We start from the raw sequence: 133,632 nt of genomic DNA, 5'->3' as shown, positions 1-133,632 counted from the left end.
CATCTCTTATAGACCAACTCCCTGACGATGAGGATCTCAACAAAGTGGATTTCACTGATGAGTATGCCATTGATGAGATTGGCGGAAGGTGATGAGAGACGTGATGAGCGAGACATGCCCACACCGACACGCAAACGAAGGGGTACACGAAGAAATGTTTCCATCAACCCGGGGGAACATGACACCAAGGACTGGGGATTTCCGTCCCGACTACTTCGGTGAAGCCCGGGATAACCTCCGTGTTCCGAGTCCTCCCGTCTTCAGTTCAGCAACGTTCGGCGAGACTATCATGTGCAGGTTACTTTTCCGAGCTTGAGAAAAGCGACACGGAGAATTGGGTTGGTAAGAAATAGAAAAGATATGACGCATCCACCGCCCGTGCGGATGTGGCACGACTCTGAGAAATCGCGACCTCCCCTCGTTTGGAAAACAATCCGGTTGCGTGAAGATGAGAACAGATAATCTGAGAGGAGATCGGATTTGAACGGAAGGAAAGGGGGTGAGTATGAACTTCAGAGAGCCCGTAGCCTTTTCGCATGGCCCAGCCTGTTTTCGCAGCCGCCTATCTCAAAACAATTGATCAAATTAGGAATCGACGCAGACTGAGAATCGTTTTGATACATCGAGATGGAAGCCACAGCCACGGATGCCGGGCGCGAAATGAAAGAAATCCGAGATTGGTTGTATCAGAACGGGAGTCGTCATCGTGATCCTCGCATCTTCGACGTCGGCCGAGATGGTCGTTTCGCGGCGGAGACTCGGGATCTCATGACATTTGTGCCGTCATCGTCTGTACAAATGAGAATAACCGGCCAAATGACGACAAGGCACGCGATCCCGAAAACCCGGAACCGCGGTGGACGGAAGAACCGGGCCTCATCGAGATGAAGGGGGGAGTAACGATAACCCCAGCGTCGATACCCCTGAACAGCATTGTACCAAGATATAGCTTGGATGGCTCACATAACCCAGGCCCTGGTGGAAGGCGAGCCATCTGAGGTACCTGTCAACACTGGTTCTCGTGGGAAGGGTTTGATGGCGGGGAGAACGATGAGAGCGATGACGTGCTCCCGCTCTCGCAAACGGTTGCTTATCCGAAGAATGTCGTTTCCAATACTGTTTCCGTCGTTCCCAGCCGAGGCACCGAGGTGAAACCGGGTAGCTCGAAACGTGACGGGAGGAGAAAGTTGGCAGAGACGCGGGAATGCGAAGAGCTCGGATGAGAGGGGGGTTCCATGGTGAAGAGCTCGGATGAACATGCCTGGCTTCTCATGCCCCAGGTGTTTCTGGCCATGTGTGACAACGGCCCCTTTGAGTTATGTCTACATATCTGACCCATCACGCCCAAGCATGTGCCATCTTGATGGTGTTCCTGGCGTTGTGGTGTGCTTGATTTGAATTTTCGAGCACGCCAAACGACAGAAACACCTCAAGAAAGTACGTGCTTGGACGTAACCGGTTAGATATGTAAACATAGGTGAAAGGGGGTGTTATCACACAACTCGATTTGTCAGGTTTGTGATGAGGCCGGTTGGAAAGGGGGATCGGAGGCTGAGTGTCTGTCGTGATGATGTTCCTTCCTTCGCGGGGTATTGAGGTGACCGGAATTCAAGTAGAGGAGCTGATTTCAGCAACATCCACGTGCTCGCGCTGGGGCTGTTTCCTATCATCCGAGGTGAAGAGATGTATGCTGGGCAGCCGGGTATCCAAAGATGGTGTCAAAATTGAAGTTGGCGGTGGAAGTCCTTGCCGCTAGATTGAGCGAGAATCTGTTGCCGAGAGCGATCTGTCCTCGACCTCTCGTATTGACAGCATTGCTGGGCGACAACCGGGTCTGAAATCGACGAAGACAGTGAGAAGACTCCCATCGTGGCTGTGCCCCTGTTCTGCCTATCCGATGCTGAGAAGCGGGTGTCCGGTAATCGGGAGCGAAGTACGGGGACGTCGAAGCTACGGCTCTGGAAAGACCAACTCTTCCCGGACGTCCGTAATACGCAATGTTTTTGAGAAGCGGATGTTGATCGGGGGCTGTGTGAAGGTTGCAGAACGGGTGTTGAAACCGCGCCAGCTGGCGATCCGAAAATTGGGGCTGCTCGATAGATTTCCAGTACGAGACATTCGACCGATGCCTCTCATTCGTGCCTGGCCGCCATGGTAATAGGCGCGGGACTGACGGCGGCGGGCGACAGCAGACGGGAGTTCCGTCTTACATGTACTCGAGAATCATGAGGGAGATGGTATCATCGTGGCTCGTATCCGGGGCGTCACTGGCCGGCTGCGGTTCCATTGTTCCGAAAAAACGAGAAACTGTTGATGGAAATGACTTGGTATAGAATGAACAGATTGGCAGTTGTGAACGTCAATTTTGAGAGACGGGCGAGAGTGGAAGGTCGATAAATCAAGACGAAGACACAGGAAGAAGGAGGAGAATCGAAGTAAGCTGTCCGGAATTTCGCCACCGTACCTCTCGCTATATACCCTCGACGAAGTCGGGAGGTTCAAGCAAGCAAGCAGGAAAGCGTGCGTCGGACGGAAGTCAAAAAGGATCCCGGGTTGGTGCAACATGAGCAGCATGCATCTCCTCAAACCACCGCCCCGTGCTGCTTCTCGTGTATGTGATGCAGGAGGGGAAAGGTGTGGGAGAGGGACGCACTCGAACCGTGTCCTGCGCGTCTTCTGCTGTGACAGCCCACGGTTGCTCTCGAACCAGAGAAGAGTAGCAAGGCGAAAAAAGAGAGAAAAGAAAAAAGATGCAGGGCGCGCCGGGGAGGACGGGAATATGCGAGATGGGAAACACACGGTGTTTTGCGCGGAAAGCGTGCACCACAAAGCAAGACGACGACGGTGCCGTGGAGGGTGCTTTCCGCCTGGATGGAGTGTGTACGCTGGGAAGCGTCTGGCCGTTTTTCAGGGCGCGGGAGAGCACGACAGGAAAGCTTCTGGTATCGGCCCAGTTTTTGTTTCTTCACGTTCCCTAGTATGGTAGTATGGTATGGGTGACTTGGATGCGTGAGAGCGGACGAGGAGCGCCCCCGTCGTTACCTCACAGCTCACATCACGGTGTTGTCCGTCGGAACCCCGTGTGATGCGGGGTTCGTCGTGTCAATGGAGTGATGGCCAGCAACTAGGAAGTGATAGGTTATTTTGAGAAAAGAGGACGCCAGCGAGTAGCCAGAGCTCAGGAAGGAGATGGGTGGTCCACTGCCGGGTCCGCGAGCGGTGGAGGCGGTACGAAGCACGGTGTGTAGTCTCATACGGGGATCAAGTCACGAACGGGAGAGGAAGTATGTCCCATCTATCTGACATTCAAACGTTCACTCCATTCTCTCTTCACATCTCCTCCGGCGGGGCTGACGAGAACGTCTATGTTGTAAGCCGGAGAAGGAGAACGCCACAAAGAGAGAACGGAACGATCTTTGACACATGTCTTCGTAATCCGCCCCATCGTACTCACCTATCCCTTGGTGTCTGCGGCAAGGCGGGACGAACGACGGGAAGCCGGGATGCTAGCGGAACCCGTTGAGGATGCCGTTAGAAAAGAAAGAGAAAAAACGTCCGTGGATAATCTCGGAGATAAAAATGAATAATCACTAAGAGAGACAACTAGACGGACGATGTCTGAATAATGGTGATGCGTATGTTGTCCCACGGACAGAGAAGGCCCCCAGGAGAAAGGGGGGTGTGAGTATAAGTGGTAAGTGTGTGTACGTGTCTTGAGAAGAGGCGAATATGATTAGAGATGATCTTGCTTTGCAGAATACACTGCTGCTCAGAGATTGAGGCAAAAAGAAGACTTGTGTGAATCTCGGATGTTTTTTTATTCTTCTGATGTTCTGTTCGGTTTCGTTTCTGAAAAGAACATCCCACGAACCTGGAAAAGGTCTGACCGGGGAGGCAGCCAAAACCAACTTTGACAAACTCGAGCGGCAAAAAAAGAAAGGAAAGGAGACAACAAAGTTGAACCATCCAGTCGGACAGACAAAACGTTCAGTCAGCTACAACTGCCTTCCAGCCACTCAGAAGCCACAGAAGGATGAAGAGAAAAAAAAAAAAGTCGGTAGTAGAGAAAAGAGTGCGTGAGACATGCGCGGGCACTTGTGTCAGAATATGTACGCCTCGGGTATGGCTGAGCGGCGCGGCCTCTTAGCGCTCAAGGAGGGAAGTGCGTTCACAGAGAACGGACGTCAAGTGTTCGGATGTTTTGTGGGATTCCAAAGTCTTTTTTGTGCAGATAGGAAACGACTATCCGCGCTCTTGGGAGTTGTTGACTGTAGAGAGGGGGTCATCCGGCCCAAATGTTGAGCCGTTTCTCGGTGAGAGAGTGTCAGCGATCCCGCATCCGCACATCCTGTGTGAAAGACGGACGAGTTGCCAGACGGGGGAAAAAAAGAAGAGACGGGCTTGCGTAAGCCACGGCACCAATGTTTCCAGCTTTCCGTGGGAAAAGAACTTCAAGATGCTGACGGGATCAGTAGTGATTCCCACTTGGGATCGGGGTTCCGACTCCTTCGTGGCGAAGACTGTGAGGCAACTAGTCAGCGAGCCCGAACCGGAAAACCCCGGGCCTGCTTCTTCTTTTTGCAAAAAAAAAACTTTGGCATCAGTCTTCAAGGAGTCCACAACGTTCTAGATGGGCTGATATTCACATCTCACGATGCTTTCAAGATAAGATTCAAGAACAGAACAGGACGAGCGGGAGAGCGGTTGCCAAGCTATTACGTCCGAGGTGGGCCTCCTCCGAGCCGCTCGGCTCTGGGTAGAACCTCCAGCTCGGAAACCGTCCAACTTGGATTTCACAGTCGTCTCGTCGTCCCATGAGTCGAGGTGATAGGGCAGACAGACGCCCGTCTCTGATCCAGCTCAGAGCCCCCCCTCCGTGACGCTGACACGACGGGAAGGGCTTTCTGATAAAGTTGGATCTGGCAGGAGCCAGGGCGAGCGCGCAGAGGGGCGTGTGAGATCGCAGAACAAAAGGAAAACAAAAGAGAAGCTGCTTCGTGTGTGTTCGCCCTCGGGCGTGTATGTGTGGACCACGAATAGGAGGAGGAGACCACCGAAGTCGAGGCCGTTCAATCTTTTTGATGCCTAAAGTTAGAGCCAGGCATAGATGGACCAGCCAAGACCGAGGTTCAGGTGGTTTCAATAGAGGCATGCCCGATGTTCAGATGTCTGTTGATACTTTGCCCAAATGCCCGTTCATGAGGCTTGAGATTGCGCTCGCTCAAAAGGAGGCGCCAGCGTATGAGAAGCCTCGTAGGAAGGCTCATAAGGCGGAAAGTGCGCTCGCCACAGATGCTGAGACACCGAAGATACCAGTGGGAAGTAACAGATGCGAAGTGTTGATGGATACTCGACTCTCACAACCGGACTTCGTTGAGGCTGACAAAGGTAATACTCTGGCCTTCGACCCCCAACTTGGGCGTTCGACATATCGGCCGAGCAAACAGGATATGCAGCTGTGCCAAGTTCTACCAAACCATCCACTCGGATCAGCCGTTCGCATGCCATCAAACAAGCCCCGAAGGACACAGATGCGGCGTGTCATCTCGGGTAGGGCGTCAAGGTCGGTTATGGTAGAGAGTGTTCGACTAGGATGTTCTGAGTTCCAAGCCGTGATTCCCGTAGATCCTCTGATCTTCTTCAACAGTTCCCACAGGAAGTGATCTTGGAGGATATCTTGCAAGACGGAAATTCGAGAAGCAACTGGTTGCAAGACGCCATGGTCAACCTCCGAGAAGCCTTTCAAAACTCCGGGTCGAGGAGACTAGACTATCACAGGTTGCTGACAGTTTACCGTAAAAGAACTAAGACACGAGAACCTCCCAGATAAACTCTTTGGAACGGTTGGCGAACATTCTTGGCCGGAGTCAGGTGATGCCGGTCCCAAAAGATGCAACATAATCCAATGCCTGCAGAAAGACCTGCAGAGTCGTCTCCTCCGTATCAGGCCGGACGGTCACTGAAGCAGATAGCTGCGTCGTCGAACTCTGGTTCGCGCATTGCAGCTGACAATTGATGCGGGAAGCAAGTCTTTCCGAGTCCGAAGCGCGCGCGGGCTTCTGGGAGTCGCAGGGCGCTATTTCCAGAGGGCACTAACCCGGAGGAACCTGCTCTGCGGGTTACGGTGTTGCACCGAGACATGGACGAGAAGATTGTCTGGACTAAGCCGGTGGAAAGTCGAAAGTCCGGGTCATTGACTCTCAGGAGAGCCGAGAAAACGTGGAGAAAATGCTTGGCCGCGGCGGGCGTTGTGGAAATTGCCCGTTGTTGCGGATGTAAATGTCATGGTGGAACATATGGGTGTCCGCCGTATCGGCGGAGCCCACGGCGCCACGACATGGAACGTAGCAGCAGAATAGAACGATACTGTCGTACCAGTGGTGGTAGATAAACGTCATGCCCCTGTCGAACCTGTAAGCTGTGTGTAAGACTGGAAATGGCGGCTGGCGATAACCTACCTCGTCGTCGCTTATCCCCACCCCGCGAACATGGCCGACGAGGGAGATGAAGACCTCGGAAGCCAAGGTATTGCGGTCTTACAGAAGCGTCACCATTTTGGCAGTTTGCAAGATACAGACAGGTTCGTGTGGGGCGTTTCCTGTTTCTCTCGACGCAGAGCCGCGGGGAACTCATGGCTGATTGATTTCTGAGATATGCAGGCTTCGGTATGGCGATCCAAGGGAGCGGCATTGGCTGGGATACGCCCAGCGGCATCACCACTGGCTTCGGATGGAGACAGTACTGTGAATAATCAGGTAATTGAACAGTCCCATAGGGGACTTTTGGTCGAAGTTAGGCGCGCTAGACGGATGAAGCACGGCAAGCCATGCAGGCATGGTCGGACGTCCGAAGAAACTGCCGCAGGGCCAAATTGTTGTCTGAATGTGCATCTTTGGGCCATAGTCCGGCTGGGGCCGTCTTAGAAACATGACCGTCCCCAGGTTCCGGCACCTCCAGGATCAGCGGGCTGAATAAGATGTAATGGCGGCTGCAAATCTCTCAGTCCACTGTTTATGTGTTCGACTCGTTGTTGCGAGGCAAGGACTGAGGTGTGTGGAGGCTGGGTCCAAGGTGCCGGGCCGGTAGTGCAACTGTGGACCAAATCCGGCGCTGAAGAGCAGCAGGCCAGACCGGAAGTTCGGTAGCGGTAGCAGCAGCGGTTGTTTTCTGATGCCGTACTCGGACTTGGAGACGTGGAGAGAGTCGCGGCGTGTTCCAACTGGACCCTTTAGGAGCGGCTTTCCGATGACAAAGTCCGGACGGCGTGAGCAGAACGAGGGGTAATTGGTGGGCTTCCGAGGCTGAGACTCATACCGCGTAGCAGGCAACACCTTGTAGTACACATTTTTGATGGAGGGTAGGATGACGTTGGAGTGTGTATCATCGACAGCCATCCGCACCCGCCTTGTGGTTCCTCCTTGGGGAGAAAGGTGGTCTGAATCTGAAGGTGGTACCGACAGACAGGTGATGGAAAATAAGCCTATTGTGGAAATGCGATCGACTGATACCATTGCCGTTCGGTCCATGCAGGGCTCTGCCAGGTTGGGTGGAGGGATGAAGACAGCATGAGATGACAGCGCGCCGATTCCGATCGTTTGCCCTGGCGGACAGCTGTCGACTCATCCAGACGCGGCTTGGCCATTGGTCCAAGGTAGCCACCGACACCAAATTGCGAGCCTCATCATTCGGACTCGAATTGTGATAGACGGGTTGGTCGGCAGCACTTGGCCAGAATGCTATCTGGTCGCGAGGCCATTCACGGGCCATTGGGCCAAGCCATCAGATCTATTTGTGAAGGACTAGACATGCAAGGCCCTTCTTGGTATTCTGCTGGCTTATCGGTTGGTCGCGTTTCGTTTCATTCGGGGGACCGTTGAAAGTCGTAACTAGTTAGGCGCCGCGTGCGACTAGGCGCAAAGAAATACGCATTGAAGGCTAGGAACGTACCAAGGTATGTGAAGGCAGAGAACGAGGTGAGGAGAGCGAGCTTCTTCTGCAGAACTGCATGGTGGAGGGAGGGGTGGGATCGACGAGGGGCGTGATTGCTCGCGATGGCGCTGCGAAGATTGATCGCACACGCCTCCTCCAATAGGTAATAAGAACAAGACAGAAAGAAAAAAACGTGTTTGAGGGATCAAGGTGAGATGGACAAGGTGGAGGGGACGGAAGGTGAACTGAGGTGAGAGGAGGGTGGCTGTCCGGGGCGGGGTTGTCCCTGTCTCCGGCCTCCCGTCCCATGCTGAACTGAAGGACCAGTCAGTCCCGTCAGCGGTATCTTCATGAGTCCATTTCGCCATTCGTTTTCCACGGCGGCTCTTAACAGACGAGAGGACTGAATCGCGCTGTAAACCACTGTAACTGTCCACCGAGTCGTTGTTCTCGGTAGCCATGGCCAACAGAAGAACACCAAAGTCCCAAACATCGTTACGGAGCGCCCTCGGGCACCTGGCGAGGCCGCTAAGGTTTGGTGGTTGAACGGCGAGCGGTCTTAGACAGCGAAGGATCCGTTTGCCTTAGTGCCCGTGATTAACCTGCGCCGCGCCCCGGTCGGCGAACACAGCGTCAGGTCAGGTAGGTAGGCAAGGTACATGTAGCCGGACACCACTGGTGGGCTCACCGGTGATTTTCCTATTGGTGCTGCTTCACCTGCAGCGCGATGCGCTCGCTACTCGTAGTTTCTGTACTGGGGTTGTTGTGGTATTGTTGCCCTGACAGACATACCACATGGCGGATCTCATCCTGTCATCCTCTCATCTCACCCTGAGGCTGTACTCAGGTCTGCATCCTTCTTTTCGGGTCTGGCTATATTCAATGGAATCCATGTAAACCTGTCTTGTGCGGTGTTATGATGGATCTTGGCGACCAGACAGAGGGCTGCGTCTTCGAGACCATATCCGGACACAAGTTCAAGCATCTAATCGACACCATGCTGCTTGCACGTGTCTGAAGCCAATTCTGCATTGCATCGATCGACATGTAAAAGTTTGGTGGCCAATGAATCGGCGACCGCCCAATGTCAATTCGTTTTTAGCGGTAGTTCGTTCGCATGTCGAAGTATTACTCAGACGGCGCGTCTTCAACATGGCGATCATCGTTGATAGTCTCTCGCGGCCGAAGCAGCATCAGATCCGTCGAGAGCCGTCCCAAATACGGGCTTCTATAGGCATCACCACCGCCTCAGATATCAGTTGAACTCCTATTGGTACGTTATGGTGTGTTGTCGGCCGTGTAGGACCCAACGCGGCTCGAGGTGGTAGCGCGGTGGGCGGGTTGCCTCTACATAGTACACTTGGGTCGTCCGTTCGCGACGCTCACCTGAAAATCGGTCGTTACGAACGTTTGCCGCGAGTCTCGTACTCCATGACTTTGCAACTGTGGCCGTGTGTACCGGTAGCAGCGGCAGATGGAGCTGGGAATCATCCGCAGTCCGCAACTGAAATACGACTGTTTCCGAAATATCGTACTCAAGGACGGCATCACCATTCCGTGTGCCTACCCACGGAAATGGAACGACGCCAGATGTTGAGATGAATACCAGACCGGCACGCATACTGTATATACAACGTACTGCTGGGAAGATCGCGAGACAGGCGTCTGGGTCGGCTAGAAACACCCCCATTGGTTCTTGTTAGACTTTCGAGCCATATGACGCCCCCTGAGTCTGGTATGTCTTCTTCGAGGCAATTCAGCATGGAGTGAGCCTTGGAAGGCGGGGCTAGAAGCGTTGCTTGAAGGCGGAAGCTGGGAACGGCATAGAAGAGTAAGGCGGATAAGGAAGTCGAGTAAACTCTGCTTAGGAAACCAAGTAAGAGCCGTTGCAAATTGCTGACCATCCCAACGCCCAGAAACCTTCCTGAAAGTGCGAGAGCGAATTTGAGATCGCATATCGAATCACAGGGCTGCTAGGTGCCTTGCAGCATAGTAGACCGCAGACCGTAGACTGCAGGTCGCATCGGGAATTGTCTAAGTCCTAAAGTCCTTGGTCAAGACATGTGACAAATTGGATATCCACAGAAAACAAAAGAAAATCGTCGCGTAGAGACCCGAGCTGTGGGATAGTTGTGCTTTGATGCCGTTGGCCGTGGCCGTGGCCGTGGCCGTTGCTGTTGGAACGCTGTGTCGGGATCCGCTTGCGGCTTCTAAGCACTTCTGGAAGAAAGAGACAGGCCGTCGCCGGTGCTAAGAGTTCTGATGCACAATTAAGGTGCTTCAAGAGAATCGCACTCCAGAGCGAAGGGCCCAAGACAGAGAAACCGGACAGGGTGTGAGGTGCGAGGGTGCTGATGCGATGTCTGTTGTGTCAATGTGCCGCTTTGCAACCCAATGTTTCTGTATGGCACCCAAGGGGGGACGGTCTTCGGACGAAAACCGAATTTCCCCTTCAGTGTTGCAGTATAGCGCAATGTTGGACACAGTTGGCGGCGAACGATGGTTGTTTAGTTTGGTGAACGTATGGTCTCGTCTTGCGAGGACAGGCAAGATTAGGAGAGGAGAAGAGAGAGGGTGTGTTTCTGTCAGTGTCTGTTCCGAATTCTGCCCGTCTTTTGGCCATCTCCCGCTACTGGTGCCGGGGGCTTATCGTGCATTGGGTGAAAGCAAGTAATCGAGTACGCGCATGTGTCGGGTGATGGAAGTTATTTGTCTCCGCCTTGCGTTGGCGTCAGATGCAGCGGAAAAAAAAAGGACGACGCGGACGTGGACGTGGATGTCTGTTGGTCGTGTTGATTCGAAATCACAAGAGGCATGGCGGTCCATGGTATAGCATGGCAGGGCCATGGCGGGAAGTGGCGTGTAGGAGAATACGTTGGTACCTAGCTGGTGCCGTAGGTAAGGTATTTTTGCAAAGATGGAAGTGAGGAACGATACGATCGACGTTGCCGCCAACTAAGGCGAGGTAAGGTACCTTGGTCTGTCCAGACGGCTCCAGATAATAGGAATAAGCGCAAGGAGAAACGGAGCCAAGCAGGACCCCTTGCCTTGGCACGATACCTTAACAAGCTTAGATGCGGAAAGGGGAACGAGAGTCCTGTGTGCTGTGTGCTGTCCTAGGCGGTACGGGGACTAGCCTTCGTCCGTGTACGAAGTAGATATTTCCGTACCTTGCGTTAGAGCATCGCGCCTGGGACGGAACCTAGGGCCGTTAAGGTAAGAAACAGAGAGGCAAAAGGGGATCTTTCCCGGAACATCCATGGGCCGCAATGCGCCGTGGCTTTCTCTAACCTCCGGTCGTCTTAGTGTCGAGTCGTTGAGATATCCAGGTGCCATAGACGAGAGCACGTACAACGCGAGGGCAGCTACTTTTCCCCCTTTACTTTCCGCTTTGTACTTGAGCCTCCTTCTTAGTCTTCCTGACTTAGTAATTATGGCCTCCTCTACCGTCCCGTCTGTCTATGCTCTGCAGATGCACCTGAAGACAAATCGAGGAACATAATGATGATGATGGGAAGAACCTTGGGAAGCACGTAGTAATCATTGGGGCTACCCTTGCTGCACTCGGTACGTACCGCATCCTCCGGCCAGTAGGGAGAGCCCACTTTCCTACCCGGGCAAGTACAAGGAAGAAAGTACTGATCCACACGGATTCCGCAGGCTTACCCGCTTTCTTTTCCGAAAAGATACTTCGGCATTCCGTATCCCTGCGCCGGATTCCACAGATTGGGCTCCATTCTGTTTTGCCGTGGCCCGAGACCCACCACGCGTCTAATCGGAGGGGCACTGTGGAGCTGTGGATTGCCCTGAGGTCCACAGAGGTCCACAGTGCTGTGGTGCCCTGTCCACCGAGTATTCGTACCTACCGGAAAGAAAGAATCCAATGGCAAGAAGAGGCGACGTCAATCCCGTTCCGACACCCGTCATCTCACTCTCAAGTTTCTCCGACCTTCAACATCATCCCTCAATTTGCTGCCATCTACACATCAACCACGGCATCAACTGGCAGTCCGTCAGCAACGTTCATCGCCCACAATTCGAATCCTGCCATCATTCCCCTTTTCACGCCAAAAAATCATGATCGTCCATGGACCGTAAGCTGTCTGTGGAGGGGGGCGTGTGGTGTGTCGGTTTGGTTTCTATCTCTGGGTTCATCTCGCTTTGGCAATGTCCTTGGGGATGTCCGTCGGACAAAGCGTCACCCCCACAACCCACTACCCTCGACCGCTTCGACCAACATCCCACCGCCAACAAACCCGACTCCCGTCCGACTCACTTCACCCTGTACATCTGTTTACCAATCCTAGAAACCGCCGGCCATGTCTGGGAATCAAACAGGCTTCTCGCCCTGATTCTGCCCGTTGCCCCCGTGCGGATTCCGGACCCCCCGCTGTGTGAGGACCGATGGCAGCGCCCGTCTTCCCGTTCATCGCACTCAGGCTCGTATTTGCGGAGTTTCACCCGGCCGCTTTTGCTGGTGCGGTACCTTATCCTGCTGCGCTGCGTGGCCGTGTTTCGCATCTCTGTACAGCTTACCCTCTTCAGCAACTTCGGCACCTCTCTTCGTCCAAGTGCAAGTGCACCTTGGAAGTGGTCCGGTCTCCATGTCCACTTCCCCTGCCGCCAACAGCATTCGTCCTGGTAGACGCCTTTTCGAGAAGCATCGAGAGCACCCTCCCTCTACCCAGCGACAGCACACCACACACGGCCGGCACTTAGCTGTCCCTAATCCATCTGTCGTCTTTCTCAGACCCGTTTCACCCCATGCGATCCTCCTATGGCTGTCATCGTCTCGGAGATCGAAACTTGTTACCGCTCAACTACTGCCATACTAGGACCATCGAAACTCGTCTTGTTAGGCAGCCCGTTGTATCGCTGCTTCGCCCGCCTAACACCTGCCTTATCCAGCCCATGTCTGCGGTCTGTCTGCTTCACAACATACACCGTTGGCCCTGGGCTCCTGGCCACCAGGCCACCTGCGATCGCTTGTACCATCACGTCATGTCTTGTCCACTTGGCCTTGACAAGCATCACGGACATGTGCCCAGTTACTGCTTACTTCCAAGCACAGTCCTAGATGCGCGCTGTCAAGAAACCCCGATACCTGAGTACAACTCCATTCCGAGATCCACGCGCCCGCTCTCCCTGGGCTCCTTCGTACTACTCGACCGGGCGTGTGCGCCTGTGGACTCGAGAGCATGCGTGAGAGATATGGGCAGAATGAGTGAGCAGAGCCGTGTGTTTCTGCCCTGCCGCGCCCGAATTACTGCGCTGCCGCGTATTTTTGGTCCTTTCGTCGTCTGTCCGCTTGTCCGTCCTCTCCTCAGCACAGAGGAGCCGGCGCAAGGAAGCCCGTGTGGCGGCCTCGATCGCTTGTCCTGAACCAATGGGCCTCGACCGATGCGGCAAGACAGCGAAAATCATCCATCAGCTTCGGTCACCGAGGAATCTCAGGGCCGGACTCACGCTATCCACCCGGGCAAGAAAAGGATGAGCCAAGTAGTAGTGCAGGCACCAAGGGAAGGGGGTGCAGGGGGGCGTGCGGCTACATGGGACGTCTTCCACCGCACCACACCACACCACACACCCCCCTTCACTTCACTCCCTCTACCCAGCATGTGTTCCATGTTGCAATTCCGCTATCCATCAGCCATGACATTGACAGCTGGGTCGATTATTTCGGGAGGAGGCCCGTTGTTGGCTTTGATGTGGTGTGCACACCCGCTTGCATCGAGCATCTCTTTCATATAAGTTCGAGACTCGCTCCCCGGCATCTAGCAATCTTATCCTGACTGGCACACCAAACCCTCAACACCTAAGGAAATCTATGTCGACAACCTTTCAAGATGGCCGACAAGATGTCTTATCTCCTCTTCGGAGATCAGTCTCTTGATACCCATGGATTTCTCGCCGAGTTCTGCCGCCAAGGAAATCCGAGCATCCTCGCGAAGACGTTCCTCGAGCAGGCTGGCCAGGCTTTGAGGGAGGAGATCGATTGTTTGGGAAAGTTGGAAAGGTCGAAGCTTCCCACCTTCATGACCCTCCGTCAACTCAACGAACGATACCACGCCCAGAGCATCAAGCACCCTGGCGTCGACAGTGCCTTGCTATGCGTCACCCAACTGGCTCACTACATCGAGTACGTCGGCCCGCAGCCCTGCCTCACAGCCGCTACCGCGATATCCTCGGCGTGTTGTGAGGTCAAACTCTTGAGGACTACTCACTAACAAGCTCACAGCCGCACCGAGAAGGAGCCTCAAGATGTCTGCGTTCACGACCACACTTTCTTCATGGGTCTTTGCACGGGGCTTTTCGCCGCCGCCGCCATCGCCTCGACCCCCTCAGTCTCTACCTTGATACCCCTTGCCGTTCAGGTAGTCCTCATGGCCTTCAGAACTGGCTCACACGTCGGTTCGTTGGCTGAGAGGCTCAGCCCGCCGGTCGGTCAATCTGAACCCTGGACCCATATCCTTCCTGGCTTGAAGGAAGTCGATGCCAAAGAGGCACTATTTAATTTCCATGAATCTAATGTAAGGAACTGCGAATCTTTACGACTAAACGCAAAGTCTAACGCTCTACAGTACATCCCCGTCGCCAGCCAAGCATACGTTAGCGCTGTGTCGGCATCGAGTCTGGCCATCTCTGGACCGCCAGCAACTCTGAAGGCTCTCGACGACCAGAACGTCTTCGGCGTCAAGTCGACGGCGATCCCAGTCTACGGCCCCTACCACGCATCTCACCTGCACGGTACTGCCGATGTCGAGAAGATCCTCCGCCTTAACGACCCCAAGGTCGCCGAGATTTTGGCTAACACCAAGCCTCGTTCCGCCATCATGTCTGGCACCAAGGGCATCTGGTTCGCCGAGACCGATACCAAGTCCTTGTTCAAGGCTGTCGCCCACGAGTGCCTCGTCGATGTTCTCCAATTCCAGAAGGGCATCGAGGGCTGCATCGAGACCGCCCGCGATTTTGAGGGATCAACATGCCTCGTCATTCCCTTCGGACCCACACACAACGCCGAGACTCTCCAAAAACTCATTAAGGACAAGACTCAGCTTGAGGTCGTCGTCCGCCCAGGACCCAAGATCACAAGGGAAAGCATCAACTCCAACATTGGAAACCACGGTTCTAACGGAAAGTGTAAGCTGGCCATTGTTGGTATGGCTGGTCGCTTCCCCGACGCTGCCAGTCACGAGAAGCTGTGGGAGCTTCTTGCCAAGGGTCTGGATGTCCACAGAGTCGTCCCTGCCGACCGTTTCCCCGTGGCAACTCACTACGACATTACTGGCAAGGCCATCAACACCAGTCACTCCCAGTACGGATGCTGGATTGAGAACCCTGGTTACTTCGACCCCAGATTCTTCAACATGTCTCCTCGTGAGGCGTTCCAGACCGATCCCATGCAACGTATGGCTTTGACCACTGCCTACGAGGCGCTCGAGATGTGCGGTTACGTCCCTAACAGGACACCGTCAACAAGACTGGACCGTATCGGTACTTTCTACGGTCAGACTTCCGACGATTGGCGTGAAATCAACGCCGCGCAGGAGGTCGATACCTACTACATCACGGGTGGTGTCCGCGCTTTCGGCCCCGGACGTATCAACTACCACTTCGGTTTCAGTGGACCCAGTCTGAACATCGACACGGCCTGCTCATCCAGTGCTGCTGCCATGAACGTTGCTTGCAACTCTCTGTGGCAGAAGGACTGTGACACCGCGATTGTTGGTGGTCTGTCTTGCATGACGAACCCCGATATTTTCGCTGGTCTGAGTCGTGGCCAGTTCTTGTCCAAGACTGGACCTTGCGCCACCTTCGATAACGGTGCTGACGGTTACTGCCGTGCTGATGGCTGTGCTTCAGTCATCGTTAAGCGCCTCGACGACGCTATCGCCGACAAGGACAATGTTCTTGCGGTGATTTTGGGCACGGCCACCAACCACTCGGCCGATGCCATCTCTATCACTCACCCTCACGGTCCGACCCAGTCCATCCTTTCGAGCGCTATTCTCGACGATGCTGGTGTTGATCCTCTCGACGTTGACTACGTGGAGATGCACGGTACCGGTACTCAGGCTGGTGACGGCACTGAGATGGTGTCCGTCACTAACGTCTTCGCTCCTGCCGACCGTAAGAGACCTGCCGACCGCCCTCTGTACCTTGGTGCCATCAAGTCCAACGTTGGACACGGTGAGGCTGCTTCGGGTGTCACTGCCCTCTGCAAGGTCCTCATGATGATGCAGAAGAACGCTATCCCGCCCCACGTTGGTATTAAGAAGGAGATCAACAAGACCTTCCCCAAGGACTTGTCGGAGCGCAACGTCAACATTGCCTTCCACATGACCCCCTTCAAGAGGAGAGATGGCAAGCCCAGACGTATCTTCGTCAACAACTTCAGTGCTGCCGGTGGTAACACTGGTCTGTTGCTGGAGGATGCTCCCCAGCTCCAGTCTGCGGAGGTCGACCCTCGCAACGTCCAGGTCATTACCGTGACTGGAAAGTCTAAGGCTGCCATGATCCGCAACGCCGAGAGACTTGTGGCCTGGATGGAGCAGAACCCTCAGACTCCTCTGTCGCACGTGGCTTACACCACCACTGCCCGTCGCATCCAGCACTACTGGCGCATGAACGTCGCCGCCTCTGATATTCCGGAGGCTCAGCGTCTCATCAAGGACAGACTCAAGGAGAACTTCAGCCCCATCTCCACTCAGCAGCCCAAGGTTGCCTTCATGTTCACTGGACAGGGTTCTCACTACGCCGGCCTCGGCAAGGACCTTTACACGCACTACCGCGTGTTCCGTGAGAGCATTGAGGAGTTCAACCAGCTTGCTCAGATCCATGGCTTCCCCAGCTTCCTGCCTCTGATTGATGGCAGCGAGCCCGATGTCACCAAGCTGTCTCCGGTCGTTGTCCAGCTTGGACTCTGCTGCTTCGAGATGGCTCTTGCGCGTCTGTGGGCTTCCTGGGGTATCCGCCCTGCCGCTGTCATGGGTCACTCTCTTGGCGAGTACGCTGCTCTCAACGCGGCTGGTGTCCTGTCTGCCAGCGACACCATCTACCTCGTCGGAGCCCGTGCTCAACTCCTCGTCGAGAAGTGTACTGCCGGCACCCACGCCATGCTTGCCGTCACCGGCCCTGTCGACGTTGTCATGGAGGCTCTTGGCTCTCAGGCCGAGTCTGTCAACGTGGCTTGCATCAACGGCCCCCGCGAGACCGTTCTCGCCGGAGCTGCCGCCAAGATCACCGAGATCTCTTCTCACCTTGGCACCGCTGGCTTCAAGTGCACTCAGCTCAAGGTGCCCTTCGCTTTCCACTCTGGCCAGGTTGATGCTATCCTGGACGACTTCGAGACTCTCGCCCGCTCTGTGAGCTTCGAGAGGCCTCAGGTCCCCATCATCTCTCCCCTCCTCGGAAAGATGGTCGAAAGCGAGCCTATCAACGCTGCCTACCTCCGCAACCACGCTCGCGACGCCGTCAACTTCCTTGGCGGTCTCGTCCACGCACAGCAGTCCGGCTCCATCGATGAGAAGACCGTTTTCCTTGAGATTGGCCCCCACCCCGTCTGTGCCAACTTTGTCAAGTCTTCGTTTGGCATTAGCTCTGTGGCTGTACCTACTCTCCGCCGCAATGAGTCTACCTACAAGGTTCTCAGCAACACCATGTGCACTCTTCACACTGCTGGTCTCAACCTGGACTGGGATGAGTTCCACCGCGACTTCAGCGACTGCACTCGTCTCCTGGATCTTCCCACTTACTCCTTCGATGAGAAGAACTACTGGCTCCAGTACACCGGCGACTGGTGCCTTACCAAGAACCGTGGCCCGGCTGCCGTCAAGGCCCCTCTCCAGATTGAGCCCGCGAAGCCCAAGCTGTCCACCACCTCTGTCCACGCCATTACCAACGAGGACATCAACGGTGACATTGCCATCATTCACACTGAGACCAACCTGTCTCGTCCCGACACTAGACCTTTGGTCGAGGGTCACTTGTGCAATGGTGCGCCTTTGTGCCCCTCAACCTTGTACGCCGACATGGCCATGACCATTTGCGACTACGCCTACAAGACGCTGCGACCTGGCACTGAGAACATCGGTCTCAACGTTGCCAATGTCGAGGTTCCTAAGACTCTCATCTTCGATGAGAAGCTTGATGCTCACATTCTCCGCACCACGGTCACTGCCAATGCTGCCCTTGGCTACGCCGATGTCAGCTTCCACACTGGTGAGGGTTCAAAGAAGGTCGAGCATGCGCACTGCAAGGTCGTCTACGGCAACACTGAGCAGTGGGCTGATGAGTTCGAGCGTGTCACCTACTTGATCAAGGGCCGTGTCGACGCCCTCGAGGAGGCTGAGCGCCAGGGCAAGGCTTCTAAGATTGGCCGTGGCTTGGCATACAAGCTGTTCTGTTCTCTCGTCGACTACGACCCCAAGTACCAGGGCATGGAGGAGGTTATCTTGGACAGCAAGACCTGTGAGGCTACTGCCAAGGTCACCTTCCAGACTACTGAGAAGGACGGAAGCTTCTTCTTCAACCCTTACTGGATTGACTCTTGCTGCCACATTTCTGGCTTCATCATCAACGGTACCGATGCCGTTGACTCTCGCGAGCAAGTCTTCATCTCTCACGGCTGGGGATCTCTCCGATTCACCGAGAAGCTTGACCCCAAGAAGTCTTACCGCTCTTACATCCGTATGCAGCCGGTCAAGGGTACCAAGATGATGGCTGGTGATGCTTACGTCTTCGACGGCGACCGCATCATCGGTGTCGCTGGTGACGTCAAGTTCGCCTCCATTCCTCGCAAGGTCCTCAACATGGTTCTGCCGCCCCGTGGTCGCGCTCTCGCTGGCGCTGCCCCCGCCCCTGCTGCCGCCGCGGCCAAGGCTGCTCCCGTCAAGGCCGCTCCTAAGGAGAAGGCAGGCAAGGAGAAGGGTTCCAAGCAAGTCACCGCTAGCAACCTCAAGACCGTTAATGCCAAGCTTGCTAAGCGGTCTGTTGTCCAAGAAGTCTTCGACATTTTGGCTAAGGAGGTTGGTGTCACCCATGACGAGCTTGCCGACAACATCGCTTTCACCGATTTGGGTTGCGACTCGTTGATGGCTTTGACCGTCTCCGGCAGAATGCGTGAGGAGATGGATATTGACATCGACTCCCACGCCTTCGTCGAGTACCCCACGATCGGTGCGTTCAAGGCGTTCCTCGCCCAGTTCGAGACGGCTGGTGGCAAGGACAACTACGTCCAGGACTCTGGCGACTCCAGTGGCTCAGTGTCTGAAACTCCTGAGCTTGAGTCTGACTCGAACGTGACTACTCCTTACGAGGAGAGCGACCGGTCAGTCAAGGGCGAGGGTGATGAGGATTGCGGTGATCTCCAGAACATCCTCCGCGACACCATTGCCACTGAGATGGGTGTCGAGGTTGATGAGATCGTCGCCGCTCCTGATCTGGCCGCCCTGGGTATGGACTCTCTCATGAGCTTGTCCATTCTGGGTACTCTCCGTGAGAAGTCAGGTATGGATATCCCCAATGACCTCTTCGTCACCAACCCTTCTCTGCTTGAGGTTGAGAAGGCTTTGGGTATCGGCCCGAAGCCCAAGCCCGCTGCCGCGCCGAAGCCTGCCAAGACTTCTGCGCCTAGACGCGAGCCGAAGGTCCAGCCCACCAAGGAGATCAACACTCACCCGGGCAACACGACTGCTTCTATCACCAAGCCGCCCCCACCCAAGGAGATTATCGACAACTACCCTCACCGCAAGGCGACATCCATCCTTCTCCAAGGCAGCACTCGCACCGCTACCAAGAACCTGTGGATGGTACCTGACGGCTCCGGCTGTGCTACCTCTTACACCGAGATCAGCCAGGTCTCTTCCGACTGGGCCGTCTGGGGTCTTTTCTCTCCCTTCATGAAGACCCCTGAGGAGTACAAGTGTGGTGTCTACGGCATGGCCGCGAAGTTCATCGAGGCCATGAAGGCCCGTCAGGCTAAGGGTCCTTACTCCCTGGCCGGTTGGTCCGCCGGTGGTGTTATTGCCTACGAGATCGTCAACCAGCTCACCAAGGCTGGAGAGACTGTGGACAACCTCATCATCATCGATGCCCCCTGCCCTATCACCATCGAGCCTCTTCCCAAGAGCCTCCACGCCTGGTTCGCCGAGATCGGCCTCCTCGGCGAGGGTGACGACGAGGCAGCCAAGAAGATCCCATCTTGGCTCCTTCCCCACTTCGCCGCCAGTGTCACTGCCTTGAGCAACTACACCGCGGAGCCTATCCCCAAGGATAAGTGCCCCAACGTGATGGCTATCTGGTGTGAGGATGGTGTTTGCCATCTCCCTACCGATCCTCGCCCGGATCCTTACCCCACGGGCCACGCACTCTTCCTCCTGGACAACAGGACTGACTTCGGTCCTAACCGTTGGGACGAGTACCTCGACATCAACAAGTTCAGAACCAGGCATATGCCCGGTAACCACTTCTCCATGATGCATGGCGACTACGTAAGTCTACGCTCCTCACCCACAACACAACACCAACTAACTCTTCTTCAGGCCAAGGCTCTTGGACAGTTCATTCGTGAGGCGGTTTGCGAGTAAGGAAAACACATAGCGAATGCATACGAGCACACGCATTGCAGGTCATAGAAGGGACACAGGACATTACATGATATGCGAGCATGGATATGAGACTGCTTTATTTTTCTTGATCATTGTTTTTTCTTTCTATCATCTTGTCATCATCTTTTCTTTTCCATCCTGTCTTAACATTGATATCCGCTCCCTGTACAAGTGCGATAGCATACAAAAACCACCTCACAACGAATCATTCCTTATTTTCTCATGGTCGGCGGCGACGGAACTGGAAAGGGAGGAATAGGACACTTGGGCGTTGTTTTATCCTGGGCTTGGGATCGGGAAAGCGTCACAAAGTTTTGTCTCATAATGGGCTTGCGTTTTTTTTGTCTCTTTTGGTCACGACATTTTATCTATCCCGTCTTTCCTTACAAACATCTCATGGTATCTGGCGGTGTTTTAAGTGCCTTGCAATCTTTTTCTTTTTCAGAACGGTTCATAGAATGTACGCTTTGAGTAGCCGTACCCAAACCCCCAAAGATAGTAGCACTCTCGAGTTTGAATACACGGAAGTCAAAATACCCTGCCTCTTCCTCCATGTGTCGTTGATCAGCCAGTATACTTGTCTTAGCATTATCACTATTTCGATATGTTCTCTCACTACACCACGAACACACTGATCATGATCACATCGGCTTGTGATTATCATATGGGCTCAACTATCATCGTGATATCTCCGTTACCTCACAATATACGATCTCAGTCAACCTCACGATCTTCTTCTTTTCATCCCATCTTTCGCGCGTGTCTGTCACGAAGGCGCAACATGGTCCCATCCCTGAACCACGATCGAGATCCCCCGCCCCGGCCCCAAACACAAATGTCTCGTTGTGGCCATCAGTTCGCATATATCCTGCCATACTTTTTTTCCCGCCCCCAAAACACGCAGCAAAACATGCGACGGTTTCCCTTCTTTCTCCACCGGCACACACACACACACAGCATAGCTTACTTACTGACGGGACAGGGAACATGGGTGCCGGAGGGAAGAAGAAAAAAAGATCATGTCCCGCATCCGTCTTTGCGTTGCGAGCTTTGGGAAGTCTCACGAGTCGTGATGCTTCTTCAAGTGATGAACCCCAACCAAGGCCTGACGTGGATTATGAATGACGCCAGGGGGACCAAACAGAACTGGCAAAGAAGCAGGTAGGTAACCGACTAGGTAGGTACTATGGTAGGTCAGCCGGTCTACCGAGTAAAGCATGAATGATATGATGGGGTGATTGGTTCCACATCTGCGATAGACATCGAAGCCGCACTCCCGGGTCGTCGTGTGGTCTGTATGCTTCATCGAGCAGCTATTACCGCCGTCGCTGCTCTCTCTCTCTCTCTCTCTCTCTCGGCTCTCAGAGTCTGCTGGGGCATGAACGCTTCGGACTTTCTGATCGGGGTTTATCTACGAGGGTCTTTTTTTTCGCAGAATATACACAGCCCGGCCTCCGGTTGGTGCGTCCCCTGCGTCGTCGTCGTTTCTTTCTCTCATCCTCCCTGCCGTCGCTTTCCGCATGGCCATTGCATGAGCGATCACATACCATAGCATGGCTCATGGAAACCGCGGGGGCGACGACAGGGATTGGACAGAGGCAGTGCGCGGAACACGAGCCGAGATCCTCCTCCTCCTCTCCTATGGGATGGTCCAATCTATACACCCCGCGATCTAGGAGGTCCTTGTCTTTCATCCTGTCTTGCCAATGTCCTCGCTTGATAAGATACATCTACGCACGATAGACCATGTGGCCGACGGCTCCCTTGCCTCGCGGCATTCGTCGTCGACGACCCCGCCGCCCCGTCGCAACGGTCTTCAAGACGGTGGGCATGTCTAGGCAAGCGCCTAGACGAGCTTGCCTAGACGAGGTGAAGGGCCATATATATATACGCATCATGGACAGACGCGGCGCTGCCATTGACGAGATCGTACTCGAGACATCGATACCGCCCAGAGACAATTTGCATTCCTTTAGTGGCTCCCCCGGAAACCCTGCAAGACATCACACTCCCCTCCACAACGAAGAGCCTCATCGATTCAACCTCCGTTCTGTGCCCGCCGTGATGGATGTCAGAAGCTGGACCGTCCCGTATTCGTCAAGCGAAGCGCTTACCTTCCCGTGTCCCGCGCGCCCCAGCCGAGTCAAGACACCACACCCACCACACACACACACGCCTTCACGAGGCAGATCTCGACCACTCCTGCTTCGACCTTTTTCGGTTTCAACTCTCCCTCCGGCCCTGATCCCACGCGGTGCGAGCCAACCCCTTACCTTGCGGACTTGCGGGGTTGGATCGAGGCCCGCGTCTCCGCCCCAGGGTTTTCCCATGTTTTCTTCGCCGTTCGTGTCTAAGACAGGCTCGCTTTCACCTGCACCTGACCACGCGGCGAGCACGCATGAGGGGTGTTTCTCCCTCTCCTGACGCGGGAGTGACGACTTCTCGATGCGAAGAAATCTTGGTACGTCTGTGGGCAAACATGTCAGCTTATGTCTCGTGTCGTCATGGGCCCATCACTTACAACGGTGGTGGACGGGAGAGCCAAGCTGATGAGTAAGACATCAGCAGACGGCCGTAGAAGACTGATGCATAAACTGTACGTGGTAGCGATTTCGGCGGGGTCGTCTTTCTGACGAGACCTGCAGTGCCCGGCATCGAGCGAGCAAGCCAAACTCAAGATGCGAGCCGGAGGATGTTGAGTTAATTGGCCCTGAGGCGCAGTGCTCGGCGACCCTGTCGTCGTCTACCGCGCTCTTGGATACGATGGAGCATGGAGTATGCGCGAGATTCTCGACACGTCCAGAATGATGGAAATGCCTGGTCCCAGCCGCTGCAGCGCCCCGTCTTTGCGATGCGAGCTCGCTTCGAGAAGCGATATCCTCCATGTCGGATCTCCCGCCGTCGATCGATCCACCGTGATGGCACCTTGGTCTGCACCTCCCCGTCGGTGAGAAGCAGGATATCGGCATAATCTCATGCCTGTCCATTTGTCGTAAATTGCGTCCAGCTTGCTGATCATGGTCATGCAGTATCGCAGCTCTGAATTTGTCTCGCGGCTTGGCCCCGGCTGCGACCCTGAACTGAAGAGACAACCTACCCCATGAACTCCGCCTAGGTTGTGCGACATTCGAGGGGTCTTCGAGTTGTCTCGCTCGCAATCGATGACCGCTTGAGTCGACGAGATAGCGTACGAATGTCACAAGAACAAAGCTCCCCAGTCTTGTGACCTGAACTATCGAATGCTGTATCACGGCTGAAAACACGAGAACATTTGGCATGGGACTTCTGAGGGGCGAAATGCGGCCCCGGCGACGATGCATGAGAAGCACGCACTGCGGTGTGTATAAGTCTCGAATCCCGGAACCCTACCGAATTGCCCGAAATGCCAACGGCGCGTGCCGCAGGGAAACATCCCGATCGCTTGCCTCAAACCCCGAATTGTGCGCCGTGAAATTAGCAGTTACACGGCGGGCGCGTGAAGGACCAGCCTCCCTTTCGTGCGTAAAGGCAAAGTAACAGAGGCCCAGGCCATTGCTTTCTCGAATGTCATCGTCATCAAACCTACACCATCGCGCTGCTGTGCCGGCGTTCCACGAACACGGCACCCGGGGAACCAACCCACCGGCCGAGGGGCCAAGAGGAAGAACAATCCGAGTCTACGGACTCATTACGCGGTAGGAGACCGAGTAGAATTCATTGTTTATTCTCGTCTTGGACGTCAAGACTCAAATCCAGGCTCCACTCAGAGCTTGCAGCGGTCGCACCACTGCGGTCAGCTGCATTTCGACTGGGGCCTTTTGGCTGCCTCAGCGAAGCAGCGCGACGTAGTTCGTTCCCGCGTCCGAAGACCTGTTGCCCAAGCATAGCGAGAGCCCGGCACATCCGGCGCAAGATGGTGAGCTTTTGCCATTTTCCCTGATTCCAGTCGGAATATCGGCCCAGTCGAAAATATCCAGGTAGGACTCAAGGTTCTGACTGGCGGGTGCCCGCAGACCAGGACCGCGGCTAATTAGCTGCCTTTCGCGTCTGTTGACTTGTCTGAATCCGGGCTGCTTCTGAGGATCACCTTCACGAAAGCTCCTAGCTGATCGACTCTGTATTCAAGATATTGTCAGTAAGGATCCATCGTTCGGTTCGCTCAGGGGAGTTGGTCTCACCATGAAGCAGTCCTTCATTCAGGGAGACGACGGTCGCGCCCAGAACGAGACTAGAATACAATGAAGCAGCAGTAGCGTGCGTTAAGCTGCATTCTCAGCAATGCAACTTGCTTCTGCTTCCGCGAGTCGCTCCCTGCGCGCACTGGATTAGCCTGATAAACTCGCCTCTGGAGTGGACCTGGTGGCAGCGAACAGCTGTAACACGAGCACTAGCAGCATACTCGTCGTGGTGTTCCATCGCAAAAAGGGTCAAGACGCAGCTGCGATTGCGACTCGCATAGTTCTCGGGAACTTAGCTGCGTATAGCTGGCACCGGCACAATCGGCTCGAAATAGAGCATACGGGCCTCTCTAGACCGCTTGATACTAGCTGGGCGCAGTCCGCACTCGGCTCCTTGGTGGCTCTTTGTTGCAGGTGGTTGAACTTGTTAGAGCAATTGCTAGGCGCCGTTGTAATTAGTTGACTGAGACAATCGCGAGTACCTCTATTGGGCGCTGTGAGATCAATGATCCGACTGATCTGTCCCGCCCAGAAGCCGTCTCCGTCTTATTCATCAGGCCCTTTCAAGCGTGAACTGGAGGACTCTGTCTGATACCTGCATAGGTAGCAAGCAGATTGGCGACTTCACCACTTACTTCTCCAGCGAAAGGCGCGATATCTCAGTTACACAGGGCCGCCACTCAATCTGAAAAATTCTCCGCAGCTGAGGAATGAGTCGGTGGCTAAAATGAACCACTCCCATTCACAGGCTGGAAGAACAACTCGTCGATGCGAGTGGACCGGATTAGCGCTCATGAGAGGCCCTGAAACTGTGTCCGGTGTCGAAAAGCGGTCTTCTGTGTAACCTGTGTCAACAATCAATACTGATCTGCAACGGCTTGCAGGTAGCCGGGGCTACGTGGTTCGCCAGTTAGCTTCATGTTTTCTTACGCAACGGGAATAAATGGTTGAGTGACGGACGCCCTCAAGTCTGAGCGCGCCAGAAGAAGCAACGAGTAATGTGAGTGCAATGATTGACTCAGCTAGGATAAGCTGTCGATTGTTCCCTTGTACAATCCGAAGTAGTCGCAATAATTGATGTCAAGTCGACGACGAGTTGCCAACGCATCTATCAAGCCGCATCTTCCGATCCGGCGAGTGAGGAAAGATGAGGGTGGGATTGCGGGGTGGTCCCTCCATCTCGACGATACCGCAGCAATGGTGCTGTTGATCAAATGAGATGCAGTCGGGTGATCTTTCATAGGCAAAACGGGCGCTTGCACAGGGCGACAGATCCCCGTGAAGTCGCCGAGTTTATCCAACAAGATCGACCTCGCTTGGCTGAAAATTGAATGAATATCTCATTCCGAGCAACCAATCCCCGAGTCCGCTTCGGTCCTGCTCGTCGGCTGGGCTAATGGAGTGCTCCCATTACCGGCAACTACAGGCTTTGACAGCTTAGCGTTGAGCTTGTTTCTCATGGACATCAAGAAACGGAGTCCTTTTTCCATGGCTGGATCGTCCCAAACCCCATTTCCCGGGACAGAGCCGGCGATATTGTCTCAGTCTCTCCACCAAGAGGAGACGATTGTGAGTCTGCCGAGCTACCACGGAATGCGGCATGCTATGCCTAAGGCACACACCACGTGGTTTGGGGGAACTAGAGCTGTTGTTTGGAAACTGCTCTGCGTGCGCTAGATTAGAGCAGCAATGTGACTTTGTCCTCTCCTCAATAAACCGACTTGCACGCCACGCTCAGGGCCTTGAGGGTTGAGGCTTCGGAAAGGCTCTAGCGCAACCCATTTGGGTAACAGGGCGGTTGTCTGACCAGCCACGCCGCCGCCCGCAGTTGTGGCAGTGATGTCATTGCTTCCTGGTCTCTGATGATGATAACCATTGCTTGAAGGGAAAGAAGAAGCGGATTTCCGACAGACCGGAGAACATATCGAATGCCATGAGTCCCGTAGTGGTATGGTGGTTGTCTTTCAGCTCCATTTAGGTTGCGGATCATTGCTGAATCGGGTTCTGTCACAACCAGAATGCATGGCGACAACGCAACGGGTAACAGCCCCTCGGTAGAGATGGCCCTAACCCACACAAGCCATCTTACCGAGGTGTTGTATCAGGCCGCGATACGTGTCGTTGAAAGCCAGACCTTGGAAGCAGGGAACTCGGCCAGTGTCGTGCCGATATTGCCAAATAATCATAAGCAAGGCGTTGAAGATGACGTCTGACTGGAAGATGCGGATGGCGCAAGCCCAAGACGACAAGGGTCAACATCTACCTGCTTGTCTGGTTGGACGCTGTTCGCATCAAACTTTTGGACGCAGCCGCGGGACAACGGCGTGGGCCACTATTGAAGACGATCGTCAATGAGTGGCCGCTGTCAGTGTTCAGCCTCACTTGGCGTAATTCTCCGATGTCTCTTGAGTGCCAGAAACCGGAAGCGAGCCAATCTGGGCCAAGTGATGGTTCTGCTTCGAAATGTTGTTTCATTCAGACAGCAGCCCTCATCCCGGGTTCTATGGTCTGAGCCTTCGCCGAATGATTTCTTTGGTGCGAATAGGGTGTCTGATCTCGTGACAAGGGTGCTAAGACAGACATTGGAGGCGCCAAAATATGGGAAACTGTGCATGGCGCTGAGCGTTTGGCTGGGTTGGGGTAGGGCGACAGGCTGTTGGCTGGATGATCGACGCGATCGGCCGGCCGTTATCAAGGCTCTCTCTGCCGTGGGTTTCATGAGCTGCCGTGTAGGCGTCGTAGCGCGGCAGCTGCAGCACATGCATACATTGCAGAGCATAGATTGCGAAATTCGAATGTGGTTGAAGCTTCGGTCTCGGTTCAGATTTGCATCGTAGGTCTGGACCCTGACCCCCGACTGTTCAGACAATGGATCTGAATCACTCGACTAGGGAGACCAGATCTGGAACCATGATCTTGAACGATCTACGAAGAGCAACGGGTCGTTCGCTTCGTATGGGCCATCAATTGGCAGTCCAAGGCCCCAGAGCTGCGATGAGGTCGAGTGACTAGCTCATGAGAAGGTCACATGCGAAAACGGTTAGAACCCGGCGTCCAAAGGCGAGTGGAAATCGCCGAGGAAAGTCCTCGGATTGGGCTGCAGACTGGACGCAGCAACACCAGAAGTGAGGCGGAGGCTTGGGTTGGCAAGTAGCAGCATACTGGATGGCAGGCGTCCAAAGCCAAAAGGTTTTCGAATTGATCGACAGGATGCCAGAGATTCCCAACGGAGGTCCGAGGGAAGACAAGGGTTTCGATATCGTGTATGCGGGTAGTCGAGGCTGGGCAGGTAGATTTCTTGACGTAAGGTGGCTCTTGACAGGCGGAGTAGTCAAGGGCGGTGAATGTTGCAGTTTCCAGCTTAGCAGGTGGCAGGTATCGCTCGCGGCAGAGGCAGATGATGGACCTTGGAAGATGAAGCGGCCGTGTGTTGGCTGTGTGTGGTCGGGTGCATATCGTCAGAAAGGTGAGGCAGAGGCAGATGCAGCAGCAGAGGGCAGCTCAATGCAGGCTGACGCGATTGTGATGGCGTATAGCAATAGCAGTGGCCGTTGCCTTTTCCCGTTGCCGATGCCGATGCAGAGTCGAAGGGTGTTGGAAAGTGGTGGTGTTGGTGTTGGTGTTGGTGATGTGAGCACTGATGCCGGATGCTGGATGTTGCAGATGTGCTGGGACTCATTGAGGAGCGTGTGTCCGCAGGATGCGCAGGCACAGGCTCAGGCACAGGCACAGGCATAGTCGGTAGTGGGTGCAGTAGGTGCAGTTCGTGGGACGACGGCTGGTAGATGTGTTTCGAAACATGGGATTCTAGAAATCGGGGAGAAGATGAACCACGGACGCTGTTGGGTTGGCAGAGCGGGGAGCTAAGCATGGCATGTCGAGTTGTTGCTTGTTAAACTTGACAAGAGGTTGCAATACGATATCGATGTCGATGTCCATGTCAGGTTGCAGTTCCGTTGCGTCGGAGCACGTCCGGGAGCGAGCGGGAATGGGAGGGACAAGGACAAGGGCAAGGAGAGGGAGAAAGCGAGGAAAGGTATCTCCAGCGTACCTTACTTGCCTAACCGGAATGATGATAGCGGGGACAAAGTCGCACCGGCTTCCGACCTTCCCGTTGGTGCCCCTGCCCTTCGCCGTCCTGCCGTGTCCCTTCCTCCGTGACCTCCGTCTCTTGCTGAGAGGCATGTGGATCACGTCCGGTCTTTTTCTTTTTCCCCTTTTTATTCTCCCCGAAAATGAGTACTTGGACAATGGTGCAAGTACCTTGCTTGATCTAGATGATTTGTTGCCATGGAATGCCTTGAGCAACGGTCCCTGGTAGACTGAACACGGCACCCTCTACACACACGCTGCGAATATTCCTAGTATCGAAGGATCAAACAAGTGCCTTGCCCGGAACAGAACGCATCCAGACACCTTACTTGCTTGGATCGCGAACCATCTCTTGGTATTCTTGATGCTTCGTCTCCAAGTCCAGTCCAAGGACCACCCCATCATCAGGCATGCCAAGCAACTGACTCGATTAGAGAGAGCTATGGTCTCTCTAGCCACTTGGGCCACCAAAGACGAGGGCACTGAGATCACCCGACATCTCGAGCCCTTCCGTCACATTGAACTTGGGTTAATCTGGGCCTAACCTGTCAACACAATAAGGTAGGTCAGGCACCCAACTGCGGACGAGATGGCAATAAACTCTGTGCGCGGTCCCGGACCACTGGCCACCCGTTTGCCTGATGCAGTACGCTGCGAGAGTTTCGGCAGGCGGTAACGTATCGTCTGCCTCCCTCCTGTTCGTCTCAGGAACTGCGGACATTGCGTGGTTCTCCCGTCATCGCCATGGGCTGGAACTCCTACGCCCCAGCGATCTATGCTCGGTGCCAATGTTCTTCCCACCTCGCCCACCGACCTAACAGCCAAACACCACCGCCTGTGCTGCCAGACGACAGATTCCATGCTTCTGAATCGCTGCTTCATCCGAATGACTTGGGTCCGAGGAGGCGGAAGGGAGCAAAAGAAAAGCCGTGAACTGAGGGACGCCTTCTCAAAAAGGAAAGCAGAACGTGGGGACACGGCGTCGACCTGGACATATCGGATTGTCAACTCCTTTAGCCTCTGGAGTTCAATGACTTTGATATCCAGCAGAGTGAGACATCTAGTGATGACGAGCACACTCGGAAAATCCAAGTAAACAGCCATCTCTTCATTTCCGATTCCAAGCCATCTGAATCACAATAACGGGCCGTCGAGGGACTCGCCAAAACTTAATGCGCCTCCCAAAAGACCGAAGAGTCAATTCCTAGTGGTGGTTGTTATATCCGAAGGAAGTATGTCTTTCCTTCATCTCAGCTGTCGCCAAGCCAGGTGCATCACATTTTGACGTGAAGTGAACATGGCGCGGATACGATGGACCGTTGCACTGTTATCTGTGAGCCTGTCGTCGAATACCTTAAGTTGAGCAAACATAGGCGCAGGGCAGCAGGGCAGCAGGACGAGGCAGGGCAGTCAGCCTGCCACATGCAGACACAGATTTACCTTATCACAACCAGGGCAGGGCGTCTTAGACATGTCGCTCGTCATTTGATAGAGTTTAGGATCTGACACTGAAGTAAAAGAAACAAGGTCTTTGTCCTTGTATCGTGTCTTGAAGTCTATACCGTCCTTCAGAACACCGGACTTTGGTAGGTGAGAAAACGAAGATTGATTGATGCATCACCCGATGACCTGGTCCCGATACCGCATATCCGTAATGCAAAGTCGGGCAACGCATGTCGACTGGCTTCGTGCAGCACGCAGCGCAGCGCAGATGGCTGCACAGAGTCTACCTGAGCACCGGTACGGTACGGTAGGGTACGGTCTGGCTGTATTGATGATATGCTGTGAGCACAGAATACGTTAGCAAGCATGAGCATGCATTGAATTTATCCCACAATTCATTTGGAGTTATGGCCTCCTTCAAGTTCGTGATTTGGATTCCATGCCAGCGTGCCGGATCCCCGTCTCCCTGGCTGACACTAAAGCTATCTAGTATCGTATAGACAGGGTGAGAGAATACGGCGACGCGTGCTGGAGATCATTACCTCGTATGCTGTGATGGAAACGCACGTAGACCCCGGTTGCCTCTTGTGGACTACACTATTTGGCGCTTCTCCAAGAACGCCTCATTTGCAACGTGGACGGCGAAGAAAAGCATGATGCGCATGAAAGAAATCAAATAAAAATAAGAAAAGAGATAGGAATTCGACTCGACTGGTACGAATACCTGTCTACCTACCTTATTAGCAGGGGAGAAGATGGACGCGATACGTACCGGATATGATATGGCCCAAGCTCCATCCATCATGGTCAAGGGGAGGAAAGGGGATTTTTTTTGGGGATCTCACTCACCCCGACCGACATTGAGAATCAACTTGTGGAGGAGTGGAGGGAGGGTGGGAGGGCCCCTGCTGGCGGATGCTGCAAGACCAGGGGTCCGACTTTCGTGTCGTGCATTCCGCTCTATACCATTCTTGGACATCTCACTAACACAGGAAACGGAGTGGGAGGAAGCAGCTAGGACGCATTGCAAGGGAAGAGAGAGAGAGAGAGAGCAGGGGAGGAGCATAAAGTGCTTCCTCGAGGTAAGGCCACATGTAATACGTACTTGGGCACTTCGGATACCGTCAAGGCATACATACATTCAAGTCGATGACAGGATTGTTTGGTCTGACTCTCACAGTGCCACTCTGTACATAGGGATATGGTCACTAGTAAGGCAATCATGCAGTTGCAGCTGAGGAAATGCACAATCAATTGGCATGGGAGTATCTATGTAAGATAGATACCACAATACATTAAATACCGTAGATAGAGAACAGCAATGTCAGCCCAGCATCTGTCTGTTGGTCACATGATGTGAGACTGCCAGAGACAGGTACGTATTTCACCTTCGTCTTACCTTATCCATTGGCTGACGTTTCGTTGTTTCGTTGTTTTGCCGTTTTCCATTTCTTTCTCCTTCCTCGGGCTTGCGGGACGAGACAGCCACTAATGTAGGTAGTAGTAGTACGGGTAGAGGAAAGGCACGTTCCTCGTGCTTAACCGATTTCCCGCTGTCTTCCAATTCATCACAAGCTGGATCTCACTTTCCACCCCGAATTGCCTATCCGTAGACAGCACCAAGTCTGCCAATCAACCAATGTTGCCGTTCCATTTCCTTCGGGTTGTCTCGAACCGTTTTCCAACCTCCAACCCATGCCCGCCGGGCTATCAACAACACCGCACCTGAATCTGACATTCATCCCACTTATCCCACTTCCAAACTCCGTCTTTCCTCCGCCTTTTACCCCAGAGACATACAGATCACCTTAGCTTGCACACCTAGCGCCCTCTCCTCGAAACAATGGAATCGACATGACAATGGAACAACCAGCCAACATTAGACTGCGCCCGTACCGACATCCGCGCCCCGAGTATCCAACCAACCAACCAGCCTTGCCAACCGTCTCTTGGCGTCCGTTCCCCTTCCGTCCTCCTCTTGATCTCGCCCCCCGTTGACGACGTCGACGTCGACCTCGCACACTCCTTGGCCCTCAGACCAACGCCTGATCTGTTCCAATCGGCCGAGCCATTCCACCACACGGCCTGTCCTCGTTGCCCGGCTTACGGAACTACGGCGACCACTTCAGTATCCTATCCCGTTTATCCTTTTGGCCCAATCCGATCTTCCCCCTGCCCTCTTCTGGTCCCCGAAGGGCGAAGGAAAGCCTTCACACGGATACAATCCTTATTCCCCCCCCACGGCTCGTTTCCCTATGTTCATTGCCCATTCAACGTTCGTCGTCGACAGGCTCAGGCTTTGCCCTTTGACCTGGGTCCGCCCGAGCTCTCGCTGCCCACAGATACGCCTGAGCTGTTATGGCCTTGCTCTACATATTTTTGCCCTACTTACCCTTCGGTACCTTGCGTGCCTTATTCGACCTTACCATGCGTCCAATGTACATACCTATGCATGGGCATAGCAGGCAAGAGACCTGATTGCACAACCCGAGTTATTCAATTTGTCCAGCGTCATCACTCCCATTCCATTGCCCCAGTTTCCCGTCTACGTCCATTTTACTTTTTCTTACGCCAACTTGGAACGAACCGTTTGTACCGTCCCACGTCTTTACCTTATCCTTGAGCAGGGTACCCCATCCCTATCTCCGGGAGGGTCGTAGCTTCAGCTTCTCAGCTTCGGACAGCACGCACCCACCATCACCACCATCTGCCCAGGACTACCTTACTATCAACAACGGCACACAGTACAGCGCACCAGAGGCCGCAATCCAGGGATCACCCATCCGCACGAGCCAACATTCGTCGTCTTCATTCACACTGCCCCTTGTTCTCCAGTCATACTTGTTCAGCCGCTTGACGGATGAGGATGAGGATGATCATCAACATCCGTCCACCCATCCTACTCCGGCAATCTGGATGTCGATATGGGGAACTCCCATTTGCATCCACTACCGGCAGAATCTTGCCATGGCCAACTTGAAATGGGGAAAGCTGGAGAAGCTGAAATCGGCAAGAAACAATGGCCATCATCCCCTCCTCTCTCTACACATGCATCTGAATGCCTTCCTTGTCATGTCTCCGCTCTCTCTTCACACCGGCTCGGGCAAGTGCCACCTACGTTGATTGCATGCCCAGTTAAGGCATCATCCGGCCCAAATCGTCTTAACCATGCCTCAACCGGTTCTGTTGGCCTAACTTTTCAGTTTTGTTTTGCCTCCGTGCTGAGCTGTCGGCTGGGTGCCGAGTCTGTTTCTCTTGGTCAGGTTACCTCGCCCAAGCGGGCGAGCGAGCTCTAGCCTGCGCGGAACAGAGAATTATCCAATCCTCTTGCACTTGAAAGTCCAGGGTCTCTGCGAGAGAGCCAGCCCATGTCCACCACACCCAACGATGGCCGAAAGATACTTGGCCTTGCAATACTGCCAGGTCAGTACACGGCACTTTTCTTATTCCCTTAAACTGTTCTTAGTCGGTCCTCGTTCTTACACATAACTGGTTTGCACAAGACACTCTCACCCAAGCTGGCATACCGCATAGAGACACACCTTTATGTTAAGACAAGACTCTCTCGATGTGTGTGTGCCTGTCTCCTCTGCCTCTGGCGTGGGCCGTCCAGATCTACCTTGGTCCCTTCTGCCCACGCCCTCTCACCCAAGGTCTCAGCCCCCATGTACATGGACTTGTACCTCCTCCAGTCTGTATAAGCCAACGGCATAGCATATCTAAATCAGGCCTTCGCTTTTTTAACCGTTCAACGTCCGCTCCTTCTCGTCCACGTCTCATGCCTCTCGCTCTTACAAGCTACTTCTCTCGTCCCTTCATCAAGAAACACCCGGACTCTCACTCCATGCTCGTCCCTCTTGGACTCTGGGTAATGGCCGTGACCGTTTCTGTTCCTGTTTCGTGACCCCGTTTTTACATCTTGGTTGTCGTCGTCGCCTGTCTACCTCGCAGCCGGCCAGATTCCGCTCACTTTCGCCCTTGACCACGATCCGTGGGCCTCGGGGCTCTTCCCGCACTTCATCGCACCCTTACACGAAGCCTGAATAGTGCTTTCTAATCCCGCTCCGCCTTACACGCACTCGATCCTCACACAGACATCTCACTCGCACCGCCTTCAGAACTTTAATACTCTCCGCCCTTGTCCATTTCTTTAATAGTGGCTTGCCCCTCCGCCTTCACTTCATCCTCCGGACCTGTACTTCTTCGTTAGACCAAAGATACCCTTCATTTCTTTATTTCTTTCTTCAAGAGTTGATCTTTTACCGTTTGAGAGATACTCGTCTTAATCAACAATGTCTTCAAGCAAGCCCCGACAACCTCGCCTTCGGGCTTCTTGCGACGGCTGCTTTCTTGCCAAGGTCAAATGCTCCAAGGCGCGGCCCATCTGCTCAAGATGCCTTGCCTGCGGCCTCGAATGTCGATATTCGCCCTCTAGCAGGGCCGGAAAGCCCAAATCTGACAACAGCGCACCGAGCCACGCCAACACCGTTCACATGGACATGACCGACCTTTCCCCCATAATGGACGAGAAGAACATGATGTTTGCTCAGCACCCGGGTGGCATGTACAAGATGGAGCCCGGTTGGCACACCCCGAACAGCATGGAGGGTGCCATGACCAGAAACCCGTCAATTTCGTCCGGACTAGCTCTCTTGGGCGTCGACGACACGACACCCAGAGACCGCCAAGATCACACATCCGATATGTACGGGGGCGCCATGCCATGGACACCTCCTAACGACTTCTCCGGAGCTCCCTATCCCGACATGACGATGGCTACCGCACACATGGGCCCTCATCACAGCCGATCTCAGTCGATGGATATGGCCATGACTGCTCATATGGCGCCATGGGGAGACGCGACACAACCTGACGGTTTGATGCAACATGACGGTCTGATGCAATATGGCGCTATGCAAACGCCCAACACCATGGCCGCAGCAGCATATTTCCCGAGCCCATCAACCACACCTAACATGCGACCAGCCGTCAGACACAAGTCCTCAAACTCGGGAGGAGGTGGCTCATGCACTTGCTTCACCGTCTGTCTTCAATCTCTCCAAGCTCTTCACAACGCATCTTCGCCCTCGACACCGCCATTCGACCTCGTCCTTTCTCTCAACCGCAAAGCCGTCGAAGGATGCGCCGCGATGCTCTCCTGCGCACGCTGCATGAGTCGCTCAGGAACCCACACCGCCGCGATGCTCCTCGCAACCGTCATCGGCAAGATCACCAGCTTCTACAAGAACGCCAGCCACACCTACTTCGACAACGGCATGCTGCAGCAAACGGTCAACCAGCTCAGTCCCGGAGGCGGCCTCGGCGTCAGTCTCGGAGCTTACACGCTCGGAGGTGAGGACGGAAGGTGGCTCGAGCTCGAGATCCTCAACCGCGAGCTTCGCAAGCTGGAAGAGGTCTACGCTCAGTTCCGTGAGGTTTGTGCCGATCTCTCGGAAGACCCAGAGGTCAGCAAGGCTATGATTGGTTACCTTGGCCACAGCCTGGGTACCACCCTCGAAGTCGTCAGCCATCGCAAGGGAGACATGAGCTATGCTTAGCCACGCACCGACCAGCACGCGCATCATCAAAAACCAAAACGGCATACGGACACAAAAAAAGAAGGATGAGAGTTAATCCATCTTCCGGAAGAAGGAAGATGACCCTGGGGCTCTCGACACGACCGATACGAGCATTTTACTACCCACTACTTACAACAAGGAGTATCTATGGAGAGGCGAACTGTGGATTATTGGAACGGACTTTTTGGATTGAATATCTTGTACATTTTAACTTCCTGGGCGTTGAACAATCTTCTTTTTTTCCTAGCAGACCAGGCGAAATATGGGTGGCATATTCTCTTTTTCCCTCTTCGCGAAAAGACTCATGCTTTCAGGCGTGGCATTCACGAACGAAGTCACTCGTTACGGGCAACACGATAGAATCTCGGGGGACTGGACAGACGGATGGACGGATGGAGGGACGGACAGACACAAAAAAAAGTGCACGGTCATTTGGATCAGATCATCAATGGCAAAGCAGAACGTATATTCTTTTTCTCTTCAAAAATCTTCGGACAAATAATTGATATCTTCGGATTATTTTCTTCTCACTTTGCTTCCTTAATCCTCATCCTCTCTTAGTCATTTTTGATATCATAGCGGAAGATCATCATGGAGTCTATGCTTTGAAGCAATGAGTAGAGTGGGGCGGCGGTTCATCGGAAGGAGTCAGAGTATATTCTCCATCTCCATTGTGCGTTTGCGGAGTTTATGCCGTCAGCCTGTTGTTTGTCGGACGAGCATGTGGAGGAGGCAAAGGCGTAGATGAATAATGGTCGAAGCAGCCGCAAGCAAGCACAAGCACGAAACGGAAATAGCAAAGAGTAGGAATCGAGAAGCGCCAGGGAGGAGGAATCAGATAGGAATCGAAAGATGCGTCATCATCATGCCTTAACACAGAAAGACGAGCATTTGCGAAAGAGAGAACGCGCGCGCGCGCGCGCTTGCTCGTCTTCCTTCTACACCACACACGTACGTACACCGGGATCTGACGCAACCTCGATCGCTTTGCTTCATGTGTCTGTCTCACGGGAGGCAATGCGGCAGCGTTAGGTCCGAATACTCGCTTGTGCTATGTTGCTTGCTGATGGCGGTAGAAGAAACGAAGAGAGGGAAGAGGTTGGGTAGCACAATGGGCTTCTTCCTCCGTGTCCCCCTCCTCCACCACGTGCGTTTTCTCTGTCAAGGTGGTTGCAGGCTGATTGTCGAAGTGGTTGCATTAGCCTTGCCGGGCTACTACCTACTACTACTACTACTATCCATATCCCACGTCTTATGCCTCTCGGCACTGGGCCCGATTGATTTTCTGGTCTAGTCCCAGGCACACACACGCACGCACACGCGCGCACTTACACACGTCCCTCTTCGCTCCCGTACGATGGTCACTCATCCATTCGTCTTCGTCGTCGTCGCGCCATGTTCTTCCAGCGGACCGTTGAGAGACACGCAGCTTTCCTTGGTTGCTTCTTATTCCCGCCCGCCTTCCTTCCTTCCGCGCGGGCAGTGGCACTGGCACTGGCGTTGGCGTTGGCGTTGGCGGCGGAACTCTCTTTTTTTTTGACGCCTTCTCTCTTCTTGTTAGCTTGTGATTTTGTGGCTGACGTGACGGGATCACCACAGTCGCACGGGCGTTTGGAGATGTCCGGAAGGACGTGAGGAATTCGGGGAGGGGGCTTATTTCATGCGGCGGCGGCGGCGGCGACGAATTACGTGTTTTTGCTTCTCGAAGCTGTGTCCAATTATCCTTGGCTGAGCCGTTTTCCCAGTCCTGTTCAGCGTTTCTGAACGTGCGACAGAGTTGATGACGGTGGCTTGGTAGCTTGGACCGGAACGGGGAATGAGGAATCAGCAGTAGAATATTCCCCGACGCAGGGTCAAGATTCGTTCTTCTTGGTGACCTATAACAGTCTTGTTTGATGACGTTCCACGAGTTCCGTGAGTTGGGCAGCATGAATTGTTTTGGGGCTGTTTTACGGCTGAAGGGAGGAAACATGTGAGAAGGAGCGGATATGTTCCGACAATATCAAGATCGAGGGCGGGCTATTTGCGTACGATGGAAGGTATACAGAATCCTGCGTTGTGGATTTGGGGCTGAAGCCTGTACTCCCGTATCTTTGAGATAAAGACAACGGGACGATTATTGATCAGTCCGATGCCAGCTGCCGGCCGAGGCTGAGGAGCGGGCAACGGTAGAGCCAGGCTCAGATGTTCGTCTTGTGCTGCTGGTCATGCTGAGCTCAGTGTTGAATATGTCAGACCCAGAGGATCGGAAGAAAGAGAAGTGAGCACGGATGCGTTGATGATGAGAGAATGTAGTTCTGGCCTGCATGACATGAGGCAACGGCGCGATGTACAAGGTTGACAAGAGCTGATCAGGCGTGCTCGAGGCCCAAGCTCGCGGCTCGCCCTGACGATGTTCGTTATGCAAGAACGAGGGTAGAACAGTTCGGCTCGAGAGTCCAGAGCTCACGGCCTTCGTTCCCTGCTCTCCCGACCAGAGCTCTGGGAACTGAGGGGACATAGCCCACTCGAGAAGAGGCCGGAGAATCGAAGCAGGGGAAAAGCGTATCGAAGACACACGTGGGGTTCGGAAGAGCTCGCCGAGAGGGCCCGTTTCAAGAGCTGTGCCCTCATCTATGTTCAGGCCTCTCACAAAGTAGGTGCTGATTGACTAACATGTCGGATGTCCTGACGTTGCAGGAACTCTGATAGGAGGGGGTTTCAACTGGCTGACGGTAACGCTTGCCGCGGATGCCGGTTTGGCGAGGCAAGACGACGAGGGAAATCGGCTTGTCAAGACTGCTGCAACATTATGCCAATGCCTGGGATGAATTGGGAATCAATCCATAGGTAGACTGTTTCAAGCTTGAAAAGAGAAGACGAGGTCTTGTTCGACATGAAGAATTGGAATCAACGTAGTGGATTCAGGAACGAGGCTGGGAATAAACGAATGAACAGCAAACTGTCAGCACTTGCTTCAGCTACCCTGAAGGATCCGCCAGAATTCATGCGTTAACATGATTCACATGAAAGAAAATCCAACTGTTCGGTTCAGGGATTGTCGGGTACCTATGTTATGAACAGCCTCACGAACCTACGGAGTCGAGGCCTAGAGATGGCCTGTGATGGTGCGAGCTGACAGGGGACGAACAGCAACTTTACTGCGATTAACTTTTGTCAATCAGAATAAGACAGGCGTCGAAATTCGAGATTCTTGTAGTTGGTTGCCGAAAAAGGCAAGTCCATGAGAATATGGCGAACGGTTGGTAGTTGCGCGTCCTGTCTTTGATTCGAGTCTCCAACTCTGACTCCAACCGCCGCCACCATCGATTCAACCCCTGGTCTGTTCGGAACTGATCGCCTTCTCCACTTGTCAAAGGCCACCAGGCCGGCAGCAGGCCACCGCGGAGAGGGATCTTCGATGAAGCAGCTTCCCGTGCCCCTAGAACATGCTTCCATGTGCGCAGATCTCGGGACATTGTGCTTTTCGTTTGTCAGTCCATCAAAGATGGTTATTAGACCAGGCGACTTCGTATCCTGGAGTCTAAGCCTGGATGATAGAGATATCTGATCTCAGGCCCTCTTTCGTGACTGTTGTGTCGCTCATTTTCCGTTGGGCAAACTCCGAGGTGACATGTCGGACGGTGAGTTGTACTTTGTGGAGTGAAGATCTTAGCTGAGCATCTCATTACTCCATTCACAGTGTCTGTACACCGGTATGCCTGCTGGGCGCTGCGAGCTTGTCTCTGGCAGAACAGGGTACAGTGTGCATTTGGTGACACAGTCAGATCCTATTTGCCGGAGCGTAACACCGTCAGACGGCGGGAGAATACGGCAGTCTTGTTTTGATCAAGAGAGAACCGTTGGTAGGCTGACAGGCTGCGAAGACTGGATTCGTTCCTTGAGGACTGTCCAGCAAAGATGACACAGCTGTCCTCGAAGGCGGCCGCTGTGATGTGCATGAAGTCTTGTCGAGGATTACTACGTAGGGCCGCCGTCGTACTTGCAAGCGGGTCGAATACCATGACAGCACGAGGCGGGGTTCCAACCAAGGCCGTGAACTGCCCCACTCGATCAACATGAGCCAAGTCTTTTGTTGTATCTTGTCTGTTCTCTCGAATCCCGGGCAATGTCTGGGCAGTGTCGGTTGCCAAAATGAACAGCTCAGCTGGCCGAGGGCAGCGAGGAGCAAGGATAGAGGACCGGATGAGGTAATGATTGTTCACGCCACTCGAATACCTAAGTGTAGTGTGGCCTCGCGGCCCTGCACAAGGCGAAGTACCTGGGGCCTGCAGGTAGCCAGCCTGGGCCCTCAGCAAAGCCCAAGAAGCCTCTGCATCGCCCAGAACGAATCAGAGTAGAGGAGGGATTGACTGGGTTGCTTCTTCGAGAGGGATTATGGCCGCCGAGAGTATTTTGCATAGGCGATCAAACAGTTCTGCTGACGTTTGCCGTGGGGCGTTGAATCGTGGGAAGAAGACGAGAAACGTTGTTGATAATGATGATGATGATGATGATGATGATGGTGGTGGGGGTGGTGGTGGACAGACGTCGAAAAATGTGGAGGGAACTCAGGTGCCCCCGCCCCCCACTTGCTGGACTGAGATCCACAATGTGGGATGAGGCTTAGTCATTAGTGTATCTTATCTTTTTCCCCACTTTAGTGGATCACATCTCGACGCAATCACCAGCGGAAAACACCATCTCAAGGAAGGACTTCCTTCGGTGTTCCGCAAAGGGCGACGTACAGCATGCAACACGTAGAATCCGGAATGCGCCTTTCCAATTTTTCCTCTTTCCTCTCAACTGTTCCAAACAACCCGCAAACGACAAGAGCAACAGACGACACGAGGAGAAGTGAAGTGCACCGCTTCGTCTTCTTCTCTCTGGTCTTCGTCTTCGTCTTCGGGGCTGTGATAAGTGACCAACGCAGCTTCCTCCGCCACTTCCCTCCCGCACCTCCACCATCATCTTCTTCGTCTGACCTCCCCTGTGTTCTTCATCATCAGCTCTCAGTTGCACCCGCGAAGGTACCTTCATCACCTCATAGGTCAAGTGTCACCCTTCCTAGCCCCGAGCCATCTCACTGGCCCGACTCTTGAGCGAGGCAGTTAGATGCTTCTCTTTAGTCCTGTCAGTTGTTCTCCAGCAGCTTTTCCGCGTCAGCAAATTGGGAGTCATCCGCGAAGCCGCGCCTGTGCAACAACACCACCCTCATCTTCACCGTCAACACCACCACACGCCGCCATCCACAAACACAGAAATAAGCGGGCAGTTACACAAGGCCCAAAGCACACCAACACCGCAGCACCCTCGCCATGCGCCGTATGCAACCTGCAACATGCATCCGCACACCCGCACGCCCAACCTATCATTGACAGGAGATCTGCTTCCATTGGGTCAAGTCCAGAACCCTGTCGTTCTAGTTGCCAACCCTTGGTATGCGTTGTTGGTGGTCATCACTGGAACTCGATGGCCCTGGTCCGCGATGTCGTTGCCGAACACCAAGGCGTTTGATCAGCATATGGAGTGCTAGGTGGCCAGCATTGTGACCAACAATTTCCCGGTATTTGTGCGGTCGGTCCCGAAACAAGATCGAACCCGCCCCGTAAGAGTCAAGATCGACAAGCAAATACTCCTAGAAACTCTCCGTTCTCTCCACTGGGTCTCTGATCCTGGACCCGGATGCAACGCGAAGAGCAACCAAACCCGCGTTGCTTCCTGCTATGATTCTCGAAGACCATCTCGTAAGTGATTGCCTACTCATTCGTCCGTTTTTCTTTCATTTTCACAACGGAATTGGACACAATCGTCCAAAACGAAACGGTAGCGGTTGAGATCCTTGGCCTTGTCTCTGGATTGCGGATAAACCGTTCATGACCCAACGGTGTCTCATTGGCCTAGTTCCTGTGGCCAACGCTTATGCAGTAATCTTTCCTTCTTTCAATGACACTGCGTCTTATCTTCTGCATCTCTTCGTATTCTGGTTCATTCTGTTTCGCAAGCTAACGTCTTTTTAGCTTCTGAATCGCACATCACATCTCTCCGTATCCGCTGGTACGCATCTCTTCTCGCCCGACATATGGGCAGGCTTGCCATCGCCGCCTAATCTATTGTCCGCACTACCTCTGCGTCTGGTAAACCTACTCAAAATTTGCGACCTGCAATTGCCAAGAACCCCCACTGCAAACAACGAACCAGGACGTCACTCACAACACCATCCCGCGGTTCTGTCCCAAAAGGGCTCGGTCGCATTCAATAATTCGTCCTGATGGCTGAACTACAGGGGCTGTCCTAGCTCTAACAGTGACTTCAGCTGCGAAGGCCTAACGGCAACGCAGCCACGACGTCTTATACACCGAGACCTGCTTAATCCAACTGCACTCAGCTAGATAACACTGGCCACGTCTACAAGCCCTCCATATACGCCCGAAACGCCCGAGACTTATGACGATATTCAAACTTTGGCAGTTGCATTGTTCTGCGGGGACGCATGCGCTCACAAACGAGGCTGACGCTGCGTGATGCCGCTGACTGGCAGCATGCCGAGTCTATCTGATTTATGGTCTCAGAAAATAAGACTTTGTGTGGGTTTAGCCGGCAGAATCGGGCGGCGTAAGTGGGCGGTGTGAGGCCTAGCCTCCACCCCCACTATACTACTACTATTGCGTGCGCGCCCACTAGGCTAGAACTTCCCTTCTATATACTTAATATCTTATTACTAATAGAGCCCTATATTATATATATATAACCCTTTATAATATTAATACTAATTAGTAATTAACTTTACTATTATATTATTAAAACTATAAATTAATAAGGATTATTAAGAAGAAGTAATTTTTTATATTAATTATAAATCTTATAATCTATTAATAAATAAAACTATTATATTACTTAAAGGTATTATAATTCTATTTAGTTAATTATTACTAACTATTTAAAGGACTTTAGATCTATTTAAATAGCTATTATTACTTACTTAAAGATTATAATTATTTTTTATATCTATTATATATTAAATACTTTAAGTAAACTAATAGTTATTAATTAAGCTAAATAGTAAAGAGATTTATAGTAAATAGACCTCTTTTTTTATTATAAACTTTATTATAATATTATTACTTTTAATAATAATTATAAAAATATTATTATTAACTTCTTTAAGTTTAAAATAAATAAGCTTATTAATTTAGTCTTATTAGCTTTTAAATTAATTTTAATATAATAAAATAGTTATTATTTTTATTTCTACTTAAGTAATAAATATAAATAGTAAAGTTTTATAATCTCTATATATTATAATAAGCTATTAATAATAATAACTATTCTCTTTTATTCTCTATTATTTTTAATATTTATTTATTTAGCTTAAATAATTAATAAGAAGTTATTACTTTTAATATTTAAAAAACTACTTTATTTATTATTATTATCTATATACTAAATAAGATATATAAATAAAGCTTAATTTAGAATTAAAACCTATTAAAAAGGCTTATTTAGATATATAATTATAAAGAATTTTTTATATATTTATTATTTAGCTAACTTTTATATTAATTAATAATATTATTAATCCCTCTCTTAGTTATATTAATATAGAATATAAAAATAATTATTACTACCCTCTTTAAAGATAACTAAATAAGCTAAAAAAGTAATAATTAAGTATTAATCTCTTATTTCAATACTTTTATATTTTATAATTTCAAGTAACTTTATTATAGGTATTTAATATACCTTAAGACCTTTAGAGATAATAATAATACTATTTATAATATATTTCCCCTCTTATTATTATTTATTATTTTTACTTTCTATTTATTTAAAATAAATATTTAATAAATAAAAAGTATAAAAACTCTATTTAAATATTATATATAATATTATACTATTTTATAATATTATACTTTAAATATAAGTTATAAATTATATATTAATAACTTTTAGAACTTATAGACTAAAAGGCTTAACTTAAATATATAGCTATAAAGATTTTATTTTTATTACTATTTAAAGTAGGATTTTATAATAATAAATAGTCTAAAAACTATTATATTCCTATTTAGAGATCTATTATAGCTAAAATATAAAAGAGATAATCCCTTCTTATTATTTCTATTACTAAATAAATAAATAAAACTAACTCTATATTTATTTTTTACTTATTAAACCCTTTATTATACTCTATAATTTAAAGTAACTTTATTATAAATACTTATTATACTATAGAGACCTTAAGAGACTATTTATAATAATATTATTTAAATACTTTATAACTAGAGAAAAAAGAACTCAATAAATAATAAATTATTATTATAATAACTTTAATTTATCTCCCCTATTTTTATAACTTAATAATAATATTAATAATAACTAAAATACTAATAGTATTTCTCTTTAAGTTACTCTTATTAAAAAGAAATATATTTAGAGAGAGAATAAATATAAATATTTATTTAAAAAGCTATAACTACTAACTATTAACTATTCTTTTATAGAGAAATAAAATAATAGCTAATATAAATAGTAATAGCTATAAGTTATTTAATAAATAGATTTAATTTTAATATTATAGCTAAAGATAATTATTTATATTTAAATATAAATATAAAGCTATTTAGTATTCTTATTTTATAACTCTATAAATAAAACTTTTACTTAATAATAAAAAGTATTCTAATTTCTTACTCTATATTTATAAAATAGTAAAATAATTAGTTTATAATATTTATTAATTTTTTATCTCTTTTAATACTTTTTACTTAAATAAATAAAGAATTCTTTATTTATTTTTTAATTTTCTTACTTTATTCTTTTATTTTTATCCTTTTTAACTATATATCTTTATTTATTATAAAAATAACTCTTATTAATATTAATAATATTTTTAATAAGACTTTTATTTCTCTTTTTTCTCTCCTTACTATAAAAGAGCTTAGCTTTAAAAGTTATAATAAAATAAAGTTTTACTTTAATCTAATTATTTATAATAAAATTAATAAATTTAATAAAACTATAATTAATTTTAAATAATATATCTTATTTATCTATTATATAGCTAAATATTATAAAAATAACTTATTATTTTATAGTAAAAACCTCTTTTTTGAATTTAAAAAAGACTTTAAGAGTTAAAAAGAATAAAACTTTATAAATATTTATATTTTAATTTTCTCTTACCTCTAAAAGAGTTTTATAGATAATAAAGTCTTATTTAACTATATAGAAACTTATATCTTTAAGGATATCTATAATACTTTAATTAAATTATTTTATTAGTTTTAAATTAAAATAGAAATTCATAGCTATATTAAAAGGAGTAGAATTTTTAATGAATAACTAGAGAATAATAAGAGCTTTTATATTAAAGTTATTAATAAGAGTAATTAGCTTAATATCCCTTTTATAAAGAATATTTTAACTTTAAGCCTTTACTCTCTTCTCTTTTCTTTTTTATTTCCTATTTTAGGTCTATCTAACTATTATACTTAAGGAACTAATAATAATAAAACTCTATTTTATAAATAAAAATAAACTTTAATAACTTATAATATTAATTTATAATTCCTTATAATATTTATAAAATTATATATTAATAAGCTAAAATATAATAAAGAGATATATAATATATTAAACTTTAAGTTATTTATTTTTTATGATAACTATTAAAAGTTTAATATTTAAAAGTATTAATATATAGATATTTTTTCTCTTATACTTAAAGGCTAAGCTTTTATATATTATTATAATTATATTATAATTAATAGCTTAAGCTATAGTTATAATATAGTAATTATAACTATAGCTATAAAAATATACTTTAAGATTAATAAAAAGAAATAAGTTTACTTTACTAAATAGAGAGATATTACTCTTATTAATATTATAAAAAATAACTCTTCTCTAAACTAAAAGAATACTTTAAAGAGGCTAATTATTAAAATTACTTAACTATAAAAAGGTCTACTTATTTTATAGAGGAATAATAAAAACCTTTATAATTAGCTTTTTAATACTTATTAAAGTATTTTAATATATATCTTTACTTTTTTTAACTTTATTAATATCTATATTAATATTATTAACTAGTTATAAAACTCTATAAATATAATAAGCTACTTATTTAGAGCCTTTTAGTTTATAGTATTACTAAAGTTATTCTCTCCTTTAGATTAAAATATTATAAACTAATTTTATAATAATAATAAAAATAATTAGTTCTTTAGCTTTTTCTATAGAAAAACTAATTTTTAAAGAGGTTAATAATATAATAATAATAATAAAAATAATAACTATTATAACTATTACTCTTAATAAGACTTAAAGTATTAAATTTACTATAAGTTTAAATATATAGTAAAAAATACTCTAAAGAAGAATAAAACTATTACTTTAAGAAGTATAAGTTTAATTACTTTTATTATAATAATATACTTAAGGGATATATTTAATTCCTTATATAATATAAAGATTTACTTAATAAAAGAAATAATAATAATACTATTAAATAATATAATTAATAGTTTAATTACTTACTAATTATTTAAAAATAGTAATACTAAAAATAATAAACCTAATAATATATATTTTATAATAAATATTAAACTTATTAACTATTAATAAGTTATTAACCTCTTTATTAACTACTCTATATATTATATTATAATAACTTAAAATCTCTTTACTACTATATATATAAAAAGAATAAAGCTATAATTAGAGTTTACTTTAAAAGACTTTTACTCCTTAAAGATCTTCTAAAGTATTATACTTAATATTAATACTATTAAATACTTTATAACTAGCTAATAATAATATATAGTATTAAAGAGAGTTCTTCTAAGTATTAAGCTTAATATTAAAACTATTAATATTATTAATATCTATTTTAAAAATAGCTAGCTAAAAGCTTTATTTAGAATAATTAAAGTTCTTACTCCCTTTAGAACTTTCTATTTCTATATTATACCTATAAAAACCCCCTTTTTATTTTATTTTAAAGATATAGATTACTATAAAGTATAATTTAATAATATTAAGAATATCTTTATATAGAGTAAGCTAAAGTTATTAGTTATCTATAAATAGAGCTATATTTAGCTATTATTAAATTTAAAAGAATCTTTTATATATTATAACTTAATTAATATTAAACTCTATTAAGTTTATTATTATTTTTATTATTTCTCTATTTAATAACTTTATATTATTTTTAAATAAGCTAATTATTTTATTATAATAATAAAGATTAAAAAGCTTATTAAGTATTATAAATATTATTAAATAAATATAATAATACTTTAATAGTTTAAATTTAAGCTTAAAGATAATTTAAATATTAACTATATAATTATTATTAATATCTTTTAAATTAATACTTATAGAATTCTTTATATTATTAATAAAGCTATAGGTTTTAATATTATTTATATTCTATTTAAAATAACTATAAAAGTAATATAAGAGGTATTTTACTTCTATAAAATTAATATCTATTAAGAACCTCTTAATAAGATTATTATTAATATAAATATAAACCTAACTTTAAAAAAGTTTAATTAAAATACTAAATAATACTTTATTACTATTAAATATACCCCTATTAAAGCTTATTATTAAATTAATAAAGTTAAATAATATTATATAATAATTAAGTATACTTACTAAATATTAATTTAAAAAGACCCTATAATTATATTAAGGCTAGCCTTCTAGATAATAGTTAAGATTATTAATAATATAGCTAGCTTTAATAGTATTATATTAACCCTCTTTATCTTTAAAGCTTACCTAAAGATAACTATTAATTCTCTACTCTTATTAGTAATTAATTAAAGAGTAAAAGCTATTTAAAAAGCTATAAAGAAGGTTAAAAAGCTTTATACTAAAAGATAAATTAATAAAGTAGTAACTATTTATAATAAGCTAAATATAATAATAATAATAAGTTTATTTATTTTATTAAAAGTTTAAGTTTATTATAAAAAAGAGGGCTAAAAAGGCCCCTTTTACTTTATTAATATAATTAATAAAACTTATACTATTAATATAAGCTATAGCTTTAAAATATTCCTCTCTATTATTATTATATTATATATTTAAAACCTTAAAGAGAGTTTTTAACTTTTTACTCTAAATAATAATAAGAATATTATTATATTTATTTCATTTAAAGCCTTTAAGAATAATATTATTATTACTCTATATTATAATAGCTATATCTAAAAAGAGAGCTATAAGCTTATAGAGTCTTATTATATTAATTACTACTTTATTTATAAAATTAACTCTCTTATTATCTTTTTTATTATTTATATAATAAATAAAGAGAAGAATAACTATAAGCTAATAATAAAGTTAAAAGCTAATAGTATTATAACTACTTTAAGCTAATCTTTTAAAGAGTTTATAAAAAAGGAGATAATAATATTTAATTATTAAAATATTTTTAACTATATTATAAAGATAAAAGAGTATAATAATAAGTAAATCTTTAAGACTTAAATAGTTAATAAAATTAAGAGTAAAGCTATATTTTAGCTTTATAAAAAGTTATAACTAATTATTATTAAAGTTAATAATTATAATAAGTAGTTTATTTTAATTTAGTTATTAATAATTTAATATTATAGCTAATAGCTAATTCTTATTTTTATTTTATTACTATTTAAATAAAATATAACTTTTTAATTAAGAGATATTATTTAAGCTTATATTTAATTAAAGATAGTACTTAATAAAAGAATTTTAACTTATTTATTTAATAAGATAAGAGATTAATACCCTCTTAATATTATTATAACTATTATTAAGCTACTATATAGGCTTATTAAAGCTAGTACTTATTAATAAGCTATATATAATAAGTATTATAAAGAGAACTTTAAGATAGTATTATCTATATTTAATTTATACTTATTAATTTTATTTATTATAAATCTATACTTTAATATTATTAATATATAGATTAATAATATTATTAGCTTTAATAATAAACTCTTTTTTTAATTTAAAGAGATAGAGCTTAAAAAGGCTAAGTTTATAGCTAAACTTAAATAGAGACTCTTAACTATAAAACCCTTAATATTTAATAAAGATATTACTACTTTAATAGAAAATAGTAATTTTATCTTTTACTAAAAGGATTAAAAAAAGAAATTTAATTTTATTAATAATAAAGTATTAATTAAAACCCTTAAGAAGTAATATATTAAGTAATATATCTATAGTACTTATATTACTTCTATTTATTAACTAAAGATATATTTTAATTTATTTATTATTATTTAATATTAAGATCTATTTATTAATAATATAAAAGTACTTAATAAATATATTTAATAGTAAAAGGACTATTTTAATTAAAGGCTTATATTTATCTCTATTAATCTAAAGACTATTAAGATATATATATTTATAAATAAGTTCTTTATAAATAATAATAACTTATTATTATAACTTAGCTTTATTTTTATTTTTATTAATAAAACTATAGAGAGTAAGAAAACCTTCTCTATTATTAGTAATATAATTTATTATAGCTCTATAAAGTATAAAAGAGTTATAAAAAGTATTTTTATTTTTAAAGTCTATAGTATAATAATAAGTATAAATATAGCTTTTATTTTTAATATTATATTTTAATAAATAACTAATAAACTTAATATACTCTTTATTTTAATAATTATATATATAGATTTATACTTACTCTATAAGTATCTTATTAAGCTTAATATAATAAAAGAGAAATACTTTATAATAGATATTATAATATTATATTAATTATATAAAAAGAGGGAGCTAAATAAAATATAATAAATATATAGTAATAATAACCTTATTAATATATTTATAAAGATAATACTTAATAGATCCCTTAAGAGATTTATTAATAGTAATAAAGCTATAATATATATAGAGAGATAAGTTATAAAATTATAAAAAAGATAATAGTTATTATATAATTATTACTATAAAATAAATAAATAAAAAGGAGATAATTTTAGCTATTTAGACTAATTATTATATTATTTAAAAAAGAAATAATTCTAGCTATTTTAGCTAGTTATTATATTATTTATATATTATATATTTTAGCCCCTTTTTAGCCCTTTTAATATTAAAAAGAAAAGACTATTAGTATAGGTTTAGCTAATAGAATTAGGTAGTATAAGTAGGTAGTATAAGGCTTAGCCTCTACCCCTACTATATTGCTGCTATTATGCGCGCGCCCACTAGGCTAGAACTTCCCTTCTATATGCTTAATATCTTATTACTAATAGAGCCCTACGTTACGTACGTACGACCCCTTGTGATACCAACACTTTGACACTGTCCCGCGGCCAGCATTCGTTTTCTAGTGGCGTTACCTAACAACAAACTTGCAGTCCCCTCGGCCTCTGGCTGGCAACGAAGCAGGTTCCCGCTGTCACGTATCATTCCGTTCTGCAGCCGATGTTCGGGACTCGGCATGACGTTGCTACCCGCTCTTTGGAACCAATTCCGCGGGAAAGCTTGTAAGCATTGCTCGTCGGGGTCTGGACAGACATGTTTTGTCCAAAGGAAGTCTGCGCGGCGGGTTTGCAGAAATCTGCTGGCATCGTCTGAGCCTGTGATTGATTACTGATTCGACAGGACTCGATGATCGACAATTTTTATGTCTCTAGCAGGCGGCAATATTGACGATGATCTCTGCATCTATCTTTGGGCCACTCCCGTTGTCATCTTACAAAGCAGCCAGGAGCTGCTTTGCTCCCATGTATGTCAGAGTACCATGGCATTAGTAGCGAAGCGGACCATGTACCCAGGCCCGGCCACGTCGTGATCAAGACGCAGAATTCTGCTTTTCCGTATGTGCAGTTCATACTATCCTACATCTGAGGGGAAGCCTAACGGGAAGACCTTTGGCACATAGCATCGCCGGGGGCCAGAAATCTTGAACCTTGGCCTCTGGCTTACAGTAATCAAGCCAGCGAACCAGCGTCACTTCGCGCGCTGCTGTGTCATACGGGCATTTGGGGAGGCAAACGGCGATGCATGTCCGTACGACAACAAACCTGCTGGGAGCATCCCAGACGCCATGGGGCGACTGTCCGGACAGGCCATGCCGGATGTGCAGCGCTGATCGTCAATCTAGGCCGGTCATGTGAGCAGGCATTTCTGCAGTCCACAATATCGGTGACAGCTGGCGATCATCGCGTCGCGGGCACTTTTCCGAGGCCATGCGCTGCGGGAACCCGGAGCTCATGGCCCTTCCGGATATAGAAATTGCGACACCCGCGGTGGCCCGACCGGTGGAGACCGGCTTCATCGGAGGACCCGCATACCCGGACGAAACCCCACCCCGAGATCGTGGCCGATGGAGCACCGGTCCCGGGATCCGCAACCGCATGTGACATGTGCCCGGGGTTGTGAGGCGGGCATCTTTGCCTTAAACTGACCTATCGTGTACTGCTATGACAACTTGCCGTTTTTTCTTTCTTATGCAGGTGTAAGTCGAGAGATATGACACCGGCACTTTTCAACACTGCCGATTGGTTTCGGTTCGGGATCCTCATAGATCAGATTCTTAGTTCCTCAGCTAGACGCGCCGTCAGACTACAATGGTACGACTCTTACAGGTCGCCTTCCTACAACTGCGCTCCTCCTCAAAGGCGTCAGAGAACCACAGGGCTGTAAAAGGCGCAAGACCGGGATCATATTCCGAGGGTTCGACACTCGCGTCAGCACGGGTGCGCGCAACCGGGTTCCATCTCGCTTGTCAGCCACCATCACGACGTCGAGAGGGCAGCCACCGCTTGGTCAATCCTACTGTGGAAACTTTGAACGGTCAGAAGGCTTATGGTCAGTTTATCTTGGCAGCTGCAGCTCCAGGATATCGGAGTTGCGGGCGGGGGGATCTTTCACGTTTCGAGATGATTACGGTGTTGTCGCATCGCTCCAAGGCGGAGTCAAACGGCCAGACCGTGCTATCGTACGTCGCACCTTCGAACGGTCAAATTCGGTCGCGACATTCGCCTATCGTAACCAACCCAGTCCATGTCGACAGGAATCTGGCACCGACAGAACTTCGTGAGAATGACAAGCGCGCACGGGCTTCAACGTCCAACGGATTTGTTCCTTTGGCGACGATTCTGACCGTGCCAAGGGAAATTCCAGGTACTGGGGTACATGAATTGTCAGAAATCGGGGATGAGGAGATGGTATCTCGTTCGTTCTAAACTCTCACCATCCCACACACTCGAGTGGCTCAGACCAAAGCGGGTGCGAGAAAGCACGAAGGAGTCGCGGGCCATCGGGTATCTCATGCGTGGCAGCCACAACCGTCAATGTCGTGCGTTTTCCAGAGTAGGCTGTGGCAAGCATTTGGATTACGGATCCCAAGACCGGCGCACCCTTGATGAGGACTGTTAGTTTCCGGTGAAGGAATCTCACCTGGTGGCGACAATCCTGATTATGGGCTCACCGAACTCCTGATACACATCACCAAATATGGGCATTAGATTTGTGTCATGGCTTTACTCGATATAGGTCAAAGTAAGCGGTTACATTGCTGATGGAATAACACGATTTCGGGTGCAGTGCGATTTTAGGTAAGCTTCAAGTATTTCCATTTCTACATACGCCTATCTTAGATATCCCCTGATTAACCGACCCTGACCCAGATCGAATGGATCGCGAGACGTCCGGCTCACCTCGCGAACCGATGCATTAATCGTCACGAGCGCAACCCCGCGCGGATAGGGCTGCCGTGGGCTGAAGTTTGGGCGTTTAGCAACCGCCACCGGTGACCTTGATGACCTGGCCTGTAGAATTGGTCAGCATGTTTTGAAGAGTGTCTCCTAGTTAGGACTGGACTTACCGTTGATCCACTCGCAGTCGGGGTGGCAGAGAGAAGCGACGACCTTGCCAACATCGGCGGGGACACCGACGCGCTTGAGGGGGTTCATGTTGGACAGACCCTGGTCAATGACCTCGATGGGCATGCCCTTGTAGCCGTTGGGGACGTAGTGCCAGGAGTTCTCGTCGTACATGTCGGTCTTGACACCGCCGGGGGCGATGGCGTTGACGGTGATGCCCTTGGCACCGCAGTCGACGGCGAAGGCGCGGGTGAAGCCCTCGACGGCGGCCTTGGAGCCGGCGTACAGGGCGTGGTTGGGGATGCCGCCCATGGAGGCGGCGATGGAGGAGGTGAGGAGGATGCGGCCGCCGCGTCCGCAGTGCTTGAGGCCCTGCTGGGCGACGAAGAACTGGCCGCGGGTGTTGAGGTCGAAGATGTTCTGGAAGAGCTCCTCGGTAACCTCCTCCTCGGGGCACCAGACCTCCTTGCCCGAGTTGGAGATGACGTAGTCCATGCGGCCGAAGTGGGCGACGGCGCGGTCGAAGAGGTCGACGACCTGGGCGGGCTTGCTGATGTCGGCCTTGAGGGCGACGGCCTTGGAGCCGGCCTTCTGGATCTCGGCGACGACCTCCTCGGCGGCGGAGGCGGAGGAGGCGTAGTTGACGACGACGCTGGCGCCGCGCTTGCCGAGCTCGAGGGCGATGCCGCGGCCGATACCGCGTCCGGAGCCGGTGATCAGGGCGACCTTGCCGACGAAGGGGCGGGCGGCATCGCTGCCGGTCTGCTGGGCGGAGGTGTTGTAGTCAGCGGAGGGAGCCATTGTTGCGGATGTGTGTTTTTGTTGATTAAAAAAGAAAGGGTATCTAGTGAAGGAATGAAGCAGATGAATGAAGATGAGATGATCGGAAGCAGAATGATAAGAAGGGCTACGTTGAGGAAGTTATATATACGGACATTGCACTTTCACGAGTGACGCTTTTGCAAAAGGGCGAGCGACAGAAAGCAAGACCGAACGCATGTCCGCCCGGGCGCCGCACCTCCGCCCGGGTAGCGAAACACCTTGCATTGGGGGTGGATTCAAACCAGGATCGGGGGCCCGGTCGACACACAAATAGAGAGGACGTCGAAGGGCAACGAGAATATGTGACTTACCTGTGGTGCCAAGGGCCCACGCGTTCGCGTCCCCGGGCCCTTCTTCTCGCGGTCCGGCGTCTTTCAGACCAGACTTAGACGCCACAGCGGGAGCGTTTACGCCATAGCACCCAGGGCTGCAGACGGTACGCTGCGTCTGTCTTCTTTCTTGATGTTAGAATGGCCGGTGAGATGGGCTCAAGTCTGTAGTCCTTCCTACTGGGCCGCTTCGCTGAAACTTTGCCTGGATCAGGTTCGGTTTTGGTGGGATGCAGTTCTGTCTCCATGAGCGAGAGCTTCTAGGAGCCCATCCGGAGTTTCTGCCGGAGATGTGGAGTTATCTCAGGAGATGGCTTGGGGGTACTCCAGCTTCGAAGCCAACCATCGAAGCTGGCCTTCCTTCTTTCACGTAACTGAAGGATCACCCAGCACCAGCACTGGTTGCTACGGCACCTCGCGCATGGCAATCGACGCTCAACTGAGTCGACCGCTCAGTCGATCCGACGGATGGCTTCGCGGTAGTGGTAGCGTCGCGCCTAGCAGGCAGAGCTACGGGAACCAATGTCAGGGCGAAAAGGCGCGGCGTCAGGGACCGGCTGCGGTCCGCGGGAAGGGGGCCCCACCCCCAACGGAGGTCCGGTCGTAAGGGGTGGCGTGTGTACGGTGTGCCTGCGCATCCCGTCCCCCAAGTGAGAGCCCAATGTCTCTGAGTGGTCGTCAGCGGTGATGGAGGAGGTTGGATCGCGTCAATTACTGTAAGCGCGAAGACACGAACTGGTAGTTGAAGCTCGGTTCGGGGGTTCGTGCCGTCCTCTTGTGGGCGAGCCGTAAGGGCACATGTGTGTTAGTCAGCGGTACACCTGCCAATCCCGCTTATGTAACATACCAGAAACCTCTCTTCAGCGAAAGTTGCGGTGCGTTGAAGTCCAAATATTCTTGATAATAGCTAAGTTGGGATTTCGGATGAATTGAATCCTTGTGACGGTGGAAAATACGGTGCAAATGTTTTCAAAGACGTTAACTAGTTGTTGTTTGTGGGTTGTGCGAGTTGTGAGCTGAATCTGAACAACTCCTAAGCACATTAGCATTTATAAATTCACTTCAATTACTCCAATTAGATTTGATCGAGTAACAAAACCGTATGACTGCTTAAATCTTCTGGTCTTCAGGTCGGGATTGAAAAGCGAGGCCGTGTTGTTCGATTGAAAGAATTCGTGACCGGGCCGAGGTTCCTGTCTTCCTTACCCATCAGACAGCTGAAAACCAGCAAGCTCATAATCGAGCCAACTGTTCATCACAAGAGGATTCCTCCTTTGTCGTTCTGTTCGTCTCAAGAAAGTTACCAATTGACACGGATCACTTTCGTCACATCTCGCGTCCCGAGCTGGCGGGAAACACCAACCAGCGGCATAAGCAACCTGCCTGTAAAGACATATCTGAAGATGGGGACACGGAAATCTCGCAGAAGTCTTAGCGCCAGACGCGCGTGTTACTGCTGTCAAACAATCTTCACCGTGCACCGGATCTCAGATCCGTAACCGCGAGACAGACGCGCATCACGTCGACCACCTTGGTTCGGCCTCGGCGTTGTCCTGTTTAGACCGAGGTGACGGCAGGCCTAGACGGCAGAACTTCTCCTTCGACCTCCAGAACATACTTGGAATGACAGGACTGACGTGTTTTATCTACTCTTTTGGCAAGTCGAGGACAGGCTAGACGCTCTGGCCCAAGGTTTGATAGCCCAGTCCCGGGCCTACACCAGGACATGCTACCAGGGGCTTGAGATTCTCCAATGAGGTGTTTTCGCTGACGTTTCTTTTCTTGGTGTTGTTCAGCCTGTTTGCATATAGAACGACGCTCAACAAGGAAGATCGAATCGGCGCCGCTCCGTTCATCGCTCGATCGGATAAATCGTCGTTCCTTGAGCCAAGGCTAGGGACGATCACGAGGTGTACTTCTTGGCTTTCAGTCACAGAACCCATGTTATCGAAACCACCTCATTTGGTTTCCATTGACCCACAGTTCAAGTCACGCAACCAAGTCGAATATCTGGCGGACCGTCCCAGGGACTTGCGTCATCGAGCGGTTAGCACACGGCTGATCTACAACCTTCCCGCGGAACTAATGGTCCTTCCTTGGAACGGAATTCTTTCAATGCGGAAGTGATAAGGATCGCGATGGTCCTCGCGTTCTGTGATCCATGGTTCATGATTCCCTTGCCATCGTGGACGACCTCAACACCCCAAAAGGGGGAATGCAGACGCCGTGATACCAACACCACATCTCCGTTCACCTCCTCTCTGACCGTCTTATCTGCTTCATCGGCCGAGTTCTTTCGGTATCGCAACCTAAACCCACGAACAAACCCATGATTACTGATGATCACGAGATCACCACAACCCCTACACATGAGCCACCCAGAGTCGCAGGATCCGAAACCATGTCCAACGAACAAGTTCACGACTCAATCACCCCTCCTCCCAAGAAAACCACCATCCTCTACAAGGTCAGCGTCGGTGAAAACGAGAGGAAACATCGACAAGCTTAAAAACCCCTCCCTCCCGCAATACCACGCCCCACCACCCTCGGTGAGTAGTCTGGTATAGCGGCCGCGCCAACCTCCCGTCACCGACGTCGCGGGTTTCCCGTCCAATGGTCTAACACCGAATGCGAACCGCCAAGGGACCTCGTCTCTTCCTGATGCTTTCCGGACGACCCTACTCGCCCGCTCGGCATTTTGTGGGGGGCCGGCAATTCTTCTCCCAAGTCCCGGTATCCCCTGACTTATTATTCCTGGGCACCTTGCCGAGTTCGTAAGGTCAAACCCGAAAGAACATCATTCAGACCTCATATCTTCGGACGAATGTGCCGTACGTACAAGGGGAAACCCCAAAGAAATGTTTCCTGCACAATAAGCACACACACGGCCCCTCCCCTGAGCCCCAAACCCCAACATCCCGCCCACACCGGACTTCAACCCCGGACAAGGAGCAGCCCAGGGTCGGACAATTCCTCCAGTCCGCTTGTCCTTTCTCGTTGAGTGTGTGTGTGTGTGGACTCCTTAGTCGTCCCTTATATCGACCAACTCTCCCGGCCACCCTCACGTCAAAAAAGGCCGACTTGTCAAAACACTTCGGGTTTGTCATTGGGAAAAAGTCAACTCGCACACACCCCGAAAGAGGGGAGTACCCGAGCCCACGCATCATTTTGTTTTCCTTTCTGCTGGCGCATACGGCGGCGCCTTACTGCAGGACGGGAATTCCGAGAGATGGGACGGTTTTGGACTTTGTGAGTGAGGCTCCGGGCGAGGCGGTTTGTGGCATGTTGCTGGTCCCGTTCTCAACTGCCGGTGTCTACATGTACCTGAACTGAATCAAGAAACAACCAAACCGCCGTCCATCCCGTGAAACACATTTTAGAAGAAAACCAAAGAGGGCCTTTTTCGTAGTTCGGCCACTCAAAACAGGTTCGGGGCTTAAACCCGGGCTTCCCACCGTATGCGTTCCTCGGTCTCGGTGTAATCGGTCGTACCACCAGACCGCAGTCCGCGCCTCCTTCGAACATACCCTCATCTCGCCAGTCCACGTTCTTTTCTTGTTGTTGTGTATCCTGCGCCGGCAGACCCGGAAAGCTCACAAATTACACAAACACACTCGCTTATGGCGTCAGAATCCTTATTTTCACGAAAGAGCCACGCCGAACGAGGGCGGCGATGAGTCCATGTCTGTATCACCGGCGCCGAGGCACCCTAATCCAGCGGTGACGTTTCTGTCTCCTGTCTCCTGTCACACACAACCCACCTTCTTCGGTACCTTGTTCTATCGTTTGTCATATGTGCAGATCTCCCTTCTTTAGCTCCCGCGAGGAGGCAGACAGACAGACAGCGGTTCCCTGTCCTCGGGTTTTCTGCCCTCCCCCCTCCCCCCTTCCCATTCCCAAGCCCAGCATCAACCAACCCACGTTTGACTGGAAGAGGCACAAACCACCCTCATCCATATGCATTTCCCAGGGATGGCAGACATGAGGGGGGCCTGGAAGGGGGACCTTTACTTCGCTGCTCCCAGAGCCCCCGAATCCCGCACCGCCGCCGCTCCTTGTGTGTCTGGGTTATCCTACCCGATGCTCCCCGAGCGACGACCCAACAGACCGGTTCGCAAACAAAACAGAAATCAAAAAGGTCGGACGAATATTCCGCGCGGGATTCGAGGCGCAGCTACATCAAAACATGCTTTTTTGGGGGTCCACCGTTCCTCGGGAGTAGTTTCTAGATCAAGTGCGGAAACGCAGGGAAAGGCGTTCGACGACTGTTGAGAGAGAGAGTGTGTCGATGAACATTTTCGTAATCTTTCACATGTTCGGCGGCCTTTTGGGCATCATCCCTGAGGCTCCCTTCTCGTTTATCTCGTGATGTCTCCTTCTGCCACACATGTCACATGCCCACCATCTCTTGAGCGAATTTAACGTCAGGGTTATGCGGCTTCGTCCCATCTTGCTTTTGATCACAAACATGATTTATGAGCAGTTGCGCGCGTACGTACGTAATCCGGCGAAGAGGTGTACTTATGCAAATCTTCATGCGAATTCCTGAAGCTTTATTTCAATGGGGCAGTTGAGAAGATTATGAGATTTGGTGAGCAAGTTAAAGCTTGTAGATTGTGCAAAGTCTTTTTGCAGGAAAATGTTAAGTACATGCTGCTTTCAGAAGCGAAGGCCCTCCTCCTATCATGACCAGTGGCCCGAGGTATCTAGTGATCCGATGTCCCATGAATGAAGCCGAAGAGAAAAGCAAAAAAGACATCATCGCTAGTTTGTGTGTGCAGAACGCCGTATCCTTGTGTGTGTTTCCCATTTCATCAAATGAGGTAAGTGCTTGCTTGTTTTGCAGAGCATCCTCGAATTTGGTCCCCCAAAATGCGCAATGTCGTGAGGCCGTAGACGCCAATGAAGTAACAGTGTACAGGTAGAGAAGGGCCACCGCCAGAAGTATTGACATATACCATATATCCAATGATGAGATAAAAATGACATGATGAGAAGTAAGAACACTTTTTGTTGTTGGGGATTAAAAGGAGTGAATGATGAATGTGGATGAAGGAGTGAAAGTCTAAGCCGTCGCAGTACCGCTGAGGTCTGTGACGTTCCAGTTGTTGTTGAGCGTGATGAGCTTGCGCTTGATGCCATCGCCAATCCGGCAGGTGACACCCTCTTCGATGGCCATGATACCGTACCCAATGACCTCGGAGGGCTTGTCCAGGCCCAGGGTGGTGCCGTCGCGGCGAGTGAGAACCGCAACACCGTCGCCCCCGCTCCAGAGGTAGGAGATAACGGCCGGGTCCTCGGGAGTAACTTGGTCGATGGCGACGATGTTGCCACTGCCGTGAGAGTGTGCACTTGTCGCAGCGTTTGAGGCGCCAGCGCCGCTCATGTGCTCAGGGCTCTGAGCGTGGTGTTGTGAGGCGGGTGAAGAGGACGCCTGTGACTGTTGCGAGGCCTGTTGCGCCTTCTGGAAGTTCGGGTCGAGACGTGCGATGCTGTCGGCCCAGAGAATGAGAGTAGCACGGTAGACACCTGCAGGCCACCAGCACGGACGACGGTCGGCGGGCATCGAGCGAAGGAGACGAAGAACTTGGCCGCAATGGAAGATGGCTTCCTCGCGGTTGTACACGCAACGCTTGTGGCGCAAGCTGAGCTCCCAGTAAGAGCCGTCAAACCCGTCACGCCGAGCAAGGCGCTCGATCTCAGGGAAGTTGGTGACAGCGTTGAGGGAGATGAGATGGTACAGGACCAAGTTGCAGCGTGTAGTGCCACAGTCGGGGTTGTTCTTTGACAGTGACATTGTGAGCTCATACCACTTCTGCAAAAGGGCTTGGACCTCTTCGAGGCGAAGCATCGTGCTCGCCTTAGTAACTGTGCGGGAAGTCGCCCGGCGGGTGGACATAACGTCAGAGAAGCAAGAAAGCATCTGCCTCAGGTGGCAAAGAAGGGCCTGGAGAGGGTGAAGGAGGAGGCGGAGTTGTTGAGGTGACAGGCTACCATGGCGACGGGAAAGGTTGTCGTGGATGAAGTCCTGGAAGAGCTCGCAGAGAGAGGGAGTGAGAGATGGGCTGGAAAGAAGTTGCGGGTTGACGTTGGCAGTGCATCCATAGATGTTCTGCACGTTCGCGAGCCATTGCTCCGAGTTAGATGCCAGCCAAAGAACCTCAGGGCTGGGCAGAGGGCATTGGAGGTCCGTGATGGCCAATTGCGGCGGCGTGTCATGGAACAGGCTGAGCTCTTGGTCACCCATGACCCAGTTGTACACGAGCCTGTTTTGCATCTCGCGATGCAACCATGCCCTCCATTGAAGCTCCGTGCTCGTTGTACTGTTCAGCGTCGGAATCATCGAAGGCTGAGGCTCCAACATGCCCGCGTGCCTGAGCATCTACTTTACGTCAGCTTCTCGTGATCTGTTTGTTAGGGAAAATTGTGGCTGCTTACCGATAGGTACATCCCCCTCTGTCCCATTGCGATGTCCATCAACCACTTGTCACCACTCCAAGCACCAAGCAATGTGAAGAGCAGGGCGCATCGAAGCGCGACCGGGTCGGCAGACAACTCAACGTCCTTCTCGATGATGTCGAAAAGCGAGATACGGCATGTTTCCGTGAGACCGGCGGCGAGATACCTGGCCTCGGCCATCGGCACGTGCGAAGCGCCCTGGGCGATCATCAGAAGAACAAGGAGAGTCGATGCCTGGTTGTTCAGGAGCATCTCGTTGGGGTCGACACATCCGGCGACGATGAGGGGGTAGTAGTAATGCAAGCTGCGAACGTAGCTGCGAAGGAAATACTCGAGGATCTTGGTGGGAGGCAACACGATGAAGTTGAACTCGCTAGGAGTCGCGTAACCAGTCTTGGAGTATCCGTTGTTCAGGCCGCTGCGATGGATTTCGAGCGCCTTTTGGAGGAACGACTGCGTGATGGCCAGCATCCGGTCGCGTGTGCGGGAGGTGAGAGGAACGACAGACGCGTCGGAAGCATCCCAATCGACGTTCTCGAGGTACTTTTCCAGCGAGCTCCAGGTACCGTCTTCCTTCGACTTCCGCTCGAGGCACTCCAGGTGTACGATCGCGGTTCTTGGGCAGGTACCCGAGTAGATCGGGGGATTGCAGCGAGCTAGCGGCCACGAGTCCTCGGCAGCAATGACGACTTCAAATTCGGGAATCATCGAATCGTTCATCATACCCATGGCAGGTTCTGCCGGCTTCAGGGTCGTGTCGAAATCAGCAGTGGACATTATGCTCGTGCTTCTGGTGTGGATCGATCCGCGTGATGAGGAGGCAGTCATGGGCTCTGAAGCAGAGGTTGATGACATGTCGCTCAACTCAGTGAAACTCGGCATCGGCATGTCAGGACGCGAGACAGGCATCTGATTTGAATACATGTCGAGCTCCAGAGGGTACTCAGGCCATACCATCATGTCCTGGTAATTGGTGTCTGGTGTGATGAAATCGTTGTTGAGTTGCATGAACTCGTCGAGTCCCTCGATCCGGCTGTGCGGCGAAGAGAACTCGTTGGGGCTGCTGTGAGACTGAGCTGGTGAGCTCTTCTTCATCGACGCGTCGACCATGCGGGGGTCCATGGTAGCGAGTGGCGATCCTGTCGACATCTTGCCCGGAGAGTCCTGCTTGGGCAATGTCGGATCCAGGTCCATGAAGGCGACCGGTTGTGCTTGTGGTGGTGGTGGTTGGGGAGCAGTGGGCATCATCTGTTGTTGGAATGCAGCGCTGGCTTGGGCCGCTCTGACGGCAGCTTTGGATGATCTCCTAGCGAACCTCGCCGCGCAAGGAAGGTTCTTCTCGGCGCATCTCGAGCACGGCACTCTCTTATCGCAGCCGGTCTTTGCATTGGCGCAGTTCTGGCAAGCAATTGGCGTTCGGCCGGCCACGGTGGGAACACCACCGGGCAGCGGCTCCATTGGGTCTCGTGCCTCATGGTATGTTGAGTGGTGTCTCTGGAGAAGATCTCTGTTGGAGTGTGAGTAAGTGAAGGTTGGCAGAAACGAGCATCAGGAAACACCAACCGTCTAGCGAAGGAAAGCTGGCAAGCACTGCAACGATGGGGCTTGACATTGGTGTCTACAATATGTCATGTCAGTCTTGCCTTACTCTGAGTGAGTGGGAGGAAGGACGTACGACTAGGAATATGTCTCTCCAGGTGTTCCTTCCTGGTGAAGGACTTCCCACAGTAGGCGCAAAACACCATGATTGCGGGCTGATGCGGATGTTCGCTAGAGGCGATTCAAGTTCGGACACTTATACGCAAGTGTCATCAAGTTGTTCAAGTATGAGAGCTGTCTTGGTCGTTCAGTTGTTGACGTGTATATCGTGAGGGTACAGGTCGTCGGAGGTCTAGGCACGTGTGCAAGTGTGCTCGATCGATGTGCCGAAGGTCAGGCGTAGATGTCTGGATGAAGTTGTAGCTGAGAGAGAGTGAAGAAGCAGGGCGAGGCGTAATAAGAAGGGCCCGATGGTAAGGTCGACGACGTAAGGTTCGACAAGGCAGTGCTCGAGGGTGCCGGGACTAATTAGGGTTCTGGACGAACTTGCATCCAAGATTTCGTTGCTACCAACGTAAGAGAAAGACGAACAAGTGATACGAAAACAGAGTTCCTTCAGGATTCGACAGGAGAAGTGCAGAATGGGCGGACGGTTTTCAAATATATCGCAGAAGCAGATCGAGGACTGAAGGAAGAATGTATGGACCAGGGCCGGGCGTATCGTGCAGGGGTTGCATGGGGCCCGTCAGCTCGGCGAATACGGAAGCGGTCTGGGCATGGCATCAGCTACCCAGCAGAGTGGGAATAGCTTGGATGGTCAGGGTAGGGAATAGTGTGGGTGACGGGCGATGGGATCTTTGGAGGCCGAGGCGGTGCCTGCTTCAGGACGAAAAGCAGACTGAGTACGCACAGTCGTTGGACGCAAGACAATGGGGCACATGGAGATGTGCAACATGGATTCTTGGGCAAGGTACAAGTCCCTGGCATTGCTTATCCTGGACGTTTGGTTTATGTCACTAACACTCGGGAGTGGAGGGAGAAACGGCACCAAGCCGCTATGGAACCGGTCTTGGAAGCAGCATGGCTGAAGATAGAAACGATGACAGTGGAGAATGCAAGTCAACGGGTCTGTGGCCGGCGCAGACAAGGCTCTTGGGACAGGCTGGGCAGGACTGGGACAGCAAAAGGCTACAAGTTGCGAGTGGTGAGGTGCACAAAGGGCACGCAAGGTACCTGATTGCATACGGGGCACAGTAGCATGTTGCTATGGGATCAGGAGGGATCTGTGTATGTGTATGTGGGCAAGCTGCTAAGGTACGGTACGGGCCACGAGCTTTCGTATCGCGTACATTGGACCTGTGCTAGTCGGGTAGACCTAGCAACAAACGGCCACGACCGGCGGGTGAACGGCGCCAGGAACCTGAGTAGTGTGTTCGTACTGATTAGCCCAGTTGAGTAAGCTTCACGTTTGACAGGGGCCGCGGCGGCGCGGCGGCGGCGACGGGGAAAGAAAGGACGGCGATGGGCGTCGTGAGGCTTGGCTTAGATGGAAGGGAGGGGGCGGTCGGGGAGCGGGGAGTCTTACGGCGTAAGGTACGTGGGAGTGGGATGGAGGTGACGAAGAGGGAGGGGGGTGGGAGATCAAACAAATGCCAGGGCACAGACAAAAATTGGGATGATCCCGAGGGAGTTGGCCAGCTTGGTGAGAAGCCCTGCAGAAACATATACGTCGTGGACAGCGTTCAACATAGGATGGAACAGAAGAAGTCGAGAGAATGGCCTAAAGTGAACGAAGATGGTAACGGTTGCCCGAGCATGAACGGGCTGTGAAGGGTTAGAGAAAGCGAAAGAGAAAGAGAGACAAACATGGAGCAAGTTGAGTTGGAAGAGACATTGTCAGAGAAGGTTAAGTGAAGGGTGTGGATGGGTGGAGAGATAGATGACCGCTGCCGACCGAACGAGTACGAAAAGCAAGGTTAAGGGAGCCAAGAAATCGACAGATACTCTCTGTCTACACATCGGCCACGATCTCCAGGCCGATGAGCTGGGGAGACCATGAGAAGGGGTTGCCGTCAAGGACGTGTCAGTCACAGTCATGGCTGGCCAGATCCAGAGCCAAAATCCGAGCCCACCCAAACCCGACGGAGCATGGATTTCCAAAAGAGCGGGATTGCCAGGATACCTCTGCGCATATTCTGGCCAGAGTGTTGCTTGCGGGTGCGGTGCCGGGTTTCAAGGCACGGAGCAGATTGCTGGTTGTCGAGAGACGATTGGCTCGTGCCATCTGTTTCTGCTTCCGCCAGCAGAGTATGGCAGATGAATGCCGGGCAAAGGTATAGACGGGAGGCATGTCGTCACGGTTCGTGTAGGAGGCTGGGCTGAGCCTGTGTGTCTCTGCTCTCACTCTCATTCATTCGGGGGTGTGAGCGGGATACCTTGCCTTGCTCTCTCGACCTTGGTCTTAGTTGGCCTGACCTTCAACTCCACCAGCGGGAATGGCGCCGCGGTTTCCTAAAACAGACAATTGACAGCACTAAACAGACGTGTTTTGTCGACATGGGCCGTTGGAGCCGAGGTGTGGTCTGCGCGTTGCGCATCGCTCATCGCGCATCCACAGCTAGCTACCTTATGTCCACATCATGCTGCTTTGAGGCGGCGCAGAAACAGACGTAGACGCAAGCGCAGACGCACAAGTACGTAAGATGGTAATAAACGCAGGCGCAGGATATCAGACTCTTACACTTGGGTTTGGGGCTCAGGTAATGCGGCGGCAAAACGGATGGTGCGAGAGTTGTTCTTGGTGAGCAGGCCACGGAGCTATTGGGCCAACGTGCATATCTCCATGTACGAAGTACACTTGGCTGCTTAAGTCGATGTTCCCCAGAGATCAAGGGTGTCAGAAAGCCACGACAGGTGACTAGAGTCGTTTATCGAAGTCTCGCCGGCGTGTCGTTCAGGTAAGGCATGGATAGGCGATGTTGAATGGCCGAGAAGCGAGAGACAGGTGGTGAGCTGACGAGATGCAAGAGCAACAGCAACAACAACAAAGTTGAGCAACGTGCAAAGATAGGACGTGGCTGTCATTGATGACAAGTGTTGCACATCGTAATTGGAATACAGAGTACCTGAGCAGGCAAAGGGGCCAGAAGCGTGTTTGCGCCAAGCGTTAGGGTCGATTTCGGTCGAAGATGGCGGCGCTAAAGCTGCAAGGTTCGGTGCTGGTTTAAACGGTGAACGATCAGTATGCGGGTGATGACGATCCTTCATTTGTGGTACAGATAGTGTGGGAGTCGGGACAAGCCAGCAGAACGGGAGGAGGCACTAGGGTATTCTCATTCTCTGTACTCGAACTCGGGACAGGGAAGGGATACGCGGGCGAAGCAGATGGCAAAGTGGAGAGAAAAGGATTGTCGCTACGGTTGCGCCCTGAGGGGTGAAGGTTGAGATGAGGTTGAATGTGAGTCTGGTGGTGATTGTGATGGAGGGTGAGATAGGGATGCTCTGTGGATGGAAGATGGATGACGGGCGATTGAGAGGGTGGGCGCGAAGACCGAGATGCTGCAGTGTGTTACCGGGGGGGGAGGGAGATCAGGTACGTACTATTCCATGACTCCTTCTGTCGTTGCCAGGAAGGCCCCACATTACTCAGCTCTTCTGCTGACATAATAAACTTCGGTTGAAAAATGGAGATAATGGAGATAGTGGATCTCTCCCGCCTGTGCACGTTCCCTCTTCCCGATTTTGTGGGAATTATGATCCACCCCCGTCAGGGGAAGGCACGAGCCACTTTCCTTAGGTACGTACTTTGTCGGTTCTTTCTCCCCCCAGCCTCCTCGTCCTCATCCTCCTCCCAAAGGTTCTTCCTACTTCCTACCAGCTCCACAACCACATCACAACATAACACATCACACCACCAAAACCATAAGGCAATCCCAACGATTTTGACACTTTGACACTGTCACTATCACCCCGGCTGAAGGTCAGACCCCGGTCTGCTGACCTGATACCCAAGAGCAAGCGGCACAACCAGAGCAACGGCAACGGCAACGGCACCGAAACCGGAAGCTCCAAATGTGCATCCGTACCAGCCACCAGCACCAGAAACGAACAAGAGGATGCGAAAGTTCAGAAGTCATCGACGCTGAAGAGACACGGGCTCAATATCTCCCCTCCTCGAGCCACATTCAGGATTGCACCTGCTGAGCCCTATGCAAGTGCAAGGTGAATCACATCGGCCAGATCTTGATCTGCGACCTGGGACCTCCCTCGACTTGGACTTCTTGATGCGTCCACCCGACAAGCATCCCGTCCAAGTTGCCTCGAGTCGTGCCTACTGCCTTCTCCACTTCCCGCGCTGCTTGCCTTACTCGTTGTTTCTTATGCCCTCTTCTTCTTTGTCTCTCTTCTTGCTTGTCTCTTGTCTCTGGCCAAGCCTTTATTCTTTGACTAAATGTCGACGGCTTGCGCCCGTTCAATCAACCCATGGCAACCCGGCACGAGCGACCCGACCAACGACTTCGAGATCGGAGACCTTGGCCCGTCACCCGCTGCCTCGAGTCCCTGACTTACACGGTAATACTTAGCGCAGTTGCGACTCACAGACGCCATCTATTCTGAAATCCAGTGGCTTCGAGAAACATATCCACAGACAGGCCCTGACTGTGCGCACCTAATCAAGGAGAGTCATGTTCCTGCATCAAAATGGAACAATCCATCGGACGGCAGACACATGGCAGCATCATCACTTCAGGATGATGATCTTGACATTTCGGAAAACACTTGGCCGAAAACCAACAAAGCAATCTAGAAGAAGCAACTCAGAGACAAGACTGGGCGATACATTACTGACTGACCGGTCGAGTCGCATCCTCATTTCCCCCAACGCGCCGCTTGCTTAGATCCAGCAATCAACCACGGAAAGACGAGAAAAGAAACCGAATGGCGGCAAGAATAAAGAATGGCGAGGCGGGCAAAGAAAGCGGCAGCTGTTATCCGCAATCACCGTCCGCTAGAATAAGGTCCTGACGATCCGCTCTGATTAGCGCGCTCTTGTGTCGCTCGGCTGCCATGCGGCTAAAAACGCGCCGCGTATCTAAATGCGCACGCCGCCTTGATTGGTTTCGACGTTAACTCGCAACCCGAAGGTCTTGGGCTGCGCTTGGTTCGATCCAGAGTTATTTGCGAGCAACACTCTACGGGACTTGAGACCGACTTCTGCTGCCATAATGGCCGTTATCACATCTTCAATTCACCACCATACCAATACCACGCGAGCTGTACTCCACTGATCCGCCCATGGGCACGATTTGGGGCTGACAGGGTTGACCACACCCTCCTGGCCGCCCTAAATGGCGAACAGGGTTCTCCATGCCAGTCTCGGCGCCTCTTAAGAGATATGTGTCTCTCGACCTGCAGCCGAGCAAGCGAATCACGGGGCGCACAGCTTGTCGACAGGCATTTCCCTAGGAACGTTATTCTCCGACAGTCTTAGGTCTACAGTTCGCGCAGCTCACGGACTTACAACGGGTGCATCACCTTCTTCTGCTCGGTTCCAGGAGGCGCGCTTTTGGCCATACCGCAAAGCCTACCGCCGCTCAGACTGTAGCCTAACGGGACGAGGACGTCTAAAGACTTGGGTGTTGGCTGTCGAAACGGTGACTTGGCAAAGCCGCGAGGTACGCATATTCTGCCCATTCTCGATGGCCGCCAGAACCAGGACAATCCTGGCAACGAGCCAAACGTCAGCCTTTCTGAGCTCATAGCAAGCACACTTACGACGTACGAGCCGCTCTAAAGCCAACTTGGCCCTGGCCTGTCCGCTTCCGCCTGCGCTGTTACCTGTGCTTGGCCTCTTTGATTTTTGAGTTGAAGGGCTGCTGCCAACTGCGGGTTCCTATTTTCGGCAGCTTGCGCGGTGGGATGATGCGAGCTTTCAACTACGTGAGAGAGACAAGAAACTTCGGCCTTCTGTCAGACACCGTTTCAGTATCTCCTGGGATTGCAGCATGCAGTATCTGAAGCCGCCATGGAAGCACACCCAGCGGCATCGTAGTCATCGGGGCAAGTACAGCTCCTAATACCCTGTTTCGATACCGTTGGCCTCGTCCGTTCTTCGGGTCTGCTCCCTCTTCAACACAGTAATCATCCTGGGTGCTCAGGATCTGCAAGTGTCTCCATGAGGAATCAACGGCCCCAGTTCTCGTGATCACGACGATCCGACGATACCTCAGCCACCCCGCGCAACTTGGAGCGCCTCAGAAGTCCCTCTCGCTCTCGCAGTTTCCTCGGTTTCCGAAACTATGGGCTTTCATCTAGTCATTGACAGCCACCATCACATCTCAATTTGCGACCTGTCCGACCTATCTACCGCAGAGTCGTCACTTTTCGTCGCATCTCTCATCACCGTCACCTTGCCGGTACGTTAGTCATGCTGCAACCCGCTGATCCGCGTGCCGAGCATCATTCGCTCACTCGTGTTCTTCGGCATCCAAACCTCAACCGAAATCCACTCGAATATTGAGACGATCCACGTAACCACTGGCCTCGGCACAACGGCCTTACTTATCCGCAAGCTATCGACGGGATCTGGTTCACCCTGACGCCTCGTCAACGTCCGGCGCCGATCTGCAATCCCGCTATTGCAGCAACTACAGCGACCGCCGCCGCCTGCCGACACCGATCACGGCCGGACTTTCCTTTGTGTGCGGAGCCTCAACCTGCACTTGGTATCTTCCAGTCATTTCATGCATCCACTTAATACAGATTATTCAACATTCCACCGTCAGCCACCCCGCGGCTGTGTCAGGATGTGATCTACCCCAGCTAATTGCATTGTCAATTGCTCGAGCCCCCGGCTAATGCACTTTCACCTGGCGGTCGCAACTCGTCATTCCCCTAACCGAAGCTGCCGACCCTCTCGACCTTGCTTGGCCATGGCTGAGCCAGTTCACAAAGTGCTTTTCCCTGGCTAAATGCCCCAAAAAGGAAATAAGTTGCTCGAATTGGGGTCTCTCAGACATTTAGTTCCGTTTCTGTCAATTGACTTCCTAGACAAGACAGCTGCACACCATCAGGTTGGTGGCAGAGGAGCAGACAGTTGTGACAGCCGCCACTGTCGCTGTCTGGAGTTACGATCACGACCCGTCGATAGTCCGTACCAGGTAATTGCAGGAGACGTCGAAACACTTTGGACGTTACTGACGGTCGAGATGTCTACCCTACCTTCCTAGCAGGGGAATACTGTGAAGAGCACGAGGGAGCACGGATCAAATGCGACCATGCAAAGACTTCAGGCGAAACGAAACAACACGCATCCATCCCTGACATCAGCCCGCGAACGGGGGCATTCCGCTACGCCTTGCAGAAAGTGTGCGATTGAGTGCGTTACAGCACTCGTCTACTGCTGCCTTCTGGGTGCGACGCGCATGAGTCGGCGACCTCACCGACGATGTCGTCTCGATGCTGTCAGCGCACGCCCGGCACTTAAGGAGAATAACTGATCTCATGATGGCATTAGTCAACACAACGTTCCTGCAGATGACATGCCGTAGGAGCGGAAAACTTCAGCCATGGGCCGAGTGTGCCAGTGTGCCTACAGTAGCCTGGGAGACTTCAAACCACCGCCTCCCAGATATCTGCAAACACTTAACTCACACGTGTACTAGCCATGCACGCAATCCGAATTTCTGAAGAAGAGCTTACTGCCACTCGGGTTTGAGATCGAAAGGCTACCACGATCGGCTTTCAGAGGATTACGATATACAGTCACGTCAAACGGCGGTGCGCGTACTCGGCTGCTGCCTTTTCAAGGTTGGTCCCTCCAAGACGTTGACAGCGGCGAATTGTCTGCCCTTTTCTGACGACTCCATGCGAGCCGCGGGAAGACACGGGAGTGTGTTCAACAGCCTGCCATCCCAAGGCGCGACATTTGCTGCCCATCCAGCGACGGCACATGATACGCGGTGGCAATTGTGCATCTTTTTTGGAGAGTAGTTACCTATCTCGGTAATCTCATGGAGAAACCTGACGCCATAACTCTGGGCTTGACTCCTGTCAACGTCTATTGTCAAACAAGACAGGTCGTGACAGTGTCTTGTGTGTGACAACCGACAGCTGCTGCTGCGCCGGCCGCCCGAGGTCTTACAACTCTTTGCCGTGTTCGTTCCCGCCGCCGGGCTCTTTTTTTCCTTTTTGTCTGGTGTATTCCTTCTCACTTGACTTTTCGCGCAAGTTGTACCAGAGTTGGAGATGGTGGGCGCGCGGGCGGCCAGACAAGCTCAATATCCCGCCGGGGGCTTAATGCCGAGGCCCGCATTGCCGGGATTGCTGAGATCTCCCGCCTTCGCATTCCCGAGACTTGCGTGCATAAGTCTCGGCGGAAGGCTACCCTACTCGCCCGCCTCTCGGTGAGACAATCCTCCCGGCCGCTGCCTGGCTGTGTCGGGCTGACCACCACCGGTCATTGTGGAATAAACAATGATGACAGAGGTGGCTTTGCAGGAGCATCAGAAAAGGGACTTTGATCGCGAGCGTGGGTCGATGAGATTGTTCTAGGCTGCCTTGCCGTGTTTTTGCCGTTTTGGAATGCCGTGATAAGGGGATTGTTTGACGTGCTGGTTCAAACGCGCAGGATTCGAAGAGCTTCCAGTTTCCAGTTTGAGGATACTCTCCGGCTTATTGGTCGCGGATCACGGTGAACGTTTCTATCCGAGGTGTCCAATCAACGTAAACGAAGAGCATTGCGTCCATGTCGACGGATTCCAGACCTGAGGATCATTGTTTTTTTTTGCCCCCTCGATTCGAGTTGTTCCCACGTTCGTCCAGGGTTATAGCAGCCGCTCGCCAACAGAAGTCCATCCTCGTCTGACAGCATGGGGGGAGGATGGGCGATCTGTAGGGCTGGACTGCTTATTTCCCCCACACCCATCAATGATCCTTCGACCGACGTACGTTGATGTAATCGGGTCTCGGCTTCGAATATCGCCTCTTTCGTTATCTCTGTCTTTCTCTCCAAAGTCCTTCCGCATCGAAAGTTCTTCCATCCGTTCAGCTTGGTAATCGCCCCCGTCTCGCGTCGCGAAAAGATGTTCAGCTCGGGTCTCGTCGCCCACGAAAGATACGCCTTGGAATGGCAACTTGGCACCACCCACCCCCGCGCGCGCGCAGGAGCAAAGGCGGAGCAGCGGTATGCAGGATCGGGGTGGACCACGCCCGCGCGTGCGCGGCATCCTTTCCTGCAAGTTGCGTCGTTTACGCTCGGCCGAGACCGACATCGTGCGACCTGCGCCCAATGAATGGGACCGCAGATCATGCAGGTTCGGTACGAGAAGTGCAGTCTTTTGGTTCTTGGCCCCCCGCAAGTCTCTTGATTGCGCCCGACTTCATTCCGCCTCACGACTGGAATCGGAGAGGGGGGCTCGTCAGCCTCCAGTCTCGTGGGGGCCGATGTCAATGGAGATGATCGTCAGCAAGGAGGTTTGCTTGGCATGGTGTCACGGGGTTACTGGCAATTCTCGACCGACGAACGAAGGACGGTATGCCCCCGGGTCGATAACTCTAGAGTCTGTTCGTCCCTGTCAACTGTTCTTTCAGCCAGCCCCCCAAATGTCAAAGAAGTCCATTCGAGAGTCAAGGCGCGAGTAGATGCGAGTGCATTGGGAGGTGCGCTGATGGGAGCTTCGTTGTCCGAGCGACGGGGGCGGTTGTCGTGCCAGGGCACTGGAATAGACGTTTCTTTCCTCATCTTCTGTCCTTGGGGAGTATTGGTGCCAGAGCGAGTTGCTCGACCACCGAAGACCCGATGATAGAACGATACCGAGACGACGGTTCAATTGTTCCACGGTCTCAGTATTCGGATTTCGTCTTTTCTCTCGGGTGTGAGGATCTCGTGAGATGCCCGAGGCGCGCTGATCACGACTTAGAGCAAGGCTCTACAGTGAAGTCCACTGGCGGTCGAATAATCGCAGTTTCTGTGAGAGAAAGCGAAGGAAAAGGCGACCCAAAGACGCTCGGAGTGAAGATCAAGGGATGGTTTGGCTCGGTCGAAAAAGTTGATTCGGACTGTCCGTGGTAAAAACGTCCCCCGGACGACGGAGTTGGCATCTTCGGACCCCCAACTCGAAGGGCCGTTGCGCTTGCGGCACACCCCCTTCGACCTGGCGCGACGCCATCTGTCGTCCGTCCGGCGTTGATCTTTTTTTTTCTCGTCCTAAACGCTCTTCCAGTGCAGAACGTCCGATTAGATTCGCGACCGAACACAATGGACCGATCGCCCCATAGATTGGATCTTCTTTGTGCGTCCAGCCCGGTGACCGAATCCTTTTTCCCGTTGCCCTCGTGTACTTGGAAGTCTACGTAGCGAAGAGACGTTCGTGCATGCGAAGGAGTCTCGTTCGGTTTTGAGGGACCTGCTTTCTCCTCAGCTTTCGCAGGTCTTTCAACGGCAGACGAATGTCCTTTTCTCTCGGTTGATTCAGACGAGAGACGCTTGTAATAAATTCCCGGCGGGAACTACGTCCATGGCGTCCGCTTATGGCAGGATCACAAAGGACGAATAAGAAACGGGTCTCGCAGTCCGCTCGCGGCATCCGGACCAGCGGGCGTCTCGATAAAGTGCTGATCGTTCCGTCGAGGTCTGAAGCGCGACGAGGTAGCCGCAAGACCGACGACAATGGATTGCGGCCCAGGTCCGATATGGGTTTGGCGCGGTGCCGGACAGACATGATGCGCGATGCCTTCGCAGCGGTCTGTTTGCTTTCTCCTTGCTATGCCCTTTTTCATCGCAACGCAACGGACGATCGGGGGTTCGGCGGTTTGTTGGATGCGATGAAAGGGGGAGGGGGAGGGGGAGGCACATTCTGAATCCTCCTCTTCCTGCGCCTGCTTCGTCCCATCGGCGGACCGGCGGTTCGTTCGTGTTGAGGTTGGCGGAGGTCGGTGAGGCGTAGCAGCGACTTGTCCGACGTCGTCTCTTCCAGACCCTGTCACTAATAAGATTAGTCCGGACTCGAAGCCTTGCTGAGTCAAATTATCGAGTTGCATTGCATCGGTCGAGGTAGATTTCGGCCGCTGACCCTCCTCGGGCTGATGGGACAGGACCGGACGATGTTGCTGGTGATTTGGTTAGCATAGCTCGCGGAGCTGTATCCGGATATTGTGCCACATCGGTCTATCCCAAACTTGTCCTATCCACAGTCAAGTCGGGAGCCGGGTTCGACTGCTCGTCTTCGTGCCAGAAAGTTGATACATCTGGATGCCTGCAAACTGGTTGTCCGTAACAGTCCTTGCCTACGAGCAAATGACATGCGAGTATAGCAACCGAATCACATCCCATGGGATCGCGACCCATGAAATTTGCGGCTTCTGTGTAGCATTTCGTTGCCCGATCATCTTGCTCCGTAGCCCTGCTGCCATGCCCGCCCCCGTCTTGGCCTGCTTTCTGCGGGAGAACGAGCCCTTGCGTCCTGCTTGCCAAGCCTGTTCCTGCTGCTGATCATCTCATGTCGTGAAGGAGGCCATCGCGTGGGAACGCCCGAAAGGCACGCAGAGCAACATCTTGGCTCTTCGCCTGGGAGACAGAAGTCATGCCCGGCGTGTGCTCCGGAGTTGCGGCGCGGTCATCTCATGGATGCCATGTGCCGTGTAGAGCATTATGGGTTGACGACCACGGCTAGCCGCAGTGATCTGTCTCTTCCTCTGACCGCATGTCTTTCTTGTCAGTCGCAGACTGGAACTGACAGGACGACGCTTGTGTCCGGGGAGAGAGTCCGGGCTGGTCGAAACCGGTTCGTTCGGTCTCGTAATGATCCTGGCTTGGAGGTAAGCAGACTGCTCAGCGTATTGCGGCCTTCGAACGCAACGTACAAGGGCTGGGCTTTCTGTTTTGTCTCTTATTATTTTTAAAATTTCGTCCGGTAGTTGCTTTGCTTGGCGTGGGGACCGGCTCCGTCGTCGACATATCTCGGCGATGTTTGATCAAGTCCGTACCCGAACGTCCTCGTTGCGTGAAAGAGGTTGAACGTCGAGGACGCACGGGCGGGACTGTCAACCGTCGATCAACGTCCCACGGATCACCGAGATCAGGACGATGTTCGGATGGCAGGCTAGGCCTAGCCCTTTTTCCCAACTCCTAGCCTGGTTTTCTCGGTCTGCACCCCCCGAGGTTAGTCTCCGGTTCTTTCTCACGAGTTCCTCTCAATATTCTCTTGTCCCTTTCTTTTCCTCTTCTCTGCTATCAAAATTTACCGTTCCAACTGTGTCCGCAAGTTCGCCATGGCTGCCGCGGCCCTCACGCAGGAGCGACGTCAACCTGAGACCCTATCACTGGATGAGACCTTCGGCGGGGTAGATCGGGCAATGAGAGACTCGGTGCTTACCAGACCGCTTCTCTTGGAACGATTGGGGAGCACAAGGAAGGCGCGGTTGCGCGCGCCATTCGACAATAACCAGTCGCGGTAAGCTGCACTTGCAGCTCTGAAACGCAGACATGAACGCCTCAGGGTTCGATCTCCCACACCCACTTCCGGTGCATAGGTCCGTATACCAGACGAAATCAGGATTGCTTCGACCATACAGAACGTCAACCACATGCCCCCGTGATCGTTGATGCCGCGCGGACTCTGCGGATACAGATGGGGGAATGCAGAATCGGATGGCCCTACGCATCTTCATACTTGAGTATCCAGGGGAGACTGAAACTAGAGACAAGGACATTATGAAAACGATGATATGGAAGAGGAACATGGGAGGCGGAGCTGAGTAGTTCCAATGTAAGTCTGGAACCAACTTCCGCATCATCATCAACCATGAGCGAATGAGAGCGGAGAACATACTAGGAAACACCATGGTTACTGGGGTTAGAGGTGCTACAAAGCGCTATATTGCGGTGAGTCGGCGATCTTTCTCTTTCCGTCTTTTCTCGCTTTTTCTCTTACTTCTCGTGCCGTTTCTCTTTGACTCAGGGTTTCCTTCCTTCCGTTCTGTCCCTCTTACCGGACATGTAACCTCCTTTCGGGTATGAACTGAAGCGTCGTTGACCGAGGACGAGGGCTATCCTCACACTAGCCCTGGGCCATCGTCACATCGGATGATGGAGGGCGGGTTAGGCAATGATGGGACAAGATCGTCCGGACTGTGACGGATCTTTGTACACCACCCCCCGCGTGCGGCTTCCTCCCATGTCGTATTGTCCTTCTTTCGCTCAAACACCCCGTCGTATCAGGGTCCCTCGCCCAGTCCTCATTTCCCTTTCGTCTATATATCTCTTGCCTCTCCCCATCATAAATCTCATCCGCACCAACAACCACATGACGACTCTTCTCACATCAACACCTCGTCCGATATCACCAGGCGTGGCGTCGCAGCGGCAGTGACAGATTGGGGATCAATAACTCGAATGACTTCGCTCATGCAGAGCAACGGAATCGCCGATCGATAACCGACTCAGCAAGCTGGTGATTTTTGCTGGGCCCATTGTGGATGGACTTCGGATGAGCCATGGACGGCGGTGCCCTTCTCAGCAAGATCAGCAACATTGGCGCCGGCAGATGGAGACAATACGACGACGGTACCTCCCGCATCAGAGAAAAAGAAGAGGAGGGACAGTAAGAGTTGGACGCCTGGAAGCAGAAGCCTCGATGACACCTGTGAGAGACGATACAGTATGGATGCGGCTTGTGCGGAAAATTGAAGAGGAGGACCGATCGTCGGTATGGGTGGAACCAGGCCTCGAAAAGAAGGAACCGAAGACCGAGAACACATGGTTGCAAACATGGGCTCCGACACCTGCTATTGACGCAGATCAAACGATCGGGGAGTCGACAGAGATGCTTGAGCCAGGAACAACGCCACAGGCACCATGGAAGTCGAAAGTCGCTCTCTTGCTGGGAAAAGGAAGATCAAGGCCAACTTGGTGGAACAGAGAAAGAGCCGCAGTAGGAGAAATGTTTGGCTGTAGCCTTGACGTCGGAAACTCCCGGAATTGACGTCAAAAGTCCTGGGATGACGACAACCAAACAAGGAAAGCCACTGTTGTAAAGGCGTCAAATGTTGCTTTGGAGAGGACAGACACCACGGCCGGGACATTGGCGACGTGCGAACCGTTCTCGGCGACTGTACCGACAACTACGGCTCTGATAACACGTGGGCAGACGAGATGCATTTTGGAAAACGGCAAAACCGCGAAGCTTCGGTCGAAAAGCATGAGACCCGGCGAGTCTCTCCTTGGTCGTGATGAGAGTCTCGGCTAAGATATTGGAGTGACAGATCTGCCCACTTCGGATAGGGAAAGCGGCCACCTGAGATATTGCACTGAGGTTTGCCTTACTCTTTCCCAAACCGAGTTGATGTTGACAGAGTCGACAATGGCGGATAGCTACCATCCCAGGTCTCGTCCATGACAACCAAGATCGCCAAAGAGCCAAGGTGAAGATGCCAATGGATCACATCAAAGCCTCTCCATGATGTAGTATCGTGGCCGGCATGGCCATGTCCGATTTTTGGGTGAAACCCCAGCCTATAAAGCCGAACCGGCCAAGGGCTGCAAAGAGAAGAGCATGACAGCACAAGTGCAGACGACCAGCAAGCAGCATAGCACAATCCAACAGCACCAGCAACAACAAAAGTAGCAGCGTGCATTCTGTCGGTTGGGTTGCCGCTTTGGTTGTAGTTGGTGTTGAAGTTGATGTGGCTTCATGGTAGACTTCAACACGGGGGTTGGCTCGCTAGAGGAATCGGACATTGCTTGGACGTCTGCATAGGAAGTCGGCACCGCGATTCTCGATGTTGAATCCACGAGTTGCCAGTGTTTCTTCCGAAGCTGTTGGCTGCGTCGTTGGGTGTCAACAGGCGAAAGTTGTACAGCGGGATAGACAAGATTTCTCTCTGGGTCGAATCCGTTTTCGGGCACTAAGTCGTGGTAAGTAAAGAATTCAAGGCCACCTCAGATTGTGTAGACATACCACAGGACCGAATGGTTCGTTTCGCAATTGCCTCTTGAGGTACACAGTCGTGCTGGATAAATAGGCCTATTGAGCAGAAGACGTCGACAGCCGGTCCACAATGAACTGCGGTTGCTTGAATGTTATCAACCACAGCTCACAATGAACCGTCATTCTAATGATTCATATCTATGTCATCTGGATAAAATGCTCCGGTTCCCGCACTGGTTGCCAACGATGTCTGAGCGCGCTTGTGCTCCATACTAGCGGGCAATTGAGACGACGAAACGGATCACTTGATACCGAGGTGACAACCAAACCAACGACTATCCGTCGTGGAACTCGTGCGCACATCATAGTCCTGCGCTCGTTTGTTTCTCTGGGCAGTCTGGAATGTTCCATCAGAGAGTGTCAGCCACTTGACTTCCTTGTTTTCTGGCGTCTTCAGCAGACGTCTGTATTCATGCATCCAAACTTCCCGGCGAAGCTTATTGGGAAAATAATCGAAGAGCCGTTTCCTGACGTTCTGAGCCCCATCTTGTTGACCAATGTAAGTATGTCGTGGGGATCATGAGAGCCGCATCTGAACTTCGAAACCGCTCTACCATATGTTGGCGGCGTCCAGGTAAGATTTGCGCCTGGAACTGAAATACGCGGATATGGTCGATCTTCGAGGAAAATGATGAATGAGGAATAATTCACTTTGCCCATAATAAATGTCCTTCCAAGGAGACCAGAGCAGTACCGTGGATGATCACCGATCCGGTTTGAGGCTACTTGTTGATCAACCCGTTAAGACGATTCGAGTTCGCCGGAAATGAAGAGCCAATTTCGACAACAAAACTGGGAATTTTGGGCTCTGAAACTCCAACTCTAACCTCTGAACTTCGATGTTGTCATTGTTAGATGACAGTCAGAGAGTTGAGAGTTGTGGCCGGAGATACCGGTCGGGTGGTGTCATCGATAACAGAATGACTAAGCTCGGCTAATCACCGGACCAACCCGCCCGCGCGGGTCGCATTTTGGTGGCAGCTGCCGCGATTTCAATGTGCCGAAAGCTCCAGTGTCCAATTCCAATTCGCAAATCTTTGAGAGCTTCGACGGCCGGCATTGAGCTTCACCACATGCCGCGCATTGTGTGAATTGGTCTGAAGATGCCAAGGTGCGTTACTGTGAAGCTTTTACTGTCAGGATAAATCATTAATTACGTCTATAGCACCCCCCAATTGAAGCATTGATCCCACATCATGAGGGCGCAGATAGCCCGCCATGTCTCCCGACGGGTCCTAGTACCAAGGAGCAGCGTCCCCGCATGCTCGATTCTCTCTCGACCGACCTGCCGTCATACGCAACTGCCGGTGGCATCCACGATATCCCTCTCCCGACGAGCCCCGCGACGAACCTTCTTCGGCATCCTCCAGAAGCCGCCGAGACAAATCAAGAAGCCAGAGTACGAGCCCGGGTGGACAACAGTATTGACGTGGAGGAATCGGCTCTTGGAAAGTGTGCGACCGCCTTCAAGGACAGAACTAGTGGAGGCATTCCGACAGCTGTTCGTATATAAGCTTCGATTCAATGTGGTGGTCAACAGCACCCAGGCCCTGCACTGCCGGAATCTGCTCAAATATCTTCTGGAGAACAAGGATGACGAGCCGGGCGCGGGGTTAACGTTGACGGAGCTGACGGCAGCGAGGGAAGCGCTTCTAAAATTACCAAAAGAAGACACCAAGGATCATTTGGAATTTTCCAGGGCCTTGTACGAGGCAATCAAGGCGGAGAGGGCATTGGATCCGACGGATCCTAGCGCGGCCGAAGATTTTGAGTCCTACCTCGTAGCTTTGACTCTGTTTGGCGCATCTACCGAAGGTCTTACAGTCCTTCAGAAGTACTGGAGCAGTCTTCCGGAGTCAGAAAGGCAGAACGCCCAGAACCTCTGGATCAATGTTTTCCAGGGTTTGGCGGAGGAGGGGCGCACAAAAGAACTCGTCGATGCCGTCGCCAGGGCGGAGAAGCTCGGTGTGCCATTTACGGCCAGCGTTCACGAGATTTTGACGATTTTCCACGCCAAGAAAGACCTTGCCTTGGAAACCAAAAAGTGGTTTTTGCGGCCGATTCATAACGACGAACGACCTACTGCCAGGACATACAAGGAACTTCTGCATTTTTCCGTCAGAACCGAGCAAAAAGGTTGGACAACACCGATTTTCAAGAAACTCGTCGATTCCAACCCGGGTAAGGAGCACTGGGACGTCATATACCAGTGGGCGGTTCTTTCCATGGACAAGGGATTAGATGACGTGAAAGCCATGTTTGAGGTTGTTGCTCGCCACAACCCGGATGACGCTGCCGTCTTGCCCGACACAGAGACAATCAACGGCCTTCTCGAGGTGGCGACCGAGAAGAGCGACCCTTACCTGGCAGAAAGGCTCATTGCTTTCTCATCTGAGCTTGGAATCCGTCCCAATGCCAAGACCTACCTTCTCCAAATGGACTTCAAAATCCGGGCGAAGGACTTATCTGGCGCAAGAGCCGCGTACATGCAGCTCCCGAAGACTGAGCTCAGTGGAGATGAGGATCTGCCACTGCTCAACAAATACCTCCAGGCACTGTGCTATCAAGCCACACCTGACTTGAAGGCGATTCGGGAGATCTCCGACGTCCTGGAAGAGCGGATCGTCACTTTGGACCCCGATACTGTGGTCGCATTGTGCACAGTCTTCCTCAAGAATGATCAACAGTTCGAGGTCATCGATACGCTATCGCTCAACGTCTTTCAACACAGCAATGAACAAAGACGGTCCATTCGAGATGCGTTCGTTGCATACTGTTTGGACAGGAATAATAGCACGGCAAGAGTATGGGATGCGTACTCAATTTTGAGGCAATTCTTCCAGGAGACCAGTGTAGAGAGCCGTCTTGAGCTGATGGAGGCTTTCTTCAACCGCAACCGACCCGATATGGCTGTCCATGTATTCGGCCATATGAGGCAACATGTCCATCCGGTCTTCCACCCGACAAGTGAAGCCTACATACAGTGCTACGAGGGTATTGGCAAGTCTCCAGACTTGGATAGTCTGAAAATCGTCCATAACATGTTGAAGATGGATACCACTATCCAACCCACAACAAGGATGTACAACGCGTTGATGATTGCGTACGGGGCTTGCAGAAGACCCAGCACAGCACTAGACTTCTGGAAGGACATCGTTCTCTCGGCCGAGGGCCCATCCTACAACAGTCTCGAGATCGTTTTCTCATTGTGCGAAATCAAAGCCTTCGGCGATCAAATTGCCAGAGATATCTGGAAAAGGATCGAGAAGATGGAGATTGACGTTCCTCCGGCCGTATTTGCAGCCTACTGCGGCGGCCTTGCTGGCAACGGCAACCTTCAGGAGGTACAGAGCACAATCAGAACTATGAAACGAGCTGTTGGGTATGGGCCTGATGCAATGACGTGAGTCTTGTCCGGTCCTCAATTCGTCCTGATACAAACAGCTAACTTTATTGCAGATTAGGCATTCCGTTCAATGCTCTGCCTGGACAGGGCTTGCAGAGAGACTTTGAGGCATGGGCAAAGAAGCAGTTCCCTGAGGAGTGGGCGGAGCTGGAGAAGACACGCTACTACGTCACGGCGGAGAAGTTGAAGAAGTTCAAGCTGCAGCGGGTGCTAAAAGCATGATTTGTACAAAACGAAATGCTGGAGAAGCTTCTTGTAACTGTACAAATTTAATAGACGCCAAAGATATTGTACAATTCATACACGGGAGGTTTGCCCCGAACGTTCTAGACACGTCCCTGTCGACCACGAACTGTCACGCCCATTTTTCTCGTTACCTCCATCCCGCGTTGTTGTTACGCCTGGCCCTCAACAGCTCGGGGTGGTGGTGCACACTTGGATGGATACCCATACCGATCGCTCTGCGGATGGCCTTGCTGATTTTTCTGTGGTTGACCGCCCGCAGCCCCGTCTCCTTGGCATGCTTGATGTGTCCGAACGGTGTCATGAACTCGGAGATTATAGAGAAGTTCTGTATCGGCGTCAGCCCTCAATCTTGAAACTCCGGGGTATTTCATCATCCCATAGTTGCAATACGTACTCGGTAGTGGTCCAACGGGTTGATGCCCAGCATATCGATAACATCAGCTTTGGGTTTCTGAATTTTGCGCCACTTGTCCATCTCGGTAGGACTCAGGTCGTGAGGCGCATAAACGTCACCAGTCTTCCAACGTCGTGACATCTGCTTGAGGTAGTCGTCGCTAATCTTCTTCCCCTTGAGGGTGTCGAGCATATTACGCTTGCGAGTGACAGAGGAGTCTTCGCCGCTAGGAGTGGACCGTCTGCTGATCAAGCCACGGATTCGATCGGAGGGACTCGGCGTAGCCGGCTTGTCGAGCTCGAGAATTCCTCTACCGTGGTTTTCAACCTCTGTGACAGCAGAAGTTAGCTGGTGTGCTTCGCAACAGGGAGGAATGGGCATACGGCTAGCAGCGGGGGTCGAAGAGAAGGGTCGCGCAGTGCGACAAAAGAAGGCGCTCGGTGCCTTGAAGGCCGGAAGCGAAGTTAGTCTCGGAGGCATGATTGGACTTTGGCGGCGATGCTGTCGTTCGGGCGGGCGACGTGATCTGTCGCGGAGCTTGAAGCTGTCACGGTAATTTTTTGGTAGGCGGACGGAATGTTCCGCCCCACATTTACGATAAGACCCCGATAAGCATTTGTCCCGCCTTAGCTCCAGAACTTTTCTTTCTCCAGACAACAAGCGGTTCAACATCACCAAATCGTATAAGGAAATCGCAACACTGGTAGCCCACCATGGTGCGAAAACTCAAGCATCACGAGCAGAAGCTTCTACGGAAGCACGACTTCATCACCTACAAACAGGTACCGACTCCGACCGTCGCCGCATAGCCGACAGACCTGGGCGCATTGGCTAACGATAGTTTCACCAGGATGGCGACCATCGAGATGCCGCAGTGGTATGGCAGAACCTGACAAAGGGGGGCTACGCGACGAATTCTAACGGCTGAACAGGTGCGCCGATACATGATTCAGAAGCCTGAGGATTATGTGAGTGTTTTCGCGATCGCTGGCGGGCTATGGACTGTTGCTAACGATACTTTGCAGCACAAATACAACCGACTCTGCGGTGTAAGTTCGGCACCGGTCGCCCCGATTCGAGACACTTCGAAAACGGAACTCCTAATGTGATGGAAACTGATACATGGCTGCGCAGTCTGCCCGTCAGCTAGCGCATAGACTGAGTCTCATGCCCCCTGAAAGCGCGGCTCGTCGGAAGCACGAGAAGCTGCTCCTCGACAAGTTATACGACATGGGCATTCTCTCCTCGGCATCGAAGCTGTCAGCCGTCGAAAACAATGTGACGGTGAGCGCGTTCGCAAGGAGGCGCCTCCCAGTCGTCATGACTCGTCTCAGGTACGCAAGATTCCAACGATGCCACCGAGTCTGTAAGCTCAAATGCTAATCATGACTTGCAGAATGGCCGAGACCGTTCAGGCGGCGACGAAGCTCATCGAGCAGGGCCACGTTCGCGTAGGCACGGAGACATGCACCGACCCGGCATTCTTGGTGACTCGCAGCATGGAGGACTTTGTCACATGGACCGTGGGCAGCAAGGTCAAGAGGAACATCATGAAATACCGCGACAAGCTGGACGACTTCGAGCTGTTGTAACACGGGACGATTTTACTTTCGGATGAAGGGCCTGCCGCCAGGGCGGGATCTGGTCTTCGACATTATCTGGCGGTGTTAAGGAGTAAAGGAGGATATCAAAACATTGTTTGTTTGTTGTGAAAGAAAGATCTGCACGGAGTGCGATACCGAGTCAGCGGCCACAAGGACATGGTGCGGATTACCGGGAAATCGGGGACGTTTCCGATGGTCAGCAATCTGCATGGAACGCGAAGAATTCCTTTCGAACTTCCTTCGACGGCAACGACATCATCAATGCGAGCCGCTCGCAATCAGACTTGGGTGGGATCTGTCCAAAGTGTGCGGCTTTGGCTTTTCCCTTCGACGAACGGCGGGCGTCCTCAAGGCAATTGATGGCTATTTTCGCCTCTGTCAGCCCGTCAGACTCAGGAAGGAAACTATGTTGAGGAGGAATACGAGTTAATCAGTAAGAAAACGAATTAGAGAACATCAGACTTTCGTCGCAGAAGCACGTCATGCTGGCTAGTGCGGCTCTCATTGAGGAGATGAACACTTTGTGGAGAGATGAAACGGTCTCAAAAACTTTGGCCATAATATCAGCTCAAGCAATATAGGATCGGACAGTCGCATGAAATTGGGGAAGCTGAATAGTCTGAACGCGGCAGCCGAGGCCAAAGCCGAATTGGGAAATTGTTGAGACGAAAGAGCGCCGACTGCGAAGAGTCAAATCGCAGAGGCTCGAATCCCGATCTTGTCCGGGGTGGCCATGCTATCCGAAGCCCGGAACCAAAGTTTCCTACCCACAACAGACAGGAAAAACGTGAAATATCGTCGGAAGATAACTCTATGAGGCTGAGTAGGGTGCTGGCACGGCCGCCTTGGAAAAGGGAACCCGCGTCGAAGACTGGATCACCCCCGTCTTGAAACAAGGCACATGACCAAGTGATACCCAGAAGCCAACGGTCTGGAAGGCGAAAATCCGATTCTTGCCAATCACAGCTTGGATCCCGGCCGGTGCCTGAGGTCATCGTCGCCTCTTTTGTGTCTGATGTTTTGCACCTTCTTTCCTCTGAGGGTGCGCTCGAACATCAGCGCAACCAGGGGGAGGGGGCTGAAGAAATCTTCTTGAAGGGATGAAGGGGGTCGGCATGCTTTCCAGCCGCGAGTTGGCCTTGGCCCCCGTGGCTAGAGAGGCAATATAATAGATGACCTTCCGGAGTACCGCCATTTTGACCGGCCATTGCATTCCGGGTGAAGCACTTACACACTCTTTGATAATACACAACATAGCGCGCTGGTCGACTATCACGCTCCTTAACCGTTCTCTAAGATAACACATAATCGACGACGATCGTTCCAGTAAACATAGTGTCTTTCTGGGAGGATCACCAAAGATCAGCCAACTCTTTCCCAACGTCTCATCAAATAACCGTATCACACGCGACTCGCACGAAGAGTTTTTCACGATGTCTGCCATAAAGTATGCCTTCTTGGCTACAGCAGCCCTACAAGCTGTTAGCGCTCATGGGACAGTCAACGGTATTATGGCAGATGGAGTCTTGTACGCGTGGATCTCATGCAACCTCTCACTCTCTCGGGTCACTAACAAGTTGCAGCTACGAGGGTTACAGCCCGCAGATGCAATACAAGAAGCCGCCACCACAAGTTGTAGGCTGGTCCATCCCCAAGGACCTGTCCAACGGCTTCGTTGCCGTCGATAAGTACGCAGACCCAGACATCATCTGCCATGTCGGCGCCGAGCCCGCACCCATCGCCGCCAAGGTAACAGCCGGCTCCAACGTCACCGTCTTCTGGACCGACTGGCCCGAGTCTCACCACGGGCCCATGATGGACTACCTAGCCCCCTGTAACGGTGACTGCGCCAAGGTCAAGAAGGAGGATCTCGAGTTTTTCAAGATCGACGCCGTCGGCCTGGTCGATGGATCCAAAGCGCCGGGGAAGTGGGGTTCGGACGACATGCTCCAGAACAACAAGTCGTGGACGATGACGATTCCGGCAAACATCGCCCCTGGACAATACGTCCTCCGCCACGAGACCATCGCGTTGCACGAGGCGGGACGTGAGGGCGGTGCGCAGAACTACCCCCAGTGTGTCAATCTCGACGTCCAGGGTGGAGGATCCGAGAAGCCCAAGGGCGTCAAGGCGACGGCGCTGTATAAGTCCGGCGACGATGGTATCAAGTTCAACATCTACAAGGACAACCTCGAGTACCCGGTTCCCGGACCGCCGATGATGGGCCAGGAACAGAAGCCCACCCGACGCAGGAGGAGGGTAACCGTCATCTACTGATTGATGGGAGCGATTGTTCTCCCGATGTATGACTTGCGTCTCGTTTTCTTTCTCTGTATTGTATTTGTACGGATTTACATATGACTGGCTACGCATGATGGGATGTACGGAAATCACTCATTCGGCTCAACAGACTGTGGCTTGACACGCTGGACGTGCATGTCTGTTTTCTTCATCCGAGCCATTTTGTCCCCCTGGTGCACATGACGATGGCATATAAGCTGTGTATAGAAAGCGGTCCTGCGAGATGGAGTCACGGGCAAGCGAGCATCCATGGACGTGTACAAAATGTAAAATTATGTATGATCAACTGAAAGAGTTTCTTGAAGATACCGGACGGTACTAAATCATCTTCGGTCACAGTGCAAGTGTTTACATTCACGTAGTTTGTATCGAGCTGTGAGAATGATATGTTGGTCCCCGACTAACACAGTATAAGAGCAGGGTTGTCGCGGCTGTACTCAATTTCAAGAACTCAATCCCGGTGCTGATCCGAGAAACATGATCTTCAAGTCCGAGTCCGAAGGCTTCGGGCCCAGTATTTGTTTTTGATATGAGTTTCATAAAACATATATTCCCCGAGACGCAGCCGGTAGCCGAACGCCGCCGTGGGTCTCTCTGTCCATCCTCTCCGGCCCCGACCTTGGTGCCCAGTGGTGGTTGACATGGCTCACACGGATGTCCGTGAGACACAGCACCGCAGATCCCTGGGTGTGGGATGTAAAATCTGAAGCACGGAGGCCCCAATAACACATCTTGTTATTAACCAGCAATCGTGTTCACTGAATTTTCATTCGCGCCCGCTTTCGTATCGCAGATCGTCCCTTACTACGCACGATTCCTTGCCTATATCTCTTCGCCTCTTATGTTTTGTTTCTACGGAGCATAGGCCGAGCAACGGCCACCGAGGGATAAACGGTGTCATTGTATGATCTACCGTGTATCATCTGCAACGGGATCGTCCCCGAATCGCGGCCAGTAGGCTAATGCCAAGAAGTGCTTTGTAAGTTGGCCGGCTTCGGTGATGCGACTCATGAGAGAGTTGTGGCCCGTGTACGGCCTCCCACTTGCCCGAACAAGACTCGTCTGCCCGAACTTCTCGTCCGATGGGCTATTTGATTGAACTTCATTTAGGCTGATGTCGAATGTCGAGTCTATCAGGAGTTGATGGGACGTATGATGGGATCTGGTCAACCATCATCGACCATCGTCGCACTATCGACGCAACAACTACTTCATCGCCTCCAACCTTGGGACTGACAGAATCCATCAAGAATTGATCAAAGGAGTGACTTCCTGAAATGGATGGATCGGAAGGTTGGGCTTGAGACACCCGCGTCTTCAGGAAGTCGGGGGCAAGTCTAAGGCGTCTGCAGAGCTCGCTTGGCTACCAGCTCGTTCCTCCTCCCGAGCGAGCGAGGCTTGGTCAGCACATCTGGCATGGATGGCGAAGAGAACAAGATTCTTTCCTCGGAACGTGCGGACCTCGCATGACGCAGTGGCCGTGAAATTCAAGTGGCCTTCGGATCCGACCCAAGAGTGTCTCGGCCATGGCTAATGCGCCTGACGTTGATTTCTCAGACTGATTCTTTAGGCAGTTACTCTTCTTGGGAGGTTTGTCTCTTGATACTTTCTGCACGATCCATGAGTATCTCAATGCACCTGGGTCCGGCAGTCCTCGGTCCGAGGAGGCAAGTCGGGTATGCATTGGGGCCACGGCTCACTTCCATCCTCGACGTAGCAATGCTCGTCCATTCTTGCCCACTCGTTCTTTGCTCTGTTGTATGCGAAATCCATTGAAACCCCGTTTATCCGCTGTGTTGAACTCCAAAATCCTGGCAGGAACTAGTTGATGCTGACCCTTTACTGTTGAATCCCCCTTTTTTGTTGAAACTCCGTTGTAGACATGCTTTCCGCCCGCGTACCTTTACTTGTTCCCCGTTTGCCTCGAAACCAATGAGGCTCCCCGCTTTCCCTTGCAACAGAATACCAAGAATGAAAACCTTCAGCAGGACACTTGAGCTCCCGAACTTTCTCCTCATGCTTTTTCAGACTCGTCTCCGTACTCCTCGACGATCCAGAGGCAGAACTTCTCCCACTCGGTTGCCCACTGCCTCAGTCGCTCAGCCTTGACTCCAGATCCAAGGCTCGCCTCCTTGACGCCTGCAGTCCACTCCGCAGGGGTCTCGTCCTCGAACGCGGCCCAGCGAACACTGTTCTCCGCGAGCGACCCCAACCCCTCGAGGCCGACGTTCTTCCATCCTTGCAGAGCCTGCCAGTAATCGTGAGACAAGCCCTCCGTGTCCTGGCCGAGCATCGCGGGGTCGTCATTGCAGAGTGTGCAGGGGACACCGCGAGCCAAGAGCGCAGGCAGCGGGTGCGACATGATGGAGCCGCAGAGACGAAGCACCTCGTTACTGATGGGGCAACTCTCGACGAGAATACGCTTGTCCTTGACCATGTCGATAAGCAGCGGGTGCTTGTAGAGCGAAAAGCCGTGACCGATTCGGCGCGTGCCGAGCAGCACGGCGTCAAAGAGGTTCTGGTCCGTGTCGTCGCCATCGCCGAGCGTCTCGCCGGCGTGGAAGAAGAAGGGCAGGTTGACACCCTCCTCAGCGCACTGCTTGCGGAACCAAAAAAGCTCGGGAAGAAGATCGCGGAGAGGGCGGCCCAAATCTTCTTGGCCGACCAAGTCGTAGCCGGCAATAAGGTGTGGCCAGGCAAGCTTGGTCGTGATGCAATTGTCCATGCTCTGGATGATCTCACGAGTAGGCAGGATACGCAAGGTGGTCCAGATTGTGCGCAGTCCCCAGAAGGTGGGGTTTGCGGACTTGAAAGCCTTGAGTTCTTCGTCGATGACCTGGAACATGTGGTTATAGTCCTTCTCCGGCTCTTCTTGACTTGTGCGACAATAGTTAAGTGGCCAGGTGAATCTGGCATCGTTAGGAATGGCCTGTTAAGTTCGATCAACAACTGTACTAACCTGACTTCAACCCAGTAGACGCCATCAGCCAGCAGTTGAGCCATGAGTCTCCGCAAGAAGGCACGCAGAATTGGCTCATAGTGAATGATCGTGTTAGTCACCGTGAAACAATCGGCGAATTTGCGCCAGATGGCATCGATACCATGGTGTTGCTCAACGCTGTCCGTCAAAGAGATGGTGCATCGTCCCTTCAGCCACTTGAGGAACCCGGCCCTGCCACCATGAGGAAACTCATCCGCCGCCTTGGTCAACAATCTGAACTCTCCAGGGACGTAGCTCTCATCCCAAACAGGCTTGGCGCTGGTCTCCGCGTTTCTGAATCTGAAGTGAACACCAGAAGTGGACAGAGCATTGTCGTTTGACAGAGGCTTGTCCGCAGCGAAGTGGATGCCGGGCTCCTTAAGCAGAACGTCGAAGAGGAAGTCGAAATCCACCATGGCATCCAAGTGGGAATGAAGCAGCGATCCCTTGGGCATCTTTTGTACGATGCGCCACAGGCGGGTCGTCTCGAGGCGTTGCTTCGCGAGAGTGAACATCATGCCCGGGAAGGGCGACATGCCCTCGCTCGTCGCTAGGTCTTCTTCGGCCTGAGCGTTCCATGTCGTCTTCTTCTCCTCCTCCCGGATGCGATCGACAATGGCAGCTGCCCGGCGGACGATCGGTGAAGAGTTGGCGCGGAACGAGGCATCTGAGCGAGACTTTTGTTCCTGGGCGACGAGCGCCTCGCGGCCGTTGATGTACTTGGCAAGGAAAGGGTCCGAAGTCGATGGGATATCCTGGCGGATCTCCTCCCATTCCTCGTTGGTGAGAGACATGATGCGTGATTGATGCGGGGTTGTGAGAGAGTGGTGAGATCTAGGTAGAGTGATATCTACGGAGGAAAAGGCCAGCTCTTTATCAAAGTCGCCTTATTCACGTATCTCAGACGCACCGCGATTGTGGATTCCGACGTCTGAAAGATAGACAGGGATCCGTGGTGTTGTTTGCTGTATGTCCGGTCAAGTCCGGTGCTGTGATGGTCAAAATGAGATGGGAAAGGATGAATCACCGGCGGTTTGCGGTGGAAAAAGACGGCGAGGGGCGACGCGGGGTTCGATGGTCAGTGCAGAAAGCCCCAATCAAGAGACCCACTCCGGGGCACCCGATCCGGCGAGCTGGTTAAGGCAAGAGCGGTGGGGTCTTCGGCTCCGGACGCCCTCCGGGAATTCTCCGTGTCCGGCTTAATTAACCATATTTCCGGCGTCGTAGGTCCGGGATTCACTCTGTTTAACCGCGTATGCGCTTCCTTTCCAGTTCAAGAATTGAACAAGACCTAAGCCATGTGGGGGCTGGCTTCTGCCCCTTTGCCAAGGCAGCCCAAATTAGAAATATCGATCGAGGATGATACCAGAGGATTTACCCATAATTGGATGAAGCAATGAATTTTGGTTGCGAGAACAAAATGCTTCAAATACTCGGATACACGGCATCTTTGGTATAGCTGCCCAGCCGCAAAAACAGAAGCGAGCAGTTTGCAATCTCTCTTAACCACCCGCCGAGCGCTTGATCCCCGTTCAACCAATTGACTACGGCTGCGCCGCTGAGATGCATCTTGTCGCTCCTGAAATGGAGTTTTCGGCCCGTGTTTTCGTTCAATACAAAGTCTGAGGAGTACTACAAAAACGAAGCGTCGCCCAAATAACGAGCTAGGCCGATAACTTTAAAACCTCGTTGTGCTAAGACCCGATGGCTGCTCACGCGTTTTGGTGGCTGACATGCCTCTTGTTGGTTTGGCGATTCGTTACTTGTGAGTACCATAATCATTCTCTCGGTTGTTTACCATACTTACACCGTTTTCAAGGTGTTGAAGCCCAAAGTTGCCAAGATGAATGGTTCTGGGTCAACACGACCCGAGATGCCGAAGCGTTGCGGGAATGCCGCGAAATTGACGGAAATGTTGTCATCAAACTAGGGGAGTCTGCTAACCTTGATATAAGCGGTGTAGAGGTCATTCATGGTACTTTGGCTGCATGGGTTACCACGCATGGCGACAGTCTCAACCTATCATCCACGACTTTGACAAGAGTGGGCGGAGACCTAAAACCTCAGGGTGGTGGCCTCCAAAACATCAGTTTCCCAAAGCTTGAGACTGTGGGAGGCATTTTTGAGATGTGGAGAACGCTTAACCTCGTCTATCTCGATATAACGGCTCTTCACTCTATCGAATCGACTTTCTACATCAACGCCCCTCGCCTCTCGACTCTCAGGCACAACGAGCTCCGCTATGTCGGCGGCAAGGAGGGACATAGAGCCTACGATATCACAGTTGCCGCTTGCGACCTTGAGTCAGTCGATAGCCTCTTCAACAATAACATCAAAGTCAAGAAGGCAGCCGTTTACGGTTGCCCCCGACTGAAGCGGGTCGTTGTTGGGTTTAATGAGACGGAAAGTCTCCAATTCGATGGAATTCCGGACAACGGAGACCTTGAGGTGATCCTTGGCGGCGACAAAACGACGTCGATGAAAATCGGGGATCTTTGGCTTACTTCAGTCAACAATTTCAGGAGGAACCCTCGTCTCAAAAACTTGGACGTCAATGAGTTCACCACTTATAAGAATAACATCACTCATCTTCATTTGCCGTTCGATCAGCTCCAACGGTTCCGCATCCAAAACGAAGCAAACCTCGTCGGGATTTCCAACGTACCGCAAGCGATGAATTGGCGCAACTTCAGTATCAGCACCAGATTTACCAAGAGTATTACTTTGGCGTCTACGAATACGACCGACGAAAACGGCACGACGGTTAGATCCTGGTATTGGCCGCAGAAGGATATGTTTGATATTGACATTGGGTCACACAACGTTTCCAACTCTTTTTTGTAAGTTACTCAGGAAGTTTAAACAACTTTTCTGATTTCAATGGGCTTTATGGGCGAATGATTCACTGACCATTACAGTGAGTCGTTTCCCGGGTATTATGACAGCGCCGCCAACGAAACTAAACTGCCACGAGTCGAAGGAGACTTTCGCGTATCACCTCGGAACCATAAAGAATTTGATTGCAGACATTTGGACAGATTAGCTGAGCGTGGGATGTTTCGGGGCGATTATTACTGTAATGGGAAAAGCGCTGCTTTTTCATGGAGGAGACAGCCAGTAACAGTTGCATGGCCTTTAGTCCTCATCGCTGTGGTCGTTTGTTTATAAAATGTCAGTTTGATAAGAATTCTTTCGCATCTTAAACAATAATTAGTCCGTTCCCTTAGCTTATAAGTGGCTGCATTTAGTTTAAAAGTCAGATCTTCCGTACGAGTACACCGGTGACTCAAAAGTCAAGAAAAAGTAGCACTGAGTTTACCAGCTAATGGTTTGACATTTCTATAAGGTGCTATGTTACGAGGGGATCAAGAAATGAAGCATCTGCTCTGGACCTCCCGCCGAACGTGCACCGATGTTTTCTGCCGGTTGATCTCGGCCCTACTCCGTGAGCCCCGGATGGCGAAGTCGGCCGCTCTGCCCGGTGTCTTCAATGTTACGCAGGTGAACATAGTCGCTCTCCACAGTCCCATTTACACACTCCAGATCCAATGGTGTTCTTTGAGTGTCGCTAGGCGCAACCATATACTGGCTATACGGTTCGCAACGCCATGCACGATGCCGACTAAGAGAACATGTTACCAAGCCGTCCACAGATCATGAGAAATATGTACTCACAGATGAAATAATCAATGCACTTCGAGAGAATTGGTGCCACGGAAGCATAGGGACAACTTGACCAAATGTTCATCAATCCTTCTGGAATACCGTGCTCTCGAAGGATTTGAATAGAACCCTGGAATTGTAACCTAGAAGAATGACCATAGAAACATGCAAGACGTCCTATGCCAGATTCAATAAATGATCAAGTACCGAGTATAACTTTCGGTACTATCATATCCTTTCTCCGAGAGTCCTGAGACCGGAGACTGATGGCTTGCGCACGCGGATGCGATGGCACAGTTGATGGAGAGCCAAGGCTATCATGAATACGACATAAGTTACAAAAGAACCGCCGAACTCGTTATCCTGGAATTGATTGTTTGTAGAATCAAATCCAGCACAGGTGTAGAGGATGCATGTGCTTGAACTGGAGCCGCACCGAGACACAAGCAACTCATTCATTGTCAATCTCTGAGGATCTCACCTTGTACGAGCTGAAACGCCGAACAACCTGCTTTTCGGGCACTTCGAAGTGATTTTCTGCGCTTTTCTCTCATGTAAGACGATCATTTCGTGCATGTTGGAAGGATCCGAAATTCTGCATTCAACAGCCATCTCACTGATTCGGCATATTTGGTAGACCAGGCAACTCAATTGATCTCTCACGATTCAAAGATTTTCTCAAGATATCTCAGCCAATTCTCGCCCAATACTTTTCTCATCTTTTCCTCGCTCCAACCCTTCCTCGCCATGGCCGCAGCCAGCTCAGCCCGCTCAGCCAGTGGTCCCAAAGGTTTGACAACCTTCTGGCTTCCCCAAGGTGTTAAGCGCCGAGCATAACCCTTGTCTCTGTTGCACCACTCCAGGAACTCACTCGGCCTGGCGTGTCCCTCACTAGCGTCCGATCCAATCCCAACAAGATCCTCCCCGATCAGCCCGATAACATAGTCGACGACGTCAACGTAGTCGTCAATTGTGCTATCGTTCCCCTTTGGCATGTGAGGTCCGAACTGCGACAAGCCTACGAAACCGCCTTTGCTGCCGATGAGCTTGATCAAGTGATCCGACTTGTTGCGTGGGTGGTCCTTCAAGCCCCCAGGCAAAATGTGCGAAAAGCATGGCGGCTTGCCCTCGGGCGCGTACAGGATTACATCTTCAGAGGTCTGCGGTCCGACGTGAGAAAGGTCGCACACGATGCCGAGCCGGGCCATCTCATCTACGACCTCCTTGCCGAACCCCGTTAGACCACTGTCTCTGGCCTCTGAGTAGCCACAGCCTGAGTAATTTTGGGTGTTGTAGGTGAGTTGCATCTTTCGTACGCCGAGATCTCTGAAAACGCGGAGATAGTCGAGCTGGTCCTCGATCCCGGACGTGTTCTGCCATGAGAGCAACACCGCCGTCTTGCCGGCTTCCTTAGCCGCACGAATGTCCGCCACATTGTGAGCTTGCACGATTAGGTCTGAGTGCTCCTCAAACCATCGCTTCCACTGCACGACGTTGGCAAGACTCCCGCGAAGGCCTTCCCAAAGGCCACACGTACAAGAGACGCCGGTGATGCCGCCTTTGTGCCAGGACTCGAAGATGTCGCGAGACCAGTTGGCGATGTTCAGTCCGTCGAAGTGAACTGCCGAGGCGTAAATAGCCCGGGCTTCGGTTTCTGTTACCATGATGTCTGGTTTTGGGGGCTTGAACTGAGGCTTCAGTGTTGATGATGATGCTCTCAAGTCAAGTGCGACTACAGGTCAAGGCGACTTGAGTGCTTTTCAATGCCCGCGGCGTTCGACAAATGAGAGAAGCCTGGTTTGCATGCTGAAACCGCATCGGCACCGATCGGGGTCACCTCCGAAGATACGGTTCTTCGACTTGCTGTCGGGGAACGTCCGGTAGGAATTTCCAGGAGGGGAAATCGGCCCACTAACTTGACGGATCCTTCGATAACGCAATCGCAACGTCGAATTGAACCATCGATGAGTCCATCTGTGTAGTTTTGATCCTTGACGAGACAGAAATCCGTTTGAACATGCACAATGGTACATTCTGACCGTTCAGCATCGTCAAGGAATCTACGACGAGGTGCCCACTATCACGTACGTGCTCTGTCGCACGAATGCCGACTCACCAATCCGTCATCTCGGAACGCTCAACATGCACCCATTAAGATCTTGATGTCGTTCTTGAACCGATGGCTGATCCGCCTTCGCCGGCTGTTATCCCACGTGGATTTGTCGAGACCGATTAAACCCGGGAGCTTCATCAATACTAGCCCATCCCACGGCAACAATATACTATCAAGCACGCGATCTTAATTGGGTCCTGTGAAAGCCAGTCTCATGGGTCTTAATCGCCTGGTCAGACTATGAAGGGGTAGCTGTCGGGGCTTCTCCGACTGTGGCGGTTGACGCCATCGACAGTCGACAATCGACCACACCGATAGATCTCGGACTACCACCCTGAGCTGATCGAACTTATGTTTAAGAAAGCCGAGATCTTCTCGAACTTCTCGAAGTTGCCTCGAGCTCATATTGCGGTCGTGTTTATGTCTTCTTTAGAAACTGTGACGGCAGCCATACAACGACATGGACCAAGCTTCGACTAACGATGGCAAAGACGCCGTTTCGGTAACTATAGAACCGAATCAGCCTCAGCCGCAACGCTCTCTTCGCAAAAGAATCGCTGGAATTGTCTGGGATAGCTTGGATAAGACACCAGAACAGAGACGCTTCATCGCCAAGGTTGACTGGTGGATTCTCTCGTACTGCTGTGTTGCGTACTTCGTCAAATGTACGTCCATACCAACGTTCCATATCTCAGAGATTGCTGACCGTATTTCAAGACCTCGACCAGACGAACGTCAGGTATGAACAACACGGACAAACGAAACGCCATCATTGAAAGTAATACTGACACGAATTTTAAGCAATGCATACGTATCCGGCATGAAAGAGGACTTGCAACTCACCGGCAATGACCTCAATTACCTCACGACATTCTTCAACATCGGGTACATCATTGGTCAACTGCCCTCGCAGCTGATTCTCACCCGAATCCGGCCATCCATATGGCTTCCATCCCTCGAGCTCATTTGGAGCTTCATCGTCATGGGCATGGCGGGAGCCAAGAACATCCAAACATTGTGTGCCCTGAGGTTCATCGTGGGTTTACTAGAGGCCAGCGCGTACCCTGGTATCATGACCCTGCTGGGACAGTGGTACACGCCACAAGAGCTAGGCAAGCGTGCTTGCATTTTCCAGGCTTCGAGTTCCGTTGCCCAGATGTTCTCTGGATATCTTCAAGCTGGCTTGCTTGCTGGTATGGACCATCGTCACGGCGTCAGAGCATGGCAATGGCTCTTCATCTTTGACGGCAAGTCAACATCATCACAGCAAACTACACACTCACGATCTTGCTGACATGTTCTGCGCAGGCATCATCGGCATCCCAGTCTGTCTTTACGGCTACTGGGCGATCCCCGATCAACCAACTTCCTCCCGTGCCCGCTGGTTGAAACCCGAGGACCGAAGAATGGCCATCGGTAGAATGGAAGCTGTTGGCCGCGAGCCCATCCGCAAACTCACCTGGCGCACGATAAAGGACATCGCCAAGGGCTGGCCTGTCTGGTTCTTCAGCGCCATCTTCATCGCACACGTCCTCGGTATCCGCATCTACTCGTACTTCAACGTCTGGCTCAAATCCACCGGCCGCTTCACCCCCGAAGAGGTCAACCTCATTCCGACGGCGGGGTATGGTACTCAGGTGTTATTCACGTTGACCTACGCCTGGGCGAGTGACGCAATCGGTCTGCGGTGGCCACTCGTCATCGTAGCCTGTACCGTATCCATCATCGGCACGATCATTTTGAGCGTGTATCCCGAGGATAACATACCTGCGATGATGGCGGCGTGGATCCTCACGTTCCTCGAAACCGGTGCTGGGGCATTGATTATCACATGGATCAACGAGGTTTGCTCGCACTCTGCGGAACATCGTGCGGTGATTATTGGTGTCGTGGAGACGGCCGCGTTTACGTTCCAGGCGTGGGTGCCGCTGTTGGTGTACAACACTGGCGACGCGCCCAAGTTTCCCATCGGCTATGAGATGGCTACGATGTTCTTTGCGATCGAGATTGTTCTGACGCTGGTCATTCTGTGGTGTTCAAAGAAGTGGCCGGTTAAGAAGATCGAAATAGTCGAAGAGAGTGAATGATGGTCGTCGACGACATGATAAATTCAATGAAACCTACCGGTACTCCGACAATGATGCAGCCAGCATACCGATAATTGAGGCTGATGTGATATATAATCTGAATTATATCTTCTGCTGGCCGTTACGAGATGAGGTTATTCTCACCGTCATCATTGACTACCAAAATGTAGTTCATCCATTTCGTCAACGATACCAGAACATGGTAATTTGATACGCATGAAACAATTTGAGGTTCAACGGCTGACAGAGAAATTGACAAAACGGATATCTACGCATTCTCAATGCTGCTGGGCCTCTCTGGGTTAGCGACCAGAGGGAGATGTGAGACTGACGCTAGGTGAGACGAGCCATAAACATAGCATTGTGAAACATTTCAGTAGGATATTTTGAGTGTTCGTTCGCTTAAAGCCCGTAATTTGAATTCCATTGATTTGGTTGGATAGTTGGTGCCGCCCAGGCTGACAGGTGCATGACCAGGCCGGTGCAACATCAGTAAGGCTGCCGTGAAGGTGGTCTCGACTGATGTATATATAGCACATAGCCTTGTTTTCTCTTTCCTTAGACTCTTCGCTTTTCATCTTCTCGTTCACCTATTATCCGTTACTGCGTACAGCGGGCCGACCTCAACTATGTCGGCGAACCATACCCTAACTTTGAGCTTAGATGATTGGCCTTTGGTAGCCAACTCCACGGAGGGCCACAGATGGCCCGAACTGATTAGAGATGTATACTCTCAAGCATCGTCAAATGATTCGCCAATCATCATTGGGCTCGACATCACGGGTTTTTCTTATTACCCATCTTTGTCGGAGTACTGCCAAGACAAGCTGTTCTACTCGAAGTATCGCTTCTACAATTGCGTCGCACTCGCAATGGCATCAATCCTCTTGCAAAACGGCACCTACAGCATCAACGAGACCTCTTTAGCCGAAGCGAGCAGAATGCTAGATTACTCAGCCTCGGATCCAATTCAAGACTTGTCTTCATTCAACGGCAGTGGAATTCTTCAACAAATTGTCGAGTGTACTCGTGCGTCGTGTCACGAAGACGAACAAGGCAATCAGGTGGAAACCGATTATGGTGTTTGCGGGCAGGAGATCGCGAAGCTTCCAGCCCGATACGAAGAAGGCGATGACCTGGGATCTATTCTGGATCCCTTGAAATCGCTCTGCTCTTCCGTGAAAGGTGACCCAGAAGCTGATATCGTCGGTCCAGGGGTAAGTCAATCCTACCACTAAAGAAATCGTCTCTGACAAAGCTGCAGGTGACGGTTTCATACATTATCCAGTTCGCCTTGGGGGCATGGTTCTTTGTATTCTCTATCTTCATCCCTCGGGACCCGAGTTCAAACATCTATTTGAAGTTGACCAGTTGTCTGCACCGTACGAAACGAAAGATTTGGAAGGATTCTTTGCCAACCCGAAAGGACTCGGAAAAGACTCGGACGGAATCCTTTCTGGAACGCTTGTGCGCATCACGGTTCTCCGTGGCTCTGTTCTCATCCTTTGTCGAATTCCAGGAAGCGCAGGCCTTCTTCACCATCGCTATACAGTTGGCTTCCATCTCTCTTGTGGTATTCAACGAACACGTCCCGGATCTCGACTGGGACGCCGCTCGGCACCTTTCTTCAGGAAATGCCCTAGTGGTCCTGATGGTTCAAACAGAGCTACACCGCAGGAAACTTCACTGGTGGTACACGTATCTACTCGCAGTGACCGTCTGCGTTTTGGGTCTAGTCATCCGAGAGATGGGCGACAGACTTCGAAAGGAAGGTTACGTCCCGCTATCCCAGTGCGGCGGCCACCGGGAGAGCATTCTGGAGACGTGCCGCATTTCACCTAATATGTTCGCGGATGATTCTTTGGGCTCTGATCCTTACTTCAGAATTCCCCTGATAGGGTTCATACTCCTTTCCATTGACCAACTTGTCAACATCCCTTCTTTGCGAGCGAAGATGGTCGGGTGGATGGAGACATCGAAGAAGGGATCCCGTCCTCTGAAGTGGGCCTTCGGATTCATTTCGATAGTTTGGAGTCTCATCTGGTTCGTCGTGAACTTCTTGGTTTGGTATTTATTGCTCTCGAACGTCGAAACCGTCCTAACGGCGGCGTACGGGTCGATGAATAAAAAGGATGAATGGACATTCGGACAGGTCGTCGCCGTGTTACCTTGGGCGCCTGTGGTCGCGAAGTACATTTACTACAGCATCTGTAAGTTGAATCCTGCTACTTTTCAAGATGATCTATTGATTCGTATCGCCTATCAATACCCATAAATACTAACAACCGCCCTGTAGTCGGGATTAAAGATGGAGTCAGCAGTCGAATAGACAACCACTACAAGGTTGTCTCCAACGACTCGAAGCGTTCGTCGTCGAAACCGCCGCCTCAATCCGAGGACGAGATTGAATTGAGAGGGAAAGGCTATCAGAGCGTGTCCGGCCGGGAGGATGTCACGCCGGGTGAGCCGAGTCCGGCGGAGTGGGGCCGTCCGTCTCCGGCAGACGCCGGTCGGTACGGCGACGAGTCTTCCTACAGCAGCAGCTTGCAGCCGCAAAGATTTGCGTTTCCCAGTCCTTCTCCGCAATGTAATAGGTAGCATTCTGATGCATTGTGGAGAATCCCCCACTACGCCTTTTTTTCCCTCTTCTCTGTCTTGCGTTTTCTTTTGGTTCATCAGTTTAGGGGAGATAATTGGAACGCCATCTCAATGTAAGTAGTTTAGCGAAACGTAATTTACCTGAATACCATACCGGAAAACCCGGAAAGTCAACTTCAAGATCTAGAACAAGCCATCTGTGTCTTGATTCCCCAGCCTCAATATCCGAGCTGGGACCAAGCTTCCGGATTCCCCTTGAGTTCGAGCAGGAAAACGATCGGGCCCTTACCCGATACGCACCACGCCCAAGACCAGGAACAAACTTCGTCATGCAAGGATCCGTTCGACCTATCACCAACCCAAATGTCAAATCAGGTACGCATCTTCGAAGGTGGGAGCCGTACTAACCTTCCGCCCTGCCCATCTCCCGCGCGGGTCTTGATCGACCAGCCCGTCCTGTGTCAAACTCTCCGGCCGTCCAGATCAGGAACGCCTTCTCCATCCACGCCCCCTCCATCAGAAAGCCTTTCGAGTTGCCTCCTTTCCCCCTTTCGTCCCAACACTTTCTCACAGGGTCCGCCAGACTTCGGACGACATCTGCATGCGGGTGTATGTTTCGTACTCGCGATACCCCACGTCCAGACTGACGACTCACCATCTCGTATTTCTCGCGGCCGGCTCGATCTCGTGTTTTTTCTCGATCTGGTATCCCCTTCGCCGTGAAACCGGATTGGGTCGTCTCCATCTCTCCAGCGTCCAGTGCCAAGCTCTCGGGATTCGAGGACGCCCTTGGTCTTTTGGAGTCTCTTGGTAGAGACTTCTTTCCGTACGAAGTCATGCTGTGGATGCGAATGCGCTATAAATCTTCATGTCGCATTAAATTCAGAGAAGCATATGTGATCAGTATGCCCTCTTCTGCATCTCGAGAAGAGGGGGTGTTCAAAGTAGGAGATGCCAATGAAGGCAGCTCGTTCGGAGAACGTAGATGACTACGATTAGCAGTGCAGGCCGTGGACCAAGACGCCCCTGTTGGGTAGACACTGTCGTACGAGGTGGCGCTTTCGATGCGAATGCGCTAGAATATATCGTGTCGCATTGACTCAGAGAAGCGCATGATCTGCTCTACGTCTCACGTCGCGAATCCGTGCATCTATAGGCCATACTGCTCGCATCTAGATCTCTCAGATCCCTCTACGCTTGATGCCCAGCTGCTCGGCAAGGAAGGAGTGGACAAGGAGCGGCAACATAGGTAGCAATAAAAGGAGGAGATTCTAAATGAGCCAGACCAATCGCCGCAGGTTGTTCGGAGAGTAGTGAGAGTGAAGATATTCCAATCTATCACCTCCCCATCTAAACCTGCAGCGCCATATCCTCTCGATTAGCATGACTCCCCTTTCTCCACCCCTCCGTCGGATCCCTCGCCCTACTAACCCCCTTCTCCTCCCCGACTCTCCCCCATCCGCCCCCGCCAGGCGTGTTCACAATGATCCTCTCCCCGGGCTTCATAGGCGCGCTGTTCTTGGCGCCCAGGTTGAACCTGCGCTCCTCGTACTCGGCCTCCTCCCCTTCCTTCCCGGCGCCGCTGCCGCCCTTGAGCCTCTTCAACGACTTCTCCCAGCTGCCCTTCTCGACCTTCCGAACCCACACGTTCAGCCCCGCCTCGCCGTCCCCGCCACCCGCGAGCCCGTACGGCCGGTAGACCCTGCGCTCGCTGAGGATGGACACCTGCACCGGGATGCGGAACTCGATGTCGCGAACGACGCCGTCGCCGCCGCGGTGCCGGCCCTCCCCGCCGGACCCCTTGCGGAGCGAGAACTCGCGCAGTATGACGGGGTACCGCCTCTCGAAGACCTCCGAGTCGGTGATGCGCGTGTTGGTCATGTGCGTGTGCACCCCGCTGGTCCCCTCCCACGTCGGCCCGGCGCCGCTGCCGCCCGCGATGGTCTCGTAGTACCCGAACCCCTTGACCTCCTTCTGCCCCGTGACGTTACCGCCGAAGCCGAACGTGAGGTTGTTGCAGTCTCCCTGGCTCGCCGCACAGGCCTGGAACGCCTTGAAGATGACGTCCGTCACGCGCTGGGACGTGAGCACGTTCCCGCCGACCACCGCGGCGCCGTCTGAGGGCGACAGCAGCGATTTGGGCGGGATTTTGACGTTGACGGGTTTGAGACAGCCTTGGTTCAGGGGAATGTCTTCCGAGATGAGGCATCTGAGGCAGTAGATGATGGCGCTGTACGTGACCGCCTCGGGAGCGTTGACGTTGCCATACACCTCGGGCCCGGTCCCCTCAAAGTCGAAGACGGCCTCGCCCTTCTCAGCGTCTATCGTGACCTTGAGGCGGATCGGGCTGCCATCATCCATGAAATCCACCGCTTGAAGGTCTTTGCCCTCGAAGCGCTTGCTCACCTGCTTCAACAAGTTGCGAACGCAAAGCTCGGCGTTGTTCTGGATGTTGACCATGTAGAACTGCACAGTCTCCTCTCCATACTCCTCGATCAATCCTTCAATCAACGCAATACCCTTCTGGTTGGCAGACACCTGGGCCCTGAGGTCGTTGATGTTGTCAGCCAAGCAGCGCGTACCGCTGCATCCGGGATACTGCGCCGGTTCGTTGTACAGAAGCTCAGTGACGCGCTTCTCGTCAAAGCGGCCTTCGCTGACGAGCTTCTCGCTCTTGATTGCGGCGCCTTCCTGGAAGAGCTCCTTGGAATGAGGCGGCATGCTGCCGGCCGTGATGCCGCCGATATCTGCGTGGTGCGCTCTCGAGGCGGCGTAGAAGAGGATCTTGTCCCCCTTTTCGTTGAAGGCGGGCATGACGAGGGTGATGTCCGGTAGGTGGGTACCGCCGTACGACGGGTGGTTCGATATGATGACGTCTCCTTTCTTGAGGTCGCCCTTCCAGATCTCGGCCTGTCGCTTGACGCAGGTAGACATGGAGCCCAAGTGCACTGGCAGATGCGGCGCGTTGGCCACGAGGCCTCCGTTGGCGTCGAAGATGGCGCAGGAGAAGTCGAGCCGTTCTTTGACGTTGGTGCTCACGCTGGTCTTCTGGAGCGCTCTGCCCATCTGTTCCGCAATAGCCATGAATCTGTGGCCGAAGATGCTCAGCATGATGGGGTCGACATCGCGTTCTCCTTCTTTCTTGCTTGCTCTATCAAAATTGTCAGTGGTGAAATTCTGGTGTAATCAAGTTTGCTTACGTACCCTTCATCCTTTGATCCCTCCTTTTCAATATCAATAACGACATGGGTATCAAGAATCAACGCAGTGGCCTTCGGCGTGACCACAATAGTCTGCGTTCCATCCGCCAGCATCGCAGGCCCCTTTATCGTCTCACCCGTGCTCAGGTTCTCCAACTTGTACACAGGGTTGTCGAGCCTGCCCTCCTCAAAGTACACCTTCTGGTGGCTGTGTGCCTTACTCGAGTCCACATCCTTCTTCTTCAGTTCCTTCAACTGCTGATCGACCGTCTTCTCCGAGTGCCGGAAGCTCTTGCCAATACCACGAACACGTACGTCATCAACAATGATGTCGCGATCATCCAGCGTAAAGCCGAACTCGTAGCGATGCTGCTGAATGAACGCGGTTCCGAAGTCCCACTCCTTGACATCCTCACCCTGGTCCGGCTTGACGATCATCAAGGCCGACTCCGTGCCTCGGTAGCGCATGTTGAGATACTCCTCGAACACGATCTCCTTGTCCTCAAAGCCCTGGGCGTGCAGCGCGTCGCGCGACTTCTCCTTGAGCTTCTCCATCTTACTCTTGAGCTCGTCGGTCGCTTTGCCGGGATACTCCCACACCTTGGAGTCGGGCTCCTGCCTCTCATCGACGACATCGGCTAGTGCCATGCCGTACGCCGATAAAACGGATGAGTATCTATGGATGAGAATCTGCTGGATGCCCAGCGCTTCCGCAATGGCGACGGCATGCTGGCCTCCGGCGCCGCCAAAGGTCGCAAGACGGTGCTTTGACGAATCGTGGCCCTTGGCTTCCGTGATGGACCTGATGGGTCGGGTCATGGTCTCGTTCGCCACGGTCAGAAAGCCGTACGCGACCTCGTCGACACTCATGTTCTTCCCGGTCTCCTTGTTGACCTGGTCCGCGAGCTCTTGCAAGACCTTCCGGCTCGCCTCTGGGTCAAGTCCCTGGTCCTCGTTCTCGCCAAAGATCTTGGGGAAGAACTCCGGCAGCAGGCGACCGAGATAGAGATTCGCGTCCGTCACGGTAGCCGGACCTCCTTTTCGGTAGCAGGCCGGGCCGGGATGCGCGCCCGCCGACTCCGGCCCGACCACGAAGAGGCCGTTCTTCCAGAACAGCATCGACCCGCCTCCCGCGGCAACCGTGTTGATGTCCAGCTGCGGCGACTGGATAGTCACGCCGGCGGTGGTCGTCTCGAACACGTGCTCGTACCTCCCCTCTCCGAATCTCGAGACGTCCGTGCTCGTGCCGCCCATGTCGAAGCCGATCACGGGAACCTTGGTCTCCTCGTCGTAAGAGGTGATGGCGTAGCCGACGACACCGCCGGCCGGTCCGGACAAGATGGCCTTGAGACCGGTGAAGTTCTCCACATCGACGAGCCCACCGTCGCTCTGCATGAATTCGCACCTGGCACCTTTCGCGCCCTCTTCGTTCTGGACGCTCCTCGTCCCCAGCCCACCCTCGAAGCCGGCCTGGAAGCCAGAGATGTACTTTTTGATCGCGGGCGTGAGGTACGCATCGGCACACACGGACGTCGCTCTCGATACCAGCTTGATCATCGGCATCAGCTCATGGCTGAGCGATATATGCTTGAACCCAATGTCCTTTGCAATCTTCCCTACCAGCGCTTCGTGGTCAGGGAATGTGTATCCGTGCATCAAGCAAACGGCGACGCTCCTTATACCCTCGTCGTACACCTCCTGCAACTGCTTGCTAATACCATCCTCCCCAGGCCGCCGCAGAATCCTCACAGCCTCGCCGCTCGTCCCTTGTACCAACTCCTCCGTCGCAGCCTCCGCCGTCCCCGCCTTGACCTTGACCTCCGTCACCGACCTCGTAGGGTCCTCCGCGTAATCCTCCAACGTGACCCTCTCGTCGACCTCGACGACCCTCTCGTACAACACATCCGGCTTGCGGATGGCCAAGTCGAAGATCTTCGGCCGGCTCTGGTTGCCGATGGCCAGACAATCGCGGAAGCCCTTGGTCACGACCATGGCGATCTTCTCGCCCTTGCGCTCGAGGAGGGCGTTTGTCGCGACGGTGGTGCCCATGCGGATGGAGTCGATCTTGGTCGTGTCGAGGGGCTCGCCGCGGGGGATCTCGCGGTCGAGGAAGTGCGACATGATGCGACGGATGCCCTCGAGGGGCGCATCATCGTAGTTTGCGGGGTCTTCGGAGAGGAGCTTGATGATTGTCTCGCGGCCGGCGAGCTCGCCGACGCAGTCTGTGAAGGTGCCGCCTCGGTCGATCGCGATGCGGATGCCGCGGTCTTGGGTGTCTGTGGCCATGATGGCAGGTAGGTCGTGATGTCGTGATGCGGGTCTCGAGGTTCTAGGTTCGAGGATGTGGAATATGATTTAGATGCTCAACGCTCTCTGCTTGTCATTTGCTACTTTTTTTTTAGAAAGAATCTCTAGATGCAACTCGGCTATGGTAGGTAGCAATTGCAATACCCGCGGAATATAATGCCGTTAATCGGAGACGGAGTCGATGACAAATGGTGGCATCACAGAAGCCGGAGGAGGGCGTTGACGGACGATAAGATAAGGCGGGGGAGCTTGAGAGCTCCGCACCCCACCTCTAGCGTGAACTACCCCGCCCTACGCAATTCCACGCTTCCGGGGGGCTTCATCCACTGATAACGGCGCTGTTGAGCCGGATGTCGTGGAGCTCCACTGGATGAAAGGGTGACTCGCCACTTTGTCATCGTGAAGAAAGGTGTTGAGGTTGGTTCATCTGAAAATGATGTACGGGTGGTGCCGACAACCTAATACCACTGCCAAGTTACTTCCATCAACTGAAGCGATAGCAATGCTTACTCTTACTCATATAAAGCAGCTCAAGGAAGCAGGTTGACGTGCTGAGGTTAAGTGCTTCAGCGAGGACGGAAATTGCATAGAATTACATTTCATTGAAATAATGGCTAAGCCTCAGTCTTATATAGTCGTCGCGTTAAGAATGATGCTCAAGTGTCTGCATTTCCATGTGATATGTCCGTCAATTATTAAGTATGTATATATAGTCTTGTTCTCGTCCCCGATCCTGCCAGGTTGCCCAGCGGTTTCGTTTCCCATGATCTTTTTTCAGAATGTCGTCTAATCTTACAATGCGTCCGAATCGCTTGTCGCTTCCGTGTGCTGTTGATACAGAAAATGCCCCTTGCGCCCGGCGCACCCGCGCAGTACTATTAATGGGTCACGACTCTGACGGCCTGATGCATCATGCCAAACATCAGGCCGCGCGCCACCTCCTCAATCTGGAGGCTGTCGAAGATGCGCCCCAGGGCGTCCGTCGTGGCCGCCTGTCCCATAACGCCAGTCAAAGCAGCCGGAACACCGCGTTTAATCAACAGGTTGCGCGCCTTGACGCGCAGCTTATCCTTCTCTTCATCCGTCATTTCGGCGGGCCATGCCGCCCGCTCTTCGTCCGTCGGCATCGTGTTCTCCCGCAGCTTGCGCAGGTGGTAGCCGAGTCCAGTGTCGTTCGTGTTGGCGTCGATGACCGACTCCTGCATCATCTTCTGGATGGAAAGCAGGGATGGGTTTCCGGGCCGTAGTAGGAACGACTTCGCAGCCGCCAAGAGCGTTCTGCGAATGTTCCACGCGGATGAAAGCGTGTACATCTCATTAATAATGGCGAAGACCAGCTCTACAGCCACGTTTGCTTCCTGCTCTGACAAGGGAGAGTGCTGCCTGGCGGGCTTGGACTCCTTCTTGGTCTGCGAGCCAGGTGAAGCAGCCCCAGTGCTATTGCGAGGTTGGGTAGCCTCGTTCATCTTGGACTGCATGTCGCCCTGAGTAGGTGACTCCCAATCTTCAGGCATCTCATCGGGCGGCGGAGGCAGGTGCTGAATGTGCATGACATCCAGGCTTGTCGAAGATGGCGATCGCAGAGGAGGAGATTGCAGAGGTGCCAGGCTAGAAGCTCTACTATGTTCGCGACTACCCGTGGCGCTCGGCGTATTCCTCTCCCAACGGTCGGACCGAGGCTTCAGGCTGTCTGCCTCAGAATCGCCTCTGGGGTCGAAGCTGGGCCTCCTCTCCATAGGGGCGACCTTGCCAGGTTGTGTTGACACAATTGAGGATCTTTGGCTGTCAAGACTGTCTCTGGGCTTCCTAGGTCCGCTTCCAACGGGTGATGCCAGGGCTGCGTTCAGACTGGTGGTGCTGTCCATCCTGGGCGGCGTGCCTGTTGACCATCGGTTGTTTGTCTGAATCTGGCTCGTCTGAATGTCTGACAAAGAGGATGCAGTATTCTTTCTCGCGCCAAGACCAATGTTGCTGAACACACCAGTCACGCCACCAAAGACAGCCTTGCCTCCCTCTGCGACACCCTTGGGGCCCATGGTCAGGACGTCCAACATATTCTTGCCAACAGTATCCCAGGCCAAACCAGACTTTGAGTTGCTGTGACCGTGCCCAAGTCCATTCTCCTTCTCCAAGAAGCGCTTCATACCCTCGCTCTCAGCAAGAGATTGGTACCAGCAAGCGTCTTTTACATAGCGCTCTAACTCTCCACGCAGTGAGGCTCTGGTATGGGATTTCCAGTTAGGAAGCTCCGCATGCTGTTCTGTAAATGCCGTTGCGCCTGTAATTGTAGCGATTCTTCTGATGATCTCATGCAGAGTCTCAAAGTCAGCGTAGCGCCTGACAATCATCCAGCCCGAGTAGTGATGCGAAGCTGGCTCAATCTGAACCAGATAGTCCCAAGTGGGCTTGCTCCGAATCCGACTGCTGTCGTTAGGGGCGTCGTCGTGGAGGATGATGTTGGCGTTGTGCAGTGTCAAGGGCGGTTTGCGAGGGCCTTCATCCGACGAGTCCGGATCCTCTTTGCCGGGAGGTACGATCTGGTCGAAACTCAGGAATTGAGATTGGGACGCCGTGCTGCTGCTGGCGGCATGCTTGGGCGAGTGGTTTCGGCTGGTCGGCTCCACGCTGGATTTGGGGGTGATGGGCGAGTGCAGACTGCCGTCCTTGTTGGACCCGTTCGAGCCATTCGACGCATGTGTGGATGGCTTCTCAGACCTTGGTGACAATTCTCCCGGCGAATGGACGATCTTGCCACCCGGAATCTGCACAACAGTCTCGGGCGTCGCGCCGATGCTCTGGCGGGACTGTCTCTTAGACTCCTCCTCTGCAATCAATGCATTCATGCGCTTCATCTCCTCAATAGCCTCCATCTCTTCATCTGCCATGCTAAGCTGCTTCTTGTGAGACGAAGACTCCTTGCGACGTGCTCTCTCCATATCGAGGGAGCTTCGGTTTCCTTTGGTCAAAGCGATGTTGCCGAGGTTTCCGTCAATGTCGACGAAGGCGTTGTTGGCGGCAGCATTCGTTTCCTTCGCAGCGGCGTCGGGGCCAGTCTGCATTCCAACGTCGATCGCTTGACTGAAGTCGGGCTCGCCCGCTTCCAGTAGGTAGACGATCCAGCCGTTGATCCACTCCGGCTTGGAGCATGACTGCAGAGTCATCTCCAGTATCACGCCCGCCAAGATTTCTCGCAGAAAGACCCGTGCAGGGTCGCAATTGTAAGCTGTGCGGTCGAGGTATCCGAGGAGGTCATCTGCAACATTGCGGAACTTGGCGGCTTGTTGCGGGTGGCTGATGAGGTTGGCCAGGCTCGAGTTCGGGTTCTCCTCGAGATACTTGGAGATGACCTCGGGAGCGGACGCGCCGGGTTCGTTACTTTGTTCGGTAAAGGCGGAAGACAGCTCGGACAGAAATACGATGAACATGGACGAAGCGTTGGTCATGAAGTCGAGGAACGAGTCGGCGGGTCGCTTGCGGTAAAGGTGGTTCGAGACGGAGAGGAGGAAGGAGTTGAGGAGCTTCCGGCAGGATAACGGGAACGAGCGGTCGGAGGGAAGGATAGGTGAGTACCACCACTTGACGTAGTCGCGGATGATGGCGTCTACCAGGCCAGTCAGCGCCTCGCGCGTCTCTGGCTGGAAATCGTCGAAGCCATGGATCAGTCTGTCCTCCTCCTCATCGTCGTTTTTGGGCGGTTCGGCGATCCTGGTGATGGACAGGCGCTCGAGCACATCGATACCCTTCTCGCCCCGGACGGCCCGGCCGACCTCTGGATGGCGGGCTTCATATGCAATGAAGGTTACAACGCCGCCAAATGCGCCGATAAGCACAAGTCCAACCTTTCCAAGGACGAAGTAAGTCGAAGCGGCCAGGCCGACTGCGATGGCGCCGAGGGTTTCTGGCGTCGCGGTAGAGAGAAACCTGAGGACCTTCGTCACCGTATCGTCTTCGTCCTCCGGCTTGGGCGGAGCTGACGCCGGCGTGCTCGCTACTTGCGCAATTGTTGCAGACGGATCAGCGGTGGTCGCGGACTTTTCTTCGGTAGCTGGTTCTTGGATCACAGGTTTCTCGATGGCAGGTGAAGTGGATGTTGTTGTTGGCTCGGCAGGCGGGTGGCTCTTCTCGGTGACGGAAGTTGCGCCAGGTGGGTGGACTTCGGCAGCCGGAGTCGAGTCCATGTTTGCTTAGTTGGTCGATCTATTGATTCCGTTGTGGCCCTATCGTCTCACATCCCTGATGCTAGAGTCGAAAGGCAAAGCGTGCATTGAGCGAGTCGAGCAGCCAGGACAGGAGACGAGCTACCAGTTGGGTGGTTGGGAAAAAAAAAGCCAGAGCAATTGGCAGCTTGCAGAAGTCGGACGGTGAAGCTGCAGGCGCAAGCTCAAAAGAGGACAGGTTGGCTACCTTCTTCTGCAAGTCAGCCACTAGGAGGAGTGAGGTTTCGTGGCAGTGTGAGTGTTTCAAAATATTAGCAGAGGAAAAAGAGGCGTGTGTGACCTCGAGCCCGTGTTATTAAGAGAGCTGTGCTGGTTGTCAGCGTCTCCAAGAATCAGATCTCGTTTTAGGGGGCCTAAGCGCGAAATGGGATTGGAGAGCTTCCAGTTTGTTGACGTCGAAGCAGGGCCGTTGTCGCCAGTGGGGTTCGATGGCAGATTAGCACCAACCAGAAAGGGCATATTCGCTCGCGAGCCCACTGCAACCCACTGTCCACAGTTCTGGCTCAGCGACGGACAGCGGTCCAGAAGCTCCTAATTTTAGCGACCTCACCCCTGCAGCCGAGCAGCCGGCAAGAAAAAAATCCCCGTTCAATCGTGGTTTTCTGGGCAGTGTCTTTCCACTCTGATTCCACCTCTTAATTAATTCTGGTTCTGATGGACTGTGATCTGTTGGGATAGCAAACAAAACGGGGATACCGAGTATTCTTCCCCGGACGAGAAGATCACGAAAAGATAGGAGAAAACCCGGAGAATCGAGAGGGCGAAGCTGGAAGGAATTTGGGGTTGAAACAGATCTCAAGCATTCGACGAAGGACGTCTCTGGGTCAGGGGCCGCCTCGTGAGCGGCCGACGTGGAATGAAAAGATGCATGTCCCTTGCAGCGAGCAAAAGACGGGATCAAAATTTCTGTCATTAGCTTCATTGCAGTGCATGCAGTTTTGCATGTAGGGTCACATTGAATCATTTCCCATGTTGGTGCAGCCGTGATCCTTGCCATCGCCAACGCACCTCCCTTCCAACGAAAGGTCGCACTTCAGTGTATTACATAATACAAAGTCAGGTATCACGTGCGCTATCACATGCTCTGGCGTTTGTGGGGTCTAGACGTCATTCGCGGAAACCGCGATGGACCACTTTACGGGCTCGCTGAATGCAACGCGCCTGTCGTGACTTCCGTATCTTGATGCGACTTCATACCTCTTTCTCTTCGTGACTCTCCTTCAGTCTTGCGTCATCGCACCTTCTCACATAATCAATCATCCAAATCACACCCATTCGCGCTCCTTACTCTCTCTATCTCGTCATGCCGTTCACCAAGGGTACCAAGCGAAGCGCGAAGCGCGAGGCCGAGTCCGAGGAGGACGAAGTCGTCACCAAGCCCACCAAGAAGACAAAGACCTCCAAATCTGCCGATGGAGACAAAGATGGTGTTGACAAGGATGGCAACCCCTTCTGGGATGTACGTCGCCCCTCAATGTCAACGACATGCGTCAGCGGCCTGTTTGCGCGCTCCAGATGCACTAACACCCTCCAGCTCTCCAACAAGCGCCGCGTCGGCATTTCGGAATTCAACAAGTCGACCTTCGTCAACATTCGTGAGTACTACGAAAAGGATGGCAACATGCTGCCTGGCAAGAAGGTGCGTTGATTATTATCCTCGCGCGATCGAAAGCGCAAACGTGATTGTTACTGACGCACCGACTAGGGTATCTCCCTTTCCATTGCCCAGTATGAGACCCTTCTCAAAGCTGTTCCTGCTATCAATGCGAAGCTGCGCGAGATGGGTCACGAAGTCAAGGAGGTCCAGCAGGGCAATGGCTCTCCCGTCGCAGAGGAGACCTCGAAACCCGCTGCCAAGGACGACAAGTCCAAGAAGGCCAACATCGAGGCCACGAGTGACGAAGATTCAGAGTGAAATCTGACTTGTTCTTGAAGTGAGGACGTTTGAAGGAGTCGTTGACGAAAAGTTGTAATTTCACTTGCTTTTAGTTGCGTTGTTCTTCCCAGTAATGGACTGCGAGATGTACGATAGTGTGATGAGATTGAGGATGGGATACCAAACCGCGATGATATGGGATTGCGGCTGATAGCTTGAGTTCCCTATGATGAAGTTTGTCAATTTCAGTTGTCTTGTGCGTGTAATGCATTCCGGTGATCGGAAAGCTGAACTGCCCGTCCAGCTCGGCATTGCTAGCAGTGAAGCATTGCTTAACGGTGTGGTTTGATGAGAGCTCCCTTCGAAGGTACGACGCTTCCGCACAAACACGGTCTGCGCTTGCTGTTTTCTGGGACCAAATTAAGTACTGGAACTCTCATGTTCCTTTGGGGAAGTTGAAGTGCTCAAGATCACAGTACCCCTGTTCGAGACACTTGATCTACGAGCACCCTAGGATGAGACTCCCCAGCGTAACTAAAGGAGGGCTCCCGTCTACCGGGCACGTCGACGTACGGTCGCGGTGGACGACGTATTGCGGCGGCTTATTACATTGGGCTACGGCGTATGTGGGCATACTAGTCGGTGTACGGCGGCGAGAGTGACGGCAGTGACGGCAACAACGGCGCCAGCGCGCGCAAAAGGAGCGCCAGAGGAATAAGAGCTATTAGCTGTCAGTCGGCGTCAAGCTTTTCAAACATGGTGCTTTTAAGTTTAGAGTCCATTTTCATACGTTCCGAAACCAAAACCGTAAGTCGTATGTGTATCAGAGCATTACGTAGGAGAGGGTGTCGGTGTTGTTGAGGTTCACAACTTTTGCGTGCGCTTAAGGAGTTGCTGACACTTTGAGGAATACAAACCAAAGTTTTCGAACGTCCTCAGACGTAGAAAGCATTAAGTAAGGCTCAATTCATATTGTGATTAAACCTGAGCTGAAGGAGCTGAGCTCCTGGTATAGTACATACACGTGCACCGCGTCTCCCAAGAGGTTCTCTCGTAATGATACTACTATTCAAATGAATGATCAGAAACATGACGTATCACAAGTTCAAGGTGTTTAAATAATGGCATCAAGTCAAGCCCAGAAACATTTTTCGACCAGATTTCACTTAGATCTGGCCAGATTCGGACCCCTTTACTGAACTTTTATGCATACTCCTCCAAATCTGAACCTGTTCTCATGCATTTCTTATTTGCAGTATGTTTACAGGTTAACTTACATTTCCCTGATACTCATACAGGAGAAGTCCACCATAAGGCCTTGATTTGCCTTCTTACATCAAAGCAATGCCGTCTATGAGGTGATGCAACTGTAATTCTCTGCGATGATACTATAATAAGTACTGTTCATACTTGCGAGGTTGGCACGGGGCGATTACGTTCTCTAGGCTGCTTTTTCTGAGATCTAGACCGAAGTCACACACAGTTCTGTCGCTATATTAGTCCGGTGCGAGGCACCAGACGCAAAGCACGTCGGAATCCAGAACTGCCCATTCGCTGGTCCTTCTGTCGTCCAACGTCACTCTGGTATGCTCGTAAGAATGCTGGCGATACCGCTGGTTCTTCCTGTTGCGTCCAGTGTTGTGAACAGGCATCTGATATGAACGGACGCAGCGTTGGATCGACTTTACGGACGCTGCTTCTTGGCTCGATATTGAATCACACCATCTTCATGTAGCTCACCGCCTTAACTATGGCTGTGTTTAGCCGTTTATACGAGGCCAGTCGTACTTCGACGAGAGGTCGCGACTTATACTTGCAGCAGGGACCATCTTGCGACTATATAATTAGCCACATCACTGACCAAAAGACTTCTCAAGTCAGGGATTTCAGGGGGGATGGTCTTATGGTCTTATCATGCATAAAGTGTTGATCGAGGAGCCATGATACGAGGTCATGAATGACCTAGTCTCACGTACGGCTCGCCTAGACGGATGAACCAACGACGCTGTCTCGGTTTTCACCTTATTGTTGACCCATGGTCTGAGAGTGACATACAGAGAAGGTTAACAGCAGCCAAAGTTAGATGACTTCCTTCATCCGCTTCCGACAAGACGTCTTGACATCGCAACTCATAGTCGGAAAAGGGGGCATCTCCACAGAACTCAACTTAGACCGCCGTACTGACTTCAATCACTGCTCTCAAAAGAGAAGTTTCGGAACATCTTGAGGGTGCTATCATTTCAATCTACTTCTCGAGCAGCAAAAGATCCGCTGTTCTACTCGCTGACGAAGCTAGGATGACTACTCGGCATCAAGCGTAGCATCTCACTGCGCAGAATAGCTTCATATTCCGGTTTCTTCTCACCTCATCCGGCCATTCGTTTCAATAATTTCAACGCTATCACGAAGCACTAGCTGCCCCCAAACTTAATTCAATGAGGATTTCATGGCGTGGCCGCTAGATCCAGATAAGACTTTCTGTGATCTCTGCGGCCGTGGCCAAGTTTGTTTTCACCTAGACACCAAGAACACCCTCGGCCATGAAAACAGGACTTATAAGCGGCGGCTGGGACCAGGATCGAGATTCCCACAGATCTGGTCAACCAGGCAACTCCTCAATGCCACACCTTCACGGTCGTGTAGTGTTCAAGCATAGAGGATTCTCTAGTATGAGATGAAGATGAGGACAGGATGTTTATCTCAACGAAGTCTTCTTTGGAGGTATATAGCGTACTCGCGAGTCTGCGATCGTGGTGCAAGTAAGGCATCCAGCTAGTCGTCGGGCAGAGTCCCTCTGACACAGAGGGTTCATGAGCAATAGGAAACCTGACACTTGTCATTCTGAGAACGCATATGAGCGGCTTCATCTCTACCAGCCCAATCATCGCTCTTGAAATCTCCCGGGTCGTCATATGAAACCCTTTCTGCTGATGGTAGGCACCTTCGACGAGGAGTAGTTACTTCACTCGCTGGGAAAAGGGGCATATCACCTTCTGTTTGAACAAGCGTTGATTTGAACCGTCAAATTGCAAACGTACAATCTCCCACGGTTATTTCCCTTGCAACTACTCCTCTCTACCTCTGTCATTGCCCCTTGTTATTAGTAGCTCTGGCATCGTCCTCGCTGCTAGTACCTATGATCGTTGTTACTACCTAGGTATTCAACTAGGAACCATAGGAGTAGTGTACACATTAAAATAATGAAGCATTGTGAATCTCTCCACCTCGCAAGCCTCAATCATTCTTCATAAATGAGGGTGGGACAGCAGCGCGACCCCGGACGGAGATCATGCAGAGGCATCGATCTCAAGACGTCTTAGGGCAGATAAGGTAAGAGGGACCGCGGCGGCGGCCCCTGGTAGCGCTGCGAGACCCTGTGGCCCGCGCGCATGAATGAATCCACCTCGGAACGTTTGACCTTGAAATGAGCTTTTCCCAAGACATCGCCAAACGTCTTTCTCTCTCATTTGTGTCGTTTGAGTACATGGATCGTTTCTATTGCGTGGCCTTGAGGAAGGGTTCATCTGCTGCCTGCCACGTGCCTGCCTAGCAAATGCTTACTTTCCTTCTCCGACTTTGATTACAAGGCCAGATTGCACCTTCCACTCAATCTTAGGCCGTGTGTCAAGTTTGATGATCGTGATATCGGCGCAGACTCTAAACCGCTAGGCTCTTTTCCCCTCCCGCGTTTGTCCCGCGTGATTGCAGTGGACCGGCCCCAAACACCACTCTCTCCCCTTTTTAATTTCGCCAGTTTGAAACGCTTTTTTTTCTTCCTTCCAATGTCCTCCGATTCGAGGGAATCCGCAAACCCTCTTGCCATCATCCATGCCCGAATCCTTGCGTTAAGCTTGGCGTCCTTTTTTTCCCCGGACATGGACCGTCCCATCCCGTTTGCGCCACACCACAAACGCATTCAAGCCTCCGGAAGCTCGATGTCGACGATCCACGATAGGTGTTGGTCGCCGTCGCCGTCGTCGCCCTTGATGGCGGCGTTCACGAACAACGTCTCCTCGCCGGCCCTCAGCGGACGCTCGTCGCCGGCGCAGTGCGAGGTCGACGCGTAACCCCTCTCGAAACCCGCGCGCCTCTTGGCTTCCTTCTCCCGGACAACCTCGGGCGAATCGTACCGCCCCGCGCTCAACCTCGCCAAGTCCTCGACGACGACGCTCCGCTCGTGGTCGATGTCCGTGAAGTGATCCGCGGCGGCCGGCGCCGCCGCTGCCGAAGGGGAGGAGGAGGCGTCCGCAGCAGCAGCGTCTGACGCGGCCCTGCTGCGCCGCCAGCGCACTACCCTCGCGCCCCAGCCCCGGTGGACGTGGCCGAAGCAGTGCAGGCGCGGCCTGGCCCGGCTGACCGCGGCGAAGAGCCCGGCGCACCCGATGCGTTCCGCGGAGGCGGTGCGGTCGAAGATCCCCCGCGGCGGGCCGTGGGTGACGACGACGTCCACGTCCTGCGTCAAATCCCACGCGTGCCCGTCGGCGCGGTCGTACTGGAAGGCCCAGTCCTCGGCGCCCGGCGTGAAGGGGCTCGCGTAGAGGGTGAGACGGGCGTTGTTGGAGGGGAGGACGAAGCGGTGGGTGCCTTCCCGGTCGAGGAACGTGATGTTGTGCTGCGCGGCGGCGTCGAGGAGGAGTTGGCGGGCCTGGGAGGGGGCGCCGTATTCTCTGTGGAGGACGGCCGTGTCGACCGGGGGCGGGATTTCTGCGATTTTGCGGCGGAAGACGGGGGTGTCGAGGGTGAAGTCGTGGTTTCCTGCGATGACGATCTTGAGGGGCGCCGTGATTTTGTTCATTAGGTTTATGGTCGCTTGGTACTCTGCTAGTTTGGACTCCTCGGTCAGGTCGCCGCAGTGGATTGCGACGTCGACTGGGGGGAGGGGTTTGGATCCTGGGAGGGAGTCGGCGCCGTGGGTGTCTGATATGATCAGAATCCGGGTCCTGATGCCGGGAGATTGGTTTGAAGATTCCATTTTCGTGATGTTTGGCTCAACACTGTGAGGTCGGCAACAACGGCGTCACAGAGCAACATGTCACATCGTGCTCACAAAAGAGCGCATTTTGGCTGTTGGCCAATCTCTATCTCCGTAGGAGTAGAGTTTCTACTTTCAACGGTGCGCCATCAGGGTCGCGTACCGCTCCGCAGGTAAGGTCGGTTCGCACAAAGGTACGATGCTCAACTTCAGTGGTGTGTTGTCACTGCCATGCGTGGTTCGTGGATTTGCTGTTCTGCCATACCGGGATGAGGTCAACGGCGCTTGACTCAGTTTGCCAGAGCTTCACTCTACTCGACACAAGCTGCTATTTATGACTCTTCATCAGACTGCTTTTCGCAGCTCAGCCCTGCCAAGCAGACATTATACTGGAAATCAACAGACGAACAAAACTTGGCTGCATCGCGACGAAGAACGACGCTCTTGGCCAACAGCCATCGCGATACTTTTCTTTAACCGCGCGATAGCCACGAATTTCTTCTGTTCTTAACCTCGGGCTGGCCCGCGCAAACTCAAATGAAGCTGAGGCCAAAAAAGCCGACAGCTGGGAGACGCTGGTACGGATGGGAAGGTTTTACGGGGGACTGGCAACCAGAAGCATGCCCGCCCAGCGGCCGGTCTGGATTTCTCCCGTCGGTTGTGGTGTGCTGCAAAGTTCGGATTATTTTGAGTTTGATCATCGCGAGAGGTCAAACATCGGATTAATCGTCATTGACGGGAAGTCAGGCTGTCCTCTCCGGGCAGGCCGCCACCCTCGCTTGGGGAGGCCCTTGGCAGCGTTATCATGTGACGATCATACGCAGAGCAAGGGTCGGTTGGATGCCTCGGGAATGACGATGATGGCGAACAAGCATATCGTTGATATTGGAGAGATGCGATGCTGTTCCCAGTAGTTTGATGCATTTCTCTCAGGAACAAGCGACGGCCGGGCCGTGGCGGGAAGGGCGAAACTGAAGCCGATGAAAATGATATCGGTTTTGGGGAGAAAGTCTGCTGAATGGTCGAACGCGGGGAGGCGAAGGCCGCGGGATGGCGACGGGAACAGATGGTGATGCTGGGCGCAGCAGGTTTTGGAGGGGTTCTGAGGCGATTCAGCCCCAACGGCGGGGAGAGGTCCCGGTGTGGTGGCCAATCCTTTTCGGTGAGAAGGCTTCCCCGGACGACTTCCAGGTTGACGTGAGGTCAAAATCCGCGTATGGGAGCTGTCCGTTAGTGTTGTGGTGAGACTGAGTGCGAGCGAGGCTGAGCAAGGTGGGCGATGTGGGGAAAGTGCCAGTGTGCGGGGGGCTCAGAGGCGTCGTCACCTGGGAGCAAGTGTGGCGTCAGACACAGGTAGGTCGGGTAGGTACGTATCTTCTTTATCTTGATTTTGTTCTCTTAATTTTATTTTTGGGGACACACGCAAAAGTCAAGCCTCCGCAAGATGCAAGCCCAGTGGCTGTCTCTGCGATACGTATCGCCATCTTTCCCCTGTTCCTTCAGTGGAAAGCGCCGGTTACCCTGTCAATGACCCTCCCTCCTGGTCAATTAAACAACGGATCCCAGCAGCAACATGCAACCACGGGAACGCGAACAATCGAATAGGCAACGAACGGCTGTTGCGGCACTTTGCTGATTGCTTGGAACTGCTCGTGGATCGTCGCGGCTGCGCGGGTACCTTGCGGATTTGCTGACGAGTGGAATGGGAGACCTCCAAGATTTATTGCAGGATTTCTAAAGATTTGGGGGTTGTGTGAGTGAGTTGTATCGGATATCCTTGGATTTCGGACGAGACAGACGGACTGCCGGGATTTCGTCATTCTCGGAGGTCGCTGCTGTCATTGCTGTCACGCTGGTCTGGCAGCGGACGGGTTTGGCGGACAGACTTGGTGTCAACGGACAGCCGGCACAAAGAGACAAATGGAACAGACTTGACAACACAACACAGACACCGAAGCTGCAGTAGTAGCCAGACCACGATATGGCCAGACAGAGAGAAAACAGTGAGACAGACAGACAATCGCGTTGGTCGCCAATGCCGACCAACCAGCAAAGACCCAATCGTGGCCCGTCCTCTTTTTTTTTTTTCCTCAGGTTGCGATTGCGCCCCTCCAACACTCCAAAACCCTCCCCGCTAAGCCCGTCACAAGCACTCAAGCACTGGCATCCGCGGTTCTTTCTGGAGACCCTGACCAGGCCGCCCACCATGAGGGCCCCCCCCAGCGACGTCACCTGCCCGACAGAAGTCAATGTTGATGGACATGCTTTTTATTTTGAGTGTATCCAACAGAGAAGCGATAGGCGGCGGTATTGTGAGGAGCTTCATTGGTATTTCCCGTTATCAACATTTTGAGGCAGGACTGTCAAGGTTACCTAAGTACCTTCCCAACTTCCTTACCTTGGGATGCCAGGTACGTATTCCTATAGTCAGCATTCAAATGTGCGCCAGCCACACTCCCGGGCCTGAAACACGATAAATGGTGGTTTTTATTTTGCGTGCTATGTAGCGCCAGCCCAACGGCGCATCCTCCATTTCTGACTGGCTTGCTGGCTTAGTTGAGGGATAACGTAGACCGTTTCGGTAGGAACAGTAAGAAAGAAAATAAACGTGAGAAAAGAAGGAAGCAAGCAGCTCCCAAGACTGATGACCTGAGTACCTCACTATGGTACTGAAGTACCTTACTCTGTACTGCCGGGAGGGAAGTCGTCACAACAACCAGCAAACCCCTGTTTGTTCCTTCTTGCATCCCCGGTCGTCGCAGTCCCCTCCTCCCAACTCGTCCACTCGCCTGCAGACAGTCTCATACGGCTCAATCACCTTGAAACCCAAAAAAACCGCCCCTACCCAGCATTTTCGCATTTTCCTCAGGTCTCTCCCTCCCACCTTCGACCGAACACATCCCTTCTTCTCAGGTCCAGTGTCTCGCCCCCTTCCCTTCCCTTCCCGTCACCCCGAAACCCGTCAGGCGCATTGAGTTGAGCACCGACCCGGCCATACCGCACCTTGACCTTCCACATCCACACCTCTCTCTCAAGGTCACCTCCTTGTTTGATTACCTAGCTCGGTGCTCTGCCCTTTGCTTTGCGCTGAGTACGGTACCACGACACACCCTCACAGAAGGAGGGGAACAACCACGAGCCAGAAGCCAAAAAAGAAAGAGACGCAAAGGAAATAGGGGCTTCCTTATTCCCTATCCCGCCTGCGCATCAGCTGAAGTTGAATCTTTGCCGAGCCCCAAAAGACCGACAGCTGGTCCCCATCCGACGACTGCGGCGCCAAATCTGCGACTGAGGCGCGACCTGGGACCTTGGGGAATTTCTCCGACGCCAACCTTTGCTACCTACCACCTACCCTCTCGTCCTTCAACCTCATCATCCTCTCTCTCACTCAAACCTCCTTCTCAATCCTCTTTGGTACATTTCTACCTTGTCTACCTGCCTATCCACACTTCCACCTGCACCCACATCGACATCTTCGGCCCAAAGTCCTGCACAGCACGGCACTCCCGCAGCACAGCCAACCGCCAGAAACACCTCCCGCGCATCCCCGACGGGGACACGAACTGTCTTCCTGATCCATATCGATACCCACCCACAGACGCTCCTGGCCACAAACATCAGACACTGGTTCCTTTGATTTGACCCCCCATACCATCGCAACCATGTCGTATAATCGTTTAGGCAAGTCACTTGGTCCCCTTTTGATATTGACCCTTGCCGTCATTCATCCCACATCTGCCCTTCCCTCTACCACAAAGACCGGGTACACTGCAGTACTTCCGCCTTGCGTCTCCCGACCACTGTTGAATCATCTGGTCCTGATTGCCTTGCCTCTACCGATACCCTCAAAGGTCTTGTTCGTCAAGCCTAGTCCACTCTCCATTGTACACTCCGAGTACCTTACGCAACTCGCGTGGCGCAAGCACCTTCTTGTCTTCTTCCTTCCTCCAAGTTCCCGCTTTTCACTCTCTTAATATCCAAATATCCGCTTCTGCGTGTGGCTTCAAGACAACCAACCTAACCTCCTCCTCTTCCTATAGACGACGATTACTACAACGATCGCATGGACCCTCGTTACCACCGCACGCCCTCGCCGGGCCAGCCTGTCCAACATGGCTACCAGTTGGAGGACAACCCGTTCAACAACGGCCAATATCACCAGTCTCAAGCATCGCACCTCGACGACCCCTACGCGAGGCAAAACCAGCTTGATGTCCCTCTGCCACCTCCGGGCCGTTTTGGCACACCCAGTGACAACCTTCAACTCAACGCTGCTGTGAGACTCATTGGGAGGCTTCCTCGGAGCGGCTGGCGCTAACTACGTTTGCTAGCACTCAATCGACAACCTGAGCGGGTACGATTCAAGGAGTCACCAAGGCGACTACGGTGTGAACCCCGAAGCCCATCACGATGCCTACTACAACCAGCCCTACGAACCCTCTCCCCATGACCCGAATATGCCTTACGACCAGCCCACGGCGTATAGCGAGTTTGACGACAACCGCCCGATGCTCGGTCACCAAGACAGCTCTCCCGCAGATCCTTATTCAGACACCCCTACACCTCAGCCCGCCGGCGGTATCAAGAGATGGAAGACGGTCAAGCAGGTGCTCTTGTACCGTGGAAACTTGGTTCTCGACTGCCCTGTGCCTCCGAGGCTCCTTAACCAGCTGCCTCACGGCGAGCGTGACGAATTCACCCACATGCGCTACTCCGCTGCCACTTGCGACCCCAACTACTTCTACGACGACAATTTCACACTCAGACAGAAGCTGTTTTCCAAGCCGAGACATACCGAGCTGTTCATCGTTGTTACCATGTACAACGAGGACGAGATTTTGTTCGCGCGGACAATGATTGGTGTGCTCAAGAACATCGAGTACATGTGCAATCGGAAGGAGAGCAAGACCTGGGGCAAGGACGCATGGAAGAAGATTGTCGTCTGCGTAGTCAGCGACGGTCGTGCCAAGATCAACCCGCGAACAAGAGCGCTGCTGGCCGGTATGGGTGTGTACCAGGAGGGCATTGCGAAACAACAGGTTAACGGCAAGGATGTTACCGCTCATATCTACGAGTACACGTCCCAGGTCGGAATGTCGATCAAGAACGACGTCGTCACCCTGGTGCCCAAGCAGCAGCCCGTTCAGATGCTGTTCTGCTTGAAGGAAAAGAACCAGAAGAAGATCAACTCCCACAGATGGTTCTTCCAGGCGTTCGGCCGTGTTCTGGACCCCAACATTTGCGTCCTCATCGATGCCGGTACCAAGCCAGGAGGAAACTCCATCTACCATTTGTGGAAGGCCTTCGACCTGGAGCCCATGTGCGCAGGCGCATGCGGTGAGATCAAGGCCATGTTGGGAACTGGTGGAAAGCACCTTCTCAACCCTCTCGTTGCGACACAGAACTTCGAGTACAAGATGAGCAACATTCTCGACAAACCCCTGGAATCCGCTTTCGGCTTCATCTCTGTCTTGCCTGGTGCCTTCTCCGCCTACCGCTACGTTGCCCTCCAGAACGACAAGAACGGCCAAGGTCCCCTGGAGAAGTACTTTGCCGGTGAGAAGCTCGAGGGTGCCGGCGCTGGTATCTTTACGTCAAACATGTACCTCGCTGAAGATCGTATCCTTTGCTTCGAGCTTGTTACCAAGCGCAACTGCCACTGGATTCTGCAGTACGTCAAGTCCGCTACTGGCGAGACTGACGTGCCAGACACCGTCACGGAATTGGTTCTCCAGCGTCGTCGTTGGCTGAACGGATCCTTCTTCGCTGCCATCTACGCCATTGCTCACTTTTACGAATTCTTCCGGTCCGATCACTCCCTGCTGCGCAAGCTCATGTTCTTCGTCGAGTTTGTCTTCAACACTATCAACATGATCTTCGCCTGGTTTGCTATCGGTAACTTCTTCCTGGTTTTCAAGATTCTTACTACGAGTCTGGGCGACGACGACTTGCTTGGTAGGACAGGCGAGATCCTTGGCGTTGTCTTCACTTGGCTCTACGGTATATCTCTGATCACATGTTTCGTCCTGTCGATGGGTAATCGTCCTGCGGGATCCGGGCCGTACTACATTACGATGGTCTACTTCTGGGCATTTATTATGATGTGAGTCCACTCTTGCGCTTCTCCTCATGAACAGCGGCTAACGTTTGCACAGCTACTTGCTCTTTGCAGCCGTCTTCATTGCCGTTAAGGCCATTTTGAAGGATGTGAACGACTCCACCGGCTTCAGTGTGAACGAGCTCTTCACAAACCCAGTCTTCTACACCCTCATCATCTCCGTCTTGTCGACGTACGGTATCTGGTTCATCGCCTCGTTGCTCATGTTCGACCCCTGGCACATGTTCACGTCGTTCGTGCAGTATATGCTCCTGACGCCTACGTACACGAACATTCTCAACGTCTACGCTTTCTGCAACACTCACGACATTTCCTGGGGTACCAAGGGTGACGACAAGGCCGAGAAGCTACCGACTGTCAGCACCAAGGATGGCTCTGGAAAGACCGACCTGCCAGATGAGGCCGATTTGAACGCTCAGTACGAGCGTGAACTCGGCGTCTTCAGCACCAAGTTTGTCGCGGAGGTCAAGGCACCCTCGGAAGCACAGAAGGCAGAGGCGCAGATGGACTACTACCGTGGTGTTCGTTCCGTGGTCGTGCTGGCCTGGATGATTACCAACTTCGGTCTTGCGGCCGTCGTTCTCAGTGCGGCTGGCTTGGAGCGTATCAGCCCCTCGTCAAACAGCACCGAAGACCCCAACGGCCGCGCCAACATCTACATGTCCGTCGTGTTGTGGTCTGTCGCCGGTCTCTCGGCCTTCAAGTTCATCGGCGCCATGTGGTTCCTCGTTGTCCGCATGTTCAGAGGCGTCTAAGCACCTTCAAGCGGTTGCGATCTTCTTTCGGAAGCGATCTTCGCATCCTTATTTTGCATGTTTTATGATGGCATTGAGTTTGTGAGCATTATACCCGCCCCTTCTTTTCAGAGGAAGAACAAGGGCAAGGTGGACGGCGAACACGACTTCTGAGAGTTACGCAACTCTCATCATGTTTGGAGTACGACACGGGAAGGGAAATGTAACTCTAATGACCTGTGCACGTTGGTTTGTTTGTACGCATTTGGATGCTTCTCCGTTTTCCCTCGCCCTCAGCTCTTCCCGCGCTCCCCCGTTTTTTGTCGACGCATTTTGCCTTTCTCTGATATCAACATGGAACCAGATGGCGTTTCTTTCTATTCTACTGCATGTCTTTTCGATTGTTGTCTTCGCAGCTTGCCCTGGATGGGTCCGCGAGATGGTCGTCGAATTGGCGTTTATAAACGGGACGGGGGAGGTGGATGGGCTAGGTTGGACGACTTTTAGATGGGCTCTGAAAATGATGAAATGAGACAATAAAGAGATCCCCTTTAATATGATGCCTTTGGCTCCGTGTTTTGATTCGACGTGAGTTGCGCGATGTGGCAATGCGTCCTCGCCGTCGTCCTAATCTCTGTCCTTATTATTGTTATTAATCATCGTTGGTTCAGTAGCGCTCAAGGAGCAGCGTTCACATTGGAAGTAGAAATAATTTGTTCATGTATTAGGGTATCTCGTCGTCGACCACACTCTCGTTTTCCAGAAGACAGGCCGAGTAGCTGCAGTCGAGCAGCACTTTGTCGGTAGTCCCGGACTTCTATCTTGTCTTCCGCCGTCCTAAGCGCCCTTCACGCACCCACGACTACCAGGTAGGCCCAGCCAGAGCATTCCTCAACAGGAATGAAGCCTTGACCGAGCGAAAGCTTCTCCAACTTCCAACGTATATGCCCCTCCCTCCCTCCCTCCCTTCCCTCTCGCAAAGGATCGCATCTCGACGGGGACTTTAGCCGAACTTGCGGCTGCCGCCCTTGGGACCCTTCTCCTCCTTCTTGGCCTTCTTGCCCTTGCCGATGAGCTCGAGGTGGCCGGCGCGCTCGCCGAGGAGCTTCTCCGTCTGGTTGACGAGGCCGGCGGCGAACTTCTTCTGCATCTTGTCGGCGGCGAGGCCCTTTTTTTGCTTCTGGGGCTTCGCGACCCGCTGGGTGTTTTTCTGCTTCTGCTGCTTGGGCTTGCCCGTCGGCGCGGGTCTGGCCGAGGACTTGAGACCGCCTTGCGCCATCGCGTGAGGGTGGACTGCGCCGGGGGTGGTTTTTTGGGTGGTGGAAGGCTCTGTTCGTGAGAGGGGCGGCGGAGGTCTCGCGGGTGCGGTTGTTCGTCGGTGGTTTGGGAGGTACTCGGTCGAATTGTTGAGTCGAGCGTGCTCGGTTGCTTGCCTCGGAGGTATTGCCTCGAGACAGAAAGACAGGGTTTGGGAGGAGGCGGTTTGAGCGAAATCGTCGGGACGATCACGGTCGCTGAGGAAGATGGAAGAGGAGAGTCCGCTGGGGCGACACGGCGACAGAGAAAATTTTAGTGGAGCCGAGCTTATCTTCACCGACACACCGACCCCGCCCCCCACTTTCACATCCAGTGTGTCTGGACCCCTGGTCGGCGGTGTCGCTCATCCATCTTCTCCTCTACAACATTCCGTCATATGTACCTCGAGACATTGGCCATGTCATTCTACAGCAATATTCATTCAAGCAATGCCATTATGTGTATTTTTTTTCTTGCTGAATTCTGATATCCGGCATCGGTTCCAGTTGAATGGCCGGTCCAGACGATACATCGGACAGACGATGGAGCATCGTGTTGTGAATGTCGACCCAGTCTGATGAGTGTTGGCGAGGCGAAATTGGAACATCGTCCTTGGTATGGCACATCATCCGACGAACGGTAAGGCTAGGTATCCAAGTTAGATGAGCATTCTGGCGAGCATGACCCTTGCCATGGAACTCGAGCGTTATTCAGCGCAAGCGAGCAAGCTTCCTTGAACCGGCGCTTGTTGGCAGGCAGTCAAGAAAGGAACACCAAAGCTTTCCCCTAATCACCACCTACACGAGCGCATATCGCGGCAAGCGGCTCACTGCCGCCGCTCCGACTCAGAAAAACGCCTTGGAGGAATTGACGTGAACGGAATTATCCTGCTAGAAGGGACGAGAGGCTCTACGGCGCTCAGACAAGGTAGCTCTAGGCGAGGCAGCGGCGTCTGTGTGGGAGGCGGTCATCATGGGTACAAAGTAGATACACGGCCCAAAGTATCGCCAAGTACCTGTCAGATTCGTACGAATCCCAGGTGCGGTTGTGCAAAAACGCAGCGTTCACGTTGCAATGTGGCGGTGGTCATCCATGGTGCGTGGACTAGGAAACTTGGCTTTTCTGTCGTGTTTGGCAAAAAGGAACCGTCCGTCTGGCTTCCCGAGCGTTTCTCGACCCGATGATGCGGGCTGACGGCTGCGATCTGAGACATCCGGACCCTTCAAGCCTCCTATTGCTTCCATCGAACGGCCACGGATGACACAGTTATCAGTCTGACGAGATTATCCCACGTCCATGTCCGTGTTCGGTTTCTAGATGTTATGCTGGCTAGCTAAGAGCTTGAGCAATCATTCACTTCACCTCAGCCCGGAGCTTTAAAGCGCCGGCACCATCGAGAATGTATTCGATTGGACACAGGGAACGCTCTTCGACACTTCTCGAATGTCAGCTATTCCAGATGCCGAGTGGATAATTCAATTTCGAATGGCGCGCTAAGATCTGCTTGTTCAACTGGTGCGACTCCTCCGCTGCTAGATGCACACCTCATACCATAGTTCGTCCACAGTATTAGATCCCGTCAACAACTAAGATGAGGCGCCGCCTTGGTCTTGGTATTATTCAACAGGCAGCAGAATAACCACACCGCTGGAGCTTGTACGTTCCCATCGTAGCTGCCGTGACGTCCATACTTACTTGCACTTGGCTCTACTGTCTGCCTCTGTCATGCCTTCCCTGACTTCGTCATATTCCCGTTAGATCTTTGTCAGTATCAATCATCTCGCCGAAGAAGGCAAAACTCCATTATGATGGATTGTGTGACCTAGTAGCAACCAGCCACCTCACGAACCTTTCTTAGGCTGCACATCAATGTTTTGTGGTCTCTGCTTGCCGTTTTCGTGTTGAACCTTCTTGCCCATGTTGTACAGGGAGCAGGAAGCGATGGCGATATTCATTCTGATTGATTCCTGCCGTCGTTGTTATCTAAGTTCTCAGTCGAGAAGGAGCCATGTAACCACAGGGCAGCTTCCCTGCAATAGGCTTTAGAAACAAAATTGATCTTTCTTTCGCCCACTATGACTTGGTCCAAGATAACTTCGACCTGACCATGCAACATTAGACGACGTTGGATCAGCATATTGCTCCTGCGGCGACTTCGTCACGACAACACCTCACCGATATCCCTTACACAACAGAATCATTATCAACTCGACTCTTGTCATTCTTGAATTTCTTCTGCGCCAGTTTTAAGCCTGTTGCCCACGATGAGTGCCGACGAACTACTCAACGTTGCCTTTTTCGGCGCCACTGGAGGCACAGTCTTCAGCTGTCTCGTACATGCCCTCAAGAAAGAGTACATTCACTGCCACGTCCGTACGTTATTTCTTTCTCTATCCCTTCATGATACTTTCTAAACGATGGTCTGTTATAATTTGACTGTTTGGCGTCATCTCTATCAGTCAGTGGCTGACAAGATGCTACAGTTGTTCGAGACACCGGAAAGTTGCACAGACTGCTCACGGGAGCAACTGGGACCTCTTCACACGACTTACTTCGCGTCATTCAAGGTGACATCAGAAGCAGGTCCGCCGTCAAAAGCACAATATTTCCTCCTTGTGAAATATTGACGGGCCCAGTGGACGTAATCATTTTCGGAGTGGGCGGCGTCGATGTGCACGGCAGAATGATATACGATAGCGACGTCTCCAAAGATGGCATTAGCACCGTATTTCAAGCTCTCATTTCTGAGCCTAGCGAGTGTCCCCGTATCGTGGCCATCGGATCTCTTGGAATCGGCGGCCAAGTAACACGACTTCTAACACGAACCCCCAGTGCAGAGGCCGCATCGGCCAGAGCTAGCTATGCTTGGTTCAAGGGATCCTCAGCGTACGACGACAAGTCGGAGTTGGAAGAAGTTGTACTTGACGAGATGCAAGAAGCGGGACTCGAATGTTTCGACAACCTGGTGGTGCAACCTGGTCTTCTCACAGACAACAGACCCTTAGGACTGGCGGCAATCAGGCATGGATCACCAGGAAACCCTCCTCCTGGGTATTTCATCAGCAGAGAGGACCTCGGCGAATGGCTGTTCTATCATGGTATACTCGGTGCTATGGAAGGGGCCGTTGTGGTTTGCGGGCCGTGAAAGAAGATCGACGTGGGAACGAGGGTAGACACTGAGGAATCAGCGGTCATAAATCAGCGGCAGACTTAATGATAGATAGTGTGGGTTTAGCCGGCAGAATCGGGCGGCGTAAGTGGGCGGTGTGAGGCCCAGCCTCCACCCCCACTATACTGCCGCTATTGCGCGCGCGCCTACTAGGCTAAAACTTCCCTTTCTATATACTTAGTATCTTATTACTAATAGAGCCCTATATTATATATATATAACCCCTTATAATATTAATACTAATTAGTAATTAACTTTACTATTATACTATTTAAACTATAGATTAATAAGGATTATTAAAAAGAAGTAATTTTTTATATTAACTATAGATCTTATAATCTATTAGTAAATAGAGCTATTATACTACTTAGAGGTATTATAATTCTATTTAATTAATTATTACTAACTACTTAAGGGACCTTAGATCTATTTAAATAGCTATTATTATTTACTTAAAAATTATAACTACTTCTTATATTTATTATATATTAAATACTTTAAGTAAACTAATAGATACTAATTAAGTTAAGTAGTAAAGAGATTTAATATAAATAGACCTCCTTTTTTATTATAAACTTTATTATAATACTATTACTTCCTTTAATAACTATAAAAATACTATTATTAATACCTCTAAGCTTAAAATAAATAAGCTTATTAATTTAGTCTTATTAGCTTTTAGATTAGCCTTAATATAATAAAGTAGTTATTACTTTTATTTTTATTTAAGTTATAAATATAAATAGTAAAGTCTTATAATCTTTATATATTATAATAAGCTATTAATAATAATAATTATTCTTTTTTATCCTTTATTATCTTTAGTACCTACTTATTTAGCTTAAATAATTAATAAGAAGTTATTACTTTTAATATTTAAGAAACTACTTTATTTATTATTACTATTTATATATTAAATAAGATATATAAATAAAGCTTAACTTAAAATTAAAACCTATTAAAAGGGCTTACTTATATATATAATTATAAAGATTTTTCTTTTATATATTTATTATTTAGCTAGCTTTTATATTAGCTAATAATATTATTAATATTATTACTCTCTCTCTTAATTATATTAATATAGGTTATAAAAATAGTTATTATTACTCTCTTTAGAGATAACTAAATAAACTAAGGGGGTAATAATTAAATATTAATCTCCTACTTAAATACTTTTATATCTTATAATTTAAAGTAACTCTATTATAGGTATTTAATATCCCTTAAGACCTCTAGAGATAATAATAATACTATCTATAATATATTTCCCCTCTTATTATTACTTATTACTTTTATTTTCTATTTATTTAAAATAAATATCTAATAAATAAAGAGTATAAAAACTCTATTTAAATATTATATATAAAACTATATTACCCTATAATATTATATTTTAAGTATAAGTTATAAATTATATAGTAATAACTTTTAGAACTTATAGATTAAAAGGCTTAACTTAAATATATTACTATAAAGATTCTATCTTTATTACTATTTAAAGTAGGCTTTTATAATAATAAATAGTTTAATAATTATTATATTTTTACTTAGAGATCTATTATAGCTAGAATATAAAAGAGATAATTCCTTTTAATTATTTCTATTATTAAATAAATAGATAAGACTAACTTTATATCTATTCTTTATTAATTAAACTCTTTATTATACTTTATAATTTAAAGTAACTTTATTATAGTTACTTAATATACTATAGAGACTTTAAGAAACTACTTATAATAATATTATTTAAATACTTTATAATTAGAGAGAAAGAAACTAAATAGATAATAAATTACTATTATAATAGCTTTAATGTATCTCCTCTATCCCTATAACTTAATAATAATATTAATAATAACTAAAATACTAATAATATCTCTCTTTAAGTTACCTCTATTAAAAAGAAGTATATTTAGAGAGAGGATAAATATAAATATCTATTTAGAGAGCTATAATTACTAATTATTAATAATTCTTTTATAGAGAAATAGGATAATAGCTAATATAAATAGTAGTAGCTATAAGTTATTTAATAAATAGATTTAACTTTAATATTATAACTAAAAAGAATTATTTATATTTAAGTATAAATATAAAGCTATTTAATATTATTATTTTATAACTTTATAAATAGAATATTTACTTAATAATAAAGAGTATTTTACTCTATTACTTTATATTTATAAAATAGTAAAATAACTAGCTTATAATATCTATTAGTTTCTTATTTCTTTTAGTACTTTCTATTTAAATTAGTAAAGAATTTTTATTTATTTTTTAATCTTTTTATTTTATTTTTTTTATTTTTATTCTTTTTAACTATATATCTTTATCTATTATAAAAATAACTTTTATTAATATTAATAATATCTTTTAATAAGACTTTTACTTTTTCTCTTTTTCTTTTTATTATAAAAAAGCTTAACTTTAAGAGTTATAATAAAATTAAGCTTTACTTTAACTTAGCTATTTATAGTAAGATTAATAAGTTTAATAAAGCTATAGCTAATCCTAAATAATATACTTTATTTATTTACTATATAGCTAAATATTATAAAAATAACTTATTATTCTATAGTAGAGACCTCTTTTTTAAATTTAAAAAAGACTTTAAGAGTTAAAAAGAATAAAACCTTATTAATACTTATACTATAGTTCTCTTTTACCTTTAAAAGAGTCTTATAGATAATAGAGTCTTATTTAACTTTATAGAAATTTATATCCTTAAAGATATTTATAATATTTTAATTTAACTATCTTATTACTTTTAGATTAAGGGAGAAATTAATAGCTATATTAAAAGAAATAAAATCTTTAAGAAATATTTAAAAGAAAATAAATACTTCTATATTAAAGTTATTAATAAAAGTAATTAGCTTAATACCTCTCTTATTAGGGATATTATAACTTTAAGTTTATACCTCTTTCTCTCTCTTTCTCTTCTCTCTATTTTAGGTCTACTTAATTATTATACTTAAAAAACTAATAATAATAAAACCTTATTCTATAGATAAGAGTAAACCTTAATAACTTATAATATTAACTTATAATCCCTTATAATACTTATAAAGTTATATATTAATAAGCTAAAGTATAATAGAGAAATATATAATATATTAAACTTTAAGTTATTTATCTTTTATAATAACTATTAAAAGTTTAATATTAAGAAATATTAATATATAAATACTTTCTCTATTATACTTAAAAGCTAAGCTTTTATATATTATTATAATTATATTATAATTAATAGCTTAAGCTATAGTAATAATATAGTAATTATAACTATAGCTATAAAGATATACTTTAAAACTAATAAAAAGAAGTAAGTTTACCTTACTAAATAGAGAGATATTATTCTTATTAATATTATAAAGGATAACTCTTCTATAAGTTAAAAGAATACCTTAAAGAAGCTAATTATTAAGCTTATTTAATTATAAAAGGGCTTATTTATTTTATAGAGGAATAATAAAAACCTTTATAATTAGCTTTTTAATACTTATTAAAGTATTTTAATATATATCTTTACTTTTTTTTAACTTTATTAATATCTATATTAATATTATTAACTAGTTATAAAACTCTATTAATATAATAAGCTACTTATTTAGAGCCTTTTAGTTTATAGTATTACTAAAGTTATTCTCTCCTTTAGATTAAAATATTATAAATTAGTTTTATAATAATAATAAGAATAATTAGTTCTCTAGCTCTTTTGATAAAAAGAATAACTTTTAAGGAGGTTAATAATATAATAATAATAATAAGAATAATAGCTATTATAACTATTACCCCTAATAAGACTTAAAGTATTAGATCTATTATAAGTCTAGATATATAGTAAGGAAGTACTCTAAAGAAGAATAAAACTAATACTTTAAGAGATATAAATCTAACTACTTCTATTATAATAATATACTTAAAGGATATATTTAGTTCTTTATATAGTATAAAGGTTTATTTAATAATAATAATAATAATAATACTATTGAATAGTATAATTAATAATTTAACTACTTATTAGAATTATTTAAAGATAATAATATTAAGAATAATAAACTTAATAATATATACTTTATAATAAGTATTAAACCTATTAACTATTAATAAGTTATTAACTTCCTTATTAACTACTCTATATACTATATTATAATAGCTAAAGATCCCTTTATTATTATATATATAAAAAGAATAAAGCTATAATTAGAGTTTACTCTAAAAGGCTTTTACTCCTTAAAGATCTTCTAAAGTATTATACTTAATATTAATACTACTAAATACTTTATAACTAGCTAATAGTAATATATAGTATTAAAAAGAGTTCTTCTAAATATTAAGCTTAATATTAAGACTATTAGTATTATTAATATCTACTTTAGAGATAGCTAGCTAAAAGCCTTACTTAGAATAATTAAAGTTTCTACCCCCTTTAGAACCTTTTACTTCTATATTATATTTCTAAAGACCCCCTTCTTACTCTACTTTAGAGATATAGATTACTATAGAGTATAGTTTAATAATATTAAGAATATCTTTATATAAAGTAAATTAAAATTACTAGTTATTTATAAATAGAGCTATATTTAGCTATTACTAAATCTAGAAAAATCTTTTATATACTATAACTTAATTAATATTAAACTTTATTAAGTTTATTACTATTTTAGTTATTCCTCTATTTAGTAACTTTATATTATCTTTAAATAAGTTAGCTATCTTATTATAATAATAGAGATTAAAAAGCTTATTAAGTATTTTAAATATTACTAAATAAATATAGTAATACCCTAATAGTTTAAATTTAAGCTTAGAGATAACTTAAACTTTAACTATATAATTATTATTAATATCTTTTAGATTAATACTTATAGAATCCTTTATATTATTAATAAAGCTATAGGTTTTAATACTATTTATATTCTATTTAAGATAACTATAAAGGTAATATAAAAGGTATTTTATTTATATTAAATTAATATCTATTAAGGACCTCTTAATAAGATTATTATTAATATAAATATAAATCTAACTTTAAAAGAGTTTATTTAGAACGCTAAGTAATACTCTATTATTATTAAGTATACCCCTATTAAGGCTTATTATTAAATTAATAAAGTTAAATAATATTATATAATAATTAAGTATACCTATTAGATATTAGTTTAAGAAGACTCTATAATAACGCTAGGGCTAGCCCTCTAGATAGTACTTAAAGCTATTAATAATATAGTTAGCCCTAATAATATTATATTAACTCTCTTTATCTTTAAAGTCTACTTAAGGATAACTATTAATTCTCTATTCTTATTAGTAATTAACTAAAGAGTAGAAGCTATTTAGAAAGCTATAAAGAAGGTTAAAGAGCTCTATACTAAAAGATAAGTTAATAAAATAGTAGCTATTTATAATAAGCTAAATATAATAATAATAATAAGTTTATTTATTTTATTAAAAGTTTAGGTTAATTATAAAAAAGAGAGCTAAGAAGGCTTCTTTTACTTTATTAATATAACTAATAAAATTTATATTATTAATATAAGCTATAGCTTTAAAACCTTTCCCTCTATTATTATTATACTATATATCTAAAACCTTAGAGAGAGTCTCTAGCTTCTTACTCTAAATAATAATAATAACGCTATTATACCTATTATACTTAAGGCCCTTAAGGATAATATTATTACTACTCTATATTATAGTAGCTATATCTAAAAGGAGAGCTATAAGCTTATAGAGTCTTATTATATTAATTACTATTTTACTTATAAGACTAACTTTCTTATTATTTATATAATAAGTAAGGAGAAAAATAACTATAAGTTAGTAATAAAGTTAAAAGCTAATAGTATTATTACTATATTAAGTTAGCTCTTTAAAGAGTCTATAAAGAAAGAAATAATAATACTTAACTATTAAAATATTTTTAACTATATTATAAAGATAAGAGAGTATAATAATAAATAAATCTTTAAGACTTAAATAGTTAATAAGATTAAGAGTAAAGCTATATTTTAGCTCTATAAGAAGTTATAATGGTACTATTAAAGTTAATAATTATAATAAATAGTTTATTTTAACTTAATTACTAATAATTTAATAATATAGCTAATAGCTAATTCTTATTTTTATTTATTACTACTTAAATAAGATATAACTCTCTAGCTAAGAGATATTACTTAAGCTTATATTTAATTAAAAATAGTACTTAATAAAAGAATTTTAGTCTATTTACTTAATAAAATAAGAGATTAATACCCTCTTAGTATTATTATAACTATTATTAAGCTACTATATAGACTTATTAAAGCTAATACTTATTAATAAGCTATATATAATAAGTACTATAAAGAGAACCTTAAGATAGTATTATCTATATTTAACTCATATTTATTAGTTTTATTTATTATAAATTTATACTTTAGTATTATTAATATATAAATTAATAATACTATTAGCCTTAATAATAAACTTTTCTTTTAGCTTAAAGAGATAGAGCTTAAAAAGGCTAAGTTTATAGCTAAGCCTAAATAGAGACTCTTAACTATAGAACCCTTAATATTTAATAGAGATATTACTACCCTAATAGAAAATAGTAACTTTATTTTTTACTAAAAGAATTAAAGTAAGAAACTTAACCTTATTAATAATAAGGTATTAGTTAAAACCCTTAAAAAGTAATATATTAAATAATATACCTATAGCGTTTATATTACCTCTATCTATTAGCTAGAGGTATATTTTAATCTATTTATTATTACTTAATATTAAGATCTATTTATTAATAATATAAAAGTACTTAATAAATAAATCTAATAGTAAAAGGACTACTTTAACTAAAGACTTATATTTATCCCTATTAATCTAAAGACTATTAAGATATATATATTTATAGATAGGTTCTTTATAAATAATAATAACTTATTATTATAATTTAGCTTTACTCTTATCTTTATAAATAAGATTATAGAGGGTAAAAAAACTTTCTCTATTATTAATAATATAGTTTATTATAGCTCTATAAAGTATAAAAAGGTTTTAAAAAGTATTTTTATCTCTAAGATCTATAATATAATAGTAAGTATAAATATAGCTTTTACTCTTAGTATTATACTTAGATAAGTAACTAATAAGCTTAATACTTTCCCTATCTTAATAATTATCTATATAGACTTATATTTACTCTATAAGTATCTTATTAAGCTTAATATAATAAAAGAGAAACGCTTTATAATAGATATTATAATACTATATTAGTTATATAAAAAGAGGGAGCTAAATAAAGTATAATAAATATATAGTAATAATAACCTTATTAATATATTTATAAAGATAATACTTAATAAGTCCCTTAAGAGATTTATTATTACGGCTAGCTAACTAATAGTGGGTTTGTATTAGCAGTAAGTTAGGGATTAAAAACTATAAATAGTATTAAGTTGTTCTATAGGGCTATTTAAGTAATTATAGGTCTTTAAAGGTCTTAGTAATTAGTTAAGGCCTTAATAAGAGTTATAGAGTAGTTATTACTTAGGTATAGCTAAAAGTACTAGTAAGGGT

General features: G+C 49.6%; 19 protein-coding genes across 19 annotated transcripts; 10 read left to right on the top strand and 9 right to left on the bottom strand.

Moving 5' to 3' along the window:
- Window positions 1–13,775: 13,775 nt before the first annotated feature.
- Window positions 13,776–20,516, top strand: CkaCkLH20_00019 (uncharacterized protein; the record flags this gene model as incomplete). Its single annotated transcript, XM_038882739.1, has 4 exons — window positions 13,776–14,068; window positions 14,168–14,459; window positions 14,511–20,420; window positions 20,472–20,516. 4 exons carry the CDS (start codon window positions 13,776–13,778, stop codon window positions 20,514–20,516), a joined length of 6,540 nt encoding a protein of 2,179 aa, XP_038751444.1.
- Window positions 20,517–34,722: 14,206 nt separating this feature from the next.
- CkaCkLH20_00018 (uncharacterized protein) lies at window positions 34,723–35,787 on the top strand (the record flags this gene model as incomplete). Its single annotated transcript, XM_038882738.1, has 1 exon — window positions 34,723–35,787. One exon carries the CDS (start codon window positions 34,723–34,725, stop codon window positions 35,785–35,787), a length of 1,065 nt encoding a protein of 354 aa, XP_038751443.1.
- Window positions 35,788–52,563: 16,776 nt separating this feature from the next.
- CkaCkLH20_00017 (short chain dehydrogenase) lies at window positions 52,564–53,453 on the bottom strand (the record flags this gene model as incomplete). Its single annotated transcript, XM_038882737.1, has 2 exons — window positions 52,564–52,598; window positions 52,655–53,453. The coding sequence occupies 2 exons, from the start codon at window positions 53,451–53,453 to the stop codon at window positions 52,564–52,566; spliced, it is 834 nt and encodes a 277-aa protein (XP_038751442.1).
- Window positions 53,454–58,868: 5,415 nt separating this feature from the next.
- CkaCkLH20_00016 (uncharacterized protein) lies at window positions 58,869–62,007 on the bottom strand (the record flags this gene model as incomplete). The annotated part of the gene is made up of 4 exons (XM_038882736.1): window positions 58,869–60,185; window positions 60,242–61,769; window positions 61,826–61,880; window positions 61,938–62,007. The coding sequence occupies 4 exons, from the start codon at window positions 62,005–62,007 to the stop codon at window positions 58,869–58,871; spliced, it is 2,970 nt and encodes a 989-aa protein (XP_038751441.1).
- Window positions 62,008–78,049: 16,042 nt separating this feature from the next.
- CkaCkLH20_00015 (complex i intermediate-associated protein 84) lies at window positions 78,050–80,416 on the top strand (the record flags this gene model as incomplete). The annotated part of the gene is made up of 3 exons (XM_038882735.1): window positions 78,050–78,289; window positions 78,336–80,191; window positions 80,248–80,416. 3 exons carry the CDS (start codon window positions 78,050–78,052, stop codon window positions 80,414–80,416), a joined length of 2,265 nt encoding a protein of 754 aa, XP_038751440.1.
- A 151-nt stretch (window positions 80,417–80,567) lies between these two features.
- Window positions 80,568–81,314, bottom strand: CkaCkLH20_00014 (37s ribosomal protein; the record flags this gene model as incomplete). Its single annotated transcript, XM_038882734.1, has 3 exons — window positions 80,568–80,765; window positions 80,835–81,163; window positions 81,218–81,314. The coding sequence occupies 3 exons, from the start codon at window positions 81,312–81,314 to the stop codon at window positions 80,568–80,570; spliced, it is 624 nt and encodes a 207-aa protein (XP_038751439.1).
- Window positions 81,315–81,547: 233 nt separating this feature from the next.
- Window positions 81,548–82,426, top strand: CkaCkLH20_00013 (u3 small nucleolar ribonucleoprotein imp3; the record flags this gene model as incomplete). The annotated part of the gene is made up of 6 exons (XM_038882733.1): window positions 81,548–81,616; window positions 81,685–81,711; window positions 81,767–81,802; window positions 81,860–81,883; window positions 81,969–82,168; window positions 82,231–82,426. The coding sequence occupies 6 exons, from the start codon at window positions 81,548–81,550 to the stop codon at window positions 82,424–82,426; spliced, it is 552 nt and encodes a 183-aa protein (XP_038751438.1).
- Window positions 82,427–83,871: 1,445 nt separating this feature from the next.
- CkaCkLH20_00012 (glycosyl hydrolase family 61) lies at window positions 83,872–84,715 on the top strand (the record flags this gene model as incomplete). Its single annotated transcript, XM_038882732.1, has 2 exons — window positions 83,872–83,966; window positions 84,022–84,715. 2 exons carry the CDS (start codon window positions 83,872–83,874, stop codon window positions 84,713–84,715), a joined length of 789 nt encoding a protein of 262 aa, XP_038751437.1.
- A 2,038-nt stretch (window positions 84,716–86,753) lies between these two features.
- CkaCkLH20_00011 (adenosine deaminase family protein) lies at window positions 86,754–88,513 on the bottom strand (the record flags this gene model as incomplete). The annotated part of the gene is made up of 2 exons (XM_038882731.1): window positions 86,754–87,648; window positions 87,699–88,513. The coding sequence occupies 2 exons, from the start codon at window positions 88,511–88,513 to the stop codon at window positions 86,754–86,756; spliced, it is 1,710 nt and encodes a 569-aa protein (XP_038751436.1).
- A 3,528-nt stretch (window positions 88,514–92,041) lies between these two features.
- CkaCkLH20_00010 (putative dipeptidase 3) lies at window positions 92,042–93,046 on the bottom strand (the record flags this gene model as incomplete). Its single annotated transcript, XM_038882730.1, has 1 exon — window positions 92,042–93,046. One exon carries the CDS (start codon window positions 93,044–93,046, stop codon window positions 92,042–92,044), a length of 1,005 nt encoding a protein of 334 aa, XP_038751435.1.
- Window positions 93,047–93,955: 909 nt separating this feature from the next.
- Window positions 93,956–95,582, top strand: CkaCkLH20_00009 (pantothenate; the record flags this gene model as incomplete). Its single annotated transcript, XM_038882729.1, has 4 exons — window positions 93,956–94,160; window positions 94,213–94,234; window positions 94,297–94,688; window positions 94,804–95,582. The coding sequence occupies 4 exons, from the start codon at window positions 93,956–93,958 to the stop codon at window positions 95,580–95,582; spliced, it is 1,398 nt and encodes a 465-aa protein (XP_038751434.1).
- Window positions 95,583–96,454: 872 nt separating this feature from the next.
- On the top strand, window positions 96,455–98,180 carry CkaCkLH20_00008 (uncharacterized protein; the record flags this gene model as incomplete). Its single annotated transcript, XM_038882728.1, has 3 exons — window positions 96,455–96,799; window positions 96,847–97,792; window positions 97,879–98,180. 3 exons carry the CDS (start codon window positions 96,455–96,457, stop codon window positions 98,178–98,180), a joined length of 1,593 nt encoding a protein of 530 aa, XP_038751433.1.
- Window positions 98,181–99,530: 1,350 nt separating this feature from the next.
- Window positions 99,531–103,666, bottom strand: CkaCkLH20_00007 (hydantoinase B/oxoprolinase; the record flags this gene model as incomplete). The annotated part of the gene is made up of 2 exons (XM_038882727.1): window positions 99,531–101,331; window positions 101,385–103,666. The coding sequence occupies 2 exons, from the start codon at window positions 103,664–103,666 to the stop codon at window positions 99,531–99,533; spliced, it is 4,083 nt and encodes a 1,360-aa protein (XP_038751432.1).
- Window positions 103,667–104,565: 899 nt separating this feature from the next.
- CkaCkLH20_00006 (5-oxoprolinase) lies at window positions 104,566–107,865 on the bottom strand (the record flags this gene model as incomplete). Its single annotated transcript, XM_038882726.1, has 1 exon — window positions 104,566–107,865. One exon carries the CDS (start codon window positions 107,863–107,865, stop codon window positions 104,566–104,568), a length of 3,300 nt encoding a protein of 1,099 aa, XP_038751431.1.
- Window positions 107,866–109,207: 1,342 nt separating this feature from the next.
- CkaCkLH20_00005 (transcriptional Coactivator p15) lies at window positions 109,208–109,819 on the top strand (the record flags this gene model as incomplete). The annotated part of the gene is made up of 3 exons (XM_038882725.1): window positions 109,208–109,363; window positions 109,439–109,543; window positions 109,610–109,819. 3 exons carry the CDS (start codon window positions 109,208–109,210, stop codon window positions 109,817–109,819), a joined length of 471 nt encoding a protein of 156 aa, XP_038751430.1.
- Window positions 109,820–113,696: 3,877 nt separating this feature from the next.
- On the bottom strand, window positions 113,697–114,752 carry CkaCkLH20_00004 (ser/Thr protein phosphatase family protein; the record flags this gene model as incomplete). The annotated part of the gene is made up of 1 exon (XM_038882724.1): window positions 113,697–114,752. One exon carries the CDS (start codon window positions 114,750–114,752, stop codon window positions 113,697–113,699), a length of 1,056 nt encoding a protein of 351 aa, XP_038751429.1.
- A 4,063-nt stretch (window positions 114,753–118,815) lies between these two features.
- Window positions 118,816–121,625, top strand: CkaCkLH20_00003 (chitin synthase I; the record flags this gene model as incomplete). Its single annotated transcript, XM_038882723.1, has 3 exons — window positions 118,816–119,028; window positions 119,084–120,855; window positions 120,908–121,625. 3 exons carry the CDS (start codon window positions 118,816–118,818, stop codon window positions 121,623–121,625), a joined length of 2,703 nt encoding a protein of 900 aa, XP_038751428.1.
- Window positions 121,626–122,607: 982 nt separating this feature from the next.
- On the bottom strand, window positions 122,608–122,883 carry CkaCkLH20_00002 (uncharacterized protein; the record flags this gene model as incomplete). The annotated part of the gene is made up of 1 exon (XM_038882722.1): window positions 122,608–122,883. One exon carries the CDS (start codon window positions 122,881–122,883, stop codon window positions 122,608–122,610), a length of 276 nt encoding a protein of 91 aa, XP_038751427.1.
- Window positions 122,884–125,164: 2,281 nt separating this feature from the next.
- CkaCkLH20_00001 (uncharacterized protein) lies at window positions 125,165–126,045 on the top strand (the record flags this gene model as incomplete). The annotated part of the gene is made up of 2 exons (XM_038882721.1): window positions 125,165–125,273; window positions 125,384–126,045. 2 exons carry the CDS (start codon window positions 125,165–125,167, stop codon window positions 126,043–126,045), a joined length of 771 nt encoding a protein of 256 aa, XP_038751426.1.
- Window positions 126,046–133,632: the final 7,587 nt, after the last annotated feature.

This window comes from Colletotrichum karsti (assembly GCF_011947395.1).
Source record: "Colletotrichum karsti strain CkLH20 chromosome Unknown Scaffold1, whole genome shotgun sequence".
Taxonomy (NCBI): Eukaryota; Fungi; Ascomycota; class Sordariomycetes; order Glomerellales; family Glomerellaceae; genus Colletotrichum; species Colletotrichum karsti.
This window is presented reverse-complemented; position numbering and strand designations above follow the sequence as displayed.